Source organism: Trichosurus vulpecula, chromosome 3 (assembly GCF_011100635.1).
Source record: "Trichosurus vulpecula isolate mTriVul1 chromosome 3, mTriVul1.pri, whole genome shotgun sequence".
Lineage (NCBI taxonomy): Eukaryota > Metazoa > Chordata > Mammalia > Diprotodontia > Phalangeridae > Trichosurus > Trichosurus vulpecula.
Genome location: NC_050575.1, coordinates 129,381,731 through 129,517,441, shown reverse-complemented (window position 1 = coordinate 129,517,441; position 135,711 = coordinate 129,381,731). Strand labels below are relative to the sequence as shown.

The 135,711-nt window shown below is 39.0% G+C and overlaps 3 protein-coding genes across 3 annotated transcripts; 2 read left to right on the top strand and 1 right to left on the bottom strand.

The window, feature by feature from the left end:
- The first annotated feature begins 14,720 nt into the window (after positions 1-14,720).
- On the top strand, positions 14,721-20,402 carry HSPA5 (heat shock protein family A (Hsp70) member 5). The gene is made up of 9 exons (XM_036749352.1): positions 14,721-14,841; positions 15,055-15,304; positions 15,720-15,951; positions 16,602-16,739; positions 17,250-17,362; positions 17,449-17,839; positions 17,966-18,203; positions 18,445-18,612; positions 19,469-20,402. Exons 2-9 carry the CDS (start codon positions 15,171-15,173, stop codon positions 20,026-20,028), a joined length of 1,974 nt encoding a protein of 657 aa, XP_036605247.1. The 5' UTR covers positions 14,721-14,841; positions 15,055-15,170; the 3' UTR covers positions 20,029-20,402.
- Positions 20,403-21,251: 849 nt separating this feature from the next.
- On the bottom strand, positions 21,252-47,374 carry RABEPK (Rab9 effector protein with kelch motifs). The gene is made up of 8 exons (XM_036749353.1): positions 47,240-47,374; positions 46,638-46,696; positions 42,198-42,355; positions 40,192-40,344; positions 33,284-33,445; positions 29,923-30,072; positions 27,021-27,170; positions 21,252-24,402 (listed from the first exon to the last, which is right to left on the bottom strand). Exons 2-8 carry the CDS (start codon positions 46,688-46,690, stop codon positions 24,116-24,118), a joined length of 1,113 nt encoding a protein of 370 aa, XP_036605248.1. The 5' UTR covers positions 46,691-46,696; positions 47,240-47,374; the 3' UTR covers positions 21,252-24,115.
- Positions 47,375-57,925: 10,551 nt separating this feature from the next.
- Positions 57,926-98,636, top strand: PPP6C (protein phosphatase 6 catalytic subunit). Its single transcript, XM_036750438.1, has 7 exons — positions 57,926-58,074; positions 77,656-77,751; positions 80,999-81,064; positions 82,571-82,712; positions 91,244-91,323; positions 94,039-94,248; positions 95,863-98,636. Exons 1-7 carry the CDS (start codon positions 58,000-58,002, stop codon positions 96,109-96,111), a joined length of 918 nt encoding a protein of 305 aa, XP_036606333.1. The 5' UTR covers positions 57,926-57,999; the 3' UTR covers positions 96,112-98,636.
- Positions 98,637-135,711: the final 37,075 nt, after the last annotated feature.

The window sequence follows — 135,711 nt, the reverse complement described above, 5'->3', positions numbered from 1 at the left end:
TGTATATATGTATGTGTATATATATATATATATAAACAGAGGGCACAGGGTGTGTTGAATATGAAGGGATGATATCTAAAAAAATAAAATCAAATTAAGGGGTGAGAGAGGAATATATTGAGAGAGGGAGAAAGGGAGAAATAGAAGGGGGTAAATTATCTCGCATAAAAGCGGCATGAAAAAGCAGTTCTGTAGGAAGGGAAGAGGAGGCAGGTGAGGGGGAATGAGTGAATCTTGCTCTCATCGGATTTGACCTGAGGAGGGAATACCATACACACTCAATTGGGTATCTTACCCCACAGGAAAGAAGGAGGAAGAAGATAAAAAAGAGGGGATGATAGAAGGGATGGCAGATAGGGGGAGAAAGTAATCAAAAACAAACACTTTCAAAAAGGGACAGGGTCAAGGGAGAAAATTCAATAAAGGGGGACAGGTTAGGAAGGAGCAAAATATAGTTAGTCTTTCACAACATGAGTATTGTGGAAGGGTTTTACATAATGATACACATATGGCCTGTGTTGAATTGCTTGACTTCTTAGGGAGGGTGGGTGGGAAGGGAACAGGGGAGAGAATTTGGAACTCAAAGTTTTAAAAACAGATGTTCAAAAACAAAAAAAAAAAGTTTTTGCATGCAACTAGGAAATAAGATACACAGGCAGTGGGGCGTAGAAATTTATCTTGCCCTACAAGAAAGGACGGGAAAAGGGGATGGGAGGGGAGTGGGGTGACAGAAGGGAGGGCTGACTGGGGAACAAGACAACCAGAATATAAGCCATCTTGGAGTGGGGGGGTGGATAGAAATGGGGAGAAAATTTGTAATTCAAACTCTTGTGAAAATCAATGCTGAAAACTAAATATATTAAATAAATTAAATTTTAAAAAAAGCCTAAGTCACATGAATTTCAGTCCCATGGTTGTGACACCCTCTGACCCTGTATATATTCTCTGAGGTTACTATTTTGCTTTTGGGGGCTCACTCACTGGAAGAGTGTCATGTGATTTGATGAGATAAGACTCTGAGTAGCTGTTAAGGAGCCCCCCTTGGGGGGCGGAGCCAAGATGGCGGCTGGTAAGCATGGACTAGAGTGAGCTCCATACCCGAGTCCCTCCAAAAACCTATAAAAATGGCTCTGAACCAATTCTAGAACGGCAGAACCCACAGAACAGCAGAGGGAAGCAGGGCTCCAGCCCAGGACAGCCTGGATGGTCTCTGAGTGAGGTCCATTCCACACGGAGCTGGGAGCTGGGAACGGAGTGGAGCAGAGCCCAGCCTGAGCGGCGTGGACGAGCCAGACCAGAAGCCGGGCGGAGGGGGCCCTAGCGCCCTGAATATGTGAGCTGCGGCAGTTACCAGACCCCTCGACCCATAAACACCAAAGACTGCTGAGAAGGTTAGTGGGAAAAGCTGCGGGAGTGGAAGGAGTTCGCGGTTCGGCTTCCAGCCCCTGGAGCAGCGGAGGTGGGGCAGCTACAGCTGTTGTTACTTCAGGCTCCAGGCCCACCTGGTGGGAGGAATTAAGTGGCGGATCAGAGCAGGAGTGCAACAGCCTGCTGAAGATCTAAGCCCAGTCTGGACTGGGGGTCCTTGGGGAAGGAGGAGTGCGGCTCTGACAGAGCTGGCACCTCCCCCCCAAACGTAGAACATAGAACTCGTTAGTCTACAAGCAGTCATACCCCACTGAAAAACTCAAGGGTCAAGTTAGTTGGTTGGGAATATGGCCAGGCAGCGAAAATGCGCCCAGATTCAGTCTCAGACTTTGGATTCTTTCTTTGGTGACAAAGAAGACCAAAACATACAGCCTAAAGAAGACAACAAAGTCATAGAGCCTACAACCAACGCCTCCAAGAAAAACATGAACTGGCCCCAGGCCATAGAAGAACTCAAAAAGGATTTGGAAAAGCAAGTTAGAGAAGTAGAGGAAAAATTGGGAAGAGAAATGAGAAGGATGTGAGAAAACCATGAAAAACAAGTCAATGACTTGCTAAAGGAGACCCAAAAAAATACTGAAAAATACGCTGAAGAAAACAACACCTTAAAAAAATAGACTAACTCAAATGTTAAGGAGCCCCCCAGTTTTTAAAACCCAGATGTTGGTGCTTCTCTCTCTGGTAACTATGTATGTATTGCTATGAACAGACAGAAGCCCTGTCTGTTGATTTGTTTTATTTGCTCTGTTTATATAATTTTTGCTTGTAATTTCTCTTTGTGTTTTCTCTGAATTTCAGGGTGATGACATTTTCCCCTGAACTAAGTGAATGAAATATGTATGTTGAATTAAAGTGAGATTGTAAACCCCTCCAAAAAAATAAAATAAAATCAACCTCCTCATCATTTCTTATAGTACAGTACTATTCCATCACAATCATAGACCACAACTTATTCAGTCATTCCTCAATTGATGGGCATCCCTTCATTCTCCAGCTCTTTGCCACTGACTTGTATTCTAAATCCTCACCCTTCTTAGACCTTTTCATAACTTTTGGCACTGTTGACCCTCTCATCCCAGAAGCCCTCTGATCCCTTTGCTTCTGGGACCCTGTTCTCTCCTGCTTCTCCTTCTACTTGTCTGACTATTCTATCTCAGTTTCCTTTTCTCACTGTCTCTCCATTTCCCGTTCCCTAAAGCATAAGTATCCCTCTGGGCCCTTTTCTCTTTTCCTTTTATCATTATTGGAGAAGCTGGGAAAGATTTCTTCTGTACCAAGACATGTAGAAAACCCCATCTGAAATTCATGCAGCATGGATGGTGGGCTTGCAGCATGAATTTATAGAACTCCAGGTTGAGTGGCTGATCTGGGTAATGTGAGAAATCTCTGACAGGACCCCAAGTATCTTCAGATGCCAAAGTTCACTTAGAGATTAGCTGGGGATCAACATCTGCATCTACCAGAGTCAGAATCAGGTCACCACTCATGTCACAGAGTGAGAGAATAGATTTTCCCCTATGACCGTGATATTGGGGGTAAGAATGAATGATAGCTTTCCTCTGTTAATGGTCTGTGGGACCTTTTATTACCTTTGAGGAGAGTGAAGTGTCCGAATGAGTTTTACAGATCTACTTAGCAGCATTAGAGAACCAGTCACATTGGTATCTCAGCATTTTGCTTTATTCTTTCTATTTCATATTACAAATGTTTTATAATTTATAACTATAATTTATATGTGTTTCTTCTAGGTCACATAGGGGAAGAGATAAGAATCTAACTGGCAAGTGAAACAAGAACTAGACCATTCTTTATACTTACACACCTACCACCTAGCACAGCACCTGGCATATAGGGGGTGCCTAATAAATACTCGTTGATTGATTAATAATTAACATCTATTTGGAGATTTTCTCATAGTATAGTCTAGATAATCAAGTAACAATCCCAAAGAGTGATGAATTTATAAAATATTATTTGCAAGTTCCTGAACCTAGAGGAACTGAGGCTAAAGTAGGGGGAGAGATGCTTAGGATAACTTACTAAACTAATTGTATCCATAAAATCCACCCCTACCTAGAGAAAGAGGCAACAAGGTGTTATAGTGAATAGAATACCGGGCCTGGAGTCCAGACTACCTGAGTTCAAATCTGACCTCAAGACACTTACTAGCTGTGTGACCCTGGACAAGCCACTTAACCTTGTTTGCCTCAGTTTCCTCATCTGTAAAATGAACTGGAGAGGCAAATGACAAACCATTCTAGCATCTTTACCAAGAAAAACCCCAAATGGGGTCACAAAGAGTAGAACACAACTGAAAAATTACCGAAAAACAACTCTCTATTCAAATGAAAGAGAAGGTTTGAAGTAGCAGCATGGTGATGAGATTAGAAGAGATGAGCTTACCTGGGAGGGGCATTTTGTTCAGTAGAGTTGAAACCAGTCCAGGCAAACAGAAGTAGAGTGAGCTGAGTTCAATTTCTGCCCTAACTGGTGTTCCTACTTCTAGTCACTACTCTCTACAATTCACCTTTAGCACAGCTGCCAAAATAATCTTAAATCCTACAAGTCTGATCATTTCACTCCTCTGCTCAAAAATAGTCAGTGGTTTCCTAGGCTCTAGGATAAAATATAAACTCCTGGCATTCAAGACTTTCTACGATCTGATTCCAGCCCACTCTTCCAGTTTTATTTTATATCACTCCCCTTTACATTGTCTACCTTTCAGAAGAACTGGACTATTCACTAATCCCCCATCTTGGCATACCACCTCCCACCTTTGTGAATTCTTTGAAGTTGGATCCCATGAATGAGCTCACTTCCCCTTATAAGACTTTCAAAGTCCTTATCTTCAAGGTTCAGCTCTTCTCTAGAGCCTTTTCTAATACACCCTTCCACACCCTCTTCAACTATTCCTAAGGCACCATTTGATCTTACGTCTGTTCCAACACTTCATCTTTTAGTCTGCCATTCAGTTAACAGGCATTTATCAAGCACCCACTATGTACCAGACTTTGTGGTAGGTGTTGGGGATAGAAAAGAAAAGAAAAAACAAGCAACAAAACCTCATAATAAACAAAAAAATGCCTGTTCTTAAGAAGCTCACAGTCTAATGGGGGAGACAATAAGCAAACCACTATGTACAAACAAGACTGGAGATAATCAACGGAGGGGAGGCACTACAGAAAAGGCTCCTAGTAGAAGGTAGGGTTTTAGCTGGGACTTGAAGGAAGTGAAGGAAGCCAGTAAAGGGAGATGACCAGGAAAAGAATAAGGGACAGCCAGTGAAAATTCCCAGAGACGAAAGAGGGAGTATCCTGTGTATGTGTCATATTCCCCCATAAAAGTATATGTTCCTTAGGGAAGAGAACATACTTGTTTCATTTCAGCTTTTGTACCACGGGGTGGGAAACCTGCGGCCTCAAGGCCACATGTGGCCCTCTAGGTCCTCAAGTGTGGTTTTTTGATTGAGTCCAAGTTTTTTTACAGAACAAATCCCCCTACAGAACAAATCCTTTTATTAAAGAGGATTTGTTCTGTGAAGTTTGGTTTCAGTCAAAGGGCTGAACTTGAGGACCTAGAGGGCCACATGTGACCTCAAGGCTGCCGTTCCCCACCCTTGCCTAGTACCTACCATACTATCAAGCACAAAGTGGGTGCTTAATAAATATTTGTCGAATTGAATTGATGGTCAATAAATATTTGACATATTACATTAGACTTCACTTTGACATCAATTGAACCCAAGAGCTATTTTAAGTTTTTAAATGGCTTGTTTTCTTTTACTGCTTTTTAAAAATATATTTTGAATTTCATAGAATGATTAAGATTCAAAATAGGAACAGACTTCAGGCAGATCTCTCATTTTACAAATGAGGAAAGTGAAGCCTGGGGAAGAGAAGGGACATGCCCAAATTCCCTTCTAGTCCCACAGTCTAACTCTAGAGCTAGTCAGGGCCACAGAGGTGATAATCCTACTTTCTTCTACACTGGTTAGAACCAACTGGAATATTGTGTACAGCTCTGGACACTCTAACTCAGGAGGAATGTTGATAAGTTAGAACATATCCTGAGTAAGATGACCAGCATATTAAGGACACTGGTGATGAGGTTTGGGGCTGAGGGGTGCTCAAGACCCCAAAATACTGACAGGCCGAGTCCTGCCGAAAGAATTCGACCCAAGCCTTCTCAGCCAAGGAAAAAGACAAAGTTTACTAAGGGTTTGCCATAATGGGTTGTCTTAACAAATCCCACCCTTTGTGACACCTGTTTTCACAAGCAGGGTAGGACCTTCATGGGGACCGGATGAGACTTATACATAGATTATAGGAGGGATCTAGGGTGGTCTTGGGGTGACAGGAGAAGGGGTATAGGGAGGGTCTTGAGGAGGAGTTTGGTGGGACTGGGATGAGGTCAGACTCCAGGAACCAAGAGAATGGGATTAAGGGTGGGAAGTAGCTGAAGGCTACCAGGAGATAACAAGACAATGTAGGGCTAGCCTAGTTTAAGGGTAACAGATTTGGGCATAGACACTTTGACAAGATCAAGGGTGGAAACTAGCCAGATCAAGTGGGAAGATTCAAGGAGAGTTCAAGGGGGTTCCTAGAGACTGTATGTACTCCAGGTTCAAGGGGGTTCCCAGAGACTGTACCCTCACCACTGGTACCTATGCCAAAATGAGGATTAGTTGAAGAAACTGGGATATTTAGCCTGGAGATTATTTAGCATAGATCTCTTCAAATATGCCTTAGGTTGACGTGTAAAAGAGGAATTACACTAGTTCTGTTAGAAATGCGCTTGACACTGAAATTCAGGTATCAAGGGCAATTTATTATTATTGAGGAATCTAAAGGAATTGGTAAATGTTCCTGGCCAGGAGAGGACTCCACCTTTTTTAGGAAGAGGGAGTGCTGCTTACAAAAATGAGAGCAGCTTTATAGTATTAGACTGACACAGATTGATGCGCCATCAACTCAGTACCTCCTCTCAGAAAGCGGATCTATCCCCTCCACTCTTCCTGATATACCTCTTCATATGTTCTCTCTTGGATACATGTAAGCATGTCCCCCTCCCCTCATCATATGTCTCATGTTCAAAAATGGCAGAAAACTCCTCCCTATGCATGTGTTAGGTAATATTCAATTTGCCAATTAAGCATGCGTGGTAGCCATTTGACCCAGTTTTCTCTTCAACCCTGACCATTATCTGTCCAGTTTAAACCAGTTTTGCCTATATCCTGGGTCTGAGGTATCTACAAAACCACAAGGTTTATTCAGATTGGCTAAGGACCCTCATCCTGGTTAATTTTTACTCCATCTTTGTTCAGGCTGACACTTCATTAGTTATTCTGAGGAACTTAATTAACTCTTCTGTGGAAACCTAACTTTCCCTACCAATCTCACAGTTCTGCTTAGCCCTAGTGGGCAGACCAATGGATAGAAGGTTATAGGGAAGCAGATTTAGTCTCCTCATAAGGGGAAGAGGTGGAATTTCGTTAATGTTAATGTTCTCTCTACTAATACAATTCATAACCTTTCCATGCCTTAGTACATGGATTTGCGAGCTGGTATGGCCAAAAATATAAACCATCTGGTATCTGACTTTCTGGTGATAAAACTTCCCGAATATAGTTATACTACATGTCTTTGGACAACAGTTTGCTACTTGGCCTGCCCTCAAAGCCTTTTTTAGTTTTACAGAGTTTGATTAGTTTGTGATCCAATGATAAACCTTTGAGACCATAAGATCACTTTTTATGCTTCAATGAAGAATTGAAGAACAATCAGTGGAGGTCCTAACAATGAAAGCTGCCCCAAAATGGAAATAATATTTATTATAATTATATACATAATTATTTATTATATTTATTATATATAATATAATATATATTATTATATTTATTATAATTATTTATGTAGAGGTCAAGCTAGTTGACCAATGAGGTAGATCCCTTCCAACTCTGGGATTCAATTATTTTATCATTTCAAGAGATTTTTAACCTTCTATATTCAATTTAACAAATATTTATTAAGAATTATGTTCCATCTTTAATTTGTAATGCTTTTTTCCTTTGTGTCTTCTTTCATAACATGACTAGTATGGTAATATGTTTTGCATGATTGAACATGTATAACCTGTATCAAATTACTTACCATCTCAGGGAGTGGAGAAGTGAGGGAGGGAGGAAGAAAATTTGGAAATTAAAAGTTAAAATTTTTTTAAAAAATTAATGTTAAAAATTGTCTTTACATGTACTTGGGGGAAAAGAATTATGTGCTACATGTATAACTTGTATCAAATTGTTTGCCTTCTCAATGAGGGGGGAGGAGACAGAAGAAGGAAGAGAATTTGGAACTCAAAATTTTAAAAAATGAATGCTACAAATTCTTTTTACATGTAATTGGAAAAAATAAGATATTTTTTTAAAAAAGAATTATGTACCAAATATTTAATGAAATAAAAAGATTTTTTAAAAATTTAAAAGCAAAAAAAAAATAAAACAATAAAAATAAAATTTAAAAGCAAAAAGAATTATATACCAGAACTTTTGCTCAGGTTTGGGAATAGAAATGATTTAAACACCTGAGTCCTTACCCTCAAGCAGTTTATAATACAATGGGGGAAAGGAGTATGATATACACCTAAACAAATATGATATATAGTAGAATGTGATAAGGCCAAAGAAGAGCCAGGTTGTAAGATATGAAAATTTTGAGATGGAAAAAATCACTTAATTCTAACTTCTTCCTTTAAAAAAAGATTGCACACAGGCTTTATATGAACGATACTAGAGCAATAGTGGATTTAACATAATACCTGCAAACATTTTCTAGTCTCATAGAAGGGAGGGAAGAAGAAGGGAACAAGCATTTATTAAGAGTCTACTATGCTGTGAACTGATTCAACCCTTCTGGAGATCAATTTGGAACTATGCCCAAAGGGCTATAAAAATGTGCATACCCTTTGACCCAGCAATACCACTTCTAGGTCTGTATCCCAAAGAGATCATAAAAAAGGGGAAAAGGACCCACATGTACAAAAATATTTATAGCAACTCTTTTTGTGGTGGTCAAGAATTGGAAATTGAGGGCATGTCCATCAATTGGGGAAAGGCTGAATAAGTTGTGGTATATGAACGCAGTGGAATGCTATTGTGCTATAAGAAAAATGATGAATGGACAGACCAGAAAAACTTGGAAAGACTTATACGAACTGATGCTGAGTGAAGTGAGCAAAACCAGGAGAACATTGTACACAGTAGCAGCCACAGTATGCAATGACTGACTCTTATAGATTCAGCCCTTCTCAGCAATGCAAGGACCTAAAACAATTCCAAAAGACTCATGATAGAAAATGCTATCTATATCCAGAAAAAAAAAATATGGAGTCTGAATGAAGATCAAAGCAGACTTTTCTTCGTTTTTGTTTTGTTTTGTTTTATGTTTTTCTTTCTCATGGTTACTCCCATTCATTCTAATTCTTCTATACAACATGACTAATGTGAAAGTATGTTTAATAGGAATGTATATGTAGAGCCTATATAGGATTGCATGCTGTCTTGGGGAGGGGGCTTAAAATTTAAAACTTATGAAAGTGAATGTTGAAAACTAAAAATAAATTAACTTATTTTTTAAAAAAAGAATCTACTATGCTAAGCACTTTACAAATAGCTCATTTGATTTTTTCCAACCACCCTGTAAAGTAAGTTCTATTGTTATCCTTATTTTCCAGTTGAGTTACATAACTTGGCTGTGGTCACATAGCTAGTAAGTGTGTGAGGCTAGATTTGAATTCAGGTTGTCCTTCCTCCAGTGCATTCTTTCTATCCATTGCACCACCTAGCAGCCTCAGAAATATGTATAGTGGATAGAATTAGAGTCAGGAGAACTTGGGTTTGAATTCCAGCTCTGCCCCTTACTATGGATATGACACTGGGAAAGTCATTTCTTACAGAATATAAGCATTGGAAGGGACTATAGGGGTCATCTAATTTCATTTATACCTCAGCAGAAATATTCTATAAGATTCCTGACAAATTTTTATCTGGCTTCTGTCAAAAAAAAAAAATAAACTCAGAGATGGGGGACTTATTACTGGGGACCGATAGCCTATTCCACTTTTGGACAGCTCTCATTGTTAAGAAGTTTTTCTTTATAGTGAGCTGACATCTATCTTTCTACAATTTCTCCCCATTGTTCCTACTGTCCTCTGCTGGGGTCAAGCACTTTAAGCCTACTCCTACCTGATAGCCCCTCAGCATCTTCTCTTCCCTAGTCTAAATGCCCCCAGTCCCTTCAACTGATTGTCAGAAGACCTAGATTCCAGTTTCCTCCCCATCCTGGTCTCCTTCCTCTGGTGTATGTCAATATCCTCCCTATATGGTATCCAGAGCTGAGACTCAGTGTCTTCATCTTTAATATAGAGCAAATAGTACTTTTATTACCTCCCTCAGAGAGTTGCCCCAGGAAAGCAATTAATAAATTTGCAAACACTATTGAGATGGGAGCTGTTGTTATTGTTGCTGTTAAGCAAGGTCTATTATTCTTTGAAAACAGGAAGGGTTCATGGAAGCAAAAATAGGAAGTCCAGACCCCGGAGGTATTATACTGGAACCCTAGCTGACTATGTGAGAGCTCTTTCCTTGGCAATATAGTGTCTCCTCCAGCCAATGTAAACCCTCTACTGTTTCCACACTCAGATCTGACAGTCTCACCCTCCAAACAAATGAACTCTACAGACGGCTATGAGAATTAATGTCTCTTTCTCTGCTTTTCTTCAGTTGTGGGAAAGTTAGTGGTACGGTGCATAGAGTGCTAGGCACTCGGAAAGACCTAAGTTCAAATGCAGCCTCAGACACTTACTAGCTGTGTAACTCTGGGTAAATCATTTAATCTCAGTTTCTTCAACTGTAATATGGGGATAACAGTAACTACTTCGCAGGGTTTCTGTGCGGATCAAATAAGATATTTGTTTAAAAAAAAAAATCAAAAGCACTTAGCACACAGTTCTGCGATGTAGTACAAGCTAGATTATTTCCTCCCTCTCCAATGGGTCTGTTTTTGGCTGAATGTCACTGTAGTTTGTTTGAGTCCATAGCCATGTCTTTTTCTCTTCTCACACGTCTAGAAGTTGTTTCTCTAGTTTAAGACAACTCTTCCCACTGTCTTTTGAAGTCGAAGAATGACAACAGCATTTAAGTGTTCTCTCCATATGTCTTTCTTGCTCTGTTTTCCTCTGCTGCAGCTGGGATGGGGTCTGCTTATAACACTGGGCAATTCTTCAAAGATCTTCAAAAGAGAGGAGAGAGGGGTTGATAGGGTCTTTGCTGGAGCCTGGAGTCCAGAGGACTCAGAGGGATAGAGACAACTCCTCTATCTACATAGATATCTCATTTAATTTCAGCAATGCTATTGAGTAAGTCTCAGGGCTGGGAACTAGAAAGAACCATTTAAAAAAAATCATCTGGGGGCAGCTAGGTGGTGCAGTGAGTAGAGCACCCGCCCTGGAGTCAGGAGACCTAAAATCATCACAGAGAGGCGACTTAAACCCATGTGGTCTAAAAGTCTCTGATGTCACAAACATGTCACTCAAACCCATGTAAACTAGGTTTTCCCTTGAGGCAAGGAGGTCATCAAGGACTCCTAATTTAACCAAGGAAATAAAGGCCAAACTCTTCAAGGGCACTTGGTTGAACTAAGTGCTAAGAGCTCATTTTGATTGCCAGCACAACCTTTCATAGTCCTCATTTGACACTAAAAAATTCTGTGTTCTATGTGTAACCTAAAACAAATTGCTTACTGTCACAGGGAGCAGGGAGGTCAGGGAGGGAGAGAGAAAATTCAGAATTCAAAGTTTTTTAAACATGAATGGTAAAAATTGTCTTCACATGCAACTGGGGAAAAATAAAATATTGTTAAAGGTCAAAAAATTTCTTTGTTCTAAGGTACTCATGCTAATATTCTAAGGCCCCTTCCTACTCTAACTTTCTATATTCTGTATTCTAGTATTCTATGCTCTGAAGTCTCTTCTGGCTCTAATGGTTCCTTTACCAGTCTGTGATTCTAGGATTCTGTTTAGTCAGCTAAGATTGCCTACATATTTCCTATTGGATCTTCAAAATATTGCCTGAAAATTTCATTAGATATTACACATTACTCATGTGATGCGCATCATGTTTTCAAGGTCTCCATCATGATTAGTCACCTAATACATTTTGCATCCTCAAGGGATTAGGTCAGTATCAGCATTCTGAATTTGACTGAGAAGAAGTATGATTAGTTTGGGTGAGTCACTAAAAGACAACACATTATTCCAGGGCTAGTCTGGGACTACCTGCTTTCTCCCTTTAATTTCGCCCTTATTTAATATGAGAAAATTATCTGAGATTTTCAAATGAAATTTTCTTATAAATTTTATCAAGTCATAATGTCACCAATTGGCCATATTGATCTAGTTATCTACAATTGAAATGAGGGAGTTGGGCTAGATAATCTCTAGAGTTCCTCTTAACTTTAACTTTTTTTTTGTAGTGTGTCCTAACATTCTATAAGTCTCAGTCAGACTTCTAATTTTATGTCCTTCACATTCTTGACTGTAAAATGCCTTCCAGCTCTGACATTCTAAAGTCTTCTGATGCAACAAGAAGGGGGGTCAGTGTTACAGGAGTATTGCAGGACCAGCACAATAAAAGGATGATGCAATCGTCAAAGTAATTTAAGAGCCAAACTCATGTGGAGGAGTACAATTGGAGGGAACTTTTTAGGAGAAAGAAATTTTCAACTAACATGACCAGATCGAGATCTCAAAGAGAACACTGTGGAAAAGGTTTCAGGTGCCATGTAATCAGCCTACACATAGAATGGAAGACTCACAAAGTTGAAAAAGATCCTAGAGATTATCTAGTCCAACCCCTTCATGTTACAGAGAACAAAACTGAAGTCAAGGGAGCAGGAATATCTTGCTCAAGAGATAACAAGGGTGAGAACTGAGACTCAAAACACATCTGGACTTTAATTCTACTAGGAGTGTGTGGTCCACACCACACTTCTCTTCTACGTGTTAAAAAGTTCCAATACTCATTTTAACGACATAACTTGGTGTGTTGGTCACTAAAGTGGAAGTCAGACATTCCTGAATCAGACACTGTCTTACAGTAAAATGGAGATTTTTACCAAGATCTCACTCCCTACCTCACTGAATTGTTTAGAGAAAAGTAAACATTAAAGTATTATAGAAATGAAAAGGTTTTTTGTGATTTTTTTGTTTGTTTGTTTTTTTGTTGAGGGGGGAAGGTAAGGCAATTGGGGTTAAGTGACTTGCCCAGGGTCACACAGCTAGTGTGTCAAGTGTCTGAGGCCACATTTGAACTCTGGTCCTCCTGACTCCAGGGCCTGTGCTCTGTTCACCTTTTGTTTGTTCTGAGAGGTATGGTCATGGAGGGAAGAGCAGGGATCATAAATAAAGTTATTGCATGGCTGACACCCCTGGAGTACCATACAAGTATGAAACAAAGTACCTATGTTATGGCAGAGGATAAAGGACTCATTTCTAAGTCAGAACAGCTTTCTCTGGATATCCAAATCATAGTGGCAGTAAGAAAGAGTCATAGTGGTAAAGCAACCAGGGGCCAAGTTACAGCTGCAAGAGGCAGGTGAACCAATAGGTTACTATAGGTGGTAGGCCAGACCCACCACAATGTCATCTGTTGGGTAGAAGTATAGCACTGGCACAGAAAATTAAAAGAGAGAGAAAATCCTGAAAAATTTACCACGCTTGGAGAGAAAATAAGAATAAAAAATCTAAAAATAAGAGTTTAAAAAACATCACCTGCCAGTGGGGATTGGGGAAGTGTGTGAGGTGATGTTTAGAACAAGGCTAAAGACCGAGCATTGAGTTAGGACTTTGATACCAAGTGTGTCACCTTCTCTGGGCCTCAGTCCTTCCCTAAACAAGGAAGTTGAACTTGTTGTCTTCAGGTATTTGAAGTGAATAGAACACGGGACCTGGAGTCAGGAAGACCTGGGTTCAAATTCAACCTCAGATACTTACTAGCGGAGGCAAGTCACTTAACCCCGTTTGCCTCAGTTTCCTCATCTATAAAATGCGTTGGAGTAGGAAATGGCAAGCCACTCTAGATCTTTGCCAAGGAAACCCCAAATGGGGCCATGAAGAATCTGGACATGACTGAAACTGAATAACAACATATATTATAGGGATTAAAGTTGTTCCAGCTGGCCCCAGAGTGGAGACCAGGAGTAATGGCTAGAAATTAGAGCAGACGGATTTCAGCGCAGACAAATTTCATAATAATTAGAATAATTAGCGTTGTGCAGCAATGGAGTTAGGCTGCTTCAGATTAGGTTCTGTTACTAGAGCAAAGGCTGGATCATCACTTGTCAGTATTGCAGGAGGGATTCCTGTTCGGATGGGCTTTGGGCTTCTCAAGTACTTTCCAACGATGAGATTGTAGGAAACGTAGGGCAGTGCAAAGATCACGGGGCTTAGAAATGGACCATTTGGCCCTAGTCCACCTTAGCCCACAGAGGTAAAGGGATTTGCTGATTCCACAGCCGATGAGTGATTGGACAGTCGGGGCACTTGAATTCTGCTCTGGATATACCACAATTTGCCAACGCAAGCAAAAATCATGCCTTCCCTGGGCCTTAGTTTCCCCATTTGTAAAGTGAAAAGCTAGAAACTCTCTAGGGTAACTTGCAGCTCTAAACATTCCGTGAGTCTTCCCTAGATGCCTGGTGCTGATACTCGCCGTGGGAGGGAGGCACTAGGAGTATTAACGTTCCGGGGCAAAAATATTAATGTTCTGTGACGGCAGCAGCGATAGGAAGCATAAGGAGAGATTACAACACAGAAGAGAGGATGGGGGAGCCAAGGGGAAGGCGGGGAATGCTTGAAGGGGCGGGGATCCGAGCGCCTAACACCCCAACAGGTAACCCAGCTCCCAGCCGACACCCACACCGGCTCCATAGAAGCTCTAGAGAGAAGGTGGGACCAGGGCGGCGACCAGCGGAAACTGCCCCAAGGATTGAGAGGCCGGCGCACGCCACGCTCAAGCGATGGACAGCGGCTAGACCAATGGAATGCTTCCGCAGGGCACAGATGCTTCTTCAATTGGTCCTCTTGGGCGAAAAGCGAGACCAATGAGAGCCTGGGGGAGGGTCGAGGCGGTGACGTAGGCTGCGGCTGCGGCCGCCTCGAATCGGCGGTGGCCAGCTTGGTGTTTGAGGCCAATGAACGGCGTCCAACGCGAGGGGATTCCACCAATCGGAGGCCTCCACGACGGGGCTGGGGGGTGGATATATAAGAGAAGTCGGCGCCGGCTCGGGCCCAGACTTGACCAACCGACCTACGAGAGATTGCGTGAGGCTACTGAGACTTCCTCCAAACGAGCCGTGCGAGGTAAGCGCCACGACCTTGGGCCCTAAGCTGGGGAAGGGGAAGGGGAAAGGAAGGAGGAGGGGAAGGGAACCGGACCGAGCTAGGCCTCGTCCAGACCCGCCGCTGCCGCCTGGGCCTGGCCGGCCCTGGGGTAAGCTTCCGCCCATAGGAAGCCACGATGGGCCCCAGTCGGCCCCGGCCCCCCCTTAGCGAGCGCGACTCGTGTCTCGGCAGGTTGTGTGCTGTTCACACCCAGTCATCCCCATTGAGGGATTCTTCTCGGGCGAGCGGAGCGGCGGACTGAAGCTCAGAAGCAGGAGGGCGGGCGGACCGACAGACAGACAGGAAGGATGAGGCGCTCGCTCGTGGCGGTGGCGGCCGCTCTGCTGCTCCTGGCGGCCGTAGGGGCGCGGGCCGAAGAGGACGAGAAGAAGGAGGACGTGGGCACTGTGGTGGGCATCGATCTGGGCACTACCTACTCATGGTAAGAGCAACAGCCGCTCCTGCCGAAATCTCCCCGAGTCTCGGGAGTTTGGGGAGGGGAAACATCATCTGGTGCAGCCCCGGCTTCTAACAGCCATCAGCCATCCCTAGGCCTGGGCTCGTGGTTGGGTAGGTCCAGTCTGGAAATTTTCCACGGGCCTTTGTTAGGCCTTACTCCACTGCCCTGTTGCCTTCAAGGTGGGACTGGGGCTGGAGGCCAGAGACTAGGATCCTGGAGAGGGGCTCAGGCCCAGGCAGGTGTCGGGGCAGAAACCTGATTCGTCAAGGTCGGGGCAGGGGGAGGCCCAGAGGGGACTTTGTTTCAGCTTTTTTTCCTATTCCCTCTAGTAGTGGCTTTTTTCTCAAGAACCGTATTCAATGCTCATTTGTTTTCTCTGGCATGTTCCTTTCTCTAGTGTTGGCGTATTTAAGAATGGTCGTGTGGAAATTATTGCTAATGACCAGGGCAACCGAATCACCCCTTCTTACGTGGCCTTTACTCCAGAAGGAGAGAGGCTCATTGGTGATGCCGCCAAAAACCAGCTTACTTCAAACCCCGAGAATACGGTCTTTGATGCTAAGCGGCTGATTGGCCGCACATGGAATGACCCGTCTGTGCAGCAAGACATTAAATACCTGCCTTTCAAGGTCTGTTTTTCTCTTATTGTGAGTTAATAATATATTGGTAGGATGAAGGAAGTTCAACCTCAGCTCTGTTACTGAACTTTGATTTCTTAAAGTGATTTAAGCAAATGGCTTCTCCCCTGAACCTTACTTGATATAGTTTAATATGACCCCCTTGTTTTAAAGATCGCAGATGTCAGAATTTTTTTTCTAGTTCTATGATCTTTAAAATGGTTTAAATCATTACAACACTAAGAGTGCTTGAACAAGCAGTGTTCTCATAAAATGAAGCCTGGGAAGAACACAAGTTCTTTGTAAGGCAATAGTATTGGTCCAACTATATTACAAAGGAGCTCTTTTTAGAATGTGATTAGTATTGGCTTTGACTGATTAAAATCACCAAAAGTTCTTGGAAAGTATATTCAACAGAAATCTTACTTTGGACGGCATAGTACTAGTACTAGGGGGTCAAGTTAGGATAGTCCAAGTTCTCATGATATGTAGTGGGTAATTTAAGACACTAATACAGAATTAACTTATTGGGAGAAAATTTAAGGCTATAATACCATTAGATCAATACTGATCTAATGATTCTTTTATCAAAGTGGACATGTACCTGTATTTATATAATTCATTTGTATGTAAATAATCAGATCTTAATTCTTTTAAAATAGGTGGTTGAAAAGAAAACCAAACCATACATTCAGGTGGATGTTGGGGGTGGACAAACAAAGACATTTGCTCCTGAAGAAATTTCTGCCATGGTCCTGACTAAGATGAAGGAAACAGCTGAGGCATATCTAGGCAAGAAGGTAATAACTGGAAAATTGATAGTCATTTGAGACTTGAGTGTTAGAGCAGGTGCTTGCCTACATTGGATGTGAAATTACAAGTCCTTTTCCCATATAGTATAACACCTTAAAACTGATAATATTGATGATGGAAGGATGGGTAGGTAAGATGCAGCAGTAGAAAGCCCTTTACTGACTAGGAAAAAAATCAAGAGACATTAATTTATATCACAGATGTATTACTAACATTTTTGGGGAAGTGACGTAATTTCCTCAATACGGTTTTTCCTGTAAAATGAGAGAATAGATCAATAAGATCCCTTTTGTCTCTAAAAATCTGGTTCCACAGTGGCTGCTGACATATGGCCTTCAAATGAGTGGCTTTCCTTCCCTGGGCACTATGGTCCAGAACAAAAGTTAAGCTAGGATAATATCTTAATGTCCATGCCAATTCAGAACTGTAACTATGAGTAGATAAAATCACAGTGGAACTGATGTGAAAGCATTTAAAAGGACAACTTTTTGTTCTAGGTTACTCATGCAGTTGTTACTGTTCCTGCTTATTTCAATGATGCCCAGCGCCAAGCAACCAAAGATGCTGGTACTATTGCTGGTCTTAATGTTATGAGGATCATCAATGAACCGTAAGTATTTAAAAACTGGGAGATTTAAAATGTTTTGGAAATAGGAGGAATTCTAATCTGACTTACGTATGTTCTTTTCTCACCAGTACGGCAGCTGCCATTGCCTATGGCTTAGACAAGAGGGAGGGAGAAAAGAACATCCTTGTGTTTGATCTGGGTGGTGGCACCTTCGATGTGTCCTTGCTCACCATTGACAATGGAGTGTTTGAAGTGGTTGCCACGAATGGTGACACTCACCTGGGTGGAGAAGACTTTGATCAACGAGTCATGGAGCACTTTATTAAGTTGTACAAAAAGAAAACTGGAAAAGATGTGAGGAAAGACAACAGAGCTGTGCAGAAACTTCGACGGGAGGTTGAGAAAGCTAAACGCGCCTTGTCCTCTCAACATCAAGCTAGAATTGAAATTGAATCTTTCTTTGAAGGTGAAGACTTCTCTGAGACACTCACTCGTGCCAAGTTTGAAGAACTAAACATGGTAGGTTGATAGGACATGGAGAGTATGGTATTGTAAGCTAGGGTGGGATAAGGAATTTTATTTCCTCTGTTGATTACAGTATGATAAAGACATCTGAGTGATTACACATTATTGGTTCTGTTTTAGGATTTGTTCCGGTCTACTATGAAGCCTGTCCAGAAAGTACTAGAAGATTCAGATTTGAAGAAGTCTGATATTGATGAAATTGTTCTTGTTGGGGGCTCTACTCGGATCCCTAAAATACAACTATTAGTGAAAGAGTTCTTCAATGGCAAAGAGCCATCCCGAGGCATTAATCCAGATGAAGCTGTTGCTTATGGTGCTGCTGTCCAGGCTGGAGTGTTGTCTGGTGACCAAGATACTGGTAGGTCAACATCTTAGCATTTCCAAAAAGACTTGAATAGAATTCCTAACATTTCTCTGAGGCCGTTATTAAGAATTAGCTTGTGATTTGTGACCCATATTTGATGCAAGAATATTGAGGTAGATTAGAAATAATCCATAGTGCTAACTATGATGTGTACATAAATTATTTTGTGTGTCCATTAAAGGACTATTACTAATGTAGAACTTACCTTGAAACTAATTCTTATTTTGTTTCATAGGTGATCTGGTGCTCCTTGATGTGTGTCCTCTTACACTTGGCATTGAAACTGTTGGTGGTGTCATGACCAAATTGATCCCAAGAAATACTGTTGTGCCCACCAAGAAATCTCAGATCTTTTCTACTGCTTCTGATAATCAGCCAACTGTCACTATCAAAGTCTATGAAGGTAATATATTTTAACATAAAGAAATGAACAGTACCAAGTGAACTTGACCATTTATCAAGTATTTTCCTTAGAATAGTACTGAGATGAAGAAATTGAGGCTAAAGAAAAATTCTTGACTGTGACCCCAGCTAGTAAAGTATCACCTGGGTTGTAGATACCTGTATACTATTCTGCTAACTAACTCTTTAATTCCCAGTCATTGGGAAAAGAAGGGGTGGGTGGATGTGTAAAAATACTAAAACTTGGTTTTCCCAATTGCTGCCTCAATGCCTTCTTATTGAAACCATGCTGCCTTTGGCTAATAACTTTTTGAAATAGGATACTAAGCTAAGTATTTTGCATACACAAAAACAAAAGATTAGAACACTCCATTTTGATAGGGTTACTTTTGGTGAAGGTAATTCTTGTTTTTTTTGTTTTTGTTTTGTTTTGGAGGGGGGGAAGGCAGGGCAGTTGGGGTTAAGTGACTTTGCCCAAGGTCACACAGCTATAACATGTGTCAAGCATTTGAGGCCTGATTTGAACTCAGGTTGTCCTGACTCCAGGGCTGGTGCTCTACTCGCTGCCCTTGCAAAGGTAGTTCTTGCTAGTGGTTCATCTGGAGCTAAGGTTGAATGAGCATAAAGGTATTCAAGTTAAAGAGTTGGAAGACTTGGGTTTGAGTCCTTACCTGAAAAATTAATCGATAGACTAGTTAGCACTTAAAAATTTGTCAGGCGTGCTTTAGAAGGAATAAGGGTTAACCTAAGTAAAGTGATTTAAAAGTTAAATGTGATGTTCTTATGTAGCCTCTATGCCACTTGTTGTGCCAGTTTGTGCTAGCAGCATTATAACTAATACTGGAATATCTTTGCAGGTGAGCGACCTCTGACCAAGGATAATCACCTCCTGGGAACGTTTGACCTAACGGGAATTCCTCCTGCTCCTCGTGGGGTCCCTCAGATTGAAGTCACCTTTGAAATAGACGTGAACGGTATTCTTCGGGTCACTGCCGAGGACAAAGGCACAGGCAACAAGAACAAGATCACAATCACCAATGACCAAAATCGGCTCACGCCAGAGGAAATCGAGAGGATGGTAAATGACGCAGAGAAGTTTGCTGAGGAGGACAAGAAGCTCAAGGAGCGCATAGACAGCCGAAATGAGCTCGAGAGTTATGCCTATTCCCTAAAGAACCAGATTGGTGATAAGGAAAAGCTGGGCGGAAAGCTCTCCTCCGAAGACAAGGAGATTGTGGAAAAAGCAGTGGAAGAAAAGATTGAGTGGCTTGAGAGTCATCAAGATGCAGAGATTGAAGATTTCAAAGCAAAAAAGAAGGAGCTGGAAGAGATCGTCCAGCCTATTGTCAGCAAGCTCTATGGTGGTGCAGGCCCTCCCCCAGGGAGTGAAGAAACAGGAGAAAAAGATGAGTTGTAGACACCACTCATGTGTGTTGTAATATTGTAAATACTGGACTCAGGAACTTTTTGTTAGAAGAAAATGGAGAGAACTCAATCTCGAATGTAATTGGAATCTTCACTATGAAGTGGAGTTGAAAATGCTATAGCCCAAGTGGCTGTTTGCTGCTTTTGTTAGCAGTTACTCATGGGGGGTGGGGGGTGGGGGGGAATGGTTGGAAGGGGATAGGGGACTAAAATTGGCTTAAAGTGGGGAGGGGTGGGGCAAAGAAATCTGGGTTGGGAAATGTGTTTACCTTGGAAATGTTCTATTTAACAATTGGGTCATGTGCATTTTGGTGTAGAACTTTTTTTCTACCATTAAGTGATACCAATAAATGTTTGTTATTTACATGTTGGTTTTAGTGACTTTTAAAACTGACTTCTATAACACATTTTTGAAGTTCACAGTAACCCAATGAAAGGTAAGAGATTGCTAGTAATAGGACTCACTTTATAAGAGGGCAAGTGCTGAGTCAGCTTTTAGTCTTCAAGCCTAGTGGTAGAAGTTGGTTACACTGGAGTCAATACCTCAGGGCTGCATTAGGACCCTGTCCCCTTGCACACAACTAGTCAGTGGCAGGTTTTCTGAGTTTTAGGCCAATATTTTCTATTCCATCAAATAGTCCTTTTCAAATGGACTAGACACTGATTAGTACTCTTAATTTCTACGTGGTAATAAGGTTTCAATTACCTTCTAGGACAGGAATTCTTAATCTGGGATACATGAACTCAAATGGGGAAATTCTCAGTGCCCTTTGGTCCCTTGTGGTCTGTGTGTGTGTCTGTGTGCGCACGCGCATGCATTTAAAAACATTCTGAGAAGGGGTCCATAGACTTTACTGCTAAAGGAGTTCATGACAAGAAACAAGGTTAAGAACTCCTACTCTAGGAAAGCCAGAGCCAGTATAGAAAGAAACGGGGTATGTATTGAGCAACTGATTATATTTCTGTCAAGTGAGGGTTTGAACTAGGTTAATAAAGAAGGTGCCTTTTAGTCCTGCTCTTGATTTTTCTTGCCTTTTCAGAGCCAACTAAGGTTACACACGGCTACATATTTCAGTGCTAGAATTGTTGTGTGTTAAACTAAAAGGGACTTTAAAGAGCATCTATGAAACTCAAAGGAGGAAAAAAAGGACCAGAGAGAATAGAACTTAGCAAAAGTTATACATGGATCACAACTTTTGACCTGTGGTAACAGTTATTTTTACTCCGCCTTGGCAACTTTGGAAATGACAACAGATTATACTTCAATCTTTGAGTGCTTTATTTATTTTGGTACTAATTCTTTAAACAATCTTTTCAAAAGTCTAAGCACATATGCATAGACATTGGGTACAAAGGGATGGATGACACTGAATTGGAGATTAATAACTTAGTTTCTGAAGGAATACTGAGCAAAAGGCTAGAGAATAATTACAAATAATCAAGTTTAACTTTGAAATAAGGTTTTTAGGATTCTCATCTACTCAATGGGGGTGTTAGACTAGATAGCCACTAAGGTATCTTCCAGTTCTAAATCTATGATCCCAAATTCTCTGCTTACAGAATATCTCCACTTGGACATCCCATTGGTCCCTTAAATTCAACATGCCCTAAATAGAGTTCATTACCTTTCTCCCCTAAATATGCTCCTCCTATTTTCACACCTCTGCCTCTTAGACTCCTTAGTTTCCTTCAAGAATCAAGTGACACCTGCATGAAACCTTTAATTCTCACCCCCATCTACTACGGCTAAAGACACCCCAAAATTATCTTGTATCTTTTGTAAATACCTATGACATGTACATGTTGTCTCCCTTGATTAAGCTCCTAAGGGCAGGAAATGTTTTCCTCTAGCATTTGTCACATAGCAGGAATTTAATGCTTGCCACACAGCGAGCTCTTTACAAATGCTTGTAGATTATTTCCATCTGCAATAGCACTATTCATCCAGTTTTCCACGTTCATAAGCATGAAGTTACTTTCCTTCCTTTTGCTCATATACAATCAATTATCAAGTCCTGTCAATTACATCTCTGCATATCTCCTGTCCTGTTCCCACTACCACCAACTTTCATGGTCATCTGCCTTGGTTACTGTAATAGCTTCCTTGCAGATATTTCTGCTCCTGCTCTTTGCTTCTTTGCTTCTACCAATCCATCCTTCATATTCTGCCGGAATACTATATTTTGTTTTGTTTTTACAAATAAATCTAGTCATGTCATTCTTCTGCTCAAAAATATTCCAGGACTTTCTATTGCCTCTTGGGTAAGATTGATTCCTTTGTCTGGCATCCAAGGCCCTCCACAATCTGTTACGATTTTCTTCTACATAACCTATGCTCCAGGAAAAATGGACTGCTTCCTGTCTCTAGAATCCACCATCTTCCCATGCCTGCTGTTGTTCACACTGTTCCCCTACACCTACCATGCCCGCCCTATGTCTCTAACCAAATTCCCAGCCATTATTTAATCCCAACCCAAATGTCAGCTATTCCAGGAAGCCATGCTTGATCTCCTAACACTCAATGAATTTTCCCCTCGAAATTCACATCACACTTTCTTTTGTACCTCTCTAATTTATGTCATGTGCTCTATAGCTATCTTATCTCCTTACTAGACTGTAAATAGCTGAAAGTAGAACTTGTGTCTTATCTAAACTTTCTCCTGGTATGCTGCACACCGTAGGCACTTAATAAACATTGATTATAAGTGAATGAATACTTTTTTTAAAGAGGCAATTGGAGTTAAGTGATTTGCCCAGGATGACACAGTTACTAAGTGTCTGAAGCTAGATCTGAACTCAGGTCCTCCTGATTATGAATGAATACTTGAAGCAGAAAGCTGGTGTCTGTAATAGTGAGATTAGGTAGATGAACTTAGGTAGAGACTTGAAAGTGAGGTAGAAATTTATATGTGATAATGTTTATCAATAGGTACCAGTTGTAGGTCTTATGTTTATAGAGTTATAGGAATCAGAACATGAAGGGTCCTCGGAGATCATCTAGGCTAACCTTCTCATTTTGTGCTTGAGGAAAATGAGACCAAGAGAGGTTAAATGACTTCCTAAGGTCATGCAGTAAAGCAGTCCAGCCAAGAAGTGTCACAAGGCTTTCTGATTCCAGTATTCTTTGGGCCAAACCATCCTTGTTTCTGCGAACTAAATTGTCTAAAAGCAAATCTCATAGTGATGTGCAAGACGTGGGGTAGGGAGGGAGGAGAGAGAGGAATAAAGGAAGTGACCGTTACTTTGAAGAGAGATCCTCCCAAGAACAGTGGGTCCAGTCCTATCATACAAAACTCAATGAAGTTAATGAATGTTCAATCTCTCCTTGAATGAATGGCTTTTTGCTGAAAACTGTTAAGTAGTCTGAGATCTCTTTTCAGTTCGAGCTGCAATGAATGAGTTTGCTGTAGAATTGCAGTTTAATACAGACCACCTGATTGTATTGCCTTTTGTGAAACATAGGCACATTGGTTGATAAGCTGTTTCTGCAACTATCTAGGTCCCAGTGCTAGTGCAATATAGGATTTCCATGCTCATAGGGAGAAAATGTGGTAGAGGGGTAAAATATTGGCCTAGGCATCAGGAAATGATGACAGTCCTGGTTCTTTTACTAGTTGGTGTGACCTCAGCAAGTTACTGAACCAACCACTAAGTCTTAATTTCCTTATAAGTAAAATAAGAGGGTTGGACCAGGTGATCTCTAAGCCTGTTTGGAATTCCAACATTTTGTGTTTCATGTTCTAATAGTCTATATCCTAAGGCAGAGGTTCTTAACATGGGGTTTGCAAACTTGTGGGGTTTTTTTTTAAAGCATCCATGATGCACACAAAAAGTTTGAGAACTAGCCTAAAGTCCCCTTCCATCTCTAACATCATATGATTTTTAAAGTTTTTTACTTTTATAGATCATTTTTTTTTCTGGTCAATCTGACAGTGCCAATATGGAAACACTTTACAGCACAAAACACTTAAGCTTCTAGCATAAAATTAATGTTGCAGTCTTATCTACCCCTAAGAGTTCTTCACTTCTAATTTCTTAAAATAGAAAATTTTAAAGGTATTAAGAAAACATGAATTTTATTAGTCAACTAGTGTTACAACACAGTCATTGTAGATTTCCCCTTCAGTATTCATCCCACCAAACACTAAGCACAGGAATGTGTCTGTCTCCTTCTGATCTAAGTCATCACCTTTCACAACTTCATCAGCCAAGCCTTCTTTTTCTACATTGCTATTAACATTGCCTACATTTGTATGTTCTTCTACAGAGGCAGGAGCCACACGCCAAGGAATGATGCACATTGAATGATCCAGTCGTCCAGGGGGTGAATATGTATTAAACTTAAGCAGGCTCCAGTGTTGTTTTTCTGTGTTTGAAAACAAACAAAAAACAACAACCCAGAAACATTTACACATTATTGTTGGAATTGAAAACTGGTAGGATCTTTGCAGAGAGCATTTTGGTAATATACAAACATCATAAAATGTTATCTGTTGTTCTAATAATTCCATTATTAAGAATAAACCCAAAGTATTATCATAAAGAAAAAAAATGATATATGTTCATATGTTGTCCAGTCATTTTCACTCATGTTGGACTCTTTGTAACCCCATTTGGGACTTTCTTGGCAAAGATGCTGGAGTGGTTTGCCATTTCCTTCTCCAGCTCATTTTACGGATGAGAAAACTAAGGCAAACGGGTAAGTGACTTGCCCAGGGTCACACAGCTAGTAAGTGTCTGGGAGCAGATTTGAACTCGGGAAGATGAGTCTTCCTGACTCATCTGGCACTCCATCGCACCACGTAGCTTCCCCTCTGTTCATGTATCTCTGTATATATTAGCACTGTTTGTAATTAGAAACAACTAGAAAAAACCTAAATACAGTAAAATTCAACTACTGAATAAACTATGAGATATCAAAATAATACTACAATGCCATTGAAATGACACATGAAGAATACAAAAAGCAGCACAATATAGTAGATAGAGGGCTAGCTAGATCCTAGCACAGTATCTGAAACATATGAGACATTTAGTTAAATGGTTATTGAAGAAGTAGATTAAGTCCTGTCCCTACACATACTAGCTATGTACCATGGGCAATAAATATATTTAACCTCTCAGTGTCCAGACTACAAATTACCGATGAGCCGCAAAGCTGCATTAATGGAGGGAGTTTCATACTGAGAGCTCTTTACTTCAGTGAACTCATAGATCTGAATTCCTCCCTCCAAAAAGAAAGAGAGGAATATAAAAACAGCTGAAAAGACATATAAAATAATGTGTTAGGGAAAGTAGAACCAAAACAGTAATCATATTGATTAAAGCCAGGTTTTAAAAAAATCTATAAACAAATACAGAGATTAATGGACAATTATGGACATGAGAGATAGGTTATATAGAAAGGAGGACTGCCTCCTTAAGAGTCAGGACCATGTACATTCAAGTTCTACCTTTGACACCTACTGGCTGTGTGAACCTGGACAGGTTATAACTTCTCAATGGTCCAGGCAACTCTCTAACACAGATAAAATGCAGAACAGTTACCATTTGCATTAGTAGAGGGAATTTCCTTAAAGCTTTCTGCACTGATAAAATCACAGGTTCAGGCAAATATTTAAAATGGATATATTATATGTAGAAAGCATTTTTAAGTATAAATAGCTGCAAATGTATTTTATTTGGTTTTTTCTATTGTTAGAAATTAAGAGATGGATAAATTATTTAAAAACAAAGAACAAAAAAGAGAAATAAACAGAAAGAAAGGGAGAAAATCAAAGGAACCAGTGTTTATAGCAAGGGTTCTTAATTTGTGGTCCATGCATTTTTTAAAAAAATATTTTTATAATGGTATTTCAATATAATTGATTTCCTTTGTAATTCTATGTATTTCACTTTATACATTTAAAAATATTACTCTGAGAAGGGGCCCATAGGCTTCACTAGACTGCCCAAGGGATCCTGGGCACAAAAAAAGGTTACTAACCATAGGTCTAGACAGCACGAAACCCACTCCCTCCCCAGCCCAAGTACTCTGGGATTCACTGCATAAGCCAGGCCTCTAAGATCTACACAACAGTAATAAAGAAAAATGCCCATAGTAGTTGCCTTCATGTCAAAATTTCTCCATAGAAGACTTATGTGAACTGATGCAAAGTGAAGTGAACAGAACCAGAACACTGTACACAGTAACCTCAATATTGTAAAGATGATCAACAGCACAAGACTTAGCTACTCTGATCAAGCCAATGGTCCAAGACAATTTTCTAAAGGATCTTTCATGAAAAATGGCATCCATGTCCACAAAGAGAATTGATTAACTGAGCGCAGATTGAAACATACCTCTTTCACTTTCTTTATATATCTTGGGGTTTTTTGGTGTGTGTCTTGTCTTTTGCAACACAGCTAATATGGAAATGGGGCAGCTAGGTGGTGCAGGGGATAAAAAGCCAGGTCAGGGATTAGGAAATCTCATCTGCCTGAGGCCAAATCTGGCCTCAGACACTAGCTGTGTGACCCTGAGCAAGTCATATAACCCTGTTTGCCTCAGTTTCCTCATCTGTAAGATGAACCAGAGAAAGGAATGGCAAACTACCCCAGTATCTTTGCCAAGAAAATCCCAAATGGGGTCACGAAGAGTTGGACGTGACTGAAATGAATGAACAACAACAATAAAATATGGAAATATGTTTTGCTTTACTTCACATCACGTTACTTGCCTTCTCAAGGGGTGAGAGAGAGGCAGAAGGGAGACAGAAAGTTTGTAACTCAATTTTAAAATGAATCTTAATGTTTTTACATGTAATTGGAAAATATTTAATTAAATAAAACTATATCACCAAAAAAAATTTTCCCATGTACCTCCTAATCCCTCAGACTCACTGCTACTCATATAGCCCCACTGAAAAATCTAAGTAATGTAGCATTTTCCAGAGTAACAATTGAAACCTTGGTTTATTAAAGAGGCAAAATTGAACTTCCTACCTATGTGATATCGGTACATTGTAGCCAGTGCCCCTGTGGAAGCCATCCCTCCAAAGATGTATATGTACTTCCCCATGGCCACAGCAGAATGGGCAGCACAGCCTGGTGGGACATCTCCTGTGGTCTCTATCTTCTCCCATTTCATGTCGTCTACCAAGAGAGGGGACATTATTTCAGAAGCAAATGAGAAAACAAGAGATTCATTTTAGGTACATTTCCCTGATTCTCCACCCAGCTGAAAATATTATCTCACTCTTCAAGTCTTCCCAGAATACTTCATGTCTCTCTCCTTTGCTACCATCACTCCTTACTTTGTATTATACTTACCCTCTGCTGTAGAGTGTAAGTTTCTTAAGAGCAGCGACTGTTCTGCAACTCTAACACCTAGGATGGTGCCTTGCCCATAATAGGTTCTTAATAAATGTTTTCAGAATTGAATTGACTATGTACAACTAGAATTGATCTGACATGTTATTGCCACACTGCCTAGAGTTTACAGATGATTTGGGGGCTTGAAAGCTGTCACTGGTGACTTTTTTCTTTTGAGGAGGAAGGCAGGGCAACTGGGGTTAAGTGACTTGTCCAAGGTCACACAGCTAGTAAGTATGTCAAGTGTCTGAGGCCAGATTTGAACTCAGGTCCTCCTGATTCCAGGGCCGGTGCTCTACTCACTGTGCCACCTAGCTGCCCCGTGTCACTGGTGATTTTCAAGTGGAATGGAGTAGAAAAAGAGCTAGTTTGGGAATTAAAGCACCTGAGTTCAAATCCTGCCTCTGATGTTTACTTGCCTGTGGATGAGCCTCAGGTCCTTTATTTACAAAATTAAAGGTTTGGCCTGTGAGATCCCTTTCAGTTCTAGAACAATTTTCGTATGAACCCTTTGTTTCACAAAAGGCAATATAGTCAGGTGGTTTGTATTAAACTGCAATTCTGCAGCAAACGTACATTACAGCTCCAACATAGCCCTCAAACTACTTACAGTTTCCAGCAAAAGGCCATTCATGGAGAGGAACTGAACATTCACTAACTTTATTTAAATGGTTTTGTAGGATAGAACTGGACCCACTGTTCTTGGGAGGATGTCTGTTTTCAAAGTAATGGTCCCTTCTCTGATTCTTGTCTCTCCTCCTTCCCTACCCCATGTCTTACACGTTACTATGAGATTTGCCTTTAGACAATTTAGTTCTTAGAGGCATGGATGGTTTAATCTAAAGAATATTGGAGTAAGAGTCAGGTCAGCTACCTGTGAATGGTGTAGAGGTGATGCTTGCTCAGGAAGCAGTCAGACTAGATGACCAGTTTGGACATCTCTCTTTCTAAAGTAGAAATGACTTAGACATAGATTAATGTTAATTTAAGTAAAATTTTCTGGCAGACATGAGCCTCGATTGCAAATTACAGTATTAGTATTACTAGTTTTTCCTTTGTCACCATGAAGGGACACAGATAAACTAAAGTTCATCCAGGAGCCAGAATCATGAGGAAACCATGTCCTTCAAAATCATATGAAAGAGTTGGGATATTTAGCCTGGTAGAGGAGAGAAAAGGATAATAGGGAGGAGGAGACATGATGGCTGTTTTAAAATACTTGCACACTTATTTTTAATTACTTTATTATTCCATGAAAGAACAGATAGGCTCATTCTGCTTGACCTCAAATGGCAAAACAAGGACCAAAAGTGATAAGGAGACAGAGTTTGGCTCCAAATAAAGAGTAACTTCCTAATAATTGAACAACTATTTCAATCCCAAAGTTGAATGAACTACTTTGGGATGTAATTAACTCTCAGACACTAAAAGTCTTGAAGTAGCACTTAAATCTGAACAGGACTTTAGAGAGCCCCTTGTTCATTTAAATCTTTGTTCTAAAAGCCACTGGTTCTATTTTGCCTGCTGTTTGCCCAAGGGAACAAACATGACACAATGAAGGGACACTGACAAACTAAAGTTTGTCCAGTGGCCAGAATCGTGAGGAAACCAAGGCAATGCCTAAGGGTGGTTATTGTAAACTGTCCTTATATAAAATCTGAGCTCTTTCTGGCCTTCTCAGAGCAGAACAGTGGGTCCTAAAAGCTGTTAAGCCTAGCTTCTTAATAATTAGAGCTCTTTCAACTACAATGAATAGTGGAGGAAAGAATACTGGAACTTGGGAGTCTAGAAACGTGGGCTAAGTGCCAATACATCTGTAAAATGGGCAAAATTATACTTTTTCTACATATTTTGCAGGGCTGATGAGAAGGAAGGTCCTTTATAAATTTCAAAACACCATAAGAAGCAGCAACACAATGTAGTGGAGGGACCACTGGCCTTGGAGTCAGGAAAGAACCAATCCCATCCATGAACTTATTAGTAGCATAACTATGGGCAAGTTGCTTAACTTCTCTGAGCCTCAGTTTCCTTATCTGTAAAATGAGGGGAAAAAACACCATAGCACCTATCTCATGGAGTGATTGTGAGGCTTAAGTAAGACTATACCTTAACAGCTTTGCAAATCCTAAAGCCTTATACTACTATCAGTTACTGTTATTAAGTGAAGATTTAGAAAAATACAGATGGATTTACAAGTGGATTCTATCAAACATTTAAAGAACAATTAATTCCAATATTATATAGACTATTTGGGAAAAATGGCAAAGAAAGAATCCTACCAAATTCTTTTTATGATACAAATATGGTACTGATACCTAAACTGGGAAGAACCAAAACAGAGAAAGGAAATTATAGACTAATTTCCCTAATGAATATAGATGCAAAAATTGGAAATAAAATATTAGCAAAAAGATTTTTAACATATTATTCAGCATGATGATCTGCTTGCAAATTTATATATCTGGTACACCACAAACTGTTTTTAAAAGTTATTGCTCCCATTCCCCTCCCCCCCCATTTTTACTTCACTTACTTGTGTCTATGCAATACAGATCATCATAGAATTCATCTCCTGCCAAGCCACCATGGACAAAGAGCTTTGGCCCCAATGCCACCATCACATGGCCATGACGGGGTCGGGGTGGTTCCCCACAGGTTTCTGGCTGTGACCAGGTCAATGTTGCTGAAAATGTAAAATACAATGACATTAGGCAGCAGTACTTTGGAAACACATAGGCACCCCTCAACCGCATGTATACTGGCATCACTTAAAATAGGAAACTTTTGAAGTTTACAGAGCCATTCTCTGAGAATAGATGTACCTCATTTCACGCTGCAGGTCATTCCTGGAAAGTTGTGTTTAAATAGGATCCTGGTGAATAAGCTGTCACAGTGGAGAGAGCTCAAGACATGGGCTCAAATGAGCCAGGTTCAACTCTTGGCTCTGGCATTTTGTGGCTATGTTACTGTGGCTATGTCCCCTCACCCCTTAGAGGCCCAGCTTCCTCTTTCATAAAATGTAGATAATAAAATTGGCAGCACGTCCCTTACAGGGCTATAGTGAACGAAGTGCTTTATAAACATTAAAGTGTTCTGCAAATGGGAGCTCTTATTATACCCACAGATTTAGATCTAGAAGAGAACTTAGCATCTAGAGACCATCCACGGTCACAAAATGTGAAGAGGCAGAAGAAATGTCAGAAAAGACTGTCACATTGTAGCACTTGGCTTGGCTTTCATCTGCCCCTAAACATTCGACTTTGTATCCTACTATTTGTGTGCCTATAAATTTTTTTTGATGGGGGGAGGTTGGGTAAGGCAGGTAGATGTCAGAGTCCTAGCCTTGAAATCAGGAAGGCTTGCCTACAAATTCTACCTCAGACACGTATTAAACTATGTGATCTGAGGCAAACTGTTTAACCTCTCTGTCTGCTTTCTCATCTGTAAAATGGGGATAATAATAGCACTGCCTCTCAGGGTTGTGAAGATCACATGAGATTATATATGTATGCACAGGTGTGTACACATATATAAATGGGATTTACAAACCTTAAAGTACTATGTAAATGGTAACTATTATTATTGCTAAATTCTTTCCACCGATAAAGATTAGCAAATGGTCTGTAACTTGTAGTCTTGGGGAGTTGCCTGGAGGCACTGAGAGGTTAAATGATGCCAGAAGGTAGGTATATGAGGTGGTGCTTATCCTCGATTCTTCCTCACTCTAGCTCTATGCATGCCATATCTCCTCTCTTTAGGTTTGCAGGTCTTTGAAGGAAAGAATTATGGCACTTTTCATCTTTGAATTCAGGGATTAGCCCAGAGCCTTGCAAAGGTGCTTGCTAAATGTTTGCTGAATTATTATTTAAAATTATTCTATACACATTTCTATTTATCAGTTTTTTTCTCTGGATGCAGATAGGGCGGGGGCGAGGGAAAAAAAGGAAAAAAATTTATGCGATAATTTTGTTGTACATTTGAAGGGAATACTAGATGTGCAGTTTCATATATAATCATCTTTTTTATTGCACAATGCTATGGAAATGCTTGTTGTATTCCATAACTTAAAAATAAAAAAGTGATCCTGACCTCTTGGAGGCTCTCTCAATGGTGTGCAAGTTCTGGTAGGTTCTACTCAACTGGAGAGGTTTTGAGTACAGACTTATAGAAGGACCACACTTCCACAGTTCAAGAACCGAGTGAGCTAAGAGCAAAGAGGCTCATCGCTAGAAGGTTGGCCAAAAGGTGATGGGTTTTTTTGGTCAAAGTCATTAATGAAATAGATTACTGTTGTTATTATGTAAAGGATCCCTATAGTCCAGTCTTTTTTGAAAGTGACAGAATCCTTTGGTGATATGATGAACAATCCCTTTATTTCCCTCCACTAAATTTATCTGTTCTGTAGCTGAAGTTTTTGTGTGTTAGGTTTTCTCAAAGCAAGCCCCACCTGGAATGGAAAATGCAAATGAAAATTATATTTCAAATGTGCCATCACTCTTTTTAAGTCTCATTCAAAACTGCCCACTGCCAATAGAAAGAAATGTAAATGAAATCACTGTTGGGAGTTTCCAGTGAGAACTTGAAAGCAGGTCTAGATCAACAGATGACAGACGGTTAGAGCTGGAAGGGATCTCTGAACACACAATGTGAAAATATAGATCCTAAAATATCTGAGTGGGAATGAACCTTAGAACATTTAAAATATAGAAGAGAGGAGGTCAGAGCTGGAGAAACCTTAGAAATCATCTAATCCAGCCTTCTCATTTTATGGATGAGAAATCTGAGATAGATATGGAAGAAAATCTAGACCCACTCAGCATTTAATTTTGGGGCTAAGGCTCAAAAACTTTCCATAAAAGACAAACCTCAGAGTTCAAGCATATTTGAACTTTATGTCCAAAAGATGCCAAATGACTTACCTAGTAGTCAGTGGTGGAATAGAGGTTAGAACTCAGACCTTTTGACATTCCAAACAGGGATCTTTCCATGCTGCCATACTGTCTGATATTTATATTCTGTCTCCCTAACTCAACTGTAAGCTCCTTTGATCAGGGACCAGGTGCCCTATATCTGTCTCCCTCATAATATCAAATACCATGTTTTGCAAAGGAAGTACCCAATTTCAATTCAATAAATAACATTTAAATGGCTATTATGTACTCAGCCCTGTGGTCAGTACTATAGACACAAAGATAAAAAAATGACAGTTTCTAACCTCAAGAAATTTTCAATCTACTAGGGGTTTGGATGGGTATATAATAATGATGCAAATAAATGTGAAACAAAGCAGAATATGATGGAGGGGGGTGGAAAGAAAGATCCAAAGTGCTCTAGAAAAATATGAGGAAGGAAAGACTACTTTCAGCAGAGGAAATCAGAAAAGGCTTCATTGAGGAGGTGACACCTAAGCTGGACCTTGAATAAAGAAAAGATTCTTGAAAAAAATAATTAAAAATTTTTTAAAAGGTTCTCAAAAGTTGGAGATGAAGAGGAGTGCTTCAGTCATTGGGGATGGCCTACATGGTTGTACAATAAAAGAAAACAGCTGCACGAGACCAGGGAACAGCTAAGTAATCCAGTTTGGCCAGCACCTAGAATGTATTAAGGAGATATAATATGACATTACTCATTTGAAATCATGTTATAGAAGGTCATGAATGCCATGACATTTATATTTTATCTTATGGGAAATGGGGAATCACTGAAGGATTTTGGTGAGGGGAAGCCATGATGAAACTTGTACATTAGAAAGATTATTTTGGCAGCAGTATCAAGGACAGATTCAGGAGGAGAAAGGTGAAATAAAGAGGCTATTAAAAATAGTATAAGAAAGAGGTGATGAGGGCCTGAAATTTGCTGGATGTCTGAATAAATCAATCATTCGTTAGCCATACTTGCGTCAAATACGTGGAGCTGTGTGTCCTGAACAGGCTTGGCGCCTTTCTCCCCACCACCAAAAACATAAAGTTGGTTTCCAATGACTGCGGATGCTGTGTGAAATGTTCTTGGGGATGGCGGTGTGCCAGTCACATCAGGAGTGCTCCATATCCTGGTTTCTGATCCACATGTAATTTTTGTAAGACAATTTTGGGTTAGCAGGGTTATCATATCATCATCATCATCATCATACTGCAAGGCCAGGAGCCAATTCTATATTTAATGAGAGCCAGCATTTACATATTAATTGAAAGTTTGCAAAGAGCTTTATATATATTGTGTCATATGATTCTCACCACAAACCTGTAAAGTGGGCATTTAAAAGTATCCCCGTTTTGTCCATCAATTGGGAGATGGCTAGAAAAGTTAGAGTATTTGACTTTGATGGAATACTATTGTACTATAAGAAATGACGAAGGGGATGGTCTCAGGAAAACCTGGGAGATCCTAAACTGATGCTGAGTGAGGTGAGCAGAACCAGGAGAACAATTTACACAGTAACAGCAGTATCATAAAGACAATAAACTCTGAAAGACTTAGCGAATCTGATCAATAAAAAGATCTACCATAATCCCAAGATTCAAGATGAAAAATGCTATTTTTCTCCAGATGAAGGACTGATGGACTTAGAGTGAATACAGAACCATATTTTTTCTCTTTCTTTCCTCCTTTTTCTTTTCTTTTTTCATTCTTTTCTGGGAATATAATTAACATGCAAATGTGTTTTGCATGACTTCATGTTCATGATGGTTATTTTAATTCTTGCCTTCTCTTCGGATGGAGAAGGGTAAAGGGAGGAAGAAAATTTAGAACTGAAAATAAAAAATGAAATTGAATAAAAAGTTATCCCCATTTTATTGATGAGGAAATTGAGGCTGAGAGGTTAAGTGATTTGCCCAGGGTTACACAGCAACTAAACTGTCTGAGGGAGGATTTGAACTCAGGTCTTCTTGACTCCAAATCTAGCACTCATCCATTGTGCCACCTAGCTACCACCGATAGTATTTCAATATTTCAGGGATCCATATCCTCTACTAATGTAGGACACAACCCCTCTGTACTTTAGTAGATGATCATAATAAAATAGACATTCATAATGAATCACTGCAGTCAAAGACATTCATTCCCTGGTGGCCAACTCCCTGGTGGTTAACTTCTCTGCACTCAGCTGGTCTGGTCCTCTGACAGAAACGCAGGATATTGTAGGCCTAAACTTGTAGTTTTTCCAGCTTTGTTTGCATTTTGCTGGTACAGTCCCTGAGAACTCATGGCTCTTATCATAAGCAATAATAAAATTCTTATTCAGTTCAATGAATGAAACTTTATTAAGCCCTTACAGTTTGTAGAGCACTGTGCATGGCGCTGGGGGGGCGAGACATAAGTGCCTCAAAGGCTGCTCTGCACATAATAATGTCTTAATTAAAGTATTGTTGAACTTGTATTTTAAAATAGGGATCAAGGGAGATAATTACCTTTAAGGTGGAATTCTAGGCAATGGGAGGTAGGGGTATAAGGGCTATGGTGGTGACATTTTAATAGCAACTCACATTTCTACTATGTTTAAAGGTTTATAAAATACTTTCCTCCTAGGCTGGTAATGCAAAGATTACCATCCCTATTGTACTGAAAAGAAAAGTGAAGTTCATAAAGCATAATAACTTGCCATGGGTCACACAACTAACAAATATCAGTGACAAGACTTGAACTCAGATCTTCCCAATCAAAATCCTGGTACCTATTATCTACAGATCCCCAGGTCACTCCTTTTCTTTCCTTAATGAGTTCCATATCTGGCTCATGGTACTTCTCTCTTCCCCAATTCCTGCCATCATACTAAGGGACCTTCAACATACATATTAACTTTGCCTCAAAAACCCTGATCACCAAGTTCATCAGCCTACTCACTTCTCATGAGTTACTCTTCCAGGCCACCTCAGCCACATACAAAGATGGTCATACCTTTGAGCTTGCCATCACCCACTAATGTGCCATATCTATGTTTAAGAATTCTTAAATTCCCTTATCTGATTACAGTCTGATTGGCTTTTTATCTGTCCCTCTGCCTTCTCTTACAAAACCCTACTCTTTGCACTGAGCCCCAATGCCTTGACCCCTCAATAATCTCCTCAGCCAAATTATCTGTACTAACCACTCTTTCCTCTTCTCCCCATCTTGACCCCTTGGTGAACTAATTCAACTCTACACTGTCCTCCTCTTTCGAATGTTCAGCCCCCTTATCATATTACCAATTGTGCCCAGCCAAGCCTCAATTTTGGATCATTCCCACCATTTGTCACCTTCGTTCTTACACATGTGCTGCTAAATGAAGGTGGAGGACATCACACAACTCTTCTAACTGGGGCTATTACAAACTTACGTTACACAATCTCAACTGGGTCTTCACTGCTGCTAGGCAATCCTGCTATACCTCTCTTTATCAATTCACTCTCCCATTCTCCACAGTGGCTGTTCCAAAACTTTTCATCCCTCCTCAAACCTCTCATAGCTCCCGCTCCCCCCAGCCTTTCAGCTGGGAACCTTGCCGTACATTTCACAGAAGAAATTGAGGCCATTCACTGTGAACTCTCTCTTCTCTCCTCTTCCTCATTCATCACTCAGATACTTCTGCCCTTTCTCCTCCTTCACCCCTGTCTCCCATGATGAAGTGGCCTTACTCCTTACCAAGGCTAACCCCTCTACTTGCTCAAGTGATCCCATTCTAGCCTGTCTCCTCCAACAGACTGCCCCCTTTGTCATTCCCATTCTTTCACTTATTTTAATCTCTCCTTACCTACTGGCTCATTTCCTACAGCTTACAAACATGCCCATGTATCACCCATCTTACAAAAACCCCATTTGATTCTTCCGTCTCCAGTAACTCTCATCCTATATCTCTTCTGACCTCAAAAAGTCTGTCTACAATAGGTTACTCCTCTTTCTCTCTTTTCTCTCTTCTTAGCCCCTTACAATTTACCTTCTGACCTTATCTTTCCACCAAAACTACTCTCTCCAAGGTTACTAATGATCTTAGTTGCCAGACCCAATGGCCTTTTCTCAGTCTTCATTCTCCTTAACCACTCTGCGGCTTTTGACACTGATGACCACTCTCTCGTCAATACTCTCTTCTCTCTAGGTTTTTCGAACACCACTCTCTTCTGGTTCTCCTCATACCTATCTGACTGCTCCTTCTCTGTCTCCTTTGATGGATCCTCTTTCAGCTGATGTCTTCTAACCATAGCTATCCCTTAGGGTTCTCTCCTGGGTCCTCTTCTCTTCTCCCTCTATACTTCACTTGGTGATCTTACCACTTTCCATGGATTTAATTGCCATCTCTATGCTCATGATTCTCAAATCTATTTATCCTGCCCTGAACTCTCTGTTGACCTCTAATTTCCAGTTGCCTCTTGGCCATTTTGAAGTGGATGTCCAGTAGACATCTTAAACTCAATATGTCTAAAATAAAACTCATTATCTTTCCCCTAAACCCTCCCTCCCCTTCTACTTTCCCTATTACTATAGAGGGTAACACCATCCTCTCAGTCCCTCAGAGTCAAAATGTAGGGGTCATCCAGGATTCCTCACTAACTCTCATCTTCTGCCATAGCCAGTCTGTTGCCAAGGCTGGCCAATTTCACCTTGACAAACCCTTCTCTCTTCTGACACTGCCACCGCTCTAGTGCAGGCCCTCATCACCTCACACCTGAATTACTGCAATAACCTGCTGTGAGTCAGCCTGCTTCCAATCTCTCCCTACTTCAGCAGACGCTCCATTCAGCCACCAAAGTGATTTTTCTAAAGCACAAGTCCAATCATCTCTCTCTCTCTCTCTCTCTCTCTCTCTCTCTCTCTCTCTCTCTCTCTCACACACACACACACACACACACACATCCTACCTCTACTTAATAAACTCCAGTGCCTCTAGGATCAAATACAAAATGCTCTGTCTGTCATTCAAAGCCCTTCATAACCTAGCCTCTCTTACCTTTCCAGTCTTCTTACACCTGTCCTCCCCAACATGTACTCTTCAGTCCAATGATACTGACTGTTACACAAACAAGACACTTTATCTCTCAGCTCCCAGAATTTTCTCTGGCTGTCCCTCATGCCTGGAATGTTCTCCCTCCTCTGCTTCAACTACTGGCTTTCCTGGCTTTCATTAAGTACCAGCTAAAAAATCACTTTGTACAGGAAGTATTCCCCAACCCCTCCTAATTTCACTGCCTTCCCTGTTAGTTATTTCTTTTTTTTATCCTGTATTACAGCTTGTTTTGTAAAAATTTGTTTACATGTTGTCTCCCTCATTAGATTGTAAGTTCCTTGAGGGCAGGGACTGTCTTTTGTCTCTTTTTGTATCTCCAGCACTTAGCACAGTGTCTAGCACATGACAGGTACTTAATAAATGTTTATTGACTGAAGACCAAGACTTGCATATATCTTGTATAACCTAGTTTTTTTTGCATGCCTCTCCCATTAAAATATAATACACTTGAGGTCAGAGACCATATTTTTGCCTTTCTTTGCATTCTCAGCACAGAAAATAGCATATCATAGGTATCAGATAAATGCTTGTTAACTGATTGACTATCACCATTATACAACAATGCTTCACTTAGAGGAGGGAAGGAGGGAGGAAGAGAGAGAGAGAGAGAGAGAGAGTTTCTGGCTCCCTTCAAATTAAAACATGTAGGAAACCATCATATTTATCTTATTGTCCCTATAGATGCCAGCTCTGGGAGAAACCTCCCAGAGTTCACTAAAACCCATAATTGTAATAAAGTTGACCACGATCTTAATAAAAATCCCATATATGTATTGCATATGTCCACAAAGTTTTAATAACTTAAAACTGCATTAAGATTTTTTGTGATATGCAAAGATACACACACATACATATATAAATATAAACACATACATGTATATAGGTACAAAATATAAACATACATATGCACATATACATATTACATATACATATGTGTGTAATGATATATATGCATGTATGTAGTGATTTATGACTACAAACCAAAAACCTGCAACATATACTACTTTATTTAATCCTCACAACAGCCTCTGATGGGAAGTGGGAAGTAACTGACAGTTCAGAAAGCTAAAGTGATTTGGCCCAAGTCACGTTGCTGCCAAGCGTTGGAGCTGGCACTTGAACACGGGTGTTCTAATCCAGAGCCCACTGCTAAGAAGACACAGCACAACAGTGTGGAAAGAGCACTGCACCTGGAGCTTGAATCTTGGCTCTGACACACGTCGCCCCTCAGCCTCACTTTTCTCATTCGTAAAAAGGAGAGAATCTCATTTGCACTATCTCCCTTACAGGAATGTCTCATGGAAGAATACTCTGTAAAGTGCTAAGAAATGTGAGCTGTCATTGAGAGATCAGTTCCTGTCTCTCCTACTTACCAGCTTTGTGACCATGAACAGGCTACTTGTCATCATTGGGCCTCAGTATCCCAGTATATAAAATGTGCCACTTAGCTGCCTTTAAGTACAACTCTCAGGCTCTTTCCTCTATCCCCCACTGGATCTCAGAGTACGAGGCCATATCTGCAATTTGTCTTAATTATAAAAGCCATCCACAATGTTCTTTGTCTTTGATATTTCTTGGCCTAGTGTCAAATTTATATTTTCTAGGGAAGGGACAGGAGCTAATGCAGGATCATTTCCTATAACAGGAAATTTCAACGCCATCAACATCCATATTCTCTCTACTACAACTCCTACCAGAATCAAGGCCCTAGTTCTGTTCTCTATCCTGACCAGTTAGATTTGCACAAGAGGAATATTATTTCCCTTCTCCTTAAGCTTGTAAATGATTTACAAGTGGCTGAAGGAAGTGGGTGAGTGGGTGGGTCTAAGACCTGAGTCTTGGGAAGCACAGGGAGAAAAAGGATAGCTGTCTTAAAGGGAGACCACTTGCTGGGGGGTTGTGGGTTCTTGTTCAAGGTTGGGTTGGCCTTCCGAAGTCTCTTATAAACCTAGAGTTCTGTGAAGGACTACTCTGTGAAAGTGGGATTAGACTTGTTCTTATAGGAACAGTGTGTGGGAAGTAGCAGAGGGGCAGATTTCTATTTCTTATGAAGAAACATATCCTAACAATCAGAGCAATCCACAAACAGGATGAGTTGGCTTCAGAGGTAATGAACTCCCTGTCCTTGGACATTTTTTAATAGAAGCTAGATGAGTACTTGTGATTCTTTCTGGCTCTGAGATTTGGAAAAATATATTGTTCATAAGGGAGACTGAGTAAGATTGTATGAATGGTTCAGTACAACCCACGTCCTTTCCTGGAAAACCAATTCAGATGCAACCATTCTGACAGCTGATTAACAGAGTCAAAGAATCCAGGAGTTGGAAAGGACCTTAGGGGTCATTTAGTCCAGCCCCCTACTCAGGGTAAGAATTCCTTCTACAACATTATCCTGACACATACTTGAATCATAGCATTTAAATCTAGAAACAATTCACTCTAACCCCTTTATTTTATAGATGAAAAAAACTGAGGCCTGAATAGGCTAAGTGACTTGCAAAGGTGAGAGGTAGGATTCAAACCTCTATTTTCTCTAAATTCACTACATCACCTACTGTCTCTCTCCTCTGGATACACTCTGGTTTTTCAATGTCCTTTCAAAATGTGGAGAATAGTATAGAATAAAACATGTGAAGGACTGCACATTTTCTCAAACATAAATCAAGAAAATCTAATCTACTTTCAGATTATTCTAGGAAATAAAACCCTTATTTTCTATAATATCAGCTTTGTCATACACTTATTCACTATAATCTAAATAATTTCTTCCATAGGAAATGAGATTATTTCCTCATCAGGGAATGAAGATAGCCATGAGGCACTTACCAAGATCCAATACTTGTAAGCAATTTCGGTTCCCTGATTGGTCTGCTCCTCCAAATACCCAGATCCTGCCAGGGGTACTGAGGGGAAGGAAGCTGGCATGCTCATACCGGGCCAATAGACCCTCACAGTCCACTTCGTTCCATTGATGGGCAGCTATAAAACATTTTCAACAATTACTGGGTTGGTTGGTCAGTCTCCTCTCCTGGATACACTGGTTTATGCTGCTTATGGCAAAGAAGTAATCTTCTGTGTACCAGTGTCAATTGTAAATGCAGCCAGCCAACTGACCTTACATATAACAATTAGCACATATTCATTGAATTGAAGTGATCCAAATAGTTCATAAGACAAGAAGGCATCTCCTAAGTGTATGTTAATGATAGAAAGTATAATTTCCTGAGAGTACTTTTTATGAGCCTATAGAAGACAAACTCAACATCCCAACACTTTTAGCTCGACTACAAAAAATAGTTTATTTTATTCAATTGCACAGTCATCCATAGAACATTAAAAATAAAAGAATAATAGGCAAGTGACTGATTCCAGGATTGTACCTGTCTGAACTACCTTAAAGAAGATGAGAACAATGAATTTTCTATAATAATAATAATAATAATAATAATAGCTTACTAGAACCAGGACAACATTGTACACAGTAACAGCAACATTGTGCGATGACCAACTTTGATAGACTTGGCTCTTCTCTGTAATACAATGATCTAAGACAATTTCAAAAGACTCATGATGGAAAATGCTATCCACATCCAGAGAAAGAACTATTTGAATGCAGATTGAAACATGTTATTTTCTCTCTATACTTTCTTTCTTGTGGTTCTCCCCCTTTGTTCAGATTCTTCTTTCACAACATGACTAATGTGGAAACATGTTTAATATGATTGTACATGTACAGCCTATATCAGATTGCTTGCCATCTTGGGGAGAAGGGAAGGGAGGGAGGGAGGGAAAGAAAAAATCTTTTAGGAGTACATGCTGAAAACTATCTTTACATGTAATTGGAAAAAAATAAAATACCATTAAATAGGAAAAACTAACAATAGATCACATTTTTTTTTAGTGTTTACTAGTTCTTCTATAATATAAGAAAGACTAGAGGGAAGTCTCCGATACATTGGGTAGATCCTCTTTGGACATTTTAGGGAAAGACATGGGCAAGAATTGTGCAGCATAAGGTGAAGAGTTTGATCTTCAGCAGTGAAGGCTGTCTATATACACACTGAGATTTATTTGAAATTGAAAGCTTATTAAGAGTTTTATGACCACTATCTCAATTGAATGAATGAATAAATGAAAAAACATTCATTGTTTCCTATATGCAAACAATCCTGGGAGGTTGCTAATAATAGAATAATGATAGCTTACACATATAGAGCACTTTATTAATTAAGCGGTTTCTCAGATTGTTTCTGGGAGGTCAGCAGTGCAAATACTATCCCCATTTTACAGATGAGGAAGTAGAGGCTCAGGGAGCCACATGATTGTAAGATGTGTAGCTGCAAGGGAACTTCGAGATCATCTTGTCAAGCCTCCTCATGTAATAGATAAAGTAACTGAAACTCAGAGAGTTAAGTGACTTGTCCAAAGTCACACAGGTAGTATATAACAGAGCCAGGATTCACCCTCAATATACCTGACTGCAAGAGAAACGTAAGTCACGAACTTTTTTCCTTACCTCTGTAAAGGACATCTTTATTTTTTCAGTGTTTTCACTCGTTTTAACTTTACAATAATGTTAGGACTGGTCATAGGATCCCAGGGTAATAGAGCTGAAAGAGACCTTAGTAGCATCTTCACTTTATAGATGAGAAAATCGAGGCTCAGAGAGTTTAAAGGATTTGCTCAAGGTCACAAGGCAGAGCTGCCGTTCAAGCCATAAGCTCCATTCAAACTAAATCGGCTGAGAATTTTGTAGAAATCCCTCTTTGGCAACCCTAACCAAAGGGACAGTAGAGTTTGAAATCAAGACACTCTGCAGTTCTTTATCTTACCCAGATCAATGCAGTGCACATCCGAGAAGCTGCCATTAGGATTTGCTCCCCCAACTATGAAGACTTTTCCTTGATCTGTATCTTGACCAGGGGGAAGGAAGAGGCAGTTATGGCCAACTCGAGCACAGGGACCATGTCCAGGGGGAGCCAAGGAGTACCTGCCAACAGGATTTTGTGTTCAAGAGACCAGAGTGATAAATAAATGAAGTGGTGTGTGCTTTCCTTCACCATTAAATATGCACCAGGGAAAAGGAGTCTCGTGCACAGTGTGATGGTCTAATTCAAAGGAGCATTTTCCATGTGAATAGAAGCAGTGGGGTAGTGTAGTGGAAAGAGAACTGGAAGTGGAGTCAGTGGAGCTGGGTTACACTAGCTATGTGACCATAAAAAAGTCACTCGATCTTTTTTGAGCCTAAATTTTCTCTTCTGTAAAATGATGGTAATACAGCTTGAACTATCCATGTCATACGGCTATAGTAATATATACATATGTGTGTGTATGTATATACATATATTCATTAGAGGTAATTTGCTGCCTACCCTCTATATAGTAGTATCTTTGTATGTTTTTTCAGTGTTTCCACTCCTTTTCACTTCACAACAACCAGTTAAAGTTAGTCATAGGATCCCAGGGTAACAGACTTAGAGTTGGAGGGGAATTTTTAAAAGGCCATCATCTTGTCTTACCCCTTCATTTTACGGATGAAGCAACTGAGGTCAAGTGATGGCATAAGGTTACACCCTTGTGTGTAGGTGGAAGAGTCAGAATTCAAACTCAGAGCCTCTGACTCACAATCCAGCTTTCATTCCTGGACTTCTCATTTTGTAGATGGGGAAATTCAGGTTCAGAAATGTCAGAACAATTTACTCGAGGGACATTTATCTAAAGTGTACTGGAACTGGGTCTAGAACTGTGGCCTCTTGACTCCACTGGGCCCAGGGAATTTTCATTAAAATGAACTTTGTAGGAACACCTCTCATAGACCTGTATGAGGGAAGTATTTCGTAGACCATAAAGTACCAAATAAATGTCAGTTATTATTATTGCTAGACCTTGTTACCTTCTATTAACCACCTTTTTCATTGGTGACCATGACCAAAAAAACCAATTACCTAGTGGCCAGCTTTCAATACTTAGCTAGATAGGTCCTTGGACGGAAGACAGTTTTTTGCCCCTCTCCCCGCAAAATTGCCTTGTATTTATTTTGTATATACATATATATATATACACACACACACATATGTATATGTATATATACATATATATGTATATATACATATATACACACATACACACACACATATCTCTCCGTCTCTCCCACAGAATGTAAGGAACTGTTCCATTCTTTTGTCCTTGTATCTCTAGCAACTAGCATAGTGCCTGACACATAATAGGCTTAATTAATGCTTGTTGGGTGATTGATTGAGATGATTGCACATGTGATTGATCGACTGGCCTTTACCCAAAGCCTTTCCAGTTTGGCAGGACCTACCAGAGCCTAGACTTTGCTGGAGCTGCCTTCAAGAACCTAGAGGCATTTCTAACACATAATGAGGCATCAGAGTAGGCTTATTAACCCTAATGTCATGAAATACTACCTGAGAAATACTAGTTAATACGTTTCCTAAATAACTACAAAGGAGAAACGGATATATCTTTAACAGATGAAATAAGGGATCCATTTATTTTAATCAAAAAATTATTTTAAATGTGCATGTCGTTCAGTTGCAGTCATGTCTGACTCTGTGACCCCATTTGGTGTTTTCTTGGCAAAGATACTGGACTGGTTTGCCATTTCCTTCTCCAGCTCATTTTACAGATGTGGAAACTGAGGCAAACAGGGTTAAGTGACTTGCCCAGGGTTAGCTAGTAAGTATTTGAGACCAGATTTGAACTCAGGAAGATGAATCTTCTTGACTCCAGGCCCCCAACTCTATCCACTGCATCACCTAGCTGCCCTTTGTTGTTGTTTGTCCTTTGTTCTCAAAGAAGGTGGTGTCATGACTTGCAAATGAATTGCATTTAAGTGAGACAGGGCTGTGCAAAGTCACCAGCCTCACTCTCTCCTCTGGAGCCATCTGGGTCCAATGGCAAGGATGACTGGAGATGGCCCCAGATGCAAGCTAAGGTCTTTCCCAGGTCTCCATTTGTCTGAACAATGCCCATACAGTGATTAAGGCTGGGTAAGAAATGAGACAAAGAATGGCCTCTTTTACCAAGTCAAAAAAAAAAAATCAATCTGGGAGATGAAGACCCTCAGGTTTTCTGGCCAAAACAGAAACAATCACTATGTACACTCACTCTGAACCATCAGAGGCCAAATGATAACCAGATGAGGCTTGGGCTGGGACCTCTTGTTGGCCAGTCAATGAGACCCACAATGCTTTGGGTTTAAAGCATGGTCCTTAAAAAGAAATCTAGCCCATAAACTCCAACATATCTTGCAGGGTTTCAGTGATCAATATTTCTACTTCTTTGGGCAGAGCACCCCCAGGTAAGGGTATGATTTTCTATGTGGACAGAGGGAGAGGATGGAGGAAAAGAAGGAGGGAGGGAGAGGAGGCAAGGAGAAAAGGGATGGAAGGAAGGGAGGGAGGGAGAGAGGAAGGAAGGAACGAATGAACAAACAAAGGAAGGAAGGAGCTGTATTGCTCAACTGGACCTGGCCGGCTGGGTCCCCAGTGGAGCTGCCCTTTGACTGTAGATAGGACAAGCATAATGATAGCTTTCACATTTACAGCTCTTCACTAATTGGTTAAACATATTATCTCTTTGGAGCCTTTCAGTCATCCTAGGAGGTAGATAGAGGGGGCATCATTACCCTCCCATTTTACATATGAAATAACTGTCTCAGAGATGTAAAATGAACTTAGGGGGCATCTTGTCATAGAATCATGAAATTTAGAGCAGAAGGGGACCTTAGACATTATCTCATTAACCTTTTTTATTTTATAGATTAGAAAACTAGGGCTCAGAGAGATTAAGTGATTTACCCAAAGTCAGCTAGTTAATGTAGAAGAAGGGTACATGTTTTCCCCTCCATCCAAATCCTTTTTCACTGACTACAGTAACTTGCCTAGGGTCACACAGTCAGGAAGTGTTGGAGCTGGGATTCCAACTAGGGATTTCTGACTCTAAATCTAGGGCCCCTTCTACTACACCACACTGCTTCTAAAGAGAACCACATTGCTATTCTGAGCAATGCGTAGAGGAATAGGGATGCCGATTTAACTGAAACCATCTTCTCATACTGGAAAATAGATGAAATAGGTAATAAGAAATCACCATCATTAGCTTTAGAACCGAGAACATCAGCTAGTAATTGATTTAATTCTACCCAATAAATGCACTTTAGTAAAATGATTGTCTGCTTTGCAGTAATTATGACTCTGATCCTCTTAAAAAATCAGTTTGAATCTAAATACAGAGGGTACTCTGTGAGAGGGAGCATGGAGTAGTAGACAGAGAAGTAGGCTTAGAATCAGGGAAAACCAGCTTCATAGTCCTTATTTTGATACAAAGGAACTTTGTAACCCCAGGAAAGTTCCTTAATTTTCTAAAACTCTTAATCTGCATAAGTAAATGGAATTTCTTATACTGATAAAAATAGTAAGTCCAACCAAAATTTATGACTGCTGGAAGAACTATAGGATCTATAGAAGACTTATAGAGTTCTATAGGGTCTCTATTCATCTTTTTTTTTTTTAATTGTAAACTATTTCATTTAAATCACAGCACTTTGGAGCTGGAAGGGACCTTGATGGTTATGTGATATGACCCTCTGATTTGACTGGTGAGCAAACAGGCCCACAAAGGGGAATGGTAGGATGGAAAGAATACTCACTAAACTTGTGTGTCAGAAGACTTGAGTTCAAATTGATGCCACTCCCCTGACTACCTTAGCTGTATGACCTAGGACAGAGATGTCAAACAGCAGCCTGTGGGCTGCATGTGGCCCACAAAACTTCCCAGTGCAGCTGAATGAGACTGAAATGTAATTGAGAAATGTTTAAGAAAAAAAATACAATAAAGCATAGATAATTGTAAAATGTGGTTTTCTAAGTCAATATGCAGCCTTTAGGGATCTAAAGGGATCTATACACAGATAGTGGCCTCCTTCTATTTAAGTTTGACACCACTGATCTTGGACAAGTATTGGATAAGTATTTTCTCCTTAATGTACTTCAGTTTTCTCATTTGTAAAATGACAGGGTTGGACTACTATAGATGATCCCTAAGGTTCCTTCCAGTGACTACTGGCTCTGTTACTAGCTAGCTAGCTATATGACTTTAGGCAAGCTGCTTTACTTGGTTTTCTCACCTGAAGACCAGAGGCCCTCTAAGCTCCCTTCCGACTCTGACATTCTCTAAAGCACTTTGTCCAATACGCTATAGCTAGTCTTTGGCACAAGTATGCACTCAAATCTTCCATTACTGACCATGTTGCCTTCTGGGGGCAGTCTCCAGGCTCCAAGACTTGAAGTAGCTTCATGGTATCCTAGAAAGGTGAAATAGAGGGACTTTTTAGTAACTCACTATTGTTACCAGTGGCCTCCTGATAATGCCAGGCTCAGGAAAGCTGTAAGCTTTGCCATGAGGACTTTTGTGCGGCCATTCGTGCCCATCATGGCATTAAAAAAAAACAAACCAAAAAACCAAGTCCTGATCTCTGTAGACTTTTATTGCATAGGACCCCAAAGATGCAGTCCCCAGTAAGTTACAAAGCCATACTCCAGGGTGGGTGGGTGGGGTGGGGTAGTCAACCACTTTGTACTTGTGGGATTAAGGGGATAACAAGAGTGAAGGAGGTGGCTCGTGTGCTCTCGCTTAGTAAATATGCAACGGCACAAGCTTTAACATAGAGATAGCCTGTTTTTAAGGGCTCATCCCTTAGCAAGCTGCTCCCCCATTCTAGTATCAATCACCCTTCTCCCGGCTCCAACCTGTCCACTCTTCGTTGTCACCTTTTCAAACCTTCCAGTTCCCGCCTCCCCACCCCCACCCCCAATCCGGTAGCTCCAGCTCACCCCCTCCCACTCACCCCCAAATTGCTTCCTGTGTATTGAACTCTTGCTCGCGATCTGCTCGATCTGGGGGCTGGGGAAGCTCCAGAACGTGTGGGGCCCAGGACGGCGTTACCACGATACCTGCCTTGCTCAGGCGTGCGAGTGGCCTCGGTCTCTCCGGGGCCACAGGATCCGCCCCGCTTAGAGCCTGGGGCTCCACCTTCCGCCTGCACTGATAGAAGGGGGAGGGGAAAGGGGAGAGGTTTAGCCTCTGTGGTTGAGGGTAAAGCTGTTGCTCTGCTGGTTCTGTAGTAACAGTGATAACTCACATTTCTAGAGCGCTTTAAGGCTTATAATAATAACAGCTCTAATTTTTTGTAGCGCATTAAGGTTTGCTAAGTGCCTTGCCTGCACATCTCTTTTGATCCTCAGGATGATCTGTGAGGTTATGTGTGCTTTACCCTTAAAGCACTAGAAATGTGAGGTGTTAATTTCTGTTGTCCTTGAACCATGGTTTCATTGGAGTATGGAACCCTCAGCAAGCAAACCCTCTGTGAAGATCTGCTGTTCTGCAGTTTACAATCTCGGAAAATTACCTTGGGCTCTGAGAGGTTAAGAACCTGACTTTCTGTGGGTCAAACAGGCCCTACTATGTGACAGAGCCAAGCCTTGAAACCAGGTCTCCAGAATCGGCACTCTTGCCACTACACTTTGTTGCTACCCTAAAAAAGGTTCAAACCCTGCTCATTTTGCTCTTCCTGGAAAGACTAACTAACTTGTTTCTCACATTTAGCTAAAAAATAGCAACAATAAAAGCTCACATTTCTATCGTGCATGGTTCTTGAAACATGATGGGTCCCTGAGACCCTTTTAGGGTTCTGGATGTAAAAATTATTTTCATAATCATACTAAAACATTTTAATATCTAATAAACACACCCCATACACAAACAAAGCTTTTTGGGAGAGGGTCCTCAATAAAGTCTGAGAGCAAAACGAAATCCTGAGACCAAAATGTTTGAGAACCACTGTAATGCTTTAAAGTGTACAAAGCATTTTCCTTAAACCCTTACAAAGAGGCAGGTAGTAGAAATATTATAATGACAATTTTACAGATGATGAAACTGAGAAACAGAGAGGTAAAATGATTTGCTGGTGGTCAGGACTAAAATTGTCTTCCCAGACAGCTATAAATACAGTTGGGGTAGCCAGCTACCAGATCCTTCCTCTGTGCTCATCTCCTTCCTGGGGTGTTCCTATTGAAAAAGTATTTGGTTGGCTTTTAGGGCCTGGCAGCTAAATGTGTCCACAAGAAGGCTTAGAGCTAGAAGGGACTTTAGAGATCATCTAGTCCAACCACTCATTTTACAGGCTAGGAAACTGAGGTTCAAAGAGAGGGATCAACAAGTAACTTGAGAAGTATCATAAAGTAATGGAAAGAGCACTGTCCAGTTTAAAAAAAAAAAGAGCCAATATCTTTCTAGTGTTCAGATTCCTAGTATTCCAATGAGGATATTTTTCATTCGGAAAAAAAAAATACTCAGAATTATCCCCAAAGTAATTCTTCTGTCTTTCAGTAACTTTAAGGCATTGCTTTTTTCATGTCTTTATCAATTCATTCAGAAAAGATTTAGTGCCCACAATGAGCAATGCTCTGTGGTAGATTTCGAGGGCTAGATACTGAGGAAGACAAAAGACTAGTTCAGACAGGTGCTACTCTCATGAAATTTACCACAATCCAGTAAGTCACATATATCATACAGCATCCTGCTATCTGCAAATAAAGATACTTAAACAGAGCTCTATGCTATAATAACTTCCATTTCTAGAACAATTTAAATTGACTAAGAGCTTTTCTCAAAATTAGTATTATCCTTATTTTCCAAATCAGGAAGCTGAATATCAGGGAAGAGAAATGCCTTCCTTTAGGGACATACCATTGGTAAATATCACAAGTAAACCGAATTCTCCTGGCTCCAAATCCAGGGCTCTTTCTCTTGTCCTATGTGCTTTGTAGTATGTCTGTTGTCCAGAGTGGTTTTAAACCAATTTAAAAAAAACGGAACTTAAAAAGCTAGATGAAACTTGAAAATAATAGCAACAACCTATTCTCATAATACAATGAAAGCTTTTACCAGCAAGATCATCTTTGAAAGGGGGGAACTAGCTGGAGCCTTTGGCATTCAAGAAAACTTGCCCAAGTTCAGTCATTCAACGCTATGATAAAAATAAAGATTATATATAGGGCTTATTACTGTTGCCACATTGTTTTTAATTATCACAATTTCCTTCTGAAATAAGAGGTACATGTATTATCATCCCTGTTTTACAGATGTGGAAAATGAGGCTCAAAGAGACTATTCAATTTACCCCAAGTCCCACATCTGGGAATTGAACTCAGGTCTTCTGACTCTGGGACCACCATGTTTTCTACTAAGCCACATTGCTTGCCCAATTTACCTTTCTACCAAACAACCTTGATGTGTCACTCACTGTCACATTCCCCATCCTAAGCACTTACCTGACACTCCAGGAGACTTTTCCTTTCCAATTTCTAGTTAGTGTCTGCTATAAAGAGAGCTATCCATCTTCCTGAGGGACCTTCGCGTTGAAAGGCACTTAGAAAAAGGGAGTAGTCTAGTACTTTGCTCAGGGACAAAAAAGACACCTCAACCTTTAGTTGCCAAACTGGTAACTGACCCAGCCCAATCAAGGAGGGGGACTTGTAACAGTAATCCTTCACTCTTCTATTACACTTTATATTTTTTCACAACTATTTCACATTTTGTGTGATCCCTACAACAATCTAGTGAGGGAAGCAGGTGGACATTCAAACCCCTGCCACTTCACCGTTCTCCCATATCCATATTAATAATCCCCACCACCTACTACAGTCAAACTGCACTCTTCTCTGTTCCCTAAATATGCCTTGCCCTTTCCCTGCCTTTGGGCATCTCCTTATGATGTTCCCCCTGCCTGGAATACCCTCTTAAGCTACTGAATTTTGAGCGATATTTTAAAGCCCAACTCAGATGTGAACTTCTCCAAAAAGCCTTTCCATATTCCTTTTATTAGTAAGGACCTTTCCTTCTTGGAACTGACAGAGCAGTTTGTTTGCATGTCTTTCATTTGCTTATCATGGACTAGAATTAACTGTATTGGTATCTTATTCCTCTTAGCTAAAGATAAGCACCATTAAGGGAGGGGGGAGGGGGGAGAGGTCGAGGGGAGGAGGGAGGAGAGATCGAGGGAGGGAGGGAGGTAGGCAGGGAGGGAGGGAGGGAGAGAGAGAGAGAGAGACAGAGAGAGAGACAGAGACAGAGAGACAGAGAGAGAAAGAGAGAGTGTTAGTTCTTCTTCCACTGCTGAAGATTTGAGGCCCTTTCTACATGGTCTTCATGAGTTGATATGGCTAGATTTTCATGCGCTGATGGCCAACCTTCTTGGTGATGAGTTTCTCTGTAGCTGGCTGGGTTAGTCTTCTGACTTTGTCACCAAGACTGTACTCAAAGCCTTTATAATTGGGTATAGGACTTTCTAGGACTTTTCCTCTAATGGGGGAGAATCTTGGAGGGGATAAAGATAGAAAGGCTTTGTTTGTCAGTTTTATGCAACTAAGACCCTCCTATAACAATTACAACTGTCCAAAAGTGGAATGGGTTCCTTTAGGAGAATGCATTTCCCACCATTGGAGGTCTCCAGGTTTCTGTTGGATGACTGCCTGAATGAAGAAGAAAAAACCCATTTATTAAGCATTTACTATGTGCCAGGTACCATGCTAAGCACTGAAAATACAAATACTAAAGTGAGTTAGTTCCTGCTTACAAGGATTTTATGTTCCAATGAGAGAGTGGTGACCAGTGAAGCATGTTTTGGTCTAGGTAAGTCACAGGGATGGTGAGCAATGCCGTAAGGGAGTCTATTGACATATCCTTTCATGAAGCAACGGTAGTTGATTTGAATACAGCTCCCAGAGAAAGATGAGGAAGGAATGAGGGTGAGGAAGATATGTAGTCATGTCAACATGATGGAAAATGGCTGAGGGGCAGAAGTATGGTCCCAGCATGAGAGTTTGGAGCTAAGGGTCTTAGATTCTCCTGTACATGGCCTCTGGAGGAGGATAGGATGGGATCAGGGAGCAAGGGACAGGATGGCTTGAGTAAACAGCATAGTCTCAGGGTGAGAGGTTGGATTGTTCACCCAGGATCACTTCTGTCCCAGTTTTGAAATCTTGCTGTCATCCTTGACTCCTTATTCCTAATTATCACACATATTCAATCATTTGTCAAATCTTGCTGTTTTATTTTTACATCTCTCCTATATGTCCTCTTTTCTCTACTTACACAGCCACCACTATAGTATAAACCCTTATCGCCTCTTGTCTAGATTATTATAATAGTGTCTTGTTGGTTTCCCTATTTCAAATTTTTGCTCTCTCCAGTTTATCGTCTATGTATCTGCTAAAATGATTTTCCTAAAATGAGGGTCTAACCATTTTATTCCACTACTCACTAAAATCTCATGTCTTTCCCTTTTATCTCCTCTGTCCACTACTTAAAGTCCTTCAGAGCTGATACCAACCTACTTTTCCAGGCTTATTATACATTATTCCCCTTCATGATAGTAGCTACTACTTATACAGTGCTTTAAGGTTTGCAAAACACTTTATAAATCTTGTCCCATTTTATCCTTACAACAACTCCGGGAAGGATGAAAATGTAGCATTTGTTAAGGATCTGTGTACCAGTCACTGTGCTTAGTATGTTACAAATACTATCTCATTTGATATCTCAGCCCCAAGAAATAAATGCTATACTAATCTCCATTTTACAATTGAGGAAACTGAGGTAGAGACAAAGGGACTTATCCATGGTCACAGAACTCTAAAGCATCTGAGGCTGAATTTGAACTCTGGTCTTCCTGACTTCAGGCTGAGTGCTCCATCAACTGTGCCACTAAGGTATACTCATTCTTTCTGTAGTTCAGCTGAACTAGTCTTTTTGTTGCTTTTAATACATGATACTCCATCTACCATCCTTGACTCTTTGCACTGACCATCTCCCAAATCTGGAATATATTTTTCCTTGGAGAGAGGAGGTACTGGGTTAGAATTATATCTATCTGTTCCTTTAGATATTATTAGTCTAGGGGATGTAATTTTTAGGTTCAAGCTAAACTCTTTTTTATAATTAATTAATTAATTTTTAGTTTTCAACATTCACTACCACAAGATTTTGAGATTTAAATTTTCTCTCTCTCCCCCAGGTGGTGTGCAATCTGATATAGGCTCTACTTACACATTCATATTAAACATTTTTTTCACATTATTCATGATGTAAATAAGAATGAGAACTAAAGGAAGGAAGCATAAGAAAGAAGAAACAAAACAACAAAAGAAAAGGAGAGCAAATAGTATGCTTCCATCTGCATTCAGACTTCAAAGTTCTTTCTCTGGATGTGGATAGTATCTTCCACTGTGTCTTTTGTAGTTGTCTTAGATTCTTGTATTTCTGAGAAGTGCTAAGTCTATTAAAGTCAGTCATGGCACAATGTGATGGTTACTGTGTACAATGGTATCCTGGTTCTGCTCATTTCACTCAGCATCAGTTCATATAAGTCTTTCCAGGTTTTTCTGAAGTCTGCCTGCTCATCATTTCTTATATCACAATATTATTCCATTACATTCATATATCATGATTTGTTCAGCCATTCCTCAATTGATGAACATCCCCTCAATTTACAATTCTTGACCACCACAAAAAGAGTTGCTATTAATATTTTTGTACATGTGGGTCCTTTTCCTGTTTTTATGTTCTCTTTGGGATATAGACCTAGAAGTGGTATTGCTGGGTCAAAGGGTATGCACAGTTTTATAGCCCTTTGGGCATAGTTCCAAATTGCACTCCAGAATGGTTGGATCAGTTCACAACTCCACAAACAATGCAATGGTGTTCCAATTTTCCCATATCTCCAACATTTATTATTTTCCTGTTTTGTCATGTTAGCCAATCTGATAGGTGTGATGTGGTATCTCAGAGTTGTTTTGATTTGCATTTCTCTAATCAATAGTGATTTCAAGCATTTTTTTATGATTATAGATAGCTTTAATTTCTTCCTCTGAAAACTGTCTATTCATATCCTTTGACAATTTATCAATTGGGGAATGACTTGTATTCTTATACATTCTACTGAGTTCTTTATATATTTTAGAAATGAGACCTTTATCAGAGACACTGGTTGTAAAAAGTGCTTCCCAGTCTTCTGCTTCTCTTCTAATCTTGGTTGTATTGGCTTTGTTTGTGCAAAAACTTTTCAATTTAATGTAATCGAAATCATCCATTTTGCATTTCATAATGTTCTCTATCTTTTGTTTGGTCATAAATTCTTCCCTTCTCCATAGATCTGATAGGTAAACTATTCCTTGCTCTCATCTTTAGCTTATAGAATCAGTCTTTATATCTAAATTATGTACCCTCAAGCTAATCTCTTGATTGCTACTTCTTAATGGGAAAGGTACTTCCTTTATATTCAAGGCTTGACCCCTTTCCCACCAGATGCCAGTTCCACAATGAACTCATATAGCAAGTAGCAAAGAAACCCATTTATCTAAGTCTCTAGAAAAATAGAAATCAAAGAAAGTATACAGATGGGAACATATACCAGACAATGCCGGTTAAAGGAGCTTTCCCAGTGAGGGAGAGATAGCTCAGCTCAACCAAGTCAGAGAGTTCTAGATCTCACCCAAGGGGAAATTCTCTGTTTCCGTAGCAAGCTAAAGAATGGGACATGATGGAGATTGCCAGCTCCTCTCGTGTTGGCTTCTCCCCAGAGTTTTTTTTTTCTCTTCATCACCCTGAAGAAAGGTTGGAATCCCATGTATCTTCTCTCTAGATGTTGGAAACCAGAAGGAACTGAAGAGATTTAAGAGCCCAAAGAAAGTGAAGAGAATGGATCTCTCACCAACTTCCACCCCTCCATGTGGGCGAGGGCATTGAACTCCACCAATGTGGAGAGAATTTCACACAATTGGTCCTTTTGATGGGGTGCTTGGGTGCTTGTGCTTGAACCCTAATTCTAACATTTCTCCTTAGCCTCTGCTTGGGTGCCTGTGCCTGGACTCCAGTTCCAAAATCACATCTCTCCCTAGTTTCAAAACATTGGGCCTAGCAGTTTCTCTCCAGTTCAAGGGCAGCATGCCTTAGCAAAACACTTATCTCTCCTCCTGATACTGTGACCAGCTTCACCTATAGAATTTATTAGTTTGGACTCCCTATGTATGTGCTAATTGGCTGTGCACTGGGACATAATAATATTTATTACTTACTGACCTTCCTGATATGTATCCTAGACATAGTCAAATGTATACTCCTTACATTCATCTTGTCTACCAAGATATTTGATGGAAGCTACTTGGATATTTCCAGTCAGCCCTGACTGATAGTTGACTTAGTGACGTTTCACAGTCAAAACACCCCCCAGGCAGCCCCACCTTGGGCTATTTCCCAGAGAACTCTGGGTAAGATACCTTGGCAGTAGATACAAAAAGTGCATGTTCCTATAAGAACTGACCGCCCCTTAACCACTCCCTAATCCCACCCCAAAATACCTAATTGACAGGCTTCACCCCCAAATCTCATATTTAAACTTTCCTGTGCCCCTGTAAGGTTGCAGGTTCCCTAAGAACTCTTGCCCACTGTAAAGCATAATATATCTTTGCCACCTTGATTTAAAGAATGTTTGAGATTGTGAATTCATTCCAGACAGCCCTGACCCTCTCTAGTATTTGGGTTCTTGAAGGGCACTCCCTCTCAGTGACCCTGTCTGGGAACTCCAGTCTTGGGGTTACTGGACCTCGGCTCCCCCAACCCTCCATACTTTGAGTAGGACACACACACACGCAGCACACACACCCTACAAGTCTTTCCTTGTGTGTGTGTATATATATATGTATATATATATATATATATATATATATATATATATATATATATATATATATATACACATATTGTCTTCCCTAATGGAAAGCAAGCACCGTAAAGTCAGGAACTGTTTCTTTTTGTTTTGTATCCCCAGTGCCCAGCACTGTGTCTGGCATTTAATAAATACTTGCTGATTGATTTATTGATAGAAGGAATCTCTCTTCAGATGTGGGTGAATGGCTTCTGTGGTGCCCTCTGATTCTTGAATTCTGTAATTATCTAAACTTTGGCTCTTCCCCAGTTCTAAGTACAGGCCTCTATACTTAATGGGCTTTTGGGGAGTATTCTTATACTGTTTCCTTGAATATCATAAAAGTTAAATGACTTCATAATAATGAAATCTCCCATTTCTAGAGTGCTTTAGGATAGAATCAATCAATCAATAAACAAGCATTTTAGTGCCTAATATGTACCAGGCACTGTGCTAGGTGCTGGGAATACAAATACAATAAATCAAACAATCACTATTTACGAGGAATATTTACAAAGAAAGCTCCTTCTTTGAAACAACTCTATGGAATATGTATTATCCTCATATTACAGTTGAAGAAGGTGATTTTCTGAGAAAGAGAGAGGGAGGGAGAGAGAGAGAGAGAGAGAGAGAGAGAGAGAGAGAGAGAGAGAGAGAGAGGTTAATAAGCATCTTACCAATGATCACGAGTCATTGCCTGGGCTAGAATTTGAACCTATGTTTCCCAGGCCAGCACTCTGTCTCTTTCACCATGCTATCCAAGATCATAAAACTAGAACCATTTTTTTCCCCTGAGAAGTTTATAGTCTATTATATAGACTCTTTTCTCCTTAGTAATCAGAGCATTTAAAGCTGGAAGTCTGAGCCTTTCATTTTAAAGGTGAGGAAAGAGGGGCCCAGAGAGGAGATTTGCTCAAGGTCAGGAAAGTAGGAGGTAACAGTCAGGATATGAACTCAGATCTTCTGACTCCAAATCTATTGACTGTTTGATTAAAAGACCCTAAAGGCCACAGTCCTATATGGCCCCTATCCACTTCAAAAGTGACTTTGGCAAAGTGGCAAAAATAAGTTGAAGGGGTGCTAACCAGTATGCAATTTTTAGATGATCTACAAATTTTAATAATAGCTTTAATCCCTATTTTACAGGACTATTGTAAAGAGCAAATGAGATAAGGAATGCAAAGCTTTTAAAAGCCTTAAATATAAATGTCAAATGGCATATAAATGGTATCTAAATGTCAACTGTTATTATACTTATCTTTTAAAAAAATCACAGAACCGTAGAGCCTCTCTTGTGTCTCATCCTTGTATGTCAAAAGAGTAGTCCAGACATTTGAGATGAGGCTCAGCCATATACAGAGAAACCAGAGTGCTCCATCTGTGTACTTATAGACTGAGCGGACTTTACCGAGCATCTGGTACAATCGACTCATTTTAAACAGGCCAAAACTGAGACGCAGAGAAGGGAAGAGTCTTGCTGAAGTTAATTGCAGAGGTGGGCAGGGTGGGTAGAATGTCGGAACTGGGACAGAGCTTGAAGATAATGCGGTGCAAACCCCTCATTTTAAAGATGAGAACAACCGAGGCCCTGAGAGGGAAGTGACTTGTCCAAGGTCACACAAAGAGCATGGGGCCAGAGTCGAGACTAGAATCCAGGTCTCGTGTCTCCTAGGACTCTTTCTATGATGCCCCTTAGTTGTTCACCTGGATTGGGATCCCGGTTCTCAGTCACAGTCCCCTCACGTATCTGGGATTGTCGTCTGCTTAGCGCAGCAAGGAACGACACCGGAGTGCCTAAGTTCATCCCCCAGGCCTATGACGTGGAGAGGATCCCCTCACCCCTCCGCCATACCTGGAGATCAGTTTAGTCAGCCACAAGTTCCTACTATATGCCAGGCATTTGCTAAGCGCTGGGGATACAAAGACAGGCAAAAAAGCAAAACAAAACAAAAACAACTCCTGCTCTCTAGGATCTCACAGTCTAGCGGGGAGACAACGTGGAAGCAACTATGGGCAAGCTAGATATACGCAGGATAAATTGCATGTAATCTCGAAGGTAAGGCACTAGCATTAAAAGGGATCGGGAAAGACTTCTTGCAGAAAGTGGAATCTGCAGGAAAAGCAGGAGGCGGAGACAAGGAGGGAGAGCATTCCACACACGGGGAACCGCTAGTGAAAATGTTCTGTGTCGGGAGATGGAGTGTCTGGAGAGAGGAATAGAAAGGAAGCCAGTGTAACTGGTCGTGGAGTACACGGAGGAGAATAACGTGTAGGAAGCCTGGAAAAGTACGAAGGGGCCAGGGTGTGAACTAGGCTCTGAGTTTGGGGACGCGGGGAAAAGGAAGGCGAGGTACAGATAATCACGCAGGGAAGGGAGGGGCAAGGTTGAGGGCTCCAAGGCTTGGATGTCCAGAGAAGGTTCTCCCACGTCACAATTCAGCATCGATCCCCTGCACGGGACAAGGCTGCCTTTGCCCGGTGCATGTATGTGTATGTGCAAGTTTCTTAGTGCGCTTTTATGCGCAAACCACAGGTATAAGAAGCGCTGCTTGACTTGGGAAACTACAAATCCCAGGCGGCTTAGCGGCTCCTGGGAGGACCCTACGGGTCCTGGTAAGTTTCGAGAGACGCACAAGTCCTTCTGTCCCGTATAACTCCCGCGACTTTGTCTTGAGCCATTCAGAAGTAGGGCCGTAAGGGCGGGCAGAAGCAAGAAGCGGAAGGGCAAACTTTCACGCCCTGACGCAGAGACGCTTCGCATCTACAGGAAGTGACGTTGAACAGAGTTCCGGCTTCGGCCTTCTCCGCCGCCGCCGCCGCCACTGCGGGCTGTTATTCCTAAAATGGCGCCCCTGGACTTGGACAAGTATGTGGAGATCGCGCGGCTCTGCAAGTATCTGCCGGAGAACGACCTGAAGGTAAGGGCGGGGCTTGTGAGCTGGGCTGGCGGGGCCGCGGGACGCCGATTCCGGGGTCCCGCGCCTTCCGGGAGCCGTACAGCTGAGAGTCCTCCCGCCCTTCTTCCCTCCTTTCCGTCCCGGCCCCCGCCCCTGTCAGCTCCAGGAGCCCCGGGGAGTGGGGGCGGCGGCAGCGGCGCCTCCCCGCCCCCCGGCGGCTTCTTTGGTCCTTCCTTTCCCACCCTTAATCTCGCCTTCCCTCTACCCCTTCCCCTTCGGCCCCTGGAGCCGACATTCAAGGAAAAGGGGAGTAGCCACGAAAGTCACAGCTAGAGGGGACTTGAGACATCATCCGGTCCAGCTGCCCTTTCTCTTTGACAGATGGGGAAACTGAGGTACAGAGAGGGAAGGAGACACGCGAAGTCCGCTGCAGAGCTTGGCATGGGGGATGGGGGGTAGGGGGCCATGGACAGTCGCCTAAGGTCGCCTGGGGCCTCCGGGGTCGGACCTTCAGGCTAGCTCGCCTAGCAGTTCCCAGCTGAGAACTGGGGATGACTCTTCCTTGCTGGTCCTACCCCAGGGGCGGGATGCCTGCTTGTTAGCGATGTGGCAGGGGACATGCCTGCTCCAGAAGGGGTTCTGCGGGATGATTCGTAAAGCCCCCTTCAGTTCTGAGATGCTCTGATTCTGTCATTTAAGGGGAAAGTTACAGTTCAAGTATTTGAAGGGTTGTCATGTGCCAGAGGTATCGAACTTGCTCCGCTTGGCCCCCAAGAACAGAATTAGGAGCAGTAGATGGAAGTTGCAGATTGAGCCTCGATGTAAGGAAAAACTTCCTGCCAGACCACAGCTGACCAAAAGTGGAATGGGCCACATCAGACCTCCCCTTCTCTAGAGGTCTTCAAATAGAGACTTGATGGCCCAACTTCTTGGGGAAGCTGTGGAAGGTATTGCTGCTGAGGTATGAGTTGGTTCAGATAACTTCTGGAGGTCTTCTAGTTTTTAGATACTGGGGTTTTGATAGCCATTTGTACTGAAGACTTTGAAGGTTCTCCCTCCCCGCGATGGAGAATAGGGATTAGGCATGTTCTACTTGTCTCCAGGGGGCAGAAGTAGGAATAAGTGGGTACAAGTTTTCAGAGTGGCATATTTTTGAAACGTCCTAAAAGTTAGGAGAAACATGGGGCAGTATTATGGACAGAGAACCGAGATCCAAGCAGGAAGATGAGGGTTTATGTCTTAAGAGTCTTTGACACACACAGTGCTTGTGGTCTTGGGTAAGTCACTTAACCTCTTAGTACTCTGGCAGCTGTTTAAGACTATGAATTGCAGAGATTTGATGAATTGATAGAGGGAGTTTTCTCTTTTGGGATTTCTGTACACCAAGTCGAAGGTTCAGCCTCTGTTCCTTCTTCCCTAAAAAAATAGACCAGTTCTATAATGGAGTCCACTCCCGGAATAAGCATGAGTTCCCAGGTGCTGGATTTCTTCAAGCAAACAGTAATAAAGCTCACTTAATGGGAAAGATTTAGAGGGAATTTATGTTTGAGTTATGGTATGACTAGGTCACTTCTGAGGTCCTTTCTGACCAAGAATTTTTGTGTTTCTACTCATGTTTCCCTCTCCTTAGAGGGGGAAAAGCCATTTTCTTATCCTTGAAGATTCAGGAGAGTAAAGATCAAAATTTTTATCTCTCTGTTTCAGATTCTAGCACCCTGCTGTGTTTTGGTTGAGCAGCTGGTGTTAGCCTCTTCTTAGACTTAGTCATACTTGCAGGGAAAGAAAGTTTTCTACTTTGTTGCAGAGTTTGAGTGTACATTATTTAGGTTATTGTTAAAATGTGATAGCGGATAGAGATTGTAATTTAATTCAGGAAGGTGAAATAAACCATGTTTCCTTATTTCTCTCCTATCCCCAAATTGGGGTTGGTTATAAGACAACAGTACAAACTTACTTGCTGGTTGTATTTGTCTAAAGGTGTGGTAACATAAGCTCCTTTGTTAGAATATAAGATCCTTGACAGTACAGATTGTTTCATTCTTTATATTTGTATCTCCAGTGTATCAGTGCCTAGGATAGTGCCTGGTACATAGTAAGTGCTTAATAAATGTTTATTGATTGGTACTAATTTTAGCTGTTTTAAAGTTTAATCCTTCTTCCCTGCCCCCAAGTTGTTCCTGGTATACTGCCATGTTTTAGTAATTTGAGAATGAAGGAATTTAAATCTCTGGAATATTGGGTTTTTTCCCTAAGTGGTTTCTATGTTTGTGTAGTGCTTAGTGTTTGTGCATACAACTGGGTACTAGTGCCAGAGTATTGGTTTACTCAGTAAACTTTGATCGGCTGTTTAGTGGCTAGCCTGTAGTCAGGTTTCTATGCCTTTTTGAGATTAAATTAAAGGAATTTGTCAATATAAAATACATAAATTCTGTTCTTATGAGAAATAGGAGTCTCCCTTCTTTTGCTTTGTGAGTCTGCTTAGTTCATGAAATTTACACTTAAGTGACAATTACGGATAAGCTCACTATTATATTTTCTGTTTGGAACAAATTTATGGGCAAACAAGATATCTAGAAACAAATGAGGAGTCAAAAGATTGTTTCAATAATCACAGCTGTGCAGATTTATATAGAGAGTACTTTACAACTTATGAAGCATTTTTCTCATAACACTCTTATGAAGCAGGTTATATAAATACTATCTCAGTACGCTCCAGAGAAGTCATGTAACTAGTGAGAGAGTTGTGATTACAACTGAGACCTCCTAACTTCCGTTTCTGGTGTTATTTCCTTGAAAATTTTGTGTTCAGCATTAGATACCATTTTTTCTGAATATATTCTTCTCCTTTAGCTTCAGAGATTTCCACACTTTCTTGGCCAACCTTTCCAACTTCTCTGTCTCTTTATCTCAGTGTCTTAAAGTATGCATCACTCAAGGTTTTATCCTGGATTCTCTTCTCTTGGCAATCTCATCTCCGCAGTTTCAGCTATCCTATTCAGCTATTACTATAGTACGGATGACACCCAAATCTTTTTCCACTCCTGGCCTCTCCTGAGTCCTGGATATACAGGAATCCTTCTAGGACATAGGTACCAAGACAGGACTTTTCACTGGCACTTCAAACTCAATACACCCCAAATTGAATTTCTTATCCTTTCCCCAGTGCAGTGGAAAAAGCATTGATTTAAAGTTAGGGGACTTGGATATGAGGCTAACTTCTGCTGTAAATCTGCTATGACGCCTTGTTTATAATTCCCTAGTCTCTGGGCCTGGGGTTCAGAGACTTGAGTTCAAATCAGCCTCAGAGGTCCTTAGTGGCTTTGTGACCATGACAAGTCACTTCACCTCTGTCTGCCTCAATTCCCTTATCTGTACAATAGGGATCAAATGAGAAATTGTTTGTAAAGCACCTAGTACAGTGCTTGGTACGTGGTAGGAGCTTAATAAATGTTCCCTCCTTTCTTCCTCTCCCTTATGCACTTAGGGTGATTAGTTGTTTTGTGTTATAATTGTAGATGTAGATATGTATTAGAGGCAGCTAGGAAGGGCAGTGGTTTAGAGTACTTGACCTGTAGTTAGGAAGACCTTAGTGCAAATCTAGCCCCAGACACTTACTGTGTGAACCCAAGTGCGTCATTTAACGTTCTGTCTCAGATTCATCGTCTGTAAAATGGGATAATAATAGCACCAACCTCACAGGGTTGTTATGAAGGTAAAATGAGATACCACTTGTAAAGTGCTTCACAACCTTTAAAGTGATAGAGAATTATTATTTATTATTGTATCTATTATCATGTCCTGTCCTCCTCCTAGACTCTAAACTGTATGAGAGCAGGGGTTGTTTCTTACCTAAATTTTACAATTTCCCCCTATTTCCTATTTACAAGGTGCTGCAGCTGTTCAAATCAATTTTTGTTGAATGGAATTAAGCCCCTAATTTAATTTTAAACTAGTTTGGCTTTTGTTGGCAGCATTGCCCAGACCATGCCAGACAGTTTAAATTTTTATCAATGATGGAACTAATGATAATAACTGATAATGATAACTCATTGATTCTGCAAAGGTGTGTCAGTTCATTTGCCTTATGGCTGGACTCACCATCTCTTTGATTTCTCAGACCAAAACGCCTTTCCTTTCATTGTCACTACATCTTTCTATGTGGAAGGTTAGGGACTGTTTCTTTTGTATTCCTATCTGTAGCACTTAGCTCAGTGCCTGGCACATAATAACTGCTTAATAAATGTTTTTTTTTAATTCATTCTTTAGCACTTTAAGATTTATAGGACACTCTCAGGATAACCTTGGAAAGTAGGCAGTTTAAGCCTTTTATCTCCATTTTACAGATGAGGAAATTGAGGCTCAGAGAAGTTAATTGAGTTGCCAAAGGCCAAGTGACAACAAGGATTAAAATCTGTCTCTTGGATCCTATTCTAGAGCTCTTTCCTTTGTGCTACACTGTTTCTATTAATACTATAAAATTTACTACTAAATTTAAGAATAGGAAATGGATGTGAGGTTTGATTCTTCTTTTTCTTTATTGGATATAAAACTGTTCCAATAATTGTATTTACCAGTAATTAACTATTACTTCTCCTATTAAAGTTAGTCCTTCTTTGAAGTCTGATACCACCTTGAAATTGTGCATTAAAATATTTTTGGAAATAACCTTTTATTGTCTTAGACTTGAGAGCTAAGCTCGACTCAGCTTTCTGTCCCACCCCTTCAAACTAAGGAAAGTACAGTTGTCATCACATTTCGTTTCCTTTTTGAACCCAGTTATTTTCTACCTAGTTTAAACTGTCATGCCTTTTCTGAGCAACAACAGATAAAGCGGTTTTCTAGGTTTGCCTGTTGGAAGGACTTTGTGGAATGCATTTTCTAGGATTGCTAAGTTTTTGCTTGTAGAAACCAGCATTTCATGGGTGACCATGGTCAAAGAATTCATTGCATGATTGTTCCCCCATTGATGATGAGCTAGGTTGTACTTAACTAGGCTAGTCCGTGGATGGCAGACAGGCCAACTGTTGCTGAATTTATACTGGAAGTTCTTGTTGGTGGGATTTGCCAGAGCTTGCACTGTACAGTTTGACAAATTTCAGTTTGTTTCAATTCATGAAGTTGTGGTAGAAATAAGTATGGGCCAAAGAAAAGGTTAAGAGTACTCTAAGCCTCAGTTTCCTCATCTGAAAAGGCTGCACTAGGTCTTCTCTGGGGTCCCCTTATCTAGCACTACCGCCTAAGGGATTCCAAAGTCAGTATGTGACTATATTAAAGAGAAGGAGCCAGCTAGATGAGCATTGAGATCACTTAATGGTCATAGCTGCCATCCCTTGTGTGAAGGCTTCCCTGATAGCCATCCTCTTCCTCATTCATCATTCAAGAAGTTACTTTGCTCTGCTCTAATTAATTGCAAAGTAATAATGTGTTTTATAATTACCTATAGTTTATAGGTCTTACCAATCAATAAGCATTTATTAAGTGTCTGTTGTGTGCCAGACATTGGATATACAAAGAAAAGAGACAACCTCTATCTTTATATTCTATTAGAGAGAATATATTTACACATGAAAATAATGGCTATATACAAAACAATACACAGTAGTGGACAGTAATAATAGTTGAGGGTAGACAGTGCTAACAACTGTGATACTAAAACTGAGGGTTTTTAGGAGTTGGTGCTTGAGGAGGGACGTTCAAGGTGAGGAGGGAGGCTATTCCAGGCAGGGGAAACTGCCTTTGCATGAAGACAGGAGATGTAATGCCTTGTGAGAGGAGCTGCCAGCAAATCAGTTTGACTGAAGTCGAGTGTGCTTGAGGTGGGGGTGGGTGGGGAGATTAGAGTAATGTATTAGCAGTCTGGAGCTAGATAGGAAGGAGGCTTTTAAGTGCCAGACAGAGGAGTTTGGTTTTGATCTTAAGAGGCAGTAGGGAGCTACTGAAGCTTCTTGAACCAAGATACATGGTTAGGAATATCAATTTGGCAGCTATAGGATATAGGAAATCCTGGATGTAACATAAGCTTAGATAATATTGAGAGCCTCCTTTATTTAATCTTTCTTTGTCTCTGAGGACCAATCATAGTGCTTTTGCATGATAGGTGCCTACTAAATGTTTGAATGAAAGAAAGAATGAATCCTAGAGGGGGGAAAAAGTTTGTTCTGGTATGGAAATTAAGTGAACTTCTTACCTAAATTGTTACTTGACTTTTGAAGTAGCTAAATTGAAGGTACCTTCTAGTCTCAAGTGGATCTGTGACTTCATTGATTTGAAAGTTCCTTCCCAACAAGCATGGAAACCCAAGCATGCTGGACCATTCTGTGTGATTTTTGTCCATGCCTAGTCATAAGTTTGCTACAAGGGAGTCCACCCAATATGTTGGTGGCCTTCTTTACTTTTTCCTGTTGGAAGTACTAGAATAAATGGGAAATGCCAGGATATTTAGGCTAATCAAGATGTAGATATCCAGGATTGGATAGAAGTATGAAAATCTCTCAGGTTGAAATGTGTAGGACTGTAAGCCACAATCTCCAAATCCTGGTATATACATAACCTGTGTATGGAATAATGGATTATACTCCTTATACATTTTTTGGGGGGAGGTGGCCTTGACCTATGATTTAATTGATGTAAAGAAATCTTTGGTGAGGAAACTCCCCCTAGTCACTCATATCCACAGCTGTATTTCAGCTTAGAGTTTGAGTATTGCCTAGAGCACCCAGAAATTAACTGACTTACTAGGTGGCCAGTTTGTCAGAGATGATACTTGAACTCAAGTCTTCTGATTTCCTGATTCTGAGGCCAAATCACTCCCCGTTGCCTTTCCTACCAAACTTGTGATTAAATATATATTTATTAAGCACCTCATATACAAAGCAGTGAGTTTAGACAGGATGCAAAGAGGAAATGTCAGATTCAGAATGTTAGAATTGGCAGAGGCCATAGAGACCATCTATTCTAGCCTCATCATTTTACCAACCAGACTCAGAAAGATGAAGCCACTTACCTCAGTCACATAGATGTCAGCAATAGTATTTGAACCCCAGGTCATCTGACTCTTTTCAAGGACAATTTAAAGTTAATTATACTGTCTCTCCTACCCTAAAGGTGCTGACATCTTTATAGTGTCTATTATAATCGTACTGGATTGAAAATATGAGGATAGAAGCCTTTTCTTACTCATTTTTGCATTTCCGTGCAGTCAGCGCAGTGCTCTGCACATAGCATATACTTAATGAATATTTGCTGAATTTAATTGTTCAATATGACTATGATTCTTAAGGTTTCATAGAGAGTCTTGAGAGTTACTGATCATAGTTTCTCTCATTAATTTCTTATCAGTTCCTTTGTATCAGGGAACTAGTGAAATAAATGTTAAAGGAGGGCTCTATTGAATAGCTTTTTAGAGGAAAGCAGAACAATTTCTGCAAGGGAAAAATCAATGCCTGATAACTATTAAAAAATCTTAGTGAGTTAAGTGAGAACAAGTGGTATGGTGGAAAAGCAACCATATTTGGGCCAGAGGGCCTATGTTAAAATTCTTTCTGAGTTACTTTCTGTGGAACTTGGCAAAGTTACTTGCCATCTTAAAAACAAACTTTTAAAAACAAAGCCTTGTTCCATAGCTATAGTCTACCACTTTCCTAAAGTTGGGAGGGAGACATGTTTCACCTTTAGTCCTCTAAAGTTAAGACTGGTCACTTTAATAATGTGATTATTATCAGTCAAGCAGGCAGTATTTATTGTGTCTTTTATGTGCTTGGCATTGTACTAATTGTTGGAAATACAAAAAAAAAAGTGAAAACAATCCCTGTCCTCAAGGAGATATTATTTGAATAGTTGTTGTGTTTTTCCTACATTCTTGAAGAGGACCATGACATCAGGGAAATGATGACTTGACTTGGAATTGACTTCGATTTGAGTGAGGGAGGGCTGTGCAAGGTCACCAGCCTCACTTTCTCCTCCAGAGCCATGTGGGTCCAGTGGCCTGATGTTCACCAAGGTGACTGGAGAAGGCCCTTCCTGGGTAAGGTCTTTTCAGGTCCTCACGCTGAGTGAGGCAATGCCCATTCAGTGCATAGGCCTCTTTAAGAAATTAATCAAGGGATGGCCCCTTTAATAAAAACTCAAAAAAAAAAATCAAACTGGGAGGGGAAGACTCTCAGGGTTCCTTGCCAAAAGAGAAACAGTTACTATTTAGTATTTACATTCACTCTTTGGTTGGAGGGCAGGGTATTCTCTAATCTATGAGCTCCAGAGTGAATTGGATTTAAGGCCTGGTTTTTTAGAAAGAAATCTAGCCAGTAAACCCAAAGTTAAGGAGGCAGCCTTCAGCCATGGAAAATGTACCTTCCTTTGGACAGAGCACTGAGAGGAGAGAGAAGGGGAGGGGGAGGGGAAGGGTTATAAGGTATTATTCTGAGATGGGGAGCATTGCCCAGACCATGCCAGACAGTTGTGTTTATCCTTAGTTCTTGAAGAGGACCATGACATCAGAGAAATGATGACATGACTTGCAGTTGACTTTGAGTGAGGGAGGGCTGTGCAAGGTCACAAGATATATGCAGAAGAGTTGGAAGGTAACCTTAGGGAGGAAGGCACTAGCAACTTGGGGGGACCAGGAAAGGTCTTGAAGGAAGCTAAGGATTCTAAGAGATGGGAGTGAAGAGTGAGAACATTTCAGGAATGAGGGATAGCCCATGTCCAGTGATAGGAGATGAAACCTATGTGAGAAACCAGCGTGGACCATTGGACCAGCATGGGTAGATTGTAAAGTACTTGGAGGGGAATAATACATTATAATTTCTTTTTATTTCTTTTTAGTTTTCAGCATTCACTTCCATAAGATTTTGAGTTCCATATTTTCTCCCCATCTCGGAATAATGCCTTATAACCCAAACCTACCCCAACATTGTTATATTTATAATAGTTCCTAAGGGACTGCTCCTTGTAACACTGTTCAATTAATATTAGAAGTTGCTGGATCAGTGTGCAACTGTGGCCAAGAAACCATCAGGAAGGGTATTAGAAATGACAGACATATCATCTTATCCCTGCGTGGAAAAAAGGTTTGATCAGAGTTCTGAAGTCTTTCAGTACTACTTTCTTTGTAGTGGTCATTGTGTTCACTTAACATCTTCAGATCTTAGTTATTCTTTCAAATGAGGTTGTTGAACTAATAGATCTTTTAGATCCTTTCCAGATCTTAAATCCTATCATTTTGTGAATTTTTTTTGGCGGGGGGGACGGGGATCAGCCACTTAGTCAGTCCAGGCTAGTATTCTCTATGTTGGTGGCACCAAATAATGCTTTGTCAGAGAGTGTGGTTGTCCTATACCTCAAAAACTAAGGGAGTCAGAAATTTTAGATTTCCTTAGTATCCATTGTGGTTCAGCCATTCAGACCACTCTTTTTGGGGTCCATTTATCAGTGTGTATCACTTGAACCTTGTCCTGTTAGAATGTAGGCTTCTTAAGGGCAGGGACTGTTTTTGCTTTTTCTTTGTATCAGTTCTTAGAACAGTGTACATAGTAATAACTCAGTATATGTTTATTGATTTGTTAAAGAAGTACACTTGATTATGAAGTAGCAGTTCTCTTTATTTGTTCAAAGCTTCCCTCTCCCCAGCTTCCACAAAATGGCCCCTTGTTCTTGTATTCTGGAATTTGGTTAACAACTAGGTTTTGGTTATAATGTATTATTTTGAAAATTTTTTTTATTGGTATTTTCTGTTTCTTACATCACCATAGTATCCCATGTATCTCTCCCCTTCCCAGAGACCCATCCCATATGACAAATAGTATTTTTAGAGAGGAAAAAAAAGTCAATACAACTGATTGGTTCATTGAAACAGTCCTTTATTTTACAGTATGTATTCATAGATTCTTGAACTTGTTTACTAGAACTTGAGGCCATATTTATTTCTGTTACTGGATTTTTTTTTGTTGATTTATTTATTTATTTCTTCTTCCTGAAATCTTTAGTACTTTCAGTATCTCTCCCCACCACCCATCTTCCTTATCATTCATTTTTTGATTCTCTCCCCTCTGGTTGTAGTTTCTTTAGGCAATTTATGGTTTACCAGTCTGAGTCTCTGGATGGTTAGAACTCTCCCCAGTTGGTTGCAGTGGTATCTTTTGGTTTTGGTGGAGTGCTACACAGCCCTTGACATTCCATTCCTTCCCCCATACAAGGTGTCCTGTACTGGTGACCTGTCCCACTTTCTTTGTTCCTCAGTTCTCTGGCTTGGCACTAGCAGTTCAGAGCCTTGCAGCACTGGTGCTTCCAGGTTACCACCTCCATCAGGCTTTTGCTCAAGCCAGCTCTCCAGGCCTGAGCAAACTTCCGAAACCTGAACCCAGAGTTTCTATGGCTTAGGAAAAAAAAAGGGAGGAGGAAACCTGGGTGTAGAGGTAGGTTTTGATATAAGCCTTTTTTTTTTTAATTTGGGATATCCTACCATGGAAATAGCTAAAGTTACTTTATCTTTCTTGCATAATTTCTATTTTTGGAGAGGTTTGAAAGGTCATGGGGATTGAAGAAAATATCTGGTCCTCCATTTTGTTGCTCATGTGATCTCGACATCAGTTAAGAACAATTATTATGAACTGTCTTGCAGAAAAAAACAACCTTGGTTGGAATATGCTGAATGTTCCTGTAAAGTTCCTTTCCTGCAGTAACAGAGTTTTCTACCTGCTCCGTGATTTTGTAGATTTCTCATTTGTTAACAGATTGAATTCAGCACACATTTATTAAGCATCTACCCTGTGCAAGACACTAGGGATACAAAGACAGAAGCTAAAGTCTCCGCCCTCAGAAGCTTACATTCTACATGTCTTTAGCCTAATTTATTTAGTCTTTTTCTTCTCCATATAGTGTCACTCTGATCTTTTAATCAATTTATCCACATCTCTTTGGATCATTGATATTATGTTTTATCTTTCTTGAGGTGGTACGTTGGAAACTGCATGCCTTATTCCAGGTGTGGACAGTGCCTTGCATTCATGTGGCATTTTCTTTGTTATTTCCAGTACTCCTGATTCCCCCCCCCCCCCTTTTTTGGACACACTAGCACACTGAGCCATGAAATGGGAGATAGAATGTCAGGTTCAGGGAGTTTGGCTGGAATGTAAACTGTGTGATGAGAAGTAATGTGAATAAGCTTAGAGAGGTGTATTGGAATCAGATTGCAGAAGGCCTTAAACATGTTATTTTATCCTAGTAGTATTCAAAAACCACTGAAGGTTTTGAATAGGGGGTGACATGGCATATTTTTGCCTTAATTTTTTTGGACCATTATTTAGATGATGGATTGCAGAGTGGATTGACTAGAATCCAGGAGACTAATCAGTAGACTATTCTAGTAGTCCAGGTAAGAATAATGAGAGTCTCAAGTAGCATAGTGTGATTGGAGAGAAGGAAAGAGACTTTGTGGAGGGAGAATTGGCAGTTTGACAAGTGATTGCATGATGAGGAAGAGGGAAGCCTGAACTTTAGTAGTACCAGGATCTTTGATTTCGTGTTCCTCATGCTAGATCTTGAAGCAGTCTGGTAGCCCCCATTCCTACTCACTAGGATATAATTAGTAAGATGACGTAGGAGGTAGGTGTTTGTTATCACATATAGCACTTCAAGGTATGCAAAGTGCTCTTTAAGCAACAGTGCAACAGGTAATATTGATAAATACAGCTGGGTGGTTCAGTGGCTGGAGTATGAGGCTTAGAGTTAAGGAGATCTGATTCCTGGGGCAGCTAGGTGGTGCAGTGAGTAGAGCACTGGCTCTGGAGTCAGCAGGACCTGAGTTAAAATCCGGCCTCAGACACTTGACACAATTTCTAGCTGTGTGACCTTGGTAAAGTCATTTAACCCCAATTGCCCTGCCTTCCTCCCTCCAAAAAAAAAATCTTGAGTTCCAGTTCTGTCTTGAACCAGCTGTGTGACCCTGGACAAGACATTTAACCTCCTTCAGCTTCACTTTTCTTAGCTGTAAAATGGGAAAATAGTGCCTAGTTTACAGGGTTGTTGTGAATCTCAAATAAGATAATAGATATGAAGTGCTTTGTAAACCTTAAATCACTGCAAAGGTTAACTATTGTTAGGAATTATCGTCTCTGTTTTGCTGCTGTGGAAACAGCCTCTTAGAAATTATGTGACTTGCTCAGGACCACATCACTTAACCTTCAGACAGTAGTGGAACCCAGGTTTCCTGATTATACATTCTATGCTCTTTTTACTTTCACTCATCTTTGAGTATTTGAAACCCCCTTCTTATGTGGAAGGGGAATCAGTTCCCACATCCCAGAATACAGAACTAGGAACACATTGGTAAAAATTGTGAAGTGGTAGATTTATAGTTGATATAAAGAAAAATTTGATAATAGTAAGAGCTATGCAAACATCAAATGGGCAGCTTCTGGAGATGGTGGGATCTTCTTCACCAAAGGTCTTTAAAACAAAGGGTGGATGGCTATTTGTCTGGGATCTTTAGAGGGAATTCTTTAGGTTGCTTCTGAGGTTTCTTCTAGCCCTAAGAGTCTTTGATTGTGCAACTCCAGGGTTAGGAACTTGGGTGACTTGTGAAGTCTGCAGAATCTCAGTGACTGAAGAAACAACTATTGTGTTTTAGTTGAATTTTGAACTTCAGTGACCAGCGATGCCCAGGACTTTGCACATAGTACTTGCTTAATAAATAATTGTTTAATGAAATAATCAATTTTATTGTCTTGAATTATTGCCTAAATTTCATATGATTTAAATTTTCTGTGTTACTGTCCCTTTAGCAGTTCAAACAAAACATTTGTTGAGCACCACCAAGTTTAGATAAGCTATAGGTAAGGAGATGTTGTCTCTTCCCAGCTAGATTTTAAGTGGTTATTAGAAAGTAGAGAATATATCTTATTCAGCTGTGTATACGCCACAGTGTATGGCACAGTGCTTTGCCCTCACTAAAGATGAAACATCATTTAATTGGAAAAACGTTGAACTGGGAGTTTACTGCATCACAGAATATGGGGGAAGAAGAAGGAGTAAAAAAGATCAGAAAGGTTCCAGGTTGTAAAGGTTTTAAAATTGAAACAGAGGATTCTATATTTGCTCCTATGACATGGTCAGATCTGTGCTTTATAGAAAGACCTGTTTGACAGCTGAACAGAGGATGGACTGGAGTGGAGAGACTCGAGTTATGGAGACTAACTGGAAGCCTGTTGTAATCTTACAGGCAGGAGGTGATGTGGGTCTACACCAGGGTGATGGCAGTGTCAGAGGAGAGAAGGGGGGTATATGAGAGATGTTGCAAAGGTAAACTGTCAGTCAGTCAGTTAACTGACCGAAAATGGGAGAGGGATGAAGAGTAAGAAGTAGAGGATAACACCTAGCTTTTGAGCCTGGATGACTGGGAGAATGGTACCCTAATACTAACAGGGAAGTTAGGAAAAGGGGAGGATTTAGGCATGAAGATAATGAGTTTGGTTTTGGACAAGTTGAATTTAAGATGTCTCTTGGATATCCAGTTCAAGATGTATGACAGGTGCTTAGCATGATACCCAGCACATAGTAGTTGCTTAATAAATGTTTATTGCATTAGAGATAAGGAGAGAAGTTAAAGCTAGTCTAATTTAAGAATCATTTGTATGAAGATGATAACTGAATCCATGAAGCTGAGATTACAAATCAAAAACCTCAACTCCCATCAAGGTACTATGTTAGGTCATTCAGGGAATATAAAGACTAAGAGAATATGACATACACAGAGATACATATAATACAAGGTATGATGTGAAAGTGTATTTAGAAGTATAAAATATTCAGAGAAAAGAGAGACAACATCTGGCTAGGGGTGTTTCAAGTCAAAATCTGCCAGTGACAATTTATTAGTATGCAAGCATTTCTTCTGGAAAGGGGTCCAGATGGGCAGTTTCTCCTGCTAATTGGAATTCTCTATGTAGCTTAAACAACTTTCAGCTTATATTTCATAGTAATCATGAAGCAAGAGGTAAAATTCCACTACAAATTAAAACCAAGTTTTAAGTTTAGAGTTTTTCTTTTACAAATCAGAACAATGATGTTAATACTCTTAAAGGGGGAAATAACTATATCCCTGAAACCAGTTACTCTTTTTCAGCACTTTTTTAAGGATTTCCCTTTCAGTCTGGTCCTAGGTGAACAAAGGGATCCTTCTCTTAAATTGGTTAAATAAAAAGACATTTCCTTTCTCTTTTGCTCATCATAATTAAGTCACCCTCTTTCTATAATTCTAAATCACCTTCCAGAATGTTTGGATTAATTCATAGCTCTGCCAACTGTGCATTAGTGTTCCTGTTTCTCTACAGTCTAACATTGATCATGCCCAGCTTTTGTTGTCTTTGCCAGTTTAATGGGTGAGGCTTGGAGTTGTTTTGATTTGTGCTTCTCCTATTTGGAACATTCTTTTGTATAGTTGTTAATAGTTTGTATTTCTTATTTTGAGAAGAGTTATCACTCTAGACCTTTTATAAGAAAATAATTTCCTTAGTCTTTGTTTCTGTTTTCTGTATAACTGGATATAAGATTCGTATCAGAAATATTTGATATAGAGCTCTGTCTGCCCCCCACCCCCAGCTTCCCTTTTTATCTTAGTTGTGTTAATTTTATTCCTGCAAAAATTTTTCAGTTTTATGTAGTTGAAATTATCTGTTTTATCTTTTGTAATTTCCTTAATTCCTAGATTAAGAATTCACCCGCTGTTTAATTTTAATGTTCAAGTCATATCATTTTGAATTTATTGTGGTCTGTGGCATAAGATGTTTTTGAAAAATACACTTTTCTGCCACATTACTTTGCAGTTTTTTCAGCAGTTCCTACTCCAATAAGGAGTTCTTTCCTAGGTAATTTGTTTTCAATTTTATAAAATACTAAGTAATTAAATTCAATTATATTTGATTCTTTGTCTAGTCATTTCCACTGATCTAGTTTTCTGTTTTTTTAATCAGTACCTGAGAGTTTTGAAGATTACTGCTTTATAGTATAATTTGATATCTTGAAGTCATAGTCTTCCTCTATTCTTACCTTTTTTGTTCTTGCAAATTAATTTTATTATTTTACCCAGTTCTTACAAAGTGTCCCTTTGATAGTTTGTTTGATCTATCTGTAAATTAACTTTGGTAATATTGTCATTTTATCATATTGACAGGGCCTAGCCATTAGCACTAAGTATTCCTCCAGTTATTTAAGGTATTCGTTTTTTCCTTTAAGGAACATTTTTGTAATTGTATTTGTTAGAGTGACACCCAGATATTTTATGTATTTTATAGTTATTTTGAATGTGCCTTCCTTTTCTATCATTGCCCCTTGGATTTTTAATAGAAATGTTAATTTTTAAAAATTAGTTTATTTTGTAATCTTTACAGGTTTACTTTAACCTTTGCAGCTCTACTAAATCCATTTCAAGCTAGGAGGGGAAGACCCTCAGGGTTGCTGTTCCAAAGAGAAACAGTTGCCATTGACATTCACTCTGATGCTGGAGGGCCCAAAGTATCGCCATTAAGTGGAGCTTGGGCTGGGACCTATTGTGGTCCAATTTATGAGCTTCAGAGTGAACTGGGTTTAAGGTTTTGAGAAAGAAAGGAAGGAAGGAAAGAAGGAAGGAAAAGAAAGAAAGAGAAATCTAGCCAATAAACCCCAAGTTAAGTGAGCAGCTTCTGGCCATCAAAATTTACTTTTCTTTGGAAGGAGGAGAGGGAAAGGCAGAGGATGAACTGAGTTACTCAGCTAGCTGGGTCCCTTTTCAGGCAGCTTGGTTTACTCACAGGTTGTGCTTGTCCTTTGTTTTCGAAGAGGACCATGACATCAGGGAAATGATGACATAACTTGCAGTTGACTTTGATTTGAGTGAGGGAGGGCTATGCAAGGTTACCAGCTTCACTTTCTCCCCCAGAGCCATCTGGATCCAGTGACCAGATGTTCATCAGGATGACTGGAGATGACCCAGGATGCAGTGGGAGACCCTGGCCCTTTTAGGCTAAGGCATTTTCATGTAACTTAGAGTGAGGCAACACCCATTTAGTGAATAGGCATCTTTAAGAAGTGAGTCAAAAGATAGTCCCTTTAATTAGAAAAAAAGATACTTCCCTCTGAAGCTCACAGATTGGACCACAATAGGTCCTTGCTCAAGCTCCACTTAATGGCTGTATTTCGGGCCTTCCTGCCCTAGAGTGAATGTCAATGGTAACTTTCTCTTTGGGACAGCAACCCTGAGGATCTTCCCCTCTCAGATTGATTTTTTTTCTTATCTTTTATCAATTTCCATTTTCTAGCAAAAGAGCTTATAAAATTATCTTCCTATTTCAGCCACATATTTGTGAGGGCAAACATTTTGGCTTTGTTCTTGTTTTAAGTCAAAATACAGAAATAAACTTGATGAACAACTAGATTTGAGATTATATTTGTCTGGTGTTGAGCCAAATATTACAAACCTTTATTCAACTGAAAAGGCCTAAGAAATTAAATTTATATATGATTATAATTTTAAATATCTTCCAAGTTGTAACTTATTTCATTAAAAATCTCATTTACATTAAACAACTTAGCAAAATAAATTTAATGTGTAGTCATGTAGATAGTAGTAATTGTAAGCACATGAAGTTTTGCTGGCTTGATTTTAATTGTTACAGTGTCCCATATGAAATATTTGTAATTATTTTATAACTTTATATTTAGAATTTTCTTAATTATAGGCATAATTAAATTTAATATATTATAATTGTATAGTGTAAATTTTAACTTGAAACTTTTGGGTAAAAGTTATTGTAAACACTTAATAAATCTAAAATAAGTAGTGTATTGAGTTTCCTTGGGTATTCATACCATAGGTTTATTATTGAAAGGGTTTTGCAGAACAAACAACATTGCAAACCATAGAGAGCTCTTCTTGGAGCCAAGAAGCTCCTGGATACAAGTTCTGACACATACTGCCTCTATGACTCTGGGGAAGACACCTAACCTCTCAGTGCTAGTCCACCCTCTAATACTCTTTCCAAGGTATAGAGAAGTACTCACTTGTTCTGGTAGGTGTTCCTCATCTGAACTTTGCCTATACCAATGAAATCATAGGCTCAGCCCCTGACTCTGTATGTATAATAACCCCTCAGCAGAGTGTAAGCAAAGTGAGGGTGTTTTGTCTTTGAATCTGCAGTGCCTAGCAGAGTGCTTGATGTGCACAGTACTTCACTTCTTTGAGATCACAAAACCAAGAATGTGGGTACTTGTAACAACAATTTGGCTAGCAGCTGCTGTAGGGGTGTAAGACCCAACAAGACTAGCAACAAGAGCTGCTAGCACAGGTTCTTTGATTTGCTTTACTAAGGAAAGCAACTTTAAGGGGTTAACAATCTCACTTTAATCAGACATACGTATATCATTCACTTAGTTCAGGGGGAAAAGCCAGCATCCTGAACTTCAGAGCAAATATAAATAGAAATTATAAACAGAAAATATCAACAGATCAAATTACACAATTCAACAGACAGGCTTTGTCTAATCAAGACATCACATACAAAGTTACTAAAAAGAGAAACACCAACATCTGGGTTTTCTTCAAAAGGGGGGGGGTGGGGCTCCAGCGGCCCCAGAGTCTCCACACCAGCACTCTTCAGGAGAGCCCCAGACAAAATGCTAACCTCTGAGTTTATATACCCTATTTAGGGCTGAAAGGGTGTGAGCCTGGGGCTTTACATCTAGTTAGCAAAAGGGTGTGGGCCTGGGGCTTTGCACCTTGTAAGGCTTAATCAAAGGCACTTGATTACTTTAGCATTCTAAAAGAGAAAACAGTAAAAAAAAGAAGTCCCACCTTAATTACTGATACAGTACTCCTAGTCATACATATTGCAACTCATTTGTTACTTTCTTGTTAGATAGATAAAGCATTTATGAATCAGGTTACTGTGTACTCTGCTAAGCACATGGAATACAAATAAAAACACAAAGAATGACAGTCCTTGCCCTCAGATACCTTACTGAAAAGGGGCTGGAGGGGAAAATGGAAAAAGTAGTTCAGTAGTCTGGCTCTCAGCTCACCCTGCTTTTGAAGTGATTTTGGCTGGCCGAGATACTTTCCCAAATAGAGGTACTAGAGAGGGGATGATGAAAAAATGATAAAAAAAGAAAGAGGTAAATTTGGAAGTAAATGAAGGTGAAGGCTTTGAAGGCACTGATAGCATCTGTATATTGTTATCTTCAAAGAAGCATTTAGAAAACTTTGCTGTGGATAAGGAAGCCTTCTATTTGGATTGTATATAAGAAATTTGGATATTATAATTAACATAAACCATTTGGAGGCAGAGTGGGTAGAGATGGAGAAGTAGTCAATTGGTTGCCCGGTCGGTCAGTCAGTCATGGGGCTGTTTAGAGTTTGAAGTGCTTTTCTTGTTCACATGTCTTTTTATAATTCCTCTACAGGGGATGGACCCAAGAGCCTTCCTCTTAGGTATTTTACCATTTCAGAAGTGTCAAAGCAGAATTTAACATTCGTTGTGCCTCATTCTTGCTACGTGGCCAGCTAACTTACCTCATTTTCAGTAGTCCAGATGCTATATTTTATGCTACTACTTTCTTTACGCAAGTTATCATTGGTGGTAGGCTGCAACTTGTTTGTGTCCACCGTGTTTCTTCATTCTTTGCGCTTTTGATTCTTTGGAAATCGTGCTGTACCATTATTCATAGCCATACAATATCATTAGGAGACTGTTGTGTACAGATGCTTAATAAATATTTGTTGAATTTAGTTTAAGCCATGATGAATTGTTAAATGTCATTTGCAGGATTGTAGTTCTAGAGTTGGAAGGGGCTGAGAACCTGTCTAGTGCAAGAAATTGAGACTCAGAAGTTAGGTGACTTGCCCAAGGTCACATAGTATTAGAGGCAGGATTTGAACAAAGGTTTTCACACTGCACAGCCAGTGGTCTTTCTTCATATTTGTCAGCTTTCTATCCACTAAAGGAACTGGGATCATTTAACCTGGAGAATAGAAGACTTAAGGGAAGACATTATTGCTCAAGGGTGACATGATGACTATCTTCAGTTATGAAGGGTTATCACTTGGAATAAGAATTATCCTTGTACTGATTGGCTCTCCAGGGTATAGAGAAATGGGTGGAAGTTATAAAGAAACATATTTTGCCTGTTTAGAAAGGAAAAAAGTATCTTAACAATTATAACTGTCCAGAAATGGAATAGGCTGATTTTAGAAGGCAGTAGATTCTATAACTGGAGATCTTGGACTAGTGTTGGTGACTTCTTCTAAGGATTGTTATAGAGGGAATAAAAGTTGGAGTCAGGCTAGATTTTGTTTCATTTTTAGTTTTATTTGCCAGGTCTTTATGAACTGTTCCCTCTCATTTAAAAGAAAAGCTGTTGAATAATGAGTAGGGTTTTTGTTTTTTACATAACTACTAATAATATTTTTGGGGAGCCCAGATTGTAAGAGCTTTAAAACAGCTCGACCAGCATAAATCTGACAGATTAATCCACAGCAATTGCAACTTAATTTCACTTATGTAAAAAATGTTATTAGTGATACCTGTTCTTTTTTGTTAACATTATACTAATGTTCTCAAGCTTTCTTCTTTTTCCTAGCGATTATGTGACTACGTTTGTGACCTCCTGTTGGAAGAGTCAAATGTTCAGCCAGTATCTACACCAGTCACAGTTTGTGGAGACATACACGGACAGGTAAAAATTCCATGAGCAGATGTTTAGCTTTTGTACTGTCCGTGTGTGTTTCTACTCGTTCTGCAAATTTTGACACGTAGCAGCTTCTGGTTGTCTAGGTTGCCTCAATTACTGTGATTTCCTGAGTCATTGTTACGGTGAGTAAATGAGTAGTGAGAGGGTCATCCCTTTGGGATATTGAAGTTTAGAATTGGAAAATGACTAGAAAGAAAAATCTCTCACTGGCCCTGAAGGAGAAATCATAGGATTTAGAGCCGTAATGGAATTTAAGAATTGTCTGGTTTAATCATTTTATTTTGTTTTGAGGAACCAGGTGAATCGACTTATCCAGTGAGTCACAAAGACAGTGTTTATTATTGTAATTCACGTTTATATAGTTTGTTAAGGTTCACAAACCTTTTTTCCTTCACATCAATCCTATGAGATAGTAACATTATTATCATTTTAAAGATGAGGCTCAGAACTAGCAAGTGAGAGTCAGGGAAATGTGTAGGTCTTCTGAATCCTAGTTTAATGCTCTTTCCACTATATCACATCTTCAAAAGAACTATAATATAAAGTCATCTTAATTGCCTTTTATTAACTTGAGATTTGGTTCTAAGTACTGTTTTCCCTTATTAATTACTGAAACTTTTAAAAATCCTGTAGTTTTGTTAGTGAGAATAAATGTGGAATAACTGTCCTAAACAAAAGGTTTTAGCTCACAGTGCCTAACCTAGAGGGTCAGGTTTAGAAATCTTCAGTCTCCTCATTTATTTGCTGAACTGGAATAATAGAATATTCTAGTTAGAATAGACAGTTGAGATCATCTGTATAGTATAAAGAGCTCTGGACTGGGATTTAGGAAACTTGTTTTTGAGTTGCCACTTTGTCATTAACTTTTTTTGGAGGTGTGGGTACAAGTGAGTCTCTCTATCTCACTCAAACTGGAAGTGTAGCAGCCGTTCACAGGCCCAACCCTACTGCCCATTGGCCAAGAAGCTTTGACCTGCTCAATTTGGGGCCGGTTCATCCCTCCTTGGACAAGCTGGTGGCCTTCTAGCCTCTTTTCAATGGCTCACTATATTAGTGCCAGACTTAGTTGTGTACACCTGATTGACTTTAGCCCAGAACTGAAGTGATCCACCAGCCTCCTTTTCTTCAGTAGCAGGGACTACAGTTGGGTGTCTACCTGGCTGCCATTATCTTATAAAGTGACCTTAGACATATCACTTCTCCTGATTTTCCTCTATTGTCAAATGCATGGATTGATCTGGGTGATCTTGAAGATCTCCTCCAGCCCTAACGTTACACGATTCTGTCATCTAGTCTTACTGTCATTTCATAGATGATGACATGGAGACCCATAAAGGTTTAGTGACTTGCCAAAGGCCACAGAATTAGTAAATAAGTGGCAGAGTTGAAATTTCACTAATCTGATTTAAGAGTATTTGGGGAAATTAATTGCTGACTTTTAAGCACAACTATTTGGAAATAACATTTTGAGAGAGAATTGAAGGGCTATTTCTGACTTTGGGAAAAACGGAGTTGAAAGCAGACCCACCCATAGTTGTTTATTGAATAAATGCTATTTGTATGTGTCAGGCTATGTAGGGATACAAAAAAATATATGACATGTCCTACTTCTTATTTGTATAGGATTTTGGGAGTCAAAGTATTAGAGTTTAAGCTAAGTTGATAATTGACCTTGTAACATGTTGAAGATAATGTTTCTTGAATAAATCCTTGAGATGATTTTGTTTGAGTGGCCTATTTATTAGGTTTTTAATAAATTTTATGAATGAATGAGTTTAACCCTCATAAAAGTCTTTAATCTGTGGTCTGGTCCTACATTCTACATTGCCATCTTCCTGTTACACATTTTGAATCTTATGTTCCATCAACATCGCAGACTCAGCATGTCTAAAATAGAATTCCTCATCTATCCCTCCAAAACCTACTCCACTTAGTAATATCCCTATTTTTATCAGGGGCGTAGCCATGTTTCCCATCACACTAGTTTGTAGTCTTGGAGTCATCATAGACTCTTCATACTTTTTTCCTTTCAAGGTCCAGTCATTTAATCAACCTACCTCTATTTACATACCTGCCACCCTATTTCAGGACCTCATCAACTTTCTCTGTATTATTGTGGTAGTATCCTCATCACCTTGTATCATATCTTTCCCATTTCAATCCATTCTTCTCTACACAGCTGCCAGAATAATAGTCCTAAAATATGAGTCTTACCATGCCATTGCCTAGCTCAAAAAAATTCAGGGACTCTCTTCTGCCTCTACATTAAAATATAAACGCCTTTGTTTGACATTTGCAATCCTTCACAGTCTGGCTTTAGCCTACTTTTGTAGGCTCATCACATATTATTCCCCTCTACACACCCTGTGTTCCAGCCCAGCTGACTTACTTGGTTTTGCTAGTGTGTGATATTTTATCTTCTGTTTCTATGCTTTTGCACAGGCTGCCACCTCATGCATAGATTGCACTTTTCCATTACCTCCAATTCTTAGCATGCCTTCTCTCCCTTCGAAGCTCAGCTCAAATGCAGCCGTCTACATGAAACCTTCCTTGATCCTCTAGCAGCTAGTGCCCTACTCCCATAACTTTTTTTTAAAACCTCTTTATGTACTTTGCATTTAATTGTGTGTTTTCTTTCACTCATAAAATGTAAACTCCTTGAGGGCAGAGACTGATATGTTTTTTCTTTTGTCTCCCTAGTCCCTAGCACAGTGCTGCTGTATAGTGTTTACCTAATAAATGCTTGTTGGCTTATTAATTGATATTTGAATTCCATTTGAGGCTTTGAGATTTTCTTAATTGTTAGAAGATAGAAACTTGGATGCTTTAAGGTTCCAGCCTGTTAAAGATCTAGTAGTAATTGTAATATTATGTGTTAGTAGTAGTAGTGATCTTTAAGTCAGTAGTAATGGTTTTTAGGAGCTCATTGCTGCCATCATTTTCTTGCTACTTCATTTTTAATATTATGTGTGGAAATTCTTAGGCTCTCCTTAGTCAGAAGACCTGTGTACTTTGAATTCCTTATTATCTGCATGATCCTATGCAATCTGATTCTCTTGTTTGGGCCTCAATTCTTTTGTAAAATGTGGGAATCGGACTGGATATCTCAAAGATTTTTCAATTGTAAATGCTATGAATTGCTTTTGTAGTTTTATATATTTTAATTACTGCTTTTATAACTTTGCTTGTTAGCAGGAATACATGATAGGGTTATCTTATTTTTCTTTTCTAGTTCTATGACCTTTGTGAACTCTTCAGAACTGGAGGTCAAGTTCCAGATACAAACTACATATTTATGGTATGTAAACACTGGTGATAAGTGGTTAGCTAAGTGTAAATGGGAGTGTTTTAGTCATTTATATGATTAACTGCCACGTGAGAGGTACTTATTCCTAGAGGAATAAACTTGTTCTGTTCCTAGGATCAAAGGGATGATCAGTGGTCAGAAACTATAGGGAAACATATTTTGCTTCCCTGTAAGGAAAAATCTTAAATCAATTCGAGCTGTCCAAAAGAGGAAACCTGAGAAGTTAGACAGTTCTCTGTCACTGGAATTCTTCAAGCAAGTGACTGGATGATCACTTGTTGGAAAGATTGAGCAGAGAATTCCTCCTTTTTCCGCTGACTTTCGACAAGATTCCCTTTGAGGTGCCTTTGAACTCAAAGATTTTTGAGTTTCCATCTTGATTTTTTAATGGTATAGGTCTACAGAGATATTCTGCAGAAAGTATTTTTGTTTCAGCATTTTTTGCTTTAAGGTGACAATTTACTTATTTTCTCTTTGTGATTCTAAAAATATTTCTGATGCTATGTTATTAGTAGGATGCATTTACTGTTTTCAGAGACCTAGAATTTTCCATTTAGAAGAGACATTAGAAATCATCTATTTTAATCTCCTTATATAGATGAGGAACTAAGACTGAGAAGTGAAGTGACTTGTTTAAAGTCACAAAGCCAGTTAGTGTCTGGTGTCCTGTCATTTTTCTTCCTGATTGTCATTTAAAATGAACTTTACAAAATTTTCATATGACAGGCTATTCCAATCTTGCAGACTTTTAGAGTACCTCCCTTTTAGTTGGTATACTACTCAGTAATTTAATGTTGTCCTAAGCAAAACTTAAGGGGGTTGTTAAATAGGGCAAAAATGCCAAATATATGATACTTGAAAAGGTATCAGGAGACTGAAAAATCAGGTTTTGAAATCATTTTAAGTGTATGTATTTGTCTTCCTTCATTTAAAAAATTTTGTCATTCTCTTTTGTTTTTGCATCTTCATTTCTGAATATATTTTCCCCTTTTCCATCCACTGTACCTCCCTTATAACAAAAAAGAAAGTAGTTGAGCAAAACCAACCAATACATCAGTTGAATCTGCTGTTATCTGCCAATGCAGTATTCCATGTCTGTATTACCCCACCTCTCCAGTGAAGGGAGGGAAGTGCTTCAAGAAGCCTCAGGGTCATTGTCGTTGACCTTCTCTACCAAATCGCTTATGACCCCTCCATGTCGTAGGAGACAGTTTGATGAGTTTCTGTAGGCAAAAATCGTGCTTACTTGATAGGTAACTGTCTAGTATGAGCTTCTTCCAGTTTAATTATGTTTTATGTTGATACCTGGAAGACAGACCTGCTGTTTTCTCACCTGGTCCATCTTGGGAGCCTTTCTAGAACATCTGCCTTGCTAACGTAGCTTTTAGGAATGTAGGATGACTTGGCACAGTGAAGCCGACTGAAGGAAAACTTTAGTAGATGATAGGATCATCCTGACTACTATGTTGCTAATACCTGTGTGCTTTTAATTTGCAGGGTGATTTTGTAGACAGAGGTTACTACAGTTTGGAGACCTTCACTTACCTTCTTGCACTAAAGGCTAAATGGCCTGATCGCATTACACTCTTACGAGGAAATCACGAGAGTAGACAGATAACACAGGTTTATGGATTTTATGGTAAGACTTTTCTCCCATCTCTTTTTGGTTTGTATTTTTCCCTTGAAAGTATATACTTTTCAACTTTCTATTTCCTCTACATTTAAAAAAAACACTTTCATCAGCTTCAAAATGTGAATGTTGTAATGTTTGTCAATAAATGTTAACTAATAAAATATTTCAGACTTGGCAGTATTGTTCATTTCAGGTGTATAGCTCACTAATTAAAAACAGAATTCTGTATCCTTTTCTGAAAGTGAAAATTTTCTTCATGTTTCTTGAAGAAAAGCTGTTGTGCTAATGAGAATCCCAGGAAAATTGTGCTGGAAGCCAGGGTCAGAAAAGTTGGACGTAAAAGTCTTCAATACTAGATTTCAGAGGAATTTTGTCTTTCAATGAGTTAGCTCTCTTCTAAGTAAATCATTATGTACTTTAAGCAGTAATAGAATCAACTGAACTTAACTTTACGGCTAATTTAACTTTGAAAGAAAACCTTTTAATCCATAAGATAGTATGTTGATGTGCAGACAGTATTGGATTCGGTATCAGAGGACCTGGGTTGGAAACCCAGTTCTGCTATTTAATACTTCTGTTACTTTGGGAAATTCACTTTCTCTCTCTGGGCCTCATTTTCTTCATCTCTAAAATTAAAGAGTGGGGTTGTCCTAGATAACCTTTAAAAGCCCTTTCTAGAACTAATTCCTTTGAGTGCTTCCCTTCTGTGCCTCTTTCCATCATTATTTTTTGTTCACTTTCCCCAATATTTGTGTGTATATTTTCCATTTATTTAATTCCAGATCATGTTTAAGCTCACTGAGCATTATTTCGTGTCTTTATTATTTCTTTTTATTTGAGTCAATGCAACAAGCATTTCATAAGGACTCCTGTATAGAAATCACTGTGCCTGTCCCCTTGTGGGAAATACAAAGTTTAGATAATACTTAGTCCTTGCCTTCTTGAGGCTTAAAGAAGACTTGACACATATAATGAGAATGATGACACACAATAATATGTAAGAATACATATCACTTGTAATGCTTTAGAAATGTGTATGCACATATGGGAGAGGGGTGCAAAAGGGAGAGGTTCTTTTAAAATATTCCATTATGCTTATTGTTCAGCTATTTCTCCATTGTAGAACACTTAAGGAATTTTCAACTTTATTGCAGATTCAAATAATGGTAAAAGAGATCATGATATCTTATTTGTCGTTGTGCTTTGCATATTTATTTAAGGAGAAGGGTATGAGAGCACAAAATTTATCATCTTGTTAAATGTCCATTCCCCTACCCCCCAATTCAACAGCCACCAGCAGTTGAAGCCATTTTTAAATGCAAATATTCCATCAGTTCTGATGTAAAATAGTGAATCTTTGAAAGACCTGATCTTATAACTATAAATATTGCAAGATATCAATGTGGTCAATTAAGACCTCAGCCCAATATAAAACAATTTTAAAAATTATTTTGTTTAATTTTTAAATAAGTTTTTATTGATGTATCCTGTTTTTTACTTCATCATAGTTATCCCACATTTCCCTTGCCTTCCCCCTCCTGGATACATCCCATATAACAAATAATGTTCTTTGAAAAGGAAAAAAAAATCACAGCTCATCAATACATTGAAAAAGTATGAAAACATGTGGAATGTTTAACACACGTGGACCTTCTACCTCCACGCAAAGGAGTGGGTTAAGGATATCTTTTTATATCTCTTCACTAGAGTTCTACTAGATCTTTATAATTTTGTTATTTATTTCTGTTTTTTTGATGTGAAGATCTTTCATTTACATTGTTATAGTCATTGTGTATATTGCTTTCTTGGCCTGACTCTGTATCAGTTCTTGTACATCTTTCCGTATTTCTCTGTATTCATCACCCATAATTTCTTATAGCACTATATATTATAGCAATATGTATTCCATTACATTCACATACCACAGTTTATTTAGCCATTCCCCAATCAATGGGCGTTTACTCTGTTCCATTTCTTTGCTGTCACAAAAAATGCTGCTGTAAATATTTTGGAATATATGTGAATTTTTTTCTTATCATTGGTTTCTTTGGTGTATGAGCCCAGTAATGAAGTCTCTGGGATAAAGGGTATGGGTAGACATTTTAGTTCCTTTATTTGCATGATTCCAAATTGCTTTCCAAAATGGTTGTGTCTTTTCACGCTACGTCCATAATGTATGAGTGTGGCCTCATTCTACAACTCCTCCAATATTATATATTGCTTTTTTTTTTGTCAATTTTGCAAAGTTTCAGAGTGTGAGGTGAAGCCTCAGAGTTGTTTATGATTTGCTTTTCTTGATTCCTAGTGATTTAGAGCATTTTTTTAATTCCATACTTTATTATTTAATATTTTTTAGTTTTCAGCATTGATTTCCACAAGATTTTGAGTTACAAATTTTCTCCCCATTTCTACCCTGCCCCCCATTCCAAGATGGCATATATTCTGATTGCCCCATTCCCCAGTCAGCCCTCCCTTCTGTCACCCCCACTACCCCCCCCGGTCCCTTTTCCCTTTACTTTCTTGTAGGGCAAGATAGATTTCTATGCCCCGTTGCCTGTATATCTTATTTCCCAGTTGCATGCAAAATACAACTTTTTCTTTTGAACATCTTCTTTTAAAACTTTGAATTCCAAATTCTCTTCCCACTTCCCTCTCCACTCATTCTCCCTAAGAAGGTAAGCAATTCAACATAGGCCACACATGTATCATTCATTATGCAAAACACTCTCATAAATAGTCATATTGTGAAAGACTGACTGTATTTTGCTCCATCCTATCCTGTCCCACCTTTATTCAGTTTTCTCCCTTGACCCTGTTCCTTTTCAAAAGTGTTTACTTTTGATTACTTCTTCCCCTATCTGCCCTCCTTTCTATTGTCCCCTCTTTCTTATCCCCTTCCTGCTACTTTCATGTGGGGTAAGATACCCAATTGAGTGTGTATGTTATTCCCTCCTCAAGTCAAATCCGATGAGAGCAAGATTCACTCATTCCCCATCATCTGCCCCCTCTTCCCTTCTAATGAACTGCTTTTTCATGCCACTTTTATGTGAGATAATTTACGCTATTCTATCTCTCCTTTTCTCCCTCTCTCAATATATTCCTCTCTCATCCCTTAATTTGATTTTATTTTTTTAGATATCCCTTCATATTGAACTCACTCTGTGCCCTCTGTGTGTGTGTGTGTGTGTGTGTGTGTGTGTGTGTGTGTGTATGTGTGCATGTATATATTCCCTTCAACTACCCTAATACTGAGAAAGGTCTCATGAATTACACATGTCATCTTTCTATGTAGGAATGTAAGCAAAACAGTTCCACTTTAGTAAGTCCCTTATGATTTCTCTTTCTTGTTTACCTTTCCATGCTTCTCTTGATTCTTGTATTTGAAAGTCAAATTTTCTATTCAGCTCTGGTCTTTTCATTGAGAAAGCTTGAAACTCCTCTATTTTATTGAAAGTACATATTTTGCCTTGGAACATTATACTCAGTTTTGCTGGGCAGGTGATTCTTGGTTTTAATCCTAAATTCTTTGACCTCCAGAATATCATATTCCAAGCCCTTGGATGCCTTAATGTGGAAACTGCTAGATCTTGTGTTACCCTGATTGTGTTTCCACAATACTCAAATTGTTTCTTTCTGGCTGCTTGTAGTATTTTCTCCTTGACCTGGGAACTCTGGAATTCAGCTACAATATTCCTAGTTTTTTGGGGGGGATCTTTTTGAGGAGGTGATCGGTGGATTCTTTCAATTTCTATTTTACCTTCTGGCTCTAGAATATCAGGGTAGTTTTCCTTGATAATTTCATGAAAGATGATGTCTAGGCTCTTTTTTTGATTATGGCTTTCAGTTAGTCCAATAATTTTAAAATTCTCTCTCCTGGATCTATTTTCCAGGTCAGTGGTTTTTCTAAGGAGATATTTCACATTGTCTTCCATTTTTTCATTCCTTTGTTTCTGTTTTATAATATCTTGATTTCTCATAAAGTCACACTAGCTCCCACTTGCTCCAATATAATTTTTAAGGTAGTATTTTCTTCAGTGGTCGTTTGGACCTTTTTTTCCATTTGGCTAATTCTGCCTTTCAAGGTATTCTTCTACTCATTGGCTTTTTGGACCTGTTTTGCCATTTGGGTTAGTCTATTTTTTAAGATGTTACTTTTTTAAGTATTTTTTTGGGTCTCCTTTAGCAAGTCATTGACTTGTTTTTCATGATTTTCTTGCGTCACTCTCATTTCTCTTCCCAGTTTTTCCTCTACTTCTCTTACTTGCTTTTCCAAATCCTTTTTGAGCTCTTCCATGGCCTAAGACCAATTCATATTTTTCTTGGAGGCTTTTGATGTAGGGTCTTTGACTTTGTTGACTTCTTCTGGCTGTATGTTTTGATCTTCTTTGTCACCAGAGAAAGATTCCAGAGTCTGAGTCTGCATCCTTTGTCACTGCCTGTTCATGTTCCCAGCCAACTACTTGACCCTTGAGCTTTTTGTAAAGGTATGACTGCTTGTAGAGTACTTTGTCCCAAGCTTAAGGTGCTGTGCTGCTGTTTTCAGAGCTACTTCTACACAGCAAATTCTGCCCCAGCAATCCTCCTCCTCCCCCGAGAACTGCCAACCCAGATGGTGACCCAGATCCAGGCAGACTCTGCATTCCCACTCTGATCTGCTGCTTAATTCTTTCCACAGGGTGGGCCTGGGGCTGGAAGCAACTGCCGCTGGAGCTCTGGAAGCAGCCCTAGAGCTGCACTACTTCCGCACCCCTGGGGCTAGGGCCCACCACGCGTTCGTTTCACTGTAGCAGTTTTCCCACTAACCTTCTCTGTTGTCTTTGGCGTTTGTGGGTTGAGAAGTCTGGTAACTGCCACAGCTAAGTGATTCAGGGCCCTACCACCTGGCTCCTGGTCTTGTTGGTCCTGGCACAGCCCACCCTGGGCTGTGCTCTGCTCTGCTCCCAGCTCCGTGCAATAGACCCTTTCCATTGATCACCCAGGCTTTCCTTGGGCTGGCTGCTTCCCTCTGCTATTTCGTGGGTTCCGTAGCACTAGAACTTGTTCGGAGTCATTTTTTACAGGTGTTCGGAGGGACCTGGGGGAGAGCTTAAGCAAGTCCTTGCTTTCCAGCTGCCATATTGGCTCTGCCCCCGATTTAGAGCATTTTTTCATGTGGTTGTGAATGCTTTGCTTTGCTGTCCTTCTTTTGAGAATTGTTTGTTCATATCCATTGGGGAATGACCACTAGTCACACTCACACATACACGCACACACACATTAATTGATTGGTTCTTTATATATCTTGGATACCACACTAAATCTGATAAAAAAGATTTTTTCCTATTCAGCCTTTTCCCCTCTTACCCCATGTGCATTCATTTTTGTCTGTGCAGAAGCTTTTCAGTTTCATATTATCAAAGTTTTCTATTTTATCTTTTGTAATTGCGTTTATCTATTGTTTGCTTAGTAACATATCTCCTGTGCAAAACTGTGAGAGATATATGATCTGCTTCTCTTCTCATTTTTGTGTAGTTTGATATTTAATATCAAGGTAGCATGTCCATTTAGACTGTATTGTGGAATATGTGTAATTGTTGGTTGTTAGCAGGCAATCACAACATAGGCAACTCTGAGAGACAAGTTTCGAGGACCCCTTGACATCCTTTAACTTGTCTGTCCTTAATTTCTGCCAGATTACTTTCTAGTTTTCTCAGCAGCATTTTTTTTAGATCAAATAAGGAGTTTTTCCCTAGATAATTTATATTTTCTACTTTATCAAATACTGCATTATTGAATTCTATCATTTCTGATTCTCTGTCTAGTCTGTTCTATTGATCTGTCTCTGTATTTTTAAATTAATGCCTGCTGGTTTTGATGACTGCTGCTGTATAATATAGTTTGAGGTTTGGAAGTGCTCTTCTCCCTTTATTCCTACTTCTTTTCATCATTTCTCTTGCTATTCTAGATCTTTTGTTTTTCCAAATGAATTTTATTATTTTTATCAAGTTCTACATAGTGTCCCCTTGGTAATTTGATTGTTATAGCATTAAAAGTGCAAATTAATTTTCATAGTACTGTCATTTTTATTATATTGGCCTAGCCATGAGCAGTGAATATTCCTCCAGTTGTTTAAGTTATTCTTTATTTCCTTAAGGAACACTTTATAATTGAATCTATATAAGTCTTTTGTGTGCTTTTATAGGTTGATCCTCAGATAGTCTATACATTTAATATCATAATATCTTACTGCTGGAATGGGCCTTAGGAATCATCTAGTCTAACCTCATTTTTTGGGGGGGGGTGCTTATTCAAGTTTTATTTCTTTTTTCCTCTCTATTTGGCTTTCCCCCCTGCTTTTCTTATTTAATATTTTATTTTTCCTCAGTTCCATGTAAAAACTATTTTTAACATTCCTTTTTAAAACTTTGAGTTCAAAATTCTCTCCTTTCCTCCCTCCCCACCCCTCCTCATTGAGAAGGCAAGCAATTCGATATAGGCTGTACATGTGTAGTCATGCAAAACATATCCATAATAGCCATGTTGTGAAAGAAAACATAGACAAGAAAAAAAACTCAAGAAAAACAAGGTAAAATAAAATGCTTCAATCTGTATTCAGACACTATCAGTTTTTTCTTTGGGGATGGATAGTGTTTTTCATCATAAGTCCTTCAGAGTTCTCTTGGATTGTTGTATTGCTAAGAAGAGCTAAATCATTCATGGCTAATGATCTTATAATATTGCTGTTACTTTGTACATAGTGCATTTCACTTTGCATCAGTCCATGCAAGTCTTTCCAGGTTTTTCTGAGAGTGTTCAGCTCATCATTTCTTATAGTACAACAGTGTTCCATCATAATCGCATACCACTACTTGTTCAGCCATTCCCTAATTGATGGGCATCCCTTCAACTTCTGATTCTTTGCCCCTAGAAAAGAGCTGCTATAAGTATTTTTGTACAAATAGGTCCTTTTCCTTTTTGTTTTTAAATCTCTTTGGTGATACAGACCTAGGAGTGGTATTGCTAGGTCAAAGGGTATGCATGGTTTTTATAGCCCTTTGGGCATAGTTCCAAATTGCTCTACAGAATGGTCCTATCAGTTCACAACTCCACCAACAGTACATTAAAGTCTCATTTTTCCCACATCCCCTCCAACATTTGTCATTTACCTTTTCTGTTCTGTCAGCCAATCTAATAGGTATGAGATAGTACCTCAGAATTGTTTTCATTTGCATTCCTCCAGCCAATAGTGAGTTGAGTATTTTTTCATATGGCTTTGATTACCTCATCTGAAAACTGATCATATGTTTTGATCATTTATCATTTGGGGAATGGCTCTTATTTTTATAAATTTTACTCACTTCTCTATGTGTTTGAGAAATGAGGCCTTTGTCAGGGAAACTTGCTTCAAAATTTTTTTCAGTTACTGTTACTAACTGTGTTTCCCTCCATCCTATTCCCCCCACCCCCTGCACTGTTTATTCTATTCTATATCTCCTTTCACCCTATCCCTCCTCAAAAGTGTTTTGCTTCTCACTACCCCCCTTCCCCAATCTGCCCTCCCTTTGTCACCCATCCCTCTCTTTCTCTTATCCCTTTCCCCTCCTACTTTCCTGTAGGGTAAGTAAGATAGATTTTTATATTTAATTAGTATGTATTTTATTCCCTCTTTAAGCCAGTTTTGATGAGAGTAAGGTTTACTCATTCCCCCTCACCTTTCCCCTCTTCCCCTCCACTGTGTAAAAGCTTTTTCTTGCCTCTTTTATGTAAGATAATTTACCCCATTCTGCCTCTCCCTTTCTCTTTCTCCCATTATGTTCCTCTCTCATCCCTTAATTTTTTTTAAGATATCATCCCTTCATATTCTCTGTGCCTTGTGTCTGCTCTAGAATTTGTTTAGTCTCATTTTTTAAAGGTATTTGGAAGGGTTTGGGGGAAAGTTCAGGTGAGTCCCTTCCCTTACTTTGCCATCTTGGTTCTGCCTCCACATCATTTTATAGATGAGAAACTTACCTGCCTAAGGTCACACAGAGAGAAAATGGCAGAGCTAATATTTGACTTTTCCCTTCTGATTTCAAATACGTTGCTTTGTCTATTACACCATGTCTTCCCAGAGCTGAGATGATAAAACAAAATGATAATGGAAATCTTAATTGCCAGTTCAAATAGCCTCTTTATACTACTTCTTAGGAATTTAGCCATACCTATAATTGAGAAGTGGTAATAAGTGATTTCTATATACATTTCTTGTTTAAAATAAATTAAAACATAGTGAGAGAATTAATATTTCTTTACCTCTAAATTTTTCAGTTATCCCAGCTCTTCTACATAATACACTAGACTAACGTTTGAAAATTTTAATCTTTTATGGGTTTTGAATAACCTTAGGAATCATCTATAATTGTGAAATGGTAGAGCTGAAAGGAACCAGATATTTTAGCTGGAAGGAACCTTAGAACATGGAATGCTGGAGTGAGGCATTTTATTGATTTTTATCTTTCAGTTCCAGAATTTAATCATTGATTTATAGAAAGATACTGATATTCTTATTTCTTTTGCAGATGAGTGCCAAACCAAATATGGGAATGCTAACGCTTGGAGATACTGTACCAAAGTCTTTGATATGCTCACAGTAGCAGCTGTAAGTTTATAAAAACACTTCTCTATTTTCCTTCTTAGGTCTCATAAATGTTAATTCACACTGCTTAATGTTAAATTATTTTATGGAGGACCATAAAGTTTGAAGAGACTTTAAAAGTTGCATGATCATAGAGATTTATAGAGAGAAGGGATCTTGAGGTCATCTAGTCATAGTAGCATATGTTTTGAGTTAGAAGATACAGATAAGGGAACAGACTTAGAGAGTGAAATTGATTGCCTATCCACGGTCTTGTAGCTGGTAAGTGTTAGAGATTAGATTTGAATTCAGGTCTTTCTTATTGCAAGTATAGCATTTTATTCATACCATGTCCCTATGCTGCAAATCTGGTTCCCTCATTTTAGAAATGTGAATATTGAGGATCAGAGTGGTTTATTGATTTACTTAGGCTTGCAGATAATAAATAGGAAAGCACATTTGAACCCAACGCCCTCTTCCTTCAACACTAGCACTTTTTTCATGCTGCCTCTTTAATTGTCCCTTCCTGGTACATAATTCCTTTTCTCTGATTGCACAGCATTTCACAGTTGGAAGAGATTTCAGAGGTCTATACCTAAATAAGAATCTGCTCTATAACATTAGATAAATGGTCATCTAATCTTAGTTGGGTGGAAGACCTTCACTGAAAGGCAGTCTCCTTAGTCAGCTAATTGCACTTTTGGTGAGCTCTCATTGTTAGGAATTCTTTCCTTCAAATCCAAATTTACCATTTTTGTAATTTCCGCTCCTTGTTCCTAGTTATGCCTTCAAGGGCTAAGTGGAACAAATCTAATTTTTCTAAATGTCAGTCCTTTAGATACTTGAAGATGGTTAAAATGCTTTCAACCTGCTTCCCAGGTCTTTTTTTCCCCTATACTAGACATTTGTATTTCCTTCACATAATCCTCATATAGTATAATCTCAAGGCCTTTCCTTCCTGGTTTTCTTCCTCTATATACTACGACATATCAGTGTCCTTCCTAAAATATATAATGCAGAACTGAATTTAGTACTCCAAATGAGATCTGAACCAGAGCAGAGTACCAGGTGACTATTACCTCCTCAGGCTTGGCCTATATACCTCTCTTAATGGAGCCTCAAAATGCATTAACTTTGTTGGCCACCATTGGAGACTGTTGTGTCATTTGAGTTTGTAGTCCGTTAAAATTCCTAGATAATTTTTTCAGAGAAATTCCAGTCTACCCACTTTACCCTGCTTTTGTACTTGAAAAATTGATTTTTTTTAACTCAACTGTGCAACTTTACATAATCCCTATTAAATGTCATCGTCTTAGAATGACGGTTACCATATCTGAAATGATATTCTTTCTTCCTGTCATACAGCATATTAACAATCTTCCTTATCTTTGTGTCAGTTGCACATTTGATAAGCAGTCATTATCAAAACATTTATCCAAGTTATTGGTAAAAATATTAAATATCATTGGAATAAACAGATTTTTGTTACACTCTAGTAGATACTGTCTTCCAAGTTATCATTGAACTACTAATCACTTTTCAGCAACCGCTCGGAAGCCATTTAACTACTCTTGTCTGTCCCGTATCTTTCTCTCTTTTCCATAAGAATAACATGAGAGACTTTGTCAAATGCATTGCTAAAATTTGTCACCTATATCTTCAGCATCCCCCAGTTTATAAGTTTAGTGATCCTGTCAGTAAAGGAAATGAGGTTAGTTTGGCACGACCCATTTTTGATAAAACTGTGCTGGCTCCTTGTTATCACTATTTACTTTTCTAGATACTCACTGGGAAATGTCTTCTATTAATGCAGATTGGCACCTGACAGTTGCCTGGGGGCCTTGAGAGATGCTCAGATTTGCCCAGGCTCACAAAGCTGTGTTGCCAGAAGTCCAGAGGTCATTCTATTTGGCATAGAAAACAACCAAAATAATTTCTCAGAGCTGCATTCTTGCTGTTGTTTGTTTTCCTGACCCTACCCACCCTGAGTGGAAGGAGGTCTTGTCCCTTTCTTTATTCACCTGTTTTCTTCAATATATCTTAAAGCAAAAACAGCAACATCGTGTTTTGTTGTCCTTCGCTGTTTCTTTGCCACTTTTAGCCCTTTCTGAGATTTCGCCCTCTTGAGACTACTCTTAGGGAATACATCTCACATGTACTTGTCTCTTAAATATCCAAATTGGTATTTTTTTTTCCTTAATCCTTCCTTTTCCCCATTGGAATTGCTTCTCTTTGGTGTCTTCAGAATTTTGTTCTTGAGTTTTTCCTTCTTGTACTAACTTCTCTTAATATAATTTAGACCCTGGAAACCTCCCTGCTCCTTTTACTTACCCTCTGACATCCGTGTACATGTTCTTGCTAAGTGGTCATCAAGCTTTGCAAGTACTTCAGTAATGATGAGCTCACTATCTTATCAGACAGCTTTTTAAATACTGTTTTAGCATGTTGCTTTTACTCCTTGAGTCCAGAGGAGCTAAGCAGTTTAAATCTTCTATTTCTTCTAAATGACAAGCCTTTAGATATTTGAAGAAACAAAAGTCATGTTTCCCTTAAGTCTTTTTGAATTCATGCTAAACATCTCCATTTCCTTTAATCGATCCTATTTTGTATGGTTTTGAGCCTCCTGATCAAAGTTGCAAGGTTGTTGATTTGATTACATTGGAGTCTTTCTGTAATCATAATCTTGAATCTTAGTTGAAAACATTTCACACTAAACTTTTTCTTCACATTTTTCTCCAGTTAATAGATGAGCAGATTTTATGCGTCCATGGTGGTCTCTCTCCAGACATCAAAACACTGGATCAAATTCGAACCATCGAAAGGAATCAGGAAATACCTCACAAAGGAGCATTTTGTGACTTGGTGTGGTCAGATCCTGAAGATGTGGATACTTGGGCAATCAGTCCGAGGGGAGCAGGTTGGCTTTTTGGAGCAAAGGTCACAAACGAGGTAAAAGTCATTCTTTATTAATGTAGCATAAATTGAATTAAAGAATTTTAGAACTAAAAGGGATCTTAGGATCATAGTTCCTTCCCTCTGTTGATTGTCTCCCATTTATTCTGTCTGTATCTTGTTTGTACATTGTCATTTGCATGTTGTCTCCCCCATTAGACTGTGAGTTCCCTGAGAGCTGGGACTCTCTTTTGCCTTTCTTTGTATCCTGGTGCTTAGCACAGTGCCTGGCATATAATAAGAGCTTAATAAATGTTTATTGACTGATTGACTTTTAGAGCTGAAGGGAACTGTAGCATATATAACATTCAAGGTGAAAGAGACCTTAAGAGATTCTTTAGTTTAGCTCCCTCATTTTTCAGAGGAAATAGATCAACAGAGGGCAAGTGACTTAGAGTCACAGTTAATAAGTGGCAGATCTGAGATCAAAAGCATAGATATCTGTGCCTCCTGGCTCTTTAGATTGGCCAGTTACTAATTGGTTGATCATAGAAATTATGACGTTATATTGGTGACTGTGGGTAGGTAAACTTTTGTTTAGCTGAGGAGAGTGGTAGAAGTAGCAATATACTTTATGCAGCATTTCCTAAAACTATGGGTTTTGACCCTACATGGGGTTGCAGAAAATTTGGTAATAGCAAAAGGTTTCTGAATGTACAATGTTCAAAAATTAATTAAAAAATCAAACGTGTAATGAATCTGAGGTATTTAGGGTATTGCTTACCCACCACTTCACTGCAGTCTTGATTCTGAACACAAAGCATGTGCGCTTTGCATTGCCCTGAAACATGAAAAGGGGTGGGGAGTGGAAAAAGTTTAAGAAGCCCTGATAGTGTTAAGAAACATTATCTAGTTGAATCCTTGGAGCTGCATTGGACTTGGAAGTTCTCGTATTCCCTTTGAACAGATGAGAAAATTCTTCCTAGTGATGAATTGACTTATTGACTGGATTCTGCCTTTTTCTGCTCATTCAGTGGCTTTTTGTAATAAATGATTTAAGCCTTAAAAATTGCTTTCCTCACAACAAATCTGAGAAGTAGGCAGTAGTGCAGGCTTTCTCTCTATGACCAGTTAGGAAACTGAGGGTCAGGGACCTCTCATTGAATTGCCAATGGTCATACCATCAACAGACATTTATTAAGTGCCTACTGTGTGCCAGACACTGAGCTAATTAAGCATTGAGGGTACAAGTAAAAAGAATGAAATGATCCCTACTTATATCATCATGATACCTGACATTTTTATGTATGGTTTAAGGCTTACAAATCACTTTACATTTACATTATCACATTTGAACATCTCAAACCACCCTTTTAGTCAGGCATTGCCAATATCATCACCTCTGATTTATATATGAAGAAATTTTGGCCCAGAGAAGGGAAGTGACTTGTCAAAAGTCACAGAGATTCTAAGTAACATATCTGACAACTGCTGGAGTTACTTGTAAATAAGACTTTTGAAGCTTGATTTCCTTATGGAGAGCTTACCTCTTTATGTAGAATTGAATAAGGATTTGCTAATTTAAATAGCCAAAGGTCTAATTCTCTGTGCACATTGCATTTTTATTCTCTGAATGTTTACAAGGCCTATATATATTTTTTAATATTGCAGTTTGTTCACATCAACAACTTAAAACTCATCTGCAGAGCACATCAACTGGTGCATGAAGGGTATAAATTTATGTTTGATGAAAAGCTGGTGACAGTATGGTCAGCTCCCAATTATTGCTACCGTTGTGGAAATATCGCCTCAATCATGGTCTTCAAAGATGTAAATACAAGAGAACCAAAGTTATTCCGGGCAGTTCCAGATTCAGAACGTGTAATTCCTCCTAGAACAACTACGCCGTATTTCCTTTGAGGCCTTCGCCCATCCTGCTGATCCCTTTTCCTACCCTCCCCCCGAATTCCTTGTATTTACCCCTCTACAGTATACTTTTTATTGAGCACTTTGCTGCTGAAATGCTGCCTCTTGCCTCCCCTCCCCCCTTTTTTGTTTTAAATTATCTAAATTTATTGTGTATTATGGTGTCTATAGCAATGTTTCTCTATTGATTTCCTCCCCATCCCATCCCCACCTTGGACTTATTTGCAAAGACTTTGAGAAATGTCTTAACATCCACACTGCTGCATGTAGTTCTTGCTTATTACTGGTTTGGGGGGAAACAGGACATTTTTCCTTTTTTTAACAAAGCAAATTGGAAAGAACAGACCACACCGAAATATTCCCCTCCTTTTGTATTGTTCAGCTTTTTTTTTTAAGTTTGGTAAGTTTTAAGAAATTTCAGCAGCAAAGTTTTATTCAGTGGGCACGATGGACTGTAAATGCCTTTGCGTTGTGTACACCTGTCCCAGCTGTAAACATTGTCCTTTGTTGGATGATATTTTAAGTGGCTATAAAATAAATTGGTCGAAAGGGCTGCCCTCTTTGTTGTTCTTTTAAATTCCAGGCAAAATGCAAATCCTGCTCCAGCTTATGACTTTGTACGTTAAAATAATTGTATCAATCTTTTTCAGATTTCCTTGTATTTTTTAATAAAAGAATCTTAAATGAAACCCAGCTAGGTTAAGTATTAGAAATTTCAACAACAACCTCCATTGTTAGCTTAAAGGTATACCTTGTTTTCCTAAGTAAGAATATCTTAACTCTTTGGTTATCAGGTTTAGAACTTGAATTGAAATTCAATGGTATTTATTTTTTAAAAATCACTAAACTGTGCCTAAAGAACATAACTGCCATATGATATTTTGGTTCTATCTTCTGTAGGTAGTATTGAAACATTTAATACTTGTAATGCTGATATATTAATTTGATACCAGTTAGTGGATTGAGATTAACTCAGTTTACAATCCATCCATGAGTACCATTAAGTAAAATCATGGTTTCTCTTGCTGTAACACTTGCCTTTCACCTTAAGAAAGCATTTTGATTTGGTTGCAACTGGAAAAGTGAAAAGAGTCAAGGCTTCTCATATATGTGAAATGTAAATCTCTAAAAACCTTGAAGCTTAAGAGGAAGACAAGTTGGAGCTTTCCTTAAAGTTCTATACCATGTTTGAGACTTTGTGTGAGTAGTCTGAACACCTACAGTGGTGTGATGATCACTTCTTAATATGCAACTGTCTGCTAACGAAGGACAAGTGTTCCAGCAGCCCATCTCAGAGCTGTGGGTGTGAGTCATGTTGGCTTTGACCATTTTGTGAACTATCTTGGTATTCCTTGACTGTGGTTCATTTTTGTCATTCCAGGAATCTTGTGAAGCCAGCCAATTTTAATAAAGCACTTTAGTATCTGTTCAGGTAGTTTTGAAAATCAGCTTTTCCCCTCTAGGTAAATAACCTCCAGGTCACCCTGAAATGCAATAAAAAAAAAATCACCGTAGCTAAAGTTCTCCTTGGCACATTGTTTTTCATGGACACTTTTGGTTTTGTGTTTGGGGAAATGAAGAGCACAATTCCCTTTGGATTTCAATTTTCTTCAATAATTGGAGATTCTGTTTTTCTTCCTCCTTCGCTTCACCCCTTCCCTAACAGTTTCCTTTGTGTAGCTTTTGATTATGTAGCTGTTATCAGAAAAAGAAGTGGCTTGGACACTTTTCTGCACACACTTGAACTAATGTCAGGTCAGTAGCTTTGTATTACTGACTTGGCCCCAGTTGAATTCAGGGGGAAAAAAGGTATTTTTGTCTTATGGGACTATCCGTAGTTGTGTATTTTACTAATTGTGGAACACTGGAAATTGATGATCTTTTGATATATGATGCAAATAACTCCTGTTTGTTTTGAACACCTCCTTATTACAGTATTTTTTTTCCGTTATAAATTGTATTGAATTGTTCAGCCTCTACTGCTTTTAAGTTGTACCAATAAAACTAGTTCTATCTAGTAGCCTGCCCTTCCCTCTGACACTTCTATTCCGATTTCGTTGTCATTGTTTAAATTCTCCCTCCAATGTGACTATTTCTTTTATGGGACTGCACTTGTATGTCACTGGGTAAGGCATATGCTAATGGTAATCCTGCATCCATTGCTCAATTGTGGACATGCCTAATTTCTTGTCAACAAAAGTGTAATAGCTTTTTGACAGAAAGAAAAAGGAACATTTCAGTTTACTCAGTTGCAAGGAAGAGTGAATGTATTAGACTTTTGTAAACTTAAGAAGGAATATTTGGACTCCATCTCATGAAAAAGGGCTATGTACTATATAGAACAATAAATGTCATTTGGTGTGGGAGCTAATTGACAGTCTTAATGTGTTTGTAGGCAGGAGGATCTGTTACTCCCTTTGTAGGTTGTATGTGAAATCATTTGTGTTGTATTAATGGGGGTGACTTATTTTTTACTTTTTTCAACATATTTGGTTTCTAATAAAATATCCTAGGCTGTAGTGAGCACTGTCTGCTTCTAATTGCCATCGACTCCCTTTTGCTGACACCCTATTATGTACTTTAACCCTTTAAGGCTTGATGATTTTCGCAGGAAAATCCTGCTACTGTAAGTGGATTAAACTGGGTGCAGTGGTAAGGGGCCTGGGTCCACAATACAGGTAGTATATAGCCTGCATCATCTCCTTATGTACCTGCATGCCTAGAAGTGATGGAAGACATCAGCCTCCTATGTGTTTTACACTAGCATCTCCCCCAGGCACTTGCAGTAGACAGTGGTGTTTCTGAAATAGTGTTGGCTGCTTTACAAGTTGTATCTGGGTGCTGCTGACTACCCTTCGAATTTTCCCTTTTATGAGGCTGGGCCAGTTTTCTTTTCTTGTCCTCTTTTTCAAATGGATGCTTGTATTGTGAAAGGATTTGGGACTATGCCTTTTTTCCAATTTGATTTATAACACAGAAACAGGATTCGTTTCCTGAAAACATCATTGGTAGGACTGCTCTCTGACAGCTTCTGGAAAATGGTGCACTTTGAATCAGAGACTGATTGCAAGACTCCTTGTTCTTTGTGTGATTGTTTTAAAATGTTGACGTTTGTAAAAACACCTTCAGCTCTTCAGATGAAAGGTGCTATTATTATGCCCTTTGTAAATGAAAAATAAAAAGCTTACAGGAAGTTTGTCAAGTAAGTATTTCATCCATTGCATGGTTTTTAGTAGCTGTATATGAAGAAAATCCTTCTGACAGTTGAAAAATGAAACCTATTTTCCTTCTCACCATCCTAGAATCCTGGAGTCATAAACTATTAGAGATATTAGATCATCTAAGCCAATCCTCTCATTTTACAAATGAAAAAACCAGTACTGTGAAATGAAGTGACTTGTCATGGCTAGGAAAGCGGGGCAGCTTGAATTTGAACCCAGAACTCCTGAATCAGAGTTTAGCCCTCTTGGTAGTTTACGGTGAGCAGAACTGAACTACTGCACTTTATTTGGATGATGTAGCTCCTAAAATTGCTCTCAGTAGATGGGGCACAAAGCTTTGCTTTGGCTTAGCTTGGGGTTGTTACAAAGTACTTTGTAGCATTCTTTTTCTAATTCCCTCAGCCCTGTCAGATGGTTAATAATAGTAATAATTGTGAACATGTTTTATAAAGTGCTTTACTCACATTTACCCTGGGAGGTAGATGGCACAAGTACTTTTCCTATTGGACAGAAGATGAAACTACCCCCCAGGAGACAGCAGAGATTTGAACCCCCAGCCTTCTGATTCCAAGTTCTTTGCCCTTCCCACCCCATCACCCCCTTTCTGTAGTTAATTGCTATTTTACAGATGAGGAATCTTGAAGCTTCAAAAGGGGAGACGCTAAAAAGTGTGAGAGTTGGAAGTTAAATCCGTATCCTGTGAATCCACTCCTTACCACCTATGCTGTGCTGCCTTATTCATTCTCGATCTCTCACATGTAACAGCAGTACGGTTTGGGGTTTTCCAGGGACTGTTTGAGTGTGTTTAATAACCAAAGGACTTGGTTTGAATCTACTTTTTATGGGAAAACGGATCACTTCAGGCAGTTGCTAGATGCCTTAAGGCGATGGGACTGTAGGATTTAGAGCTGAAAGAGACCTTAGAGATATCTAGTACAACCCCTTCATTTGACAGATAAACACAGAAGATTAATTGTCCAAAGTCACAAAGGTAGTAAATTATATAGCTAGGGTTTGAACCCAAGTTCTCTGATTCCAATCCCCAGTGCTCTTTCCACAACCCCATTGAAGTTCAGTGTTTCAGATGAGAGCAGTACCAGAAGCTAGAAGTATTAGAAAACCTGGCTTAGAAATAGAAATAGAAATTCAGTTCTTGCCTTCATCTGACTTTCTGGTAGGGCAGTGGTGGAATGGGAGGGAGAAGAATAGTAGTTTACCATCCCGTTAATCTGACACTAAATTATATAATAGAACGTCGTAAAAATGTTGAGACACTGGACTGTGTTCTTCTGAGCTTCAGCTTTTTGAATGAGGGAATGGAATTTATTCTGTTGTATAATTAACATGACTCCATTTTAGCAAAATCCTGCAGCTGTTTTAGAAATCTAGCAGTCCCTTTATCAGTTTAGTTCAGTTCAAAAGTAATCAAGTACCTATTCAATCCATGTGTTTCTTAAGTGCCTACCTCCTGCAAGACCCTATACTTGCTTACTGCTGGGGATATTAAGATGGAAGAACTGTACACAGTTTCTTCCCTCGAGGAAATTTTAATTCATAGATTGTAAGACTTTGCACATAGGATACAAGAAGGAAGGGAGTTGGGGGATTGTGCAAAGTCCAAAGAAGTAACATTTGGGATCATTTTAGGGGTGGATAGGGGTAGTGTCAGTGGTGGCTTCATGAAGGTGGTACTTGAGCTGACCCTTTGAAGGAGGAGTAGGGTTTTAACAGGTAGTGGTGAGGAGAGAGGGGCTTTCAGTTCAGTGGGCAGCTTAAAAAAATGCATGAAGTTATGAATCTTGGGTTGAACTATAGAGTGTGAAAGGGAATAAATAGGAGAGGTAGGGGTGGAGCCAGTGTAGAGGGCTTTGAAAGGTTAAGAAGTTGTTACTTTATTTGATAGTAGGGAGTCACTAAACCTTTCTGAGTAAGGGAGTGAGGAGATTAAATCTCTCCATCGGAAATTATATAAAGGATGTGTTGTGAGGAATGGAATGGGGGAAAAACGGGCAAGATGACCAGTTAGGAGGTTATTGAAATAGTTAAGTTGAAGTTAAGTCTATCTATACTACGGAACACTTCTTCCCAAAGGATACGTAGGAAAAAGCTTGGGTATGTAGGGTGATGTCAGACTTCTATACCTAGTTATTTAATCTGAGTAGAATTAACAAATGTTATGCCCTGAGATTTAGATGCTTTAGGCTCCCCTTTTATGTTCTGTGTGGTGATCCTTGGGTCTTGGTGGATAGCATTTCTACATGGGCTCTTAGTATAAGGCTGTATAATTCATAAGATCAAAATTGAGCACCAAATTGGAGGAGGGGTTTTCATCTTAGCTCCTTAGATAAACACAGTAGCCCCCATTTCCCTGATGCTCTACAGTTTACAAAGTTACTTCCTCACAACATTACTGAGGCACATAAAATGTATGTAAATTGCTTTGCAAACCTCAAAACACTATACAGGTTACCTTATTATTAATGCAAGTTTTAACCAATTTCACAAAGAAAGAGACTGATGCCCACACCATTTAATAGAATGGCAAAAAGAACCACGAACCCAATCAGGAGAGGGTTTAGGTTCCCAGCCTTCTCACAGCCCCACATTGTGTGTGACCTTGGGTAAGTCCACTAACCCGGACTCGTTTCTTCATCTGTAAAATGAGGATGTGGGAACTTCAGAATTTTGATTGGGGAAGCCACTTGCCCAGGGTCAGACGGCTCCTATCAGTCAATCAACAATTAAGCACCTACTATCTGCCAGGTTCTGCTAAACTCTCCGTGCCGAAATTGGACTTGATTTCCCGTTCTGCCCTTTTTATCCCTAACAGTACTCTCTCCCAAGTCCCAGCCCTAGTCCCATCCCCACCCCCCTCTCGCTAGGGGGCAGCAGGAGGCATGGGTAAGAACTTTACTGGGATGCACCATCTCTGTGGTGCATAGAGGAGGTGCAGGCAGTTGGGGGATGTGGGTATGGGGGAAGGGAGTTGCGCGCAGGTGCCTGGTGCGCTCGTTGCAGTTCCTTTCTGGGGCGCACGATGGCGCTTTAGCTCTCTCCTCGCCCCGACTCGCTTAGCGGTAGCTAAGGCGCCTTCGCCGTCACCTGCAAGCTCAACCGAACCGTCTGGACAAGCAAATCCGGAGGGACGGTGGCGCGAGCCACTCAGCAAGCGAGTGGGCTGCCATGCTAGCTAACCAGCCAATGGGGGCGAAGAGACCAGGCGGAGGGGGCGGATCCGCGACAAGTTAGGTTGAGGCGTGGGGGTGCTATCTCCCGCCCCTCGGCTGCCGCCGCCGCTGCTGCTGCTGCCGCTGCCACCGTCGCCGCCTCCGCCGCCGACGCCGCCGCCTCAGCCTCGCGAGCGCAGCGGCCGCCGGAGCAGCTCCCGCGGCGGAGCCGGGGCCGGGGACGGATGGTCAGAGGAGGCCGCCAGCAGCAGCCGCGGACCCGCCTGCCCTCCAGGTGAGCTGGGGGCCCGGGCGGGGGGGCGACAAGGAACGGGGCGGCGATCAGCCACGGGAAAGGGGGGTCGAGGCCGAGGGGGGCGTGAGGGGCAGCGGCCGGGAGGGCGGCCGCATCGGGGGCCGTGGCCGGGGGGCGGCAGTAGGCAGCGGCCGGGAGGGCGCGCTGCCCCCAGCTCCCCGGGTCAGGTCCCCGATGGAGTATTGTGCTCGACTCTGGGCAGCACATTTTGGGAAGGATCATGACAAACTGGAGGAGGTCCAGGGCAGAGCAGAGAGACGGGGAGAGCACCGGGCACTGTGCTTCTGGAGCGTCTGGGCGAGAAGGCAGGACGGGGTGACACGGACGTTGCGCCCTGGAGGGTCCGAGGGGCTGTAGAGGAAGAGGAGGAGGAGGAGGCGGCTCAGACTTGTTCATCTTGGCCCCAGAGGGAGCGATGGGGGCAAGTGGCAAAGGTAGAACTGTTTGGAAGGAAAGGTTCCTGACCCGGAGAGCTGTCCAGAAGTGCCTCAGTGGGGTAGTGAGTTCTCCATCACCCGAGGTCTTTGAATGGAGGCTGGATGGCCACTTGTTAAGGAAGTTGGAGAGCTGGGAGGGGCGGGGGGGGGGGGGGGGGGAGGTGTTCTTGACCTTTTTTGTGTTGTCATGGACCGGTTCTCAGAATACTGTTTTTAATTGCGTGAAATAAGATATTTAGGATGAGAAAGGAGATCAGCTGAGATACAATTATTAAATATATATTAGAACAAAACAAGTTTACAGACCTCAGGTCAAGAAGTGTTGTTGTAGAGGAAATTTCTGCTTTGGTACAGGTTCCATTCAAGTCAACAGGCATGTATTAAATTGGTCACTACATGCCAGTCCCCGTGCCAGGCAGGCTCTGAGGATACAAAGGACCAGGTCTTAAACATGCAGTTCTCTCCCTCTTCTTTTCCTGGCTCCCCTGGCTTCCTTCAAGTCTTAGCTAAAATCCAGCCTTCTGCAAGAATCCTTTCCAGACTCCCCCTTGATGCTAGTGTCTCCCCTCTGTGATGATTTCCAATGTAACCTGGAAATACCTTGTTTGTACATAGTTATTTGCATGTTGTCTTCCCAGTTAGATTCTGAGCTCCTTGAGAACAGGGGCTGTTTTTGTCTTTCTATGTATCCTCAGCTTTTAGCACAGTCCTAACTCATAGGTGCTTAATAAATACTTGCTGACCTGCTTTCTTCTGGGTTGGATATATCACAGATACCACTAGTCTAAAGTATACAGACTAGTAAATACAAAATGTATAAAAAGTAAATGCAAAGTTATTTTGATGAGGAGGGGAAATAACAAATGAGGGAATTATGAAAGGCCTCTTGTGTAGAGGGGGGCATTTGAGCTTCAGACTGAGGAAAATTCACCTCACAGATGGACATGAGGAGGGAGAGCATTTCAGGTATGAGAGAGACACTGTGGAAAGGCACTGAGGTGGAAGATGGAATGTTTTGTATAAGGAACTTTAACTAGGCCACTTTGGCTGGAACGTAGAGAATATGAAAGAATAATATGACATCAATTTATAAAAATAGGATCAAGCCAGGTTGTGAAGGGTTTTAAATACCAAATGGAAGAGTTTGTTTTTTTGTCCTAAAGACATTAGGGAGCCACTAAACCTTCATGAGCAGGGGAGTGATGTGGTCAGACTTGTGTTTTAGGACTATCCATTTGGCAAAGGGTGTAAAAGATTCCTTAAAGAAGGGGAGAGATGTAAGCAGAAAGACCAATTAAGGGGTCATTGTAATGGTCCAGAGGTGATGACGGTTTGAATAGAAAAAAGGGGGTGATTATGAGAGATGTTGTGAAGATAAGGTCTATGTCATAGACTTATATAGTCTATAGATTTGACAACTGATTGCACATGGTGGGGGTGAGGGACAGGAAGAATTGGGGTTAATTTCTAGGCTATAAACCTAGGTGATTGGGTATATGGTGGTGCTCTTCACGGAAATAAGGAAGTCAGGAAGAAGGATGGATTGAGGGGAGAAGATAATGAGTTCTTCTCTGGTTGTGTGGAGTTAGAGTTGCCTTTGAGACATCCAGGTAGAGATATCCAGCAGGTAGTTGGTGAGAAGGACTAGAGCTCAATAAAATGAGGACTGGGTATATAGATTTGGGATCCATCTCCATAGAAATAATTGACCTCATGGGAGCAGATGAGATCACCAAGAATGACTGCTGTATACAGAGAAGAGAAGGGGGCCCATGACAGAACCTTGCAGTACATTTACACATAGAAAGTATGACATGGATGATTAAGCAAGGGAAACTGAGACTGAAAGGTTAGAAAAGTAGTAGTAAGAGAACCAGAAGAGAAGAATAATGAAAAGCAGGTATCTGAATATGGAGTTGGATTGTACATAATAACAGCAACATTATATGATGATCAACTATGATAGACTTAGTTCTTCTCAGTGATACAGTGATCTAAGATAATTCCAAAAGAGTCATGATGGAAAATTATGTCAGTATCCAGAGAAAGAACTATGGAGTCTAAATGCAGATCAAAGTATACTATTTTCACTTTTTTTTTGTTTTTTGTGGTTTTTCCCTTTTGTTCTGATTCTTCTTTCACAACATGACTAATGTGGAAATATGATTAATATGATTGTACATGTGTGATCTGTATTGGATTACTTGCTGTCTTGGGGAGAAGGGAAGGGAAGGAAGGAGAAGACTCTGGAACTCAAAATCTTATAAAAGTGAATGTTGGAAACTATCTTTACATGTAATTGGAAAAAAATAAAATACTATTAAATGGGAAAAAGAGAGTATGGAGTTTGTCAGTAGTATTAAATGCCAGAGAGAGGCCAAGAAGGATGAAGACTGTTAAAAAGTTATTAGGATTAGCAGTCAAGAGGTTGTTGCTAACCTTGGAGACAGCAATTTCAATTGAGTGGTGGATCTGGAGATGAATTGCAAAAAATTAAGAATTAGGATTATGGGAAAGTGGAGGCAGAGAGTATAGATAACTTTTTCTAGGAGTTAGACTGTGAAAAAGGAGGATAGGGAAAGGGAAAAGGATGGAATAACAGGGTCAAGTGAATTTTTTTTTTAATCTAGGGTCCCTTAGCATGTTTTTAGGCAGCAGGGAAGGTGACAGTGGATAAAGAGAGCTTGAAAATTAGAAGGGATCTTTAAGGACCACCCCTCTTCTATTCCCCAGAAGACTGATGGAGATAAGATCAAAGGCAAAAGTAGAAGGATTGGCCTTTGCCAGGAAAAGGACCATTTCTTTCTTACAGACTGGAATAAAGAAGAAAAGAATAGGAGTGATGATGAAGCAATTTGAGCAGTGGAGTTGGGGAAAAAGAGAAAAGTCATGATGAATGACCTTGATTTTTAAAATTTAATTTAATTCTTTTCAGTGAACAAAAATCTTTTTTTTCCCTCTCCATCTTACCTCCCCCTCCCATTGGAAAAAAGAAAAAGAAAAGCAAAATCCTTATTACAAATACATATAGTCAAGCAAAACAAATTTCAGCATTGATGGTCTTAGTTTTCTCTTCAAAATCCTTTGCTGAAAGTAAGTAGGGAAATAGTAGATTTGGGGCTTGAGAAGAGAAAGTTTGAAATAGATACTGTGGGATCCTGCAATAGAGAGTCGATCAGGGAAGAGTAAAAGGATTGCTATGTAGCTGTAAGGTCCAGGTGGGGTAGATAACATAAATTTGTAGTGGGCCCAATTAGCACAGCTTTGTGACTTCCTCCAGCTGTTTCTAGAGGCATATGAGTAGAAGCAGAGAAGTTGTATGGTGAAGGTAATTTAGGGTTGGAATTTGGAAAAGGATGAGCCAAAGAAAATAAGACAAGGGGGCAAAGAATTAGAAGATAGGTGCAGAGTTGAACTGGTTAAATAAATATTAGGATTCTGAAGGATAAAAGTGAGGCAGGAATAGGGATGAGAGATTGGGAAGGGTTGAAAGGCTAGGGTGACTGAAGGTTGCAGTAAGGATGAAAAATAGGTTTAGAAGGAGTGAGGCACAGGGGGACAGGGCAAAACAGGAGGTTATAAGGAATTTTAAAGTTCTGGATTTTGGGGGTGGAACATTCATAAGTGATGAAGAGATTAAGGGTATGATTATCTCTGCATTTCAGCTGAGCTGATGTGAAGAGGCAACTTCTGTGAATTATGATCTTGATGCGTTGGGTGTGTGAGGGAATGTCAGCATTTTCTATTGTAAGAGGTCTGGGTACAGAATAAGTGAACCAGTTGTTGAATTCCTTGAGAAAAGAGAGAGATTGATGTGGGAGTGGGTAATTAGATATAGACTATCCATATTTGGATGATGAGGCTGTTGAATGATGGTGGCAGGTTGGACTAAAAGATTTCTGAGACTCTGTGATGAAATGATGAGGTAGTGGCTGTGAAAGAGCTACAAGGTGAGAGGAGCTGGGGGGTTGTGAAAGTTGGGTTGGGGGCAAGAAGTGGGAGAATAGCTTTGTCTGTAGCTTTGAGGTTCTTAGCCATGAGAGGCAGTGGGCATGAGAGGAAGGAGACTGAGGGCATGAACATGTGAAGGAATGACCTTTGAGGGGCAGTAAGTGTGGTTAGCCATGGGTATAAACAGTTGGACTGAAGGGCTTTGGACCCAGAGAACCAAGCTTGATGGGCATTTGGCTTAGATGTACATTAGTTAATAAAGCAATGGTAATTAGGGACCAGGCTGCTAGGGTCAGTGGGCATGGAGGGGTCAGAATATGAGGGGATTAGTTGGTTATATGGATAAAATGAGCTGTGACTAACAATGGACACTGGCACTGGACCACAAAGATCAGGGATGATGAGTGGTCTGGGTTGTAAAGAGTAGAAGAGTGGGACTAGATAACCTGGGCTATGAGAGATAGTGAACATGGAAGACTGTTCTCTAGGGGGACATTGGACTCTACCGTCAGTGTAGTGAGCATTGGTGGTTTGGGTTTACTTTCTTCGCTTACTTTTTGTCTGGATATCTGAAAGTCAGGTAACTGCAGAGAAGAAAAAAAGGGCCCAGATGACTAAAAACTAGAGGATGGGAAGTTCAGTGTGCTGTATAGATACCATGAACAGGTCACAGAAACTCTACATACTGAGTATGGAGCCCATAAGGCCCTTTAGGCATAAATGTGGATGGTAATAGATACATATGGGGCTGCTCTGGTCTGTGAGGGGCGGTATATAAAGGTGCCTGGCATGAAGGTTGGTGTGTGGAATTTTAAGTTTGCTCAAGTGATAGAAGTATTTAAGCATTATGATATGAGTAGGTATTGTATAGGGTACAGTGGTCATAAGGGAATAGTAGTCCTCATTTGGTATGAATGGTAAATGTGGGACCATTGCACTCAGGATTTTCCAAGCTGGGGGTATGAATTGGTTTAGAGAGAATTAGATCTCAAGGTGGCAGATTAATTCTGGATTGATACAAGAAACTCAGGGTCCCCTCCCTCCACCCTGCCCCCAGCCTTTTCACTCTCTAATAACTGCTTTATCTATTTGGTCTCTAGACTAACTGGCACAGTGGAGAAACCACCTCGAAAACGGAAAACCAGGTAAGCTCTAGGTTTTATTCGCTTGTAGTATTTGGCTTCTGAGGCTCAGCCTTGTCTTTTTGCTCTTTTTCAGTCGATGGTAGATATACCCCAACCAAATTCTTCCTTGACTTATTTAATATGTGCACTATAAATACATAAAGCACCTATCTTTTGAGTACTGCCTTTCTCTTAGTATAAACTTTTGATTTTCTGGGACAGGGTAGGTCATGGATAATTGAAATCCATTTATATTCTTAAATTCTTATTTTAGCCTGTAATTTTTTTTTGCTCAATATTAATTTTTTTTCAATCAATTAAAGTCTGCCTTCTCTTTCCCATGTTCTCCTATTGGGAAGGCAAGAAAAACAAAACCCCTATTATAGACACATAAAGTCAAGCAAAACAAATGTCAAAGTTGGCCATGTCCAAAACAAAATGTCTTATTCTGCACCCTTGCTCTCTGAAGGTAGGTAGCATCATGAGTCCTCTGGAACCATTAGCCTGTAATTTAATTTTTTTTAAAAAAGTGTTGCTAGGTTTTTGTTTTTACATCATCCATATCCCCCACTTTATTCTTCCCTCCCAGAAGGCTATCTCCTATAATAAAGGAGGGAAAAAAAGAAGAAGAAAAAAAATTATCATATGGAAAAAGTCTGTTTTATGCTGCGTACCACACACATGGTCCCCAGCCTCTGCAAAAAAAAAGTTGAGGAAGTGTCGTCTTATATCTCTTCTTTGGGGCAGAGTTTGATTGATCACTTTACAGTTTTCAGTTTTGATTGTTTCATTGTTGTTTTCTGTTTACCTTGTTGTAATTGTATCTATGTTGTTTTTATTTTCCCTTTGTATCAGTTCATATAAGTATTTTCTTCTGTACTCATCGTGTTCATTGTTTCTTATGGCACAATAATATTCCACTACATTCATGTACCACAATTTGTTTAACTATCTCATCTACTTTGTTTATGTTTCTTTGCTATAACAAGAAGTGGCTTATAATTTTAACTTCTTTCCTGCAACTCTTTTATTAGAACTTTTAGCAAGTGTATTATTTGATTATTAAAGTCATTGTTTTTTTTGGCTTACTTATTGAAATAAGCAATGAAATGTCTAAAATACAGGGAATTGGAGAGGAGAAGCAGAAGAGTTTGATAACTCACAGATTAGAGAATTGTCCCTTGAATCTTGAAAAGTAAAAGTTGCCCTTCAAATATACCTCTAAGAGACCTCAACAGCTCTGTAGTTATGTAGTTATTTTAAGTGGAGACACAGAAATAAATCAGTTAGAATGAAATTGTTAGTCTGTAACTTGCCACGAATATGCCTATTAAATGATTGGAATTTGTTTGAATAAACCTCATAGATGGCCATTTTATTGATAAGCTATTAATGGTAGAAATGAAAATGGCCAGCTGCTTTTTCTAACTCCTTACAGTGACAGAATGTTATTAGTGATGGATGAAGCTTTGATTGTCAGTATATTAGTAGACCATCCCACTTGTAGAATAAAACATTTTTGAAGGGAAATGTAAAAGTTTATATGATAATATGATTTAGGGACCTCAGGCCATTTGTTCCAGCTGCCTCATAGGTATGAAAACTAAGGCCCAGAGAAGTTTCTGACTTGCCAACATTACATGGTTAGTAAGCTTCAGAGATAGTTTTGTGTAATATATATAAAATGTATGTATATATGTATATAATTACATACACATATATCTGCATCTTTCTCCCTCTATGTGTCTGTCCTCTCCCCCACCCCTGTCTTCTGCCAAGGCCTTCTGATAATGTTTTGAACATGACTATTAGTTCTCAAAAGGTTAGGCCAGTGGAGTCTTGAAGGTTCTGGTAGGTCCTACCAAAATGGATAAAATTCAGGTATAGCCTTGGCCCTGTTTGTTATCCAAGGACCAGCTAGGCTGCATTCAGGTAGCCTTTTTGCTAGAAAGTTAGTCAATAGATGATGAATATTTTTTGGCCATAGCAGCTCATAAAGACCGTCTTTTCATGGGATAGCTAGGTGGTAGAGTGAACATAGTGCTGGGTCTAGAATGAGGAAGACCTGAGTTCAAATTCAGCTTCAGACACTTATTAGCTGTGTGACCCTGACAAGTCACGTAGTCTTTGTTTATCTCCATGTACTCTTCTATAAAATGGAGATAATATTAGCACCCTACCTCCTAGGGTTGTTGTGAAACTCAAATAAAATAATATTTGTGAAACACATAGCATAGTGCCTGGCACATAGTAAGTGTTATATAAATGTGAGCTATTATTATTAATTATCGTAATCATGTCTGGGTCTACTTAGTTGTGATCTGTATTGATGATGGGAGTAGCTGCATTGATGAAATCATGTATCTCTTGAGATACTAGCCTAGGTAATGAAATTAATACAACTCATTCTCTTGCTTTATTTTTTTCTGGGGTAAGTAAAAGACAGTTTGAGTGTGTGGTTGCAATAGATTGGTACATTATAGAGCCTTTATAAATTTATTGATTCTTTTTAAATATTGTCATTTCTGTCAAATGACCCTCATGTGTAACAAAAAAGTACCGTTAAGCCAAACAAAAATGACAAAAATGAGATATGTTAAATTGCTTTGCAAATATTAATGTGCTATATAAATGTTATTATTAATATCTGACAACATGTGCTGTAGCATATGCATCTATAATTTACCACCTCTCTACTGAGAACATGAAGGTTCACCATATCAGTCTCTTGGTAATTGTATTGATCTGAGTTCAGATGTCTTTTAGTGTTGTTTTGCTGTGCATTACTGTCGTCATTTAATATGTTATTGTTTTGTTCCTTATTTCATTATACATTAATTCATATGAGTCTTCTCTGGTGGATCTTAATGCTGTGACCATGACATATTAATTGTGCTAGTAATCTGGGCTCATGCTAGGGCCCTTGTTCTATGTGTACTTTAGGGAAAGATGTGCAAAACAAGGAAATTCTTTTTGCTTTTCAATAACAGCTTTTCTCAGTAATGGCTTTGTAGTGAGGGAGTAATTCTTTTCTTATCCTATTGGAGACTTGCTGGTTGTTATATACACTAATAAAGATTTTCTTTACACTGTAGGGTTTGGAGTTTTTTTTTTTTGGTTATAATCTTAAAACACAAGAGACGTGGGCATTATAATATTTTCAATGGATGGAATATGTGCTTTTGTTATGCCATGTAAAGCAGAATAAATTGACTTCTCTCCAAGGTAGCTGTTTGCTGTTACCTCTTTTTCCTGAAGCACTTATTTCAGTAAGTCATCAGCATATGCAGCCTGGATCCCTTGAGACTGGGACTGTGTGCTACACAGTGAGGAATGGAGAGAATCTGTTTGCTACTCCTTAGGAAAATGGGAGAAATTTGTCAGTCTAACCAAAAAAAGGAAAATAATCTGTGTTTGTGTTCTACATTCCAGAATTTCTTTTACTGATAAAGCTTCTTTTTTCAAGAATAGCTTCATAAGACATAGTAACTTACCAAGTATTGAAGATGTATGAGTAGACAGAGAGGCCGAGTTTAAATTCACTTACAGTTTTCTGTTAAAAAAAAACCAAAAACACCAAACTCAAAATGATGGCAGTGCAGTGTAGATGTTAGTCCTTGGGTCTTAGACTTGGAGTCACAAAGATCTGCATTCACATCCCTTCTCTGACACTTAAGAGGACTGTGACCAGAGGCACCCACTTTACTTCTTAGAACCTTACTTTCTTTGTCCACAAAGTAGGGGTTATACTTGTGGTACCTGTCTTACAGGGTTGTTCTGAGGAGCAAATGGGGGTATGTAAAGCGCATTACAAACCTTAAACCCTTTATAAATGCAAGCTTCTGTGGTGTGCAAATGAGACAAACTAAAATTTGTTGACTCATACAATAAATCTTACATTTTTGTGTATCTTCCAAACATCTTTTAGTATGAATTATATCCTTTCGCTGTAATCACTTGTTTTACACAATTTCATTTACAAGATTGTTGACATATTTTTAAGTTCTTCATCATTATACTTCACTTCTGTCACATTGAATATTAAGTGTACCTTTTAAAGAGAGTCCACTTTTCCAAATCTAGCCTTGACTGTAACTCACAGGTTTTCAACATGCTTTAAACACGGTGACCTTATAGGTAAATGAATCTTCTTTAATTTCCATTTCCTCTAAGGGTTGTCTAACTTTTCCTGAAGTATGGCATGGTGCAGTGTTGTGTTGTTATATCCCATCTCCTTTTGAAAATTTTTGTAATCCTAAGACAATTGTGCATCTTTGTATTTAATGGAGTTAACTATTCCCACAAGGGGGGCAAGACTTCCAGGTCCACTCAAATTCTAACATTATTTTGGTGGATGTTTTACAATCTGATGAAGATGCCTACATCTTCTAGGTTTGCTTAGAATTCTGACAATAATTTTGGTATCTATAGCCTTGAATGGATAAGTGAGTTTTGTTACTTGATTGAGATAATATAAGTGGTCTGTAAACTCTGAAGTTCTATATAATAATTAGCTGTTATTATCAGTTAAAATTATCTTTTTCTAATTTTTAATACTTTGTTTCTGTATTATCTTGTCCATGACAAGCATTTTTTCTTTATAGCAAGTTAGAATCCCCACCCCCACCCCCCATTTCTCCTTGTGTGTCACTGTAGAGAAATCAACCTTCCCAGCCGCCAGGTCCCTTGGCAAATGTTAGCTTGTTTTTTTGTTTTTTTTTTTGGAGGGGGGAAGGCAGGGCAATTGGAGTTAAGTGACTGCCCAAGGTCACACAGCTAGTAAGTGTGTCAAGTGTCTGAGGCTGGATTTTAACTCAGGTCCTCCTGACTCCAGGGCCTGACTCACTGCGCCATCTAGCTGCCCCTGTTAGCTTATTTTCTGATGATGATAGGCTGTTTTGCAGCAATAGCTTCAGTTCTTGGCATTGGTCTTTTTATTTAGGCTATGCTTTCCTTTCGACTTTGGTGAGACTAATCCTGGTTCAATGTGGACTTGAATAATCCTTGACACCTTTGACTTTCCCAGATCAGCAGCCATTGTAATAACTCTAATGGTCATTGAAGTGTGCTCTTTAAGAGCTACAACTTTTACACATTTCTTTTGAGAAATATCTATTATTAAAAATTACAGGATTAGAAACATAAAAGAGCAATAAAATGTATGTTTGGCACAAAACCTGGCATTCAGCTATTTAAATATGAGGCAGTAATTAAATCTGGCTTCATCTGGTTAGGGTCAGACTTAAGGAGTCAGTCTAGTGTTAGTAGAAGCACATATAGAGTCACAGAATGAAACCATATAAAAATTATTGCTTATTTTAGGTAATTTGTACACCACTGAATTATTACATTGCTAATAAAGTAGTAGGGAGAAAATCACAGGTAACATTACTTAGAGAAACACTTATAAAAACTGAAGTGATATAATTTGCTAGATATAATATTTTTATGTTTCTTTAATTCAGTGGATCTGAGACCTCATTGATATGAGTATTCCCTCCAGGGATGTATATTACAATCCATTCATTTGCTTACATCATATATGACTTTTTTTCTTTTTGGCAGGGCAATTGGGGTTAAGTGATTTGCCCAAGGTCACACAGCTAGTACATGTGTCAAGTGTCTGAGGCTGGATTTGAACTCAGGTCCTCCGGACTCCAGGGCTGGTGGTCTACTCACTGCACCACCTAGCTGCCCCATCATTTTTGACTTTTGTCCATGTCCTTCAGGAAGGCCTTTTAAGGAGGCCTAACTTACGTGCTGGATGCCTTCTTTTGATCCTTTTGATTTTGTGGAACATGAAAGTTACCAGTTATATCTTGCTCTCTGTACTTGATTATTCAGCCTTGTGTCTGTCTGATAACATCCTCTCTGCCATTTTTTTCTCTTGTAAAATTCTTGGTTAGAAATGGTGTTGCATCTCACTCACACCCATCATGTGCTTCTTTCTTGCCCTCTGGGTGACCTTTGGTTCTTTGGTGACTGGTGTCATATAATTTGGAGCCATAGCATGACTGGATGCTACAGACTACTTTACTTTTAAAAAACATTGTTTAAAAGATGATGGGCCTTTATTTCTTTTTTTTAAAAATTACTTATTTTTGGTTTACAACACTCAGTTCCACAAGTTTTTGAGTTCTAAATTTTCTCTTCTTCCCTCTCTGTATTGGCAATCAAAACGGGCTCTTAGCACTTAGTTCAACCAAGTGCCCTTGAAGAGTTTGGCCTTTATTTCCTTAATTAAATTAGGAGTCCTTGATGACCTCCTTGCCTCAAGGAAAAGCCTAGTTTACGTGGGTTTGAATGACATGTTTGTGACATTAGAGGCTTTTAGAGCACGTGGGTTTAAGTCACATCTTTGTGATGATTTTAGGTCACGTGGGTGAGTCTCATGTGTGACTCACCCTTGACCTTAAAAAAGATGTGAAACCAGGGGTTGGCTTTCCTTTTTCAGAGCTCTGAGCTGCAGCAGTAGTGACGTGTGACTCTGAGCCAGCCGTTGTCAGGCTTCCGGCTGAACTCAGATGTTGGTAACTATGAATTGTATTTGTTCTGTTTATAAATATATGTTTGTAGTTTGTTTGTATTTGCTCTGAAGTTCAGGGTGCTGGCTTTTTTCCCCTGAACTAAGTGAATGATATTTGTATGTTGGATTGAAATAAGATTGTTAACCCCTTAATGTTGCTTTCCTTAGTAAAGCAGATCAAAAGAACCCCTGGGCTTGCAGCGTTCTGTCAGCTGGTTGTTGTTGGTTTTATACCCCCACAGCAGCTGCTAGCCGGATTGTTACAACACTCTCCTCCCCCCTACCCCCCAAAACAGCATGTAATCTGATATGGATTCTACATATACCTTCACATTAAACTTATTTACACAATAGTTAAGTTGTAAAGAAGAATTATAACCAACAGAATGAGTCATGAGAGAGAAGAAACAAAACCAAAAAAGAAAAAAAAAAGAGAGCAAATAGTTTGCCTCCATCTGCATTCAGACTCTGTAATTCTTTTCTCTGGATGTGCATCGCTTTTTCCATCACTAGTCTTTTGGAGCTGTCCTTGAACCTTCTATTGCTGAGAAGAGCCAAATCTGTCAAAGTTAGTCATCACAGATACAGTGTGTCTTTAATTGTATATAATAAGCTCCTTGTTCTGTTCCCCTCACTCAGCATCATATCATGTAGGTCTTTCCAGGTTATTATGAAGTCTATTCCCTATTTCTTATAGCACAATAGTATTTCATTACATTCATTAGCCATCCCCAATTAATGGGCATCTCCTCGATTTCCAAATCTTTGCCACCACAAAAGAGTGGCTATAAATATTTTTGTACATACGGGTCCATTTCCCACTTCTGTGATCTCTTTGGGATACAGGATGGGCCTTTATTTCAGGGAGAAGCTTGGGATCATTAAAAGTACTGATCGATTTTCCAAAAGCAATCTAGTCCATGTTCTGGCAATTTTGGTCCCAGATCATCGTTCATTCACAGTGCTTGTTAAAGAACTGTATACTGATGGACCAACTCTGTGGGTGGTCCATAGAATTGCATACTGTAGTCTGGATAATAAATATTTTTATCCACTTTTTAAAAAATTTAGATTGTTAAGTCAAATTCTTTTTCATAATTAAGGATCTTATTTAGGAGAGTCTGCAGTGTTCTGGAGCTTGATTCAGTTAGCCTAATGTCATCTGCAAACAGGAGCTTATGGAAGAAATCTCCATCTATAGGGAATCCCTCTTCCATTTGGGCTCTGCACTGAATATCCTCAATGACAGTGGCAAACGCCTTTTACAAGCATATATCTGCCTGTTTTATTCCTTGCCTGATATTAGTGATCAAAAGGTCATTGAACAAAGTTATCTCTGTTACGCCTTTTAGAGAATCTTGTATAATTTTTAGCGTATGCATAGGAGACACTTGTTTGGGTAAAGCCTTAGCTGACCTCAAAGTATCTTTTATCCTGACAGCTGGCCTGTGTAACTTATTAGTGTCCTTATACCCTTCTCTTGTTCTCCACTGCCCCCTTGTGATTGCTTGTAGCACAATTCCACCTATATTGACTGTTTACCCTTAATTAACTCTTGATTCGCTGGCTGTAGTTATCCAGAGCTTATACAGCCTCCCACTCAATACAGAAATCCTTTCTACAGAATCCTTGAGAAGTATTCATTAAAGTCTTTTTTCAGTTTTTTTCTTTATACAACAACAATTTTGAAGATTGTTTCAGTTCGTCACATTTTCATTTCAGACATTCAAAAGTCTTGTTTTAAGATTTGATTTTTCATTTTTAAATGTTCCTGCAATTTTTTCCATGACCAAAGAATGAACCATAGAATGATGATTTTAAAAATATGTAACATAATACCCTGCATATCATAGCTAGTATTATTTATTCTGATTTTGGGATTTGTTACTTGAACTATAATATTTTCACTATAAAACATGGGCCTTCCCCATGCCTCTAATGTTCTCCCTCCCCATCACCTCCTCCTGACTTCCTTCAAGTCTCAGCTAAAGTCCCATTTTTTGCAAGAAGCCTTTCCAAATCCCTCTTAATGCTAATGCCTGCTCCCTGTTGATTATTTCCAATATATCCTATATGCATCTTGTTTATAAATAATTGGTTGCATGTCCTCCTTTCCCCCCATTAGATTGTAGATTCCTTGGGAACAATGGCCTTTCTTTGCTTTTTTTTTCTATTCTCAACACTTAGCATAGTTTCATAACATAGTAGGTGCTTAATTAATGCTAAATTAACTATTTTACTAATACTTGCTTTCTTGGGTCTTCAAAATTACTGATTTTACCCAATTATTTTTTTAATTTATGGAATAAAAGAAGCATTTCTGTAGTATAGTATAATAAACAAGATGATTGTACATGAAACTGCAAATTTACCACCCACAACTTATATACAACAAAATTATCATATACAATTCTTTTTTTCTTCCTTCTCCTCCACTCCCACCCTAGAGATAGTTACCATTAGACACAAATAGGTATATGTATGTAAAATTATTCTATACATATTTATCTCTTCTTTCTCTGCGTACTGATAGCATCTTTCTTCATATGTTACCTATAGTTAATTTGGTTGTTTATAATAGACAAAAATAGCTTATTTGCTCAAAGTCGTTCTTAAACAATACTGCTGTTACTGTATACATTGTTCTCTTGGTTTTGCTCATTTTGCTTTTCATTATTTCATGCAAGTCTTTCCGTGTTTTTCTTTCTTTCTTTTTTTTTTGGAGGGGGAAGGCAGGGCAATTGGGGTTGTAACTTGCCCAAGGTCACACAGCTAGTAAGTGTGTCATGTGTCTGAGGCTGGATTTGAACTCAGGTCCTCCTGACTCCAGGGCCGGTGCTCTATTCACTGCGCCACCTAGTTGCCCTTTGTGTTTTTCTAAAATCATTGAGATCATCATTTCTTATAGCAGAGTAGTATTCCATCACAATCATCACAACTTGCTCAGCTATTCCCCAGTCAATAGGCATCCTTGCAATGTCCAGTTGTTTGCCACCACAAAGAAGACTGCTATAAACATTCTAGAACATACAGGTTCTTTTCCTTTTTCCCTAATCATCTTTCGAAATAGACCAAGTAGTGGTATGCCTGGGTCAAAGGGTATGGGTAGTTTAATAACTCTTTAGGCATATTTCCAGATTGTTCTACAAAATGGTTTGATTATTTCACAATTCCATCAACAGTGAATTAGTGTCCCACTTTTTCCACATACTCTTCAACATTTGTCACTTTCCCCTTCTATCATTTTAGTCAAATTTGGTAGGTGTAAAATGATATCTCAAGGTTGTTTTGATCTGCATTTCTCTCATCAATAACAATTTAGAATTTTTTTGTATGACTACTAATTGTTTTTATTTCTTCATTGGAAAACTGCCTATTCATATCCTTTTGACCATTTATCAACTGGGGAATGACTCATATTCTTATATATTTGACAAAATTCTTTATATGTTTGAGATATGAGACCTTTATCTGATAATCTTTAAAATTTTTTTTCTAATCTTGCCTATATTTGTTTTATTTGTAAAAACTCATTTTAATTTAATGTAATTAAAATTATCCATTTTACACCTAATTTTGCTCTTTATATCTTAATTTATTCATAAATTATTCATCTATCCATAAGTCTGCTAAGAAATATATTCCATGTTCTCTTTATATTCTTGTAAAATTTCCCTTTATATCTAGGTCAGTTATCCATTTTGACCTTATCTTGGTAAATGGTGTGAAATGTTGGTCTATGCCCAGTTTCTGTCATACTGTTTTCTGATTCTCCCAACAATTTTTACCAAATAATGAATTCTTATCCCAAAATCTTAAACCTTTACACTTGTCAAATGCGAAGTTATGTTTATTTGCTGCTGTAAATTGTATGTCTATCAATTCCATTGATCTTCTTAGCCATTACCAGATAGTTTTGATAATTACTGTCTTATAATACAGTTTAAGATCTGGTACTGCTAAACCTCCTTCATTTATACTTTTATTTGTTATTTCCTTTTATAGTCTTGACTTTTTGCTTTTCCAAACGAATTTTATTATTATTTTCTCTAATTCAGTGAAATAATTTTTTGGCAATTTAATTGGGATGGCATTGAATATATACATTAGTGTGGTAAAATTGTCATTTTTATTATTTTGGCCCTGTGTGGACACCTGTGAACAGTTAATGTCTCTCTAATTATTTAGGTCTGATTTTATTTGTATGAAAAGTTTTTTTTTTTTTATAATTTTGTTTATATAGTTCTTGGGTTTGTTTTGGCAGGTGTACTCCTAGGTGTTTTATACTGTCTAGAGTTATTTTAAATGGGGTATTTTCTCCTATCTCTTCTGGCAGAGTTTTGTTTGTGTTGTGTAAGAACGTTGATGATTTATGTGGATTTACTTTATATTCTACCCAACTATTTTTAATGGACATTGGATCCTAACCCTAAAAAGCATTTAGAGTTAAAAGAAAATAACCCTAAGAATACACATGGATACTGATTTTTTTACATGAACTTTAAAACAAATGGGCAATCAGCTATGCACCATACATTAATGGATATATTGAATAATAGATGTACTGTATCCATAAGCCTACCTTTTGATAACATGAATGGTTTTGACCAATGTTGAGTATTTTTTTTTCTTGCATTGACTGAATGGACATATTGCATATAACATATATAAGCAGTAAAGCATGTGGTTTTCATTTGTGCTTTTCTGTCATTGAAGTAGAACCCCGTGGGTGACTTCAGAGAATCCCAGGGTTCTACAGAATGAGAAACTTTGGGATAGAGGGTCTTGAAGTCCCAATTTAATTCTAAACTTTTATGATTTTATGAAAAAGATTTTTCAATACTAGAAGATTTGTTTAAGATCTAAAATATAGCATGCCTACTTTATTGACCACTTTTTTATCAGACAGATTAAAAGAGATTAAAGTTCAGTTAGAAATCAGAATACCTGGGTGAGGGTGGTAGTAAGAAATTAATGGGTAAAATGAGATTTTTATTGTGTTTCCACACAGAGTGAAGGATGGAAGACTCCAACTTGGGTTATAATTTTATCCATGTAATGTCAAGACAAGTGGTAGAATATGGCTAGCAGGTTGAGTGGATTCCCTGTGCCAAATTTATGGGGGGACATAGATGAAGGTCCTGTGGAATGGGCAGGTATGGATGGGGTATGATTTGATTTGTTGCAGAGAATTCTCTCACCAATTAAAATACGGATTCATTGGAGCATTAAATAAAATGTTTAAGATAAAATGATTATATAACATCATATATTTGTTTTTGTTCCAGCAAAATGATGTTCAAAAAGTATGTAATAATTTCCATTCATTTTCATTGTCTTCTCATGCCTTTCTGTGGTGTGTAGGTGACCTTTGTTCTCAAAGGCTGTCCTAGTGGGACTGAAGCTCTAGCACATGAGTTCTCAAAGTGTAGTCCCATGACTCTTGGGGTACCCATGACCCTTTCAGGAAGTCCTTGAAATCAGAACTATTTTCATAAGGTATTATTTGTCTGTTAGAATATTCCTTCACTTTCCAACTACATATCTATGTGAGTCTGGATTTTTTTCATATACTTCAACTTGTTTTCATATACTTCTTTTTTTTCCCATATACTTCAACTAAAACAACCTCATAATAGATGGAATGCAAAAGTGGAGATAAGAATTGAGGCTGCCTTCTTATCAAGTCAAACGTAAAAGAGAGTTGCAAAAATATATAAAACATTACCATTCTTCTTGCTAATTTTTTTTGTTTTGAAAAAATATAGTTTTTTGAAAAAGTAAAAATGTTATTTATGTAAACATGTCAATCTTGTTATTTTAAATGAATTAATAACTTAAAAATTATCAGTTTTAATTTCTAATACAGTAAATATCAATAGATATGACCCACATAAAGAAAAGCTTTTGGGGATCTTTAATAATTTTTAAGAATGTAAGGGGGTTGTGAAACCAAATGTTTTAAGAAGTGCTGCTCTAGGAAAGCGTGCCAATCAGGAAAGCCTTTGAATATGGGCTTGGTTACAGTTTAGGAGAGGCTTATCATCAGAAGATTGGGCATTAACTGATGTCTTTCTTTTGACCACAACAACTCATGAAGACTGAATGATATTGAGGGATTTTGAGTTTGATGAAACCATGGGCAATATAAACATCGAAACAAGTATAGAGCTTTATAAAAAACATTTTCATTCCTTTACAGTGAGGACAATTTCTTAGTTGCTGTTTCTTGTCATGTTGTTTGGGGGAGAGAATAATATTGAACCGAAGTGGTAAAAGCAGTTTTTGAATTATAATTCTTAGTTACAAGAGCGTGGTACCTCTGTGAGTCTAGAAGCCACTGCCATTTTTTTAAGTGAAGGGAAAAAAGATTTTGTTGTTCCATTAGTTTGTGGACCATTTATTACTGAGTTTGAATCTGAGCATTGGTGGACGTATGTTCTTATCTTCCTGACTAGATCTCAAAGAAAAATGTGGAGTATATAATGAATATTGTCTGTAAGAAGAATATGAAGGTAAAAGAGTATTGACACTGCATATTAATATTAAAACTTGATGGAGTGGTGTTGTGAAACCTGATAATACCCGCCAAATACAGGGAACGTTGTACTTTGATAAGGATGTCTTTAGTGTTCTAGGCAGCTAGGTGGCACAGTAGGTAGAGACTTGGGCCTGGAGTCAGAAGAACCTGAGTTCAAATGAAGCCTGACCGTTCATATGTGACTCTGGGCAAGTCACTTAACCTTTATCTGTCACAGATTCCTTAACTATAAAATGGGAGATAATAATACCTTCCAGAGTTGTGAGTATCAACTGAGATAATAATTGTAAAGTACTTAGCCCAGTAGCTAGCGCATAGTAGGCCCTTATTTAATACTTGTTCATTTCTCTTCCCTTTCCCTTCAAAGATGATTCATGTTTACCTAAGATCATAGAATATTAGAGTTGGACAGAATGGTAGAGATTATATAGCTTAACTGCATCATTTTATACAATACTTTATAGTTTACAAAAGGCTATTTTTTTTTTCCTGCAGCAGTTCTGTGAGGTAGTAGAGGGACTGCTATCCCCATTGGGTAGGGAAGAAACCTTGATTACAGAGCAGTGAAGTGACCTGCTTAGGGCCCAGCAAGTTGGCAAGCAATTACCAAGTAATTGCCTCACAATCACCCAACAAAGTAGGTAGCAATATTAGTATCCTTCTTTTACGAATTAAGAAACTAAGACTTAAGTAATTTGCCAAGTATCGCATACTGGCAGAATCAGGTCTCAAACCCAGTGCCTTTCTACAACATTAATGTTATTTCAATATGACCAATATCCTAACCACTGCTCCCAGGAAGTTAAGCTAGTTTTGCACATAGTAGGCACTTAATAAATATTTGTTGAATTTGAATGTAGATGCTTGAATGGCTGTTAGTATTTAAATCCATATCTGTTGACCTCAAGTCCAGTACTCTTTCCATTCTATCCTGTTGCCTTGAAGGACATCGTAAAAATCACAAAGCAAATGTCTTTTTTTTTAAGTACTGTTGATGGTTTTTGTTTTTACGTTAGTCATTTCCAGATATAGCACCTCCCTCCCTGCAACACTCTTCCAACCCTGGACCTTTCCTTATAGCATAGAAAAACATTTGATCAAAAGACAACAGTTTTTGCATTTGATAGCGTATATGACATTCTGTCTTACAGTTACCCATCTATTAGCCGAGAGGAGGGAAATATGTTTCTTTACCTGCTCTCTGGAACAAGGATTGATCATTATAGTATTCAGTTTGACATCCTTTTAGTATTCTTTTCATTTACATTATTATGGTTATTGTATGTTTTTCTTTTCCATACTTTACTCTGTATCAGTTCATAGAAGTCTTTCTGTGTTTCTCTGAATTACTTATATTCATCTAATCTTACTTCACACTAATATTCTATTATATATGTCTACCATAGTTGTTCAGTCCAACATAAAGGTACCCAACTTATTTCTAGTATTTGCTACCATAAAAAGTGTTATTGTGATGATTTTGTTGTATGTAGGGCTGCCTTTCACTTTTACATCATAGCGTTGCCAAGTAGTGAGATTTTATTGCTCATCTGGTCATACTGGCAGTGATGCAGTGGTGATGGCACTCATTGCATTTGGCTGGTTTACCAGATAGGTAGCACACATATGACTCCATGTTGGAGAGGTTATTTTAACTGTTAAAGAAAGCAGAACATTTTTAGGTGTTGTTTGTAGGAATCCAGTCTAGGATTCTATCAAGTACAGCCCTTCTGTAACATGGTGACAAGCATCTTTGTATAGCACAGCTTCTGGCATTTTTTAGATCCCTGTGGCCTGTGTAGCATGTTGAAAAAAATTGTTCTATATTTGGAAAAAATCATATCAAATAGAATTAATGTATGGTAGGGTAGAGAGCCTTATCTCAGTCCTGGCAAGGATTCAGTTCTTAGAAGTTACAGGATTGTAAAATGTTAGAGGTCATTTAGTCCAGAGCCTTCAGCTTCTTCTTCTTCTTCTCCTCCATCCATGAAAAAATAGCTGTAATAGGCAAGTCTGAGACATGCTAGTATCCTGTTTACATTTAGTATTGAATGAAATGAGACATTCATAGGTCATTCAGCAGTTAATCAAAGGAACTTTACTTAGCCAAAACAGGAGAGGAGTATTCTAGAAGAATATGTATCGAGGACTCTAAAGTTGATTCAGCTAAGCAAAGCTAATTTCCCTGAGTTGCCTATTGCTGAATATCACCCAAATATTAGAATGGGCCTGGAGATTTCTCTTGGCTGTTTGTGTTCAGGGGACCAGGAAATGATGTCAACAACTTGAGCATTTAGTCTTCTAAGACAATCAAATCTTGGGATGGTTTCAATACCTTTTAAGGAAAAAACTAGCTTAACTCACCTGGGAGCAGTGGTTAGGATATTGCTTATACTGAAATAACATTAATGTAGAAGAAGCACCAGGTTTGAGTCCTGATTCTGCCAGTGTGCGATACATGGCAAATCACTTAAACTCTCTGAGCCTTAGTTTCTTAATTTGTAAAAGAAGGATACTAATATGCTACCTATTTTGTTGGGTGATTGTGAAGAAATTGCCTGGTAAACCTTGAATTACTGTAAAAACATTAATTATTATTATAAATGAGGAAAGTAAGACTGAGAAAGGGCAAGGGACCTGGTTAGCACCAGTGTGATGTGTAGTGGAAAGAGTCTGAAAGTTTAGTCAGGAGAGAACTGAACTGAAATCTGCCTCATATTCATTAGCTTTGGGCTCATAGTGAAGTTATTTAACCTTGTGAGCCTCAGTTTTTCATCTGTGTAATGGGGTTAATAGCACTTGCCTCACTGGGTTGTTATGAGGATAAGATGAGTAATAATAATGGTAGCTAGAATTTTTATAGTGCTTTAAAGTTTGCAAAGGGCTTTACAAATATGATCCCATTGATCTTCACAACAACCCTAGGAAGTAAATGCTGTCATTACCTCCATTTTGCAAATGAGTGTAACAAAAATGTTGGTATCAGCTGCTGTGGAGGTGAAAGACCAACAACATCAGCACCTAGAAGGGCTGCCAGCACAGGTTCTTTGATCTGCTTTTCTAAGGAAAGCAACTTTAAAGGGTTAACAGTCTTACTTTATTTAAACATACATATCTCATCCATTTAGTTCAGGGGAAAAAGTCAGTACCCTGATCTTCAGAGCAAATACAAATAGAAATTACAGACAGATCAACAGAGAGGCTTTTATCTGTCTGACCGAATCACAATACATACATAGTTGCCAGGGAAAAGCACCAACATCTGGGTTTTCAAAGGGGGTGGGTGGGTGGGAACGGGACTTTACAACTGCTACCCAGAGTCTTGTCACCAACACTCTCTCAATGAGTGTGCCCCCAAGCAAAATGCTAACCTCAGAGGATTTATGTACTTCTTTAGGGTCAGAGTGCTTCACACCTCTTGTGACCTAACTAGAAAAGGGTGTGGGCCTTCCTACAAACAAAGGCAAGACTCGATCAAAGGCACTTGATTGCCTTAGAGCTGAGAAGCACTCCAAAGCAAAAGACAACCAAAAGTCCTACTTTGCTTGCCATTACAGTGAGGAACCAGAGAGATAAGTTGAATGACTTGCCCAGGGTCATATACCTAGTGTCTGAGGCTGGATTCGAACTCACTTCTTTCTGACTCCAGATTCAGTGCTCTCTCCACTGCACTACCTAGCTGTTTAAGTAAGGTGTGAAAAGTGATTTGCAAACCTTAATATTGTTGTTATTGCCACTTAGTCTTGTAGAGCTAAGATTAGAACCCAGTTCCAATACTCTTTGCATTTAACTGTCCTACATTTTGTTGGCAGGAATAAAAATGCAGGACACTTCTCTTCTTGAGGAGATAAATGACATAGGAACTATGTATTAGATGTTATTCTGAACTTAGCTAAGTGCTTTGCATGTAACAGGTACTAAATCTGTCAGGGCAGTCAGTACACATTTATTAAGCACCTACTAGGTGGTAGGCACTTTGCTATGTGCTAGGACTACAAGAAGAGGCTCACAGCCTAATGGAGGAGACAATAAGGAAACAGGTATGTACAAACAAACTATATGTAGGATAAACAGGAAATAAATAAGGCACTGGAATAAAGGGGTGATGAAAAAGCTTTCCTGTACAAGATTATATTTTAGTTGGTACTTACAGGAGCCAGGGAATCCAGTAGGTAGAAATGAGGATGGGGGACATTCCAAGCATGGGAGACAGCCAGAGAAAATTCCACAAACTGAGAGATTGTCTTGTTTGTGGAACACCAAGAAGGCCAATGTCTCTGGATGTGAGAATCTTTGGTGGGGAGAAGGTATAAGAGGACTGGAAAGATAGGAAGGGGGTTAGATTATGAAGCTCTTTGAACACCAAACAGAGGATTTTTGTATTTGATCATGGAAGCAATAGGGACCCGCCCTGGAGGTAATAGGGACCTAGTGGAGTTTGTTGAGTAGGGGGATGATGTGGTCAGACTTGCACTTGAAGAAAATCAATTTACTGACTGAATAGAGGATTGGAGCAGGGAGAGACTTGAGTCAGCCAAACCTACCAGCAGGCTATTACAGTAGTCCAGGTAATGAGGGCCTGCACCAGAGGAGTGGCAGCGTCAGAGAAGGGATTAGGTGAACAAATGACTGATTTAACAAACTTTCAAGTAAGGACAACAGAATTTCATTTTGAAAGTATCTCTCTCTACAAATGGACCTTAAAGTTCTCTGAAGTATATTAGTGCTACTCAGAGAAGTATGCGTGTTAGGGTAGATACATATTAATTTAGGGTGTAAAAAAAAGGTACTCTTGTGGCAGAATGGCAAGAAGTGTTTATGTTAAATTCTTCTAGTAAAAATAGTTATTTTCCATAGTCATTGTTATTCCTTTGGACTTAGTTAAGCTGTTTGGTTCTACTGGCTTTTGATTTTTCTTTTCTGAAATCTATTTGTCCTTAGTTCCAGATTTAGTTCCAGATTTTTAGTTCCAGTTCAATTTATTTATTGAATAAATATTATAAAACTTTTCAGGCAAATAAATGAAAAGAAATAAAGATAAGTTTCATTCATATGAAATGCTGACATGTTTTATAAAATAAAAAAGTTATGAAAATGAGTATTATTTAAACTTAATCCCCCGGAAATATAAAGATACTCTTGATGAACATGTAGCATTTTAGTATCTTTAAAATATCTAGCTTAGCGCAGTAGACAACTGGCTTGCTTTCTTATAAAATGCTAGAAAAGGAAAGCATGTGGGCTTAAGGGGGGGAGGGGTCAATTCGAGGTCTGTTTCTACAAAGTATGTTAGGTTGCTGCCAAAAGAAATATTACCTAGCAGCCATTAACATGTGCCAAGAGAGAGGCCAGGGTAGTCTTGCAGGGGAAATTGTGCAGAGGAGCTGTCAAATTGGATCCCTGAGGATATCAGACAGGAAACAAGGAATGTGATGGTAAAAACCTTTTTGGATGCCTGGGCCCTGCAAGAAGAAAATTTCCCATGTTCAGCTTTTTAGTTTTGTTTCAGCACTGAATATTTTCTTTAATTAAAAATGTTTTCTGAATTCTAATTAGAGAGTGAGGAATTCATCAAGATACTAATAATGTGTTGGCTCAGAATTTCCTCTAAAAAGTTTCTCTTAATAATAGCTGATTGTTAGCTTAAATGAAGCTTCAGGAGACATGAACAAGAAGTTGTTTTGAGCATCAGGTAAAATTGCTATATAATTCTTTTATCATCTCTCATGTTTGCATTCTAAAATTTTGTATTTGAAGTTTATTCATGGTGGGCTTTAAAAGACACAAAATGTTTAACTATAGAGACTTTTAGGTATAATTTTGAAACATTTATGGCACTTTTATATATATTATATACATTTATATACATTATATACATATACAAAGCACTTTATATACATTTTAAAATTTTATCTTCACAATAATCCTGTGAGTTAGGTAGTATACGTTTTGTTATTGATGTTTTCTAAAAAAACAAATGACAAACAAAAGGCAACAGTATTGAATGATGTACCCAGGGACACACAGTAAATGGTAGCATTGTCATTTGAACCCAGATCTTATATCAAGTGCTGTGTTTTTTTAACTACGCTACACTGCATATTGTTGGAGATAAAATTGAACAATATAAGCTCTTTCTTCTTATTAAAGAAAATGGAGGTTATAAACTATGGGAGCAGCTAAACTGGAATTTGACCTTTGAAGTCTGTCTTTCAGTAAATATCCACCCTCCCATGCTCTCCATATTTCTTTCACATATACATATTTAGAATTTTAGAATCATGGCATTTTAAAGCAGGAGGGGATCTTAGAGATTTAATCTAATTTCTTATTTTTCATATAAGGAAATTAAGCTACAGAACGGCTAAATGATTTGTTCAAGGTCATACCACAGAGTTAGTGTTTCTTCACGCAAAACCGCATCGATAATTGATGTACCCAACCCTTAGTTTGCAACTAGAAGTTATCGAGGCTTGTATGTAGGTGAATAGGGTGATCATAACTATACAAAAAATCATTTGAGAAACAAGTACAGTATAATTTAGATATCTTAATGCTTTAGGTCTATCCTCAAATCTAATGCATGCTTTTTGTCTATTAGAAGTGATGAGGTAGTAAAGTGGATAGAGTACTGGATCTGGAGCCAGGAAGACCCAAGTTCAGATTTGATCTCAGATACTTACTAGCTGTGGGACCCTGGGCAAATCATTTAACCTCTGTCTTGACTTAGTTTCCTTGTCTGTCAAAGAGGGATGGTAATAATAGTACCCATTTCCTCTAGTTGTTATGAGGATAGAATGAGATAACATTTGTAAAGCATTTTGAAAACAAAGTGCTATATAAATGCTAAATACTATTATCATTATTTTCAAAAATTATTATTTTGCCAAATTATTTCTGTTCCATGGATTGAAGCTTTGTTTTTTGGCTGTTGTGATGAGTTCTTAATTGACAAAAGGTTATGAAATACAAGGAAAAAAAAAGCTACCATCTCCCACACTGTAGTCACTAATCCTTATGGAAAGTGTTGAATCAGTGACCTAGTTTGAAACCTCATCTCATGCAAACTTAAACAGTAGAGTACCTTGCTGATCTGTGTAGCTCATCTTTGATGAAAATGTTAAAATAATAGGTATCTTAAGCTTATTATGCTATTTTTGCCTTCCTGGTGTGTAGCTCTCCTCTGAGTATTATTGAAATTGGTAATCAGGATTAGTAATGAGTTCATATTAGTAAAATTTGAAGAGAGGAACCCTAAGTTTAATTTGCCTAGAAATGTAGTTTTCAAGTTGCTGAACTTCATAGTAAAGGACAGTCTTTCAAGCATCCAGGAAGTGTCAGTTTATTTAACAGTAGACAACAATTTGGGTTATGTAAAGACTATATAATACAAGAAATGAATAGATAGGCTGAAATGTGATACATGAAAGAGAAATAATCCTGCATCCCAACATCGTCTGTCCTGCAAAATGGGACTTACTCCACCACAGAGAAATATGGTTCTTTGATAAAGTCATATTAATTATTTTCCAAAGAGAAATCTAGAATTGGCAGGCAGATGGAACAGTTGAATGTAAATATGAAGTCTGCAATAAAAAGATATTAAGCTCATTTTAGTTTTAAAGACAAAGGCTAGGACTCTGAGGGAAGTATCCCTTGAAGAGGGAATACACAGAACTGTCATCCAGAAAACTGAAAGGAAGGGGTATAATTAAAGCCACAAAAATGACATTATCAAGGACAGGTCATATATTTTATGAAGATTATAGAGTAATCTTAACTTTTTTGAAAGGGTTACATAAATCATCAAAAGGAGTATTGTAGGTATACTTTACATAATTTTAACAAAGCATGTGACAAAATCTTATTCTTGTGGAAAAATTGGAAGGATGTGTTCTAGATGTTGGTACATTTAGATAGAATCACAGCTGATTGAATCATTAAAGTTTCACTGTCAGTTTGGATGGTCTCTAGTGGAATGCTCTAGGGATGTGCTCTGCTTAACATTTTTTTTCTTTACCTTGGATAAAGGTAAAGATGGTGTGCTTATCAGATTTTCAGATGACCCAGTGCTTAGCACAGTGCCTAACACTTAGCATAATGCCTGGCACATAGTGGCATCTTAATAAATATTTATTGAAGTGAGTATTGACAGAGATAGCAGATAGAGTCAGTGACTGAATTAGGGTCCAGCGTGATCTCAAGAACTAGTTTTTTTAAATGTATTTTTATTTAGTATTTTATTTTTCCCCAATTACATGTAAAAACAATTTCCAACATTCATTTTTAAAATTAAGAAGCACTAGCATGTTATGCTGATTTAATGTAATGAAGTTTAATAGGGATAAATGTGAAGTCTTGCATTTGGTTAAAAACTCAGCTTCAGAAGTACAAGATGAGAGAAGTATTGCTAGGCAACTTTTTTTTTTTTCTGGAAAAGAGCAGAGAGTTTTAGAGGATGGTTATCTCAAAACAAGGCATCAGCGTGCTAGGCAGAAAAGAAAGGTAATGAAGTCTTATGCTGTCCAGGGCTAGATAATAGTCCTATTGTACTTTGCCCTGGTTGGACCACATTAGTATTATTGTGCTTAGTTCTCAGCAATGTACTTTAGGAAGGACATTGATAACCTTAAGAGTGTCTGCATGAAGACATCTTTGATAGGGAGGTTTATAGCACATGCCATAAGAGGATTGATTGAGGAACTGGGGCTGTTTTACCTGAAGAAGAGAAGACTTAAGGGATATATGATAGCTGTCTTTTTAGTTTTAAGTGTTTCAAGGGCTGTAACTTGGAAGAGGGAATGGTTTTGTAACTTCAGCAGTTTCAGATTATAAAATAAATATACAGAAATCATCAGGATTTTCATATATTACCAGCATAACTAAGCAGGAAGAGATAGAGAAATTCCATTTGAAATAACTACATAATATATACAGTACTTGGGAATCTATTTACCAAAGCACAAAAAGGAACTATATGACTGTAAGAACAAAACATTTTTTACAGAAAAAATGATTTGTTGTTGTCTCAGTCATTTCAGTTGTGCCAACCTCTTTGTGACCGCATTTGGGGTTTTCTTGGCAAAGATTCTGAAATGGTTTGCCATTTCCTTCTCCAGCTCGTTTTACAGATGAGGAACTGAGGCAAACAGGATTAAGGAATTTGCCCAGGTTCATATGGCTAGCAAGTGTTTGAGGCCAGATTTGAACTTCAGAGTCTTCCTGACTCCAGGCCCAGCACTCCCTGCATTGCACCATCTAAATGATGATAGGTCTAAATAATTGGAGGTACATTAATTGCTCAGGATAGGCTAAATCAATATTATAAAAAATACAGTACTACTTAATTTACTTATTCAGTGCCATACCAATCAAACCACCAAAAGATTACTTCATAGAATGAGAAACAAAATTCTTCTAGATGAACGAAAGGTCAAGACTCAAGAGAAATGACAGGGGCCTAACGGTACTATATCTCAAACTATACTACAAAATAGTAATCATCAAAACAATTTTACCCTGGCTAGGAAATAGAAAGGTTCATTACAGCAACATATTTAGTATCTAATATATTGAAGCCAATGAACCTAGTAGCAAAGTGTTTGGTAAACCTAAAGATTGTCAGTCTATTGGAGTAAGGACTCACCATTGGATAAAAACTGTCAGGGAAACTGGAAAGTAGTGTTAGAAATTAGGTTTAGACTGGCACCTCACTCCATATACCAAGGTAAGCTACAAATGGATACCTGGCTTAGACATAAAAGGTCACACTGATGGGGTATGGGATCTGGACCCCCAAAAGAAAAGACCCTCAGTCCTTGAACTTTACCATGAATTTCAGGAACCCAGCCCCTGAACCCAGATCCCTTGTGTTTGCCTGAGTCATTGGGCTCATCCCAGAATAATCCTTTCATTTTGGTCCCCAACCCACCCCAACCCTTTATTCTGTTACCTCCAGATCACCCCAGGCTATTTGCCACTCCTAGATCCCATCCAGATTTTCCCACAATCTTTTTCCCTATAAAAGTATCAGTCTTGTTCTTATCAAAAGTGCAGCCTCACTAGGAATCTGGCCCAGTTGTATTGACATTACAAATAAACTCACTACTTTGAGGTAGACCCTTGCCCTGTACCCTTGCATTTCAGGGTTCCCAGCACTTCTGGACTGCAACAACACCATAAATAAATTATAAGATCCAGGAAGAATTTACCTTTGTATCTATGCATAGGGGAAGGGTTTGTGACCAAAGGATAGAGAGGTCACAGAAGATAAAAAGAAAAATTTGGAGTATATAAAATTTAAAATTTTTGTACAAACAAAATCAATTCAGCCACAACTAGAAGGAAAACAATTAAGTAGAGGAAAATCCTCGTAGCAAGTTTCCAAAATACATAAAAAGCTGATTCAAATTTATAAGAATAAGAGCCATTTCCCAATTTATAAATGTTAAAGATTATGAGTGGAAATTTTGGAAGGAAGAAAGCTAGGCTATCAGTGGTCACATAAAAAAAATGCTCCAAATCACTAATAGAGAATACAGATTAGAACAGTTCTGAGTTTCTACCTTTATTGTCATTAGGTTGGCCAAAAAAAAAAAAAAAAAAAAAAAAAGGAAAAGGAAAAGGATGGTTCCTGGAAGGGCTATGGGAAAACAGGCACAGCAGTGTATTGTTAGTGGAGCTCTGAATTGGTCTAGTGAGTCATTCTGAAATCAATGTAGAACAGTGCTTAAATATTCACTAAGTTGTGTGTACCCATTGACCCAGTGATGCCACTAAGTAGGCCTATAAAAGACGTCAAAGAGAGAAAGGCCGTATATAATAATAATTGTAATGATTGATGATAAAAATGATATCTAGTACTTATATAGTGCCTTTTGTGTGCTAACTGCTTTTCAAATATTATCTCATTTGCTCCTCACAATACCCCTGTGAGGTAGGTGCTATTTTTATCCCCATTTTACAGTTGAGGATTTGTAGCTCCTCTTTTTGTAGTGGCATAGAATTGGAAAGTAAGAGAGTGGACATCAATTGAGGAATGATTGAACAAACCATAGTATATAAATGTATGTATCAATGACCATATACAAGGGACTAAATAAGGATGGTATATTTTCATGTTGTGTATGGAAAATGTAAAACCTATGTCCAAGATTGTTACTAGTAATTAGGTAGCTTATAAAAAAGATTGGGGTAGATCTGAGTATATGACTTAAAAAAGTAAAACCAGTCAAGAACACGTAAAGAGTAATTATCTTATACAAATGAGGTGCAAGAAGAGGAACCTATACAGAGGAATTAGATGGAGAAGGGGGCCATTAGTTCTGGAAACCTACTTTCATTGGAAATGGGTTTAAGAGGGGAAAATACATACATGTATATGTGTGTGTGTGTGTGTGTGTGTGTGTGTACACACATATATGCACATGTATACATATATATGCATATCTATATATATAGAAGAATATAAAAGTCTTCTGAATTTAAAAAGAAATAAAACTAAGGGAATGGGGGGAGGATAAAGGAAAGAGATCTTTAGAGTGGAGGGTGAGGGAATAAGTTGAAAGGAGGGTATAGAATAGTGTTTAGATTTAGGGGAATGGGAGGATAAGGGAGGAATTGCTGGGGAGGGGATAGGTTAAGTAATAGGAGGGCAAACTAGCAGGTAGAAGTAAAGTAGAAGGACTTAGGAGAGATAGGGAAAAAGAGATGAGCAAACATAAAAACAAGATTAGGAGTAGAATTTCTTAGGGAAAGTATATGTTTAAGTGTGTGTGTGTATGGTAACTGTTTCTCTTTGGAACTGCAACCCTGAGGGTCTTCCCCTCCCAGCTCGATTTTTTTTCTTTTTTTCTAATTAAAGGGGCAATCCCTTGACCCAATTCTTAAAGAGGCCTATTCACTGAATGGACCTTACCTCACTCTAAGTGAGTACACGAAAAGGTCTGAGCCTGTCCTGGGTCATCTCCAGTCATCCTGATGAATATCTGGTCACTGGATCCAGATGGCTGTGGAGGAGAAAGTGAGGCTGGTGACCTTGCACAGCCCTCCCTCACTCAAATCAAAGTCAACTGCAAGTCATGTCATCGTTTCCCTGATGTCATGGTCCTCTTTGAAAACGAAGGACAAGCACAACAAGAAGTATATAAATGTAATGGAATTGTATTGTGTCCTAAGAAATGACAAAAAGAATGGTTTTAAAGAGACCTGGGAAGACTTGCATGAGCTGGTGCAGTGAAGTGAGCAGAACTAGGCAAACAATTTATACATTAATAACATCATTGTAAAGACACTTCGAAAGACTAAAGAACTTTTCGATCAATGTGATGATAAATAATGATTCCAGGGATCAGATGATGATTCATGCTATCATTCTGATAGAGAGGTGATAACCTAAGATGTGGAATGAGACACATGATTTTAGACATGGCTAATATGGGAATTTGTTTTACTTGATTGTATATATGTTACAGAGATCTTTTTTTCAATGTCAGGGAGGTGGGAGAGAGAAAAAATAAATGATTATCAATTGAAGAAATTTTTTTTAAAAGAACTTGATTACCATACCTTAAGAATAAAACTGTCCAAAATTTTTGAACAACAGAGCTCTAAGTGACCAAATCCACACATTGCCACTAGAGAAAAACCCTATTCTAGAAACTCAAAGGCAGGTTCTATTTAAATTTAGTAATTTCAGTAACAACCAGTTTTTCAAGCTGCAAGGAGAAAGATCTTTAAACATAAAGAAATGCCAATTCAAATAATCCAGTAACATTTTGTAGTCATGAGAATTTGGAGAAAGGAATGAAATTGTGTCTTCCAAAATTTCAAGGAGCTCAACCTGCAGCCCTGATGAATGTTCAGCAAAGAAGTGTTTGAAGCATTTCTTTAAAAAACTCTTAGAAATAATAACTGGGAATGAGCAGAATATTTGATTGTAAATAACTCAAATGGTAGAAATACAGGAAAGATAAATAAGTATAATCATCAGAAATGACTAAGCAATCAGTTTTCACACATTTTTTATAGCCTTTAAAAAACAAATTTTTATTGATATCTTTTGTTTTATATTACCTATATTCCACTGTATGACTTCCTTCACCCCCTCTGAGAGAATTACTTCTTACAATAAAGTATGAAGAAAGAAAGGGGGGAAAATGTGCAAAACTAAATAATTTCAACAAAGTTGAATGTTATATGCATTATCCCAGTTTCATGTTCCTCCACTTCTGAAAATGAGATTGGGGTGGGGATTTCATCTTAGATATCTTCTTTAGAGCCAAGCTTGGTCATTATAATTTAACAGTATTTAATTTTTATTGTTGGTGTTTTGTTTACATTGAAGTCATTAGCTAGATTGTTTTCCTTCATTTTTCTTCATTTTGTATCAGTTCAAATATATTTTCAGTGCTTTCCGATATTACATTTATTACTTCTTACAGCACAGTAACATTTTGTTACATTCATGAACCACAGCTTTTTTAGCCATTCCCCGAATGATGAGCATCTACATTGTTTTCAGTTCTTTGTCATAGGGTTGCCCTCCCTCCCTTCCTCCCTTCCTTCCTTCCTTCCTTCCTTCCTTCCTTCCTTCCTTCCTTGGTATTGAGCTGAAGGGTAAATGAGTGAATAAAAAGAAAGATCATTCATATTAAAAACAGACCTAAGAATTTGTGGGGAAATGGAAACAGAGCTGAATTATTACTTCATGCACTCAATCCCTTATTCCACCTTAGGTTAATCATTTTGGGGTGGTAAAGAGAACAGATGGGGAGAGAGAAAGTAAGTGAGAGAAGGGAACTGGAAATTTACCACCATAGGTGAACGGAAAATGGACAACAATTTCTCTAATCTTTCAACAAAAGTTTGGGCTATGAGAAATAGAAGGCACTAAAAACAACGGAGAGTAGGGACTGGGATGGGGGTGGGGAATAGAAAATTACCTGCCCAAAAAGAAAGGAACATTTCTATTGTGATGGGAAGTAAAGTGTTTCGTCTGGAGGGGAATTTTTACATTAGGTGGTTACCTTCCCTGAGAGAAGATTGTACCTCTGAGCATTTTTTTTTCTGCACTTCACCAGGAGAATGAAATCCCAAGGGTAGCCAGTCCCCAGAGTGGTAAAGAGAGATGTAGGGAAGTAGGACTAGTGGGTCGGATAACCTGGCATTAGGAATGTTAAGAGATCAAAGTAAGGACAAGGCTTTATGACTTGAGACAAAGGGATTTCCACCATGTGACACTGCTTCCATTCAGCATTATTTCTTAGATGAATTTTTTTTTTCTTCTAACAATGAGGCATAGCAGAAAAAA

Excerpts from the sequence above, each read along its gene's own strand:
- HSPA5 (XM_036749352.1), top strand. The coding sequence starts at position 15,171 with ATGAGGCGCTCGCTCGTGGCGGTGGCGGCCGCTCTGCTGCTCCTGGCG. Across the intron at positions 15,952-16,601 it reads TTAAATACCTGCCTTTCAAG|GTGGTTGAAAAGAAAACCAA; the intron begins GTCTGTTTTTCT and ends CTTTTAAAATAG. Across the intron at positions 16,740-17,249 it reads AGGCATATCTAGGCAAGAAG|GTTACTCATGCAGTTGTTAC; the intron begins GTAATAACTGGA and ends TTTTTGTTCTAG.
- RABEPK (XM_036749353.1), bottom strand. The coding sequence starts at position 46,690 with ATGAAGCTACTTCAAGTCTTGGAGCCTGGAGACTGCCCCCAGAAGGCA. Across the intron at positions 42,356-46,637 it reads TGCCCCCAGAAGGCAACATG|GTACTCCTTGGCTCCCCCTG; the intron begins GTCAGTAATGGA and ends TCCTGTTGGCAG. Across the intron at positions 30,073-33,283 it reads GCTCCACGTATTTGACGCAA|CAACATTGACCTGGTCACAG; the intron begins GTATGGCTAACG and ends TTACATTTTCAG.
- PPP6C (XM_036750438.1), top strand. The coding sequence starts at position 58,000 with ATGGCGCCCCTGGACTTGGACAAGTATGTGGAGATCGCGCGGCTCTGC. Across the intron at positions 82,713-91,243 it reads ACAGGTTTATGGATTTTATG|ATGAGTGCCAAACCAAATAT; the intron begins GTAAGACTTTTC and ends TTTCTTTTGCAG. Across the intron at positions 91,324-94,038 it reads ATATGCTCACAGTAGCAGCT|TTAATAGATGAGCAGATTTT; the intron begins GTAAGTTTATAA and ends ATTTTTCTCCAG.